Consider the following 136296-nt stretch of genomic DNA (forward strand, 5'->3'; position numbering starts at 1 on the left):
TTGGAGTACTACTCGATGATTTTGGAGTTGTTGGATGTGTCGACGTTTAGGAGAGGAGGGGAGTGGGTGAGGAGAATCGGGATAATGCATCTGCAACCGAAGGTTGGGTAGAAGATGGAAGGGAGAGACGAGGAAAAGAGAGCGAGAAAAGCTGAGAAACATTGAGTAGAAAAGGAAATCGTGACCGTTGATCACGTAAGCTGATTTTTAATGATATTAGTTTTGGAAGACTAAAATCAAAATTTTTTCAAGGAGAAAAACTAAAATCAAAACTGTTTAATAATATAAAAATTAAAAACATATTTAATTCTAATACAAATCACCAAAATATTAAGGATGATTATTAGATGTCACATCATCAAAGATTTAAATAAAACGACTTTTTTTAATAAATATTAGAACTATATCGAGTCTAATTAACAAAATTGAAAAAAAACATTGAATCATTACTAGTAGAGATGTTGAAAAGAGTGATTAAATCAATATTATGTTTATATTTAGGAGTAGTAAAATGTGTCAGTGGTTTGTAAATCGAATTGGTATTTTCAATAAGAAGTTCTGCTTTGATCTATCTTGTCCAAGCTGATTAGCAAGTCAAAAGTATAACTATTAGTTCATTATTTTCAATTAAAAATTAAAATGAAATAATTTAAAAGATTTGTCTTTCATATTATATTATTTGAGAATGTAAATATATAATAATATTTTAATTTAAATTACTAATACTTATAACTGAAATTTTAATTATTAATTATGATGGAGTAATTACATTAATTAATTAAGTAAAATTTAAAAAATAATTATATAATTAAATGTTATATATTGTTTCTTTTTTGTTTTTTCAATTTAACCTATTAATTACTGTTTTTAAAATTTAAATAATTATTCATAATAAAAAATTATCTTTTAGTTTTATTATTTTAGTAACTATTTTTCTGAATTTAAATAATTACTTATATAAAGTAATTATTTATTATTTTATCATTTTAATAATTATTTTTTAAAATTTAATAATTACTCATAATTGGGTATTAGATATGGTAAAACGTTTTAAATAATGACACTCAATTATTTTAAGTTAAAAAAAATCAAAAGTATAAATATAATTTTCTATCAAGGAGTTGCATTATATAAAACACATTATCTTTCTAAAACTCTTTTTCTTTAAAAGTTCTATGTATTCTCTCAAAAATTTATAATCTCTACTCATTTTCTTTCTAATTTTTTAAATCTTCCTTTCTAGTCGATCAAGTTCTGCAAAAGAGTGAGTTGATTTCTATTCCTTTTCTAGATTTGAGCATTTTTGCATGTGTGTGTTTTCCCCCGCCAATTTGAGGTTGAGTCTTCTATAAAACTTTTAGTTTATCAGTGTTACTAAGAGTATGTCCTCATCAAGTTGACGTAGTTTGTAGGAGCAAATAAAGTTCTTGGAGATGTGGGAAAGGTTCTAAAGCCTTTAGAATTATCTAATTGTCAAACAAGTAAAGGAAACTAGTTTTATGGATTTTAACTAATAGGCAAGTCTAAATTGATGTTTGTATGATGGTATGACAATTAATTTGAGTAACAAAATTGTTTGATGAAATTTGGTTTGTTGAGTTGATATTGATTAATTCTTGTTTGTAAACAAGTCATTACTTAAGATTGAAACTGTAAAATAATTCTAGAGCGCTTAATTGATCCCTCTCACAGTCTTCTATTTATAAGAATAAATTGATACACAAGTACATGATAAATAGAGTAACCCTAGACACAATATAATCATGATAAATAAGATAATCCTAGACACAATATAATCATGATAAATAGGGTAACCCTTGACACACTATAATGATAATAAAATAGGATAAATATCCTAACAGTAAACAAGCCATTGAATTATATTTGAGTTTTGATGAACTGTGGATATTAGAATTGCTATGTTAATTGACTAGTTTTGTTGTTGGATCTTGGTTTAATAATAGGTTAGTAGGATGGTTGAGGTTGGTCTATAATTTGGGGTTTGACAGGTGAAACATTAGAGGAATGGTTATTGGGGTAACTTTAATGTTTGAGGTCTAGTTTCCGGTCATTTAGGACTTGATTTGATAGGCCTTTTATTTTGCAGAAATCTAGTTGGCATAGGGGGAAATATGATGTTAGTGTTTTGGGTAGTTAGCTTGATATGATGAATTGAATTCATGTCAAAATGAGCAAGTTTGTATTCAATTTGAGGTATAAACATGCTTTATAATCAATTACAGTGCTAAAAATACTAATTTGGTCATTTGGATAAATCTTGAGTGCATTAAGATCAAGAATTAGAGTGTTTGCCATTTGGTATAGTACTGAGTAGCCCTGTAGGGCGCTGAGTGGCCATTATGGGCGTTGAGTGCTGTAAAGTCAATGAGCTCATTATTTTTCTGGATGTTGAGTGGTGATTTAGGATGTTGAGGGACACTTTCCACTACAAGTTTGGGTTCTTTTTCTCCTTTAATTCATTGGGCGAGACATTGTCTCGCTGGGCGTGATACATGCGTTGGACGCCTGCAATTTCAACTCTCTTTTCATACTTTTTATGTTTTTTTGAGTTATGTTTTGTTTGAATTGAATTATAGTATACTTAAGTTAAATATTATTGATGCCTATTGAATTATGTATGGTTGTGAGTATGGTTGTGAGTATGCATGATATGAGAATGTGAGAAGAACCTTAATGAGAGATTTGAAATTAAAGAAAGTGTTAGTGTATGCTTGATAGACAAATTTCAGAAAGAATGTATCTTGATATTCTACCAACCATTCAACTCATTTAGAGATGGATGAGGTGAGGGAGAGAATGACATTAGGTCTTTTCCCTAGACTTTTGAGTCTTCAGAATGAAAGATTAATCTCGTGAGTAGTAAGTTGAAATACTCATGTTTATGTCTATGTAGAGTATAAATGTCACTATAAGTGCACACCTTCAATGAATGTTAAAGCATGTATTGTGATAATTGAGTCTAGAGTTAATTGCTTATATGTTTATATGATTGATAAAATCTTATAAAGGTTGAACTAATACGTAATATGTTAAATTGTCTGTGATAATTCTTTTGGAATACTAGTTTATCCTATCTTCTTTTCTATGTTTAGTAGTTTAAAATATTAAACAAGATGTTATGATTAGTATTAGTAGTATTGATATTATAATTATTGTTATTATTATTATATATTATTATTTGAATTAATACTATTTACAAATTTTATTATTAGAATTTTTAATATTAACTTTAAATAATAATATATTTTATTATTATTGTTATTATGGTTTGTTTTTATTATTAGTATTACTCTTCTTACAAATTTTAATATCAATTTCGTTATTTTATATGAAATTATATTTCAAATATACTTATATTTTTATTATTTTCATTTATTACGTGATCATATTTTAATTACTTTCATTTTTTTTGGTTTTATTTATCTTTATATCTTATTTTGATGTACATACATTAGGAGGCCTATTGCGCTGAAATGGGTTTACAAAGTGAAAGTTAATCCAAAAGTTGAAGTAGTAAGGCACAAAGCCAAATTTGTAGGGCTTTTACAGAAAGCAGGGGTATATTATGGAGAAGTGTATGCTTCAGTAGCCAGAATTGAGACAGTTCGTGTTGTAGTCTTAATTGCAACTCGTGAAAATTGGTCTACGCGCCAACTAGATGTTAAATCTGCATTTATGAGTGGTTCTCATGGAGAAGGAAGTATATGTGCCGCAGCTACAAGGTTTTGGTCAAATTGGTTTTATAAAATGTGTCTGAACAAACGGAAAAATTAATATGTTGATGATCTACTCGTGACTGGAATTAGTGAAAGTCTAATCATACAGTTTAAATCTCAAATCATGAGTGAATTTGGGATGACTGACCTTGGATATTTTAACTATTTCCTGGGTATTGAGTTTGTAAACTCAATATGGGACTGTTATGCATTAGTCTACTAGGTATACACTTGAATTGCTGAGCAGATTTAACATGAGGCAGAGTAATCCTGCAGGTACGCCTACTGAAGTTGGTTTCACATTGGAAAGAGAATCTGTACAAGACTGTCTACAGAAAAATGGTTGGAATCTTACTGTGCCTGTGTCATACAAGACCAGATTTGAACTTAAGTGTAGGCTTGATTAGCAAACACATGCAAAATCAACAAATTGAATTGGCTAACCATCCAGCTTCTCATTGAAGAAGTAAACACATTGAAACTCGTTTTCACTTCTTGCGTGAACAAGTGAATGATGGAAAGCTTGAAGTTCAGTACTGCAAATCAGAAGTTCAGCTTGCAGACATGTTTGCCTAGAGCTTTGAAGAGTGAAAGGTTTAAATTTTTGAAATTATATTGACTTAAGGAGAAGTGTTAGAAATTAAACCAAAGTAGTTTTGACTTATGCTCTGATTTTCAGCTGTTGTAAAGCTTCTGCTGTATATTCATATAACATTGCCTAATAAAATAAGTTCAGGTATTCTTTCTGAATTTTTGTATGCTCTTCTATTGTTGTTGTCTACGTAACACAGTTTATACCTCTCCTTCTAAAAGTAGCCATTAGAAACAAATGGAAGAAAATATGGATTAGTCTAAGATATTAATTGTCTTCTTTTTAAGTTAGGTGATGAGAACTTTTGTTTAAGCCCCCGTTAGATTTTTTTAGAACTTAATCTGACGGTTGGATTTTGGTATTCTTTTTTGCTCTTTTTTTACCTTTCCAATTTTTTTGTGTTAAAAAATCCAGCACCTTTTTGCCACGACATTTCTCTGTCGGGTCCTAAAAAATCTCATAGGGGTAAATTTCACATCGAATTCACCAATGTGAAGGAGATGCATAAAAAAAAGAAGAGAATTTTGCCCTAATAATGCTGAGATCTGGAGGGTTGAACCTTAACTTTTCAGTTATTGAAGACAGAAGAATCTTAACTCCATAACTTGGTCATAAATATTTGGAGACATTTTCCCTTCCCTGGATACGTACAGCTTATTTAAATATAAATAAATAATAAAAACAAATTGGCGAGCATTTGCATGTGATGAGTATTCCTGAGGCTGCGCCATCCCCATTTGTCAACAAATGCTTACCTTCTCTTTTTTGTCACTGTCTTCTTTCCTTCTCAAAACGAATGCCAAGTGTTGTTTTTCTTAATGCTTTAAACCAACACAACCTTCTCTGAACAAAAGTTGCCACATGATATTTTTCATTGTGTGATCCTTGATGCATAATAACAAAGACGAAATGTTTTTTTATTAAATATTTGTGAATTATAAGCATAAACATAATAATAAAAATAATTCAACTTTATTAACCTTAGTAAAAAGTAAAATACGTTGTAGTAAATGAATATTTTGTTTAATACCTTGGTACTTTCCAAAATCAATACAGAAAAGAGCCTGTCACCGTGACATTAAGGGACACATGCTTTAAATGCGGGTTGGTTGAAGGCAGTTTCATTCCATTTCCTCTCATGTCTTACACACTAAGTATTTATGGAGTGGAAGAGAAAAAGCTCGTTATCTTCATCTTCTTCTATACATTACTATTTATTACTATATATACTCTCCCTTAAACCCAAATCTGTAACACAGCAAACATCACTCGAATTTCTGAGATACCCACATGGAGTCTGAGCCAAATCAATGCCCTTTGACGGGTTCCTTAGGGAATTTCGCTGAGAAGGTCAAAAGGGTTGGTACCCTCTTCGTCTCTGCCATCGTTGGAAACATCTTATCTGCGATCTTGACCTTCTGCTTTGCATTAGGTACAGCACCGTTCCCATTTCACCTAATTCTCGATCTGCTAAAAAGATATTGTCTTTGCCATTGTAATTGGCAGTGTTGTGTTATGGATGAGTGTTGTCTTCGGGTTTGTTGGCAATTATAGTTATTGCAGACGTATACATTTTTGTTTTATTCAATTTTGCTCTGTTCTGCGGGGAGCGAAAAATGAGAACTTGAATGTGGGTTTATGTTGGACTGTTCTTCAATTTCCATATTTTTTTATTTTACATTGCTTGGGTTCATTTTCTAGGTCACCTGAAGTTTGAGGTTTGTGTCCGTTTTACATGTCCCGCTCTTGTGTGTATTTTAAAATCATCGGCAATCAATCATTCTTTCACAATTTATTTTGAAATTCCAAACTCTGAACATATTTTGGTGTTAATAAGGTTTATTGGGTTGCTTGTTTTGTTGGCAGTGGGCACTTTGTTGGGGGCTATGACTGGAGCCTTGATAGGTCAAGAGACAGAGAGTGGCTTCATTCGAGGGGCTGCTGTTGGTGCCATATCAGGAGCTGTTTTCTCCATTGAAGTGTTTGAATCTTCCATTGTTCTTTGGAAATCTGACGATTCTGGAATTGGGTGTGCCTTATACTTGGTGAGTGAGTGACGTGGTTTTCATTTTCAAGGCATCGTTAGTTGATGATTACTTTGCTTGGTCCCATGAGATTTTATTGTTCTTTTCATCAGAAAGTTGAGCAATCTAATAATCTTTAGTTATGTAATACAGATTGATGTTTTTGCAAGCCTGTTGAGTGGAAGACTAGTGCGTGAAAGAATAGGTCCAGCCATGTTGAGTGCTGTCCAAAGCCAGGTAATTTTCTTAGTACAATGTACTTGGAAATGTAATGACATAAATTTGGTTATGCAATTTGCATAATCTTGCTTATGCTTCTCTTCCTTTCTCAGATGGGTGCTGTTGAAATAAGCTTTGATGAGGTTCAAAACCTCTTTGATATTGGTGTGGCCAAAGGCTTACCGAGAGATTCAGTTGAAAAGATCCCAACAATCACAATTACAAGTGACAACAGTGTTGATGCTTCTGGGGATAGAGTTTCATGTTCTGTTTGCCTCCAGGTGTGTGTATGATGATGATTCGCTTCTTTTGGGCTAAACCACTATTTTAGTCTCTCAGATGGAATATTTCTGCCACATTAGTCTTCAAAAGTAACAAAACTAAAAAGGCCACTCATTATTTCTTTAATGACTTTAGTTCAAAATTTAAAAAAGTTGTGTTAAATGACACAATCAGTATATATTTAAGGATTAAGACTTATCAGACATCTTAAAAGGTTTATTTTGGATATTTATTGATTTAAAATGCTGTTTTACACGTTTTTCTTCTTAATACATGTGTATACTTTGAAGTGGTGTAAGCTTTTTCTTTTACTAAAAAGAGTTTCTTATCTTCTGCATTTTGAAATTGATATTTCTGAAACTGTGAATTTGCAGGACTTTCAGATTGGAGAGACTGGTAGAAGTTTGCCTCATTGTCATCACATGTTTCACCTACCTTGCATTGACAAGTGGCTGATCAAGCATGCTTCTTGTCCATTATGCAGAAGGGATCTGTAATTTTGTATATGCAAAGATCAAACCTTAAAAATAGCTAGGCTCTTTCATTTTTTAGATATAAGGGAATTTACTGTTAGAAATGTATAATATATATATATATATATATATATATACATATATATATATATATATATATATATATATATATATATATATATATATATATATATGTAGTAGGAACTAGGAACCAACGTCCCATGCGTAATTGTCATAATTTACTAGAAAGAAAATTTTGACATAAACCAACTTCCTCTTTCTTGTATATGGTGTTAGAATAAAATATTATTAGTAATTATTATTATATGGTTTTGGTTTCGATGAGTGAGAATAGTGTTTTGTTACGACAATTATTTAATATATATTCAAACATTTTTTAACTTTTTATTGATTAAAATGGAGTTTACTTTAAAGTTGTGAAGAATGACATTTGATTAAGCAAGACATATCTGTACATATTTATTGCTTGAAGAGTTAAAAGATGAACAATCCGTAAATATCTTGTATTCAAGACTCATTAAAATTCTTATAAACCAAGATGTCGGAAGATATTTTACATAACGTTTTCAAACCAAATAGATATGGAGAATTTTCAAACTAGATAGACATAAAATTTTTAGAGCTACTTTCACTGATTGAAAATCATTCTCTAATAAGAATAATTTAATTTCACTTTTTGTTAAGATTGGATGTAACTAAACTCAAACATATATAAACACTGTATTTTAAATTTAGTAAATGTTTATTTAAATTACATTTTTCCTTTTACCTTTTGTCAGAACTAGTAAATACGCACTCAAACCCCTCCTGTCAGCCCATTAAAACGCACTTAAAAACCCCTATGAACGGACGCCAGGTGTCATGCAACGAGGATTCGAAAATCAGATAGTGAAAGGCCGGTGTCAGCGAGCGAGCGGACGTTCGTTTTGACGAGAGAAGCAAAACTGAAATTTTTGAAAACTGCTGTCTCACTCTCTGCATGCACCCTTCTTCTCAAATTCTGGAAACCTCTTTTCTCCTCCTTCTCACTATATCTTCTTCATCTTCTCTCTAAGGAAACTCACCCTTTCTCTTCTTCGATCATCATTCAGATACCGTAGAAGCGTTCCCGGCGTTCCAAGCTTCATCTTGAACCGACCAAGTTTCAAGTTTGAACAGGTAAGTGTATATGTCCTTAGTCGTTCGTCTTCTGTTACATGCAAACCAAGTCCTGGTTGCATGCGGGCGTGTAGTCTAAGTTATTTTTGGTTTCATGATTGTTTGGTTTAGTTTTAAGAATTATTGATCGTTGAGGATAGAAAGATTGTAGTCGGACGAACCAAAACCTACCCTTAGGACGTTCAATCACGTATCCAGGTAAGGGAAGCTTATTTAATTTAATCTCTATGTTTACTGTGTTGTATGAACGTTCGTTGATTTGATGACTGGAAATGAAATATGACTGTGCTATGTTCTGATGCATGATGTATATGAAATCTCTATGTTTGGATATTATGAAATATGAAAGTGATTATGATATGAATATGGAAAGTTATGAAGTTATATGTTAAGAAATGAGTTTGAATATATATGAATTTTGAATATGAAATCCCCTAAGAAAAAGTACGTACGTTACTGAACGGTCCTTAACCGTTCGGTTTTCTAGTGAATTTGGATTTGTAGTGGATTCTCTCATTTGGGAAGAATCCTAGTTGAGGACGAGCGTCTTCATTTCATAATATTGTGTATGAGCGTTCGGCCAAGCACAGTTGGGTATTAACGTTCGGTTATAAATCTAAGTATATATGTAATTGTATATTTTATTGTTCGTAAACACTACTTCAATAGTATCTGACTATATTTATCAAGTCTTTTATTATAAGTTTATTGGTGCTCGGTCTTACACCAAACGCTCGTACTAAGTAGTGCTCGGTCTTACACCAGGCACTCGTTCCATTTCCTTAAGCTAAATTCTAATACGAGCGTTCGTTTAAGCCCTCTAGGGTTCGCTCTCTATAGTGTTCAGTTTTTGACTGACATTTTGATTTCTTGATACTAAACTCAATTAAACACAAGTGTTCGGTTCTCTTCTGGTGAATCACTATAAGTACCAGTTTTTGAATGCCTTGAAATATCTTTATTCATTGGTTTCAACCTAGAGTCCACATTTTTGGTTTAGTCTTTTAAGGTTCTGAGTGAGTCCTCAAGAGTCAGTTCATCTAATTGACTCAACGTTGAAATTGATGTTCGTCCCATTCGTTCTTGGAATATATTATTGTACTCGTTATCTCTCAATTCGGTATCAACCCTTGATATTAATCTAGTTCAAAATTTGAGATATCTCGTGTTCGATCTTGTTCTCAGTTCAAATTGAACGTTCGTTATTTTAAAGTTTATTGGAATCTTTGTACGAGATAATTAACTGAGATAATTATTAATGAAAGATGAATAAAATGAGATTTGGAACTGTTGTGGAATATGAACGAGCGTTCCGGGGAGGAACGACTCATGTATGAATACTGGATTTGGTAAAGTATGACTATGGGCATGCTAAGATGGTCGTTCATCCTGATGTTCCGTGAGTACTCGTCTTCACGTAGAGGAGGGTAGGTCATGTGTGGGAACGGCAGGAGGTCCTAGTCCTTAGGGGTACTTTGGACAGGTAGGGCTAACCTCAGGTGGCATCTGTTGAGTGTATCCCAGTTACTACATCACCCGGGTGCATGAACGCCTGTAGCTACACAGATTTCATACAATCCGAACGGTCAGTCTAGTGATAGGCTTCGTAATGATACATGTGTTGAAATGCTCTTGTGTGTTGGATTGTTTAACTTATATGTTGATGCATGAATTAAATTACATAAGTTTACCCTGTGTTTTCCTTGTGTTGTCTCGTCTTGTGCGTCCGTCTTGTCGTTGCAATGATCATCCGTGTGGATGTGAGCAGAAGGAGACGCGCTGCTAGAAGAGGCGCTGGAAGAAGAAAACTTGGTGGAAGTTGAAGTCAAAACCGAACAGTAGAACGTTCGGTTAGTAGATAGTAGTCTTATTGTGAGGTGATCGTTCGGTCACCTCCTCTCTTTTGTTGTAATCTGACCGTTCGGTAACTTCTTTTGTACACCGTTCGATCATGTTTTCTCTTATATTGTACATTTTAGTTGGAAAGTTTATGTAAGGTCGTTCGGCCGTAAGCGTACGTTGATTAATGTAAGACTGAACTGATTTATTATTAAATGTAATCAATTCTATTATATGGTTTATTACTGTATTTTTAGAATGTTACACCTTTAATGTTTCCACTATTTGAATCACTTTTACTAAATTAACTAAAATTATAATTACACTGGAAATCTTTCAAACCTATATTATTGTAAATAATACTTAATTAGAATTAATATTAGAAATAGATTGATTTTAATTATACATCTTTTGAAAAATTTATCTATAATGTTGATTGATTAAATGTGCAAGAGATTCCTATTATATGAAATCAATTCAAATTCATTTACTTAAAAAATTAATATCTGAATCAGTTATTAAATTGATGATATAGTTAGTAATCAATATAGTAAAATTTATATAAAAGATTATTTTTTTATGTTAAATATACGCAAGATACTGTATTTATAATAAATAACAAACCAATTAAAAATAAAAAATAAATATAAATATGTAATAATATAATATATTTAATAATTAGTATTTATATATATCTTTTGAAATCCAACCGCAATATCTTCATAGTTTAGTTCGTTACGTTCTTGTATTCTTCTTGTTACTTATTTAACATCAATAATTTTGTTTCTTATCTTTTATATTATTTTCATTTTTATCTTTTTATTTCATCCTTTTTTTTATCTTTATCTTTTCCCGGATTATTTTACTTTAATCTTACTGTTATATCTTTATTTTATCTTCTTCCCTTTTACTTTATCTTTAAGTATTTATTTTAATTAAAAAATATTTAATTTTTGCTAAGTTAACAAACAAATTTTTATAATCTTGTCAATTCAATACTTAAACTTAAAAATATATTATATTACTAATAATCTTGATCCACATGCTAAACTAATTAACAATCAGGTCGATGGTAAGTTCGATTAATGAGATATTATAATACATTTGAAAATACTATATTATTTTTCAACTTAAAGTAAATGATCATACTATTATACTAAAATATAAATATAATATCATTATTATAGAGAGACTTTTGGACTTACCAAACTGTTGTTGAAATGTAATTCAAACGAACTCATGGATCTCTTTGCAACATTTATATCTTAATCACACTATAGTATCAACCAACCTTAAAAGTATCAAATCTTGACCTATCAAAGAACACTAGTCAACTATTTTTAATAATCTAAGTCTTTACAACAACAATTCATCCTAACTAACTGTATTAACATTTTACCTCAAAAGCACCTTTCACATGCCTTTCAAATATATCATTATTATTTCAATTTTTTATCTTTATTTTTATAAATATTTCTGGATGGGGATAAGTGTAACGATTCTCAGATGGTAAATTGACAAAAAAAAAATTCATATGTCAAAATAGTTCAACATATTAAATTTTTTTGAGGATAATTCAAATAATTTGAAAAAATTAGAAGGAAACAATGATATATTTTTTTTCCTTTTTAAAGAAATAAGCTTAAAATCATTTTACTAAAAAGCTCATACTTGTTTCATGAAAAAAACCTACAGATCAAATAAGTTTGCTAATTGTATGATTAAAAATAATAATGACTAAGAAAAGGTTAATGAAATTGTTAGAGTGTAAATGAAAAAAAGTAGGAATAATAATGATTAAGCCAATGGACATGTTCTTAAAGACAGCATAATGAGTGTCCTTCATGGGTAACAAAAGGAAAGTGAGAAAAGAGCACTGGATTAATGTGAAGTAGATGATGGCGAAAGACAGTGTTGTCATTAAAAGATAAAGGAAAAAGAAAAGAAAATGATAATAAATGTTCAGCATTTAATAGTCTTATCTAACCTACAGATGTTGTCAAGTTTGGATTGGACGGTTGAAAAAAAACACAGGTCACTCATTTTTTTTATCCTTTATTATTTTGTAATTTATTTTCAACTGCTAAAATGTATTTATTGATATTTCTAGTTGATAAAAGGGAGTATTAAATTTGTTATTATCGAAAATAAGTCATGAAATAGTTTAATTTTCTAAATGGATGTGAGATCTAATTTGATATAAAGGGAGAAAGTCTATCCACGTTAAAGTTAAGAAAAAATATTTCGTGAGGATGAGAGTAAATAATAAATTTTAGATTAGTACACTCTCTATTATTATATATATTTATAGATTTTTTGGGTTTGTTAGTGTGTATAATAATAAATAAGCTTAAGATATAATAAATATTATCATAAATACTATTTTTTTAATTTACTTTTAGAAGTGTTGATATTTTATACAGATTTCATATTTAAATATCACACTGATTGAATTATTTTGAACCTCACAACAATAATAATTTTGGTTTAGATAATTATAAAATCCAGCTAGCTAGACCGTTGGGATATGAACATAAGTGTTAAAATATATTTAATATCTAGAAGTATCTGTTTTGGATTTAATAAGTTAATTGTTCCAATGAATTAGGGAGGTTAAAATACCTGTACATTTTTTAGCTGAACATTAAAAAGTCAGAGTAGCACTTAATTAAATGAATAGTACTTTATTAAAGCATCGGTCAAGTACATGAAAATTTTGAAAAAATAGGATGGTAAACTGTGTATAAATTGAGTGGTAAAATATATAAATTAATAATTTAAATAATAAAAATTCTAATTAAATCTTTAAAATTCATGTTGACAGGTATTTTGCACTAATATAATTCTCTCCATATATAATTTAGAATAATATTTTTGGAATTTTTTAATATCATATATTTTGGTATATAGTTTTTTTTAATACTTGGACCTGATAAAAAATTAGATGAGATAAAATGAAATTAATCTTTAAAGAAATCCTCATGTAAAATATAATCAAATAAAGTGATAAAAATTAAATAAGATAGAATGAATTAATCTTTAAAGAGATTCTTGTATAAAATATAATCAAACAAAATAATAAAAGATTAGATAAGATAAAATGAAACTAATCTTTAAAGAGATCTTTACGTAAAATACACAATCAAACAAATCTAGATACAAATACAAATGAGAGCCTATAAAAGTAGTAGAGAAGGAAGAGAAGTTCATTTGTGAGAATTGAGATTCTTTGAGAAAATGAGTCAGTCGGAAGAGGATTGGTGTGAAGAACTCACTAGAGCTCTTGAGGCTAACTCCACTTTGCTTGATCAATGGTGTCCTGAAGAACTCTACAACTTACAAGGCCAATCATTGCCTCAACAAAACTTGCCCGATTCTCCTCCAATACAACACAATGCAAACGTGACTAACGTTGAGTCGGCTTTGATTCCACTACTCAACAATCCGCTGAAGACGCAGAGCCAGAATGGTGATCCTCCGGTGCAACGTCGACAACGCAAGCCAAGGATAACATGGACTGTTAAAGAACACGAGTATGTATTCAAATTCAGCTTTTCATTATGAGTTAAATGTGTTTTTAATATCTCCATTTTCATGTAAAATTAAAATTCATTTTTTTTGCAGATTATTTCTTTGGGGCGTAAAAAAGTATGGCATGAGTTGGAAAATTATTTCAAAAGAGATTGTTCGAACAAAGACACCAAGTCAATTGGCCAGTCATGCCCAAAAATATTTTGAACGTCAAAAAATACCGCCATCAGAAAGGAAAAGAAAAAGCATTCACGATATAACTCTTCCTCTCGGTGTTAATCCACGTCCTGCTCCTGTTCAAGTGACTGTTCCTTTTAATGTTCATCCACCTCGTGCTCAAGTAAATGGTTCTCTTAATGTTCAATCACCTCTTACTCCAGATTTCTCCATGCAAAATATTCATCCACTCGTCTACGCTCCTGCTCAAAATTCCTACATGCAAAATATTCTTCCTGCTCAGAATTCCTACATGCAAAATATTCTTCCTGCTCAAAATTCCTACATGCAAGATATTCTAACGGCTAATGTTGATCCACTTCCCTACACTCCGCTTCAAGATATCTACAAGCAAAATATTCAAGGACAACAGCAAATGCCACCTTTCGGTTCACCATATTACAACATTTATAAATGAATTTATACATTGTGATTGCAAAACTTGTCAAAAATATTCTTGTTTTTATATTCTTGTTATTCGTTATTAGAAAAACAAATACAATTTATCTTTCAATTCAAATTACTCATCATGTAAACTTAGCAAAATTTAAACACGTATCTCAATATACCTTTTAACTATGTAAATATTTGTTTTTGTGTATCACACATATTCAAATTATATTCTTATTTTATGTATGTGTAAGTGTATTAAGTTTATATCCTTTTTGTGTATCACAAATATTCAAATATACATTATCCGCTCAAGACTCACATATTATATATACTTTACAATAATAATTTAGGATTTTTTTTAATATTTTACTTTTTATTATATACTATTTTGTAATATATATTTTAAATTTAAATGTTATTATTTTTTGATAAAAAACTAACATGGCGTTGTAATAAAAATTATTAACCCTAAATCCAAAACACGATCATTTTTAAAAATATTTACTTATTTCGAATTTTGATTATAATTTAAATTTTGAGTTAATTATTTTATTTAGTATAGAATTTAGTTATGTAAAATAAATACTTATTCAATCTTAGAAATTGCTCAAAAAACTATATAATATGACAAACTTGATTAATTTTAGAACGTAACATAGATTAGCAATGAGAACATACATGCAAATGTGATTTTAATTAAAGAAAAATGCCTTAGTCACTATAAAAATATAGAATTTTATTAGGTTATTTTTTCGCAAGTGGTTTTAACTCTTAGAAAATATATTTTCCACGATTATGAAAATTGTCGAGAAAAGCAGCATTGATAAGTAATTAGTCGTGGTTTTTTTATTTAACCGATGCAATTTTCAAGGATTTTAGGAAATTGTCGCTGTTTGCAGAGGTTTTCAAAAACCATCAAAACTAACTGGGATTTAGAAATCCCTACTACTTACACAGGTTTATAAACTGCGACAACTTAAAGAAGTTTAAAAAATCATCATTACTTACATGGGTTTGTAAAACTGTCTGTACTAACTACAGTTCCAAAACCGTCGAGAATGCATCAGATTAATTTCTTTTTGTATTATTTAATTTATTTGATTATGAAAAAAAAACTTTAATAAATGAAACACACAATAAAAAATAATTTGAAACTGGAATTGAATTATATAATATAAACATTAAACATGTTTTGATACAACTAATTATTCATGATAAAATAATAACATTATTCAATATATTATAGTAAACAATAAATAGAAATTATATAAAATATTCATATATATTATATAGTTAATTATTAATATATTTAAAAAAATATATTTCATAAATTTAACAATTATTATCCGTGGTTGGAAAATATGGTAAACTGTGAAGATAATTGACCTAATAATTTTGCAAGTGAAAACCTATAGAAGTAGCATAGAAGGAAGAGAAGTTCATTTGTGACAATGAGATTCTTTGAAAAAAATGAATGAGTTTGAAGAGAATTGGTGTGAAGAATTCTCTAAAGCGATTGAGGCCAACTCCACCGTGCTTGATCAGTGATCAGTAGATGTCAAGTGCCAAGAAAAACCCTACAACTTACAAGGCCAATCATTGCCTCAACAAAACTTGTTTGATTATCCTCCAACGCAACATAATGCAAACATGACTAACGTTGAGTCGACTTTGATTTCACTGCCCAACAATTTGCTGGACACGTAGAGCCAAAATGGTGATTATTCGGCGAAACGTCGATGATGCAAGCCAAGGAGTATATGGAACTTTGAAGAACACATGTATGTATGTATTCAAATTCAATTTTTATTTTGACTTAAATATGTTTTTAATATCTCAATTAAAAGTAAAATTGAAATTCATTTATGTTCGAAACTTTGATACATTTTGTTCTTCAAATTTTAAAATTAAATTGATATAATTTTTTAATCCAATTGTGTTAAATTTTTTTGATTTGTTAAACACCTTTCATACTAACATTTAAGTTGTTTACTTCATTTGACATGTTTCCATTTCAATATCAGTTGAGAACGCGTTTGGTATGTAAAATAAATTGACGTAATTTTTTAAAATTTCTATTATTTTTAAAATTTGAAAATTAAAATATATATCAAATAAGTTTAGAAACTAAAAATATATTTAAGTATTTTTTTTATCTTAGATACAAAACTTTATTCAGCCAGTGAAATTTGTATCATTATTTGTTGTAGGTTATTTCTTATGGGCATTCAAATGTATGACATGAGTTGGAAAATGATTTTAAAAAATATTGTTCAAACGAAAACAACGATCGAATGCCCAAAAATATTTCAAGCGTCATAAAATGCTAGCATCAAAGAAAAAAAATAAACATTCGCAATATAACTCTTCCTCTTAATGTTAATCTACCTCGTGATCCACTTGCTTACACTCGGGTTCAAGATTTCTGCAGACAAGATAGTCAAGGGCAACAACAAATGTCACCTTTCAATCCACCATATTACAACATTTATAACGAATGAATTTATTATGATGCCAAAATTTGTCCAAAAAATTCTTATTTTTATGTTATTTTTATTCATTATTAGAAAAAAAATACAATTTATCTTTCAATTCAAATAAGTCAGGATGTAAAGTTAGCAAGATTTAAACACGTATATATATACACGTATCTCAGTATACCTTTTAACTATATAAATATTTGTTTTTGTGTATCACAAGTTCAAATTTTATTGTTATTTTATGTACAGGTGTGTATAGTTTATCTCATTTTTTGTATCACAAATGTTCAAATATATATTATCTGCTCAGGACTCACATTATATATACTTTACAATAATATTTTAAGATATTTTTAATATTTTATGTTTTACTAGATACTATTTTTTAAAGGTAAATGTTATTAATTTTCGATAAAAAGAAGTTACATGGCATCATAATAAGAATTATTAACCATAAATCAAAAACACAATTATTTGTTAAAAATTATTTACTTATTTAAAATTTTGATTATAATTTAAATTTTTAGTTAATTATGTTGTTTTAGTATAGATTTTAATTATATAAAATAAATACTTATTCAATCTTAAGAATTGCTTAAAAAGCTATAAAGTATGACAAACTTGATTAACTTTCGTAAAAGAGATTACAAATTATGAGAACATACACGAAAAATGTGATTTTAAAGAAAAATGCCTTATTCATACGTGAAAGTTAGATATTCTCTAGAGATAAAAACAGAAAGATGTGAGTTTGGAGGTGACGAGTGAGAGAGTGCATTAAATTATGAATGATATCGGTTATCTTTGGAAATATTTTTGAGGGAAACTCCACCACACTTAAGAAGAATCCTACAAATTATAGGACCAACCATTGCACAACACATATTCTTTGATTATCTCTAATACACCTGATGGAAACATATTTATTTATGGTTTCCCATAAGATAAGACTCGTGTAATAATATTAGATAATTGTACAATTTATAATTCCATTAAAAATAGTACATAAATCTACGCTATGTGTAAGAAGATAAATTTACAAAGTATAAAGACTGAAAATGCATTTTTAGACATTAATTGACCCATTTAACATTGGAAATGTTCATTTTCAAACGTTAATAAATGACGTTAATTTTTGTAGATACTAAACTCTTATATATATATATATATATATATATATATATATATATATATATGGGTTAAATATGTTTTTAGTCCCTAAACTATTGGTCGTTTCTGGTTTTCGTCCCTCTTCCAAAGTAAGGTACAATTTGGTCCTCATTCTTTAGAAAAACGTTCGTTTTAGTCCTCAAAATTTTGTTTTTAGTTCTCGTTTTAGTCCTCAAAACGTTCGTTTTTTCGACTAAAACGAACGTTTTTTAAAGATTGAGGACTAAATTGTACCTTACTTTGGAAGAGGGACGAAAACCAGAAACGGCCAATAGTTTAGGGACTAAAAACATATTTAACCCTATATATATATATATATATATATATATATATATATATATATATATATATATATATATATATATATTAAATTTTAGTTGTATCTTTTAATTGGTTCAATGAAAAACTTCTTATTTTTAATTATGTATTGTTTTTATTATTTGACTCTTACTCTTCCTTTAATTTCTTTATGATCATCTACCTGATATTTTTTTTACTATATTGTTTATCTATTTGTTAGAATCCTTTTTTTTGGTTTGCGTATGGAAGTGTGACTGTGCTGCGTAGTGAGTCAAATTTTATTGATAATTCTTAATAATGTTACATCATTTAATTAGATTGATTACATTAGGTTAGCTAAGTACAGTAGATTGATCTAACAATGTCACAAAACACTCCCTAGTATTTTGTGAGCTAAGTACATTATCCGAACACTAAATATTAAAAAATGAGTTTAATTATGGAGAAACCAATACTATGTTCACATTATTGTTTTTTTTTTTGTGCGTTTATAATAATATTTTTATTCATGGGGTTTTCCCCAAATTCATTAGGCCAAATCTTATTTATACATTTATACTTAATCATAGTATTAGATTAGGTTTGTTGTAACATCCCAAAAATACAGTATAAAACCATATACGAGACTAATCACATATTAATAATACTACGGATCACTTCTACACACAACGAGATACTATCATGGCCGAACGACCTTACATAATAGTAGGGAAATCAAAACCGCACACTAGCTATAACTAGACCGAACGATTTACAAAATGAACTTGTATCGAACGATCTTACAAAAGGTGAAGCCAACAATTGACTGAGCGTTCCTAAGGTTCGGCCTTCACTTCCGCCTCTTCCAATGCTTCTTCCAGTAACTCTTCTTCTGCTTTCATCCACACGAATGATCATTGCAACAGGACAACAACCGAACACACAACACAGACAACAATGATAAACGGGGTAAGCTTATGTAATTTAATTAATTCAATAACAACATACAACGTTCATGATTAAATCAACAAATATCAAATCATAATTTATACAGCATGGCATGCAAAGAACGACCACTTGACTCTGACTGTCCGAACTATATGAATCCTGTGTAGCTGCGACGTTTGTGCACCCGGGTGATGTAGTAACTGGGATACCCTCAATAGCTACCACCCGAGGTTAATCTGTTCCGTCCAAGTTAACCTTATGGACTAGGACCTCCTGCCATTCCCACACATGACTTACTCCTCTCTATTTGAGAATGAGTGATCATGGAATATTAGGATAAACGCCCGCAAAGCTTTGCCCACATTCATACTTTATCAATCAATAACCACTTTCTGAGATATTCCTCCCTGGAATACTCGTTCATAATCAAACTATTTCATTCACATCACATTTCAAATTCTCTTATACTTCATCATCAATACATTCAACTGAAATAAGATCACACTTTCTCATCATAGCATAAGTCCGACTGGAATAACACTTCTTAGAAACTAACATGACCGAGCGCTATTTACGAATTTATCCACTTCAATAAACAAACCCCTAAGAGTTCAAACCGGACGCCCCGAAGTCTAGGCCGAGTACTAAGACTCTAGACCAAACACTTTTTAAAGACCAACACTGTTTGACACCCAATACTAATACTGATGAGAAACTATGAATTAACAAACACTGTCGAGTTTGACTGAAGACTCTTATTCTAGAAACGGTAATAATAGATTACTGAAACGAGACCCAACGCTTGGTTTAAGACCGAACCCTGTAGAAAACCGTACATTATTGAACGAGCGTTGGTCCAAGACCAAGTACTTATCAGGAACGAGCGCTACGGAGATCGAACGCTTGGTACAAGACTGAGCACTAATAAACTTACACCAAAACGAATGAATATATATGTGTGTGTGTGTGTGTATATATATATATATATATATATACACACACACACACACAATTGTGCCACACTTGTTTTTAATGAAAAACAACGATAATGTCTACGACTTTAAGTAGTATATACTACATTAACTAAACTGTTTAGGAAGCCTAAAGGAGAACTACATTTAGGCTGAACGCTCACTTACGTATATATAATATTATAAAACGATCTTCATGAACGACATTCTCTCCAGAAGAAGAATTTAGTATCGACGGACGCTCAAAGGAAAACTGAACGGCTAATACTGTCTCTCGGTCACAGTTTACCTAATTCTGCAGAGTATTACAGAATGACTCTTAGACAATATCCCTGAAGCATGAGAAATCAGTTAAGACCATGCACTTCCATGAAGAATCGAACGATCACTAATGACGCTCGACCATACTACAACATTTACTCAGTTCACACCTTTTATCAATCATCCATCCACACATCCAAACAAGCAGTATCATGCATATTTCATACTCATCAAATAATCAAACAACGTATCATGCAAACATACAAACTTTCAAAACAATAATCTTAATCAAATTATATAAGCTTCCCTTACCTCTATACGTAACTGAACGCTCACAGATATAGAATAGAGTTCACTACTACCAAAGTCTTAACGTTCGACAGTCACACTTTAAGAAACTGAACCAAACAGAAGACCAGAAATACTCAGAATAATATGATTCGCTCAAGCAACCAGAAATATGAATTTGCATGCGAGAAGAAACGAACGTGCTAAAGAGAAAGAAACTCACCGGCTTAGAACCGCAAACCGATCGGTTTAAACGAAAGCTCTTGACGCCGGAAGAGTTCAAACGGTGTCTGAGGGGTGATCGGAATAAGAGAGGATGAGATTTTCTTAAAGAGAAGATGGAGATGGTAGAGAGAAGGAGGAGATTTCAGAAGGTTGAAGATGGATGGTGCATGCAAAGAAGTGGCACGAAAATTTGAAAGTTTCAGTTTTACTCTTACCGTCAAAACCGTTCGTCCAATCTGTATCACACACTTGTCTTCTACTTTCTGAATTTCAGACGCTCCATTCGCTTACACCTGTACTCCACTAAGTTGGAGTTTTTATGGGTCTGACATTTGTAGTCAGTAAAAGAATTTAAACAAGGTCAGTTAGTGCAAAAAACACAAAAAAAAAAATAAAGTATCATAATAACATTGATTACGTCATTGAAATAATAAAAAAGATAACAAATAAGCTAAATATGCGGACCAAACCAAACACTAAAGGACGTTAGGAAATTGCTAATCAAAAAAACTTTACCTGGTCAGTCCTTTAAACATGGGACACTTACGTTGAACTCTGTCCGGCAAGTCTATTCAACTTTGAAAGTATGCATAAGACCACGAGAGGGACGAATATTAATTCTTGAATACTACTACACTATTTATGTACAAGACCACGTTGCTTCCTATTAAAAAAATAACAAGCTGCTAAAGTCATTTTTGTAGCAAATAATAACTTATTTGTTCTGTTCTCTGTTCGGAAATGCTGAAAATGGATATGTTTTATGATATGTTCTTCTCCATTGTACAATGGATATATGTCTTGGCTTATATGCCGTCCCAAGGTATGACCAAGTAAGCCAAATTGAGAGTGCCCTTTAATAAACAAAAACATGTAACAATATCCTATGTAACATGTTACGTGATGGGTCCCACTAGAAGCTAGAAAAAGACATTTATGTCTCAAAAATTGTAGTTTTGGTGAGAACATAAATACTAAGGTTGCAAGTTTTGGTGGAGATTTCACCACCTGAAATAGCACAACAGCCTTTGAGAAACAGGAGTGGATCTGGTCGTAAGATGTCGCTGGAGTTTATTGCAGGCATTTTCTCAGCACTGGTAGTGGCCTTACTCTACTGGCTCTTCAGGAAAAAGGTCATTCCATTTCTTAAGCAACGTAAGACTTTGAAAGGTGAGTGAACTGATGGGTTTATTTCATAGAGATGGATTGTTAGAGAAATATTATATATATATATATATATATATATATATATATATATATAGAAAACATGACATTGAGTTTTATTTCACATAAGATTTTGCACCGCTTTTTATTCAAAATCTTAGACAACAAATTTATGGATCTTTCGTTTTGTATAATGTTTAACCTGTTTTCTTTATCTAACGTGAGATTTTGACTGTTTGGATTGTTCTAACATGAATGAACGAATGCAAGTAATTTAGGTAGTGAAGAAATCCAGGTATTTCTTTCACCTAAGGTGGCACTGAATCTTTGGAGGCTTTTTTATTGTTACAGCAGGAAAGGAACATAAAAGCTTTGAACATGACACTATATCATTAAGGTGTTTTGATTTTAAGGAACTAGAGAAAGCAACAGCAAATTTTAGCGAAGATTGCTTGCTGGGTTCTGGTGCATTTGGAAATGTCTACAAAGGAACTTTTGAGTTAGAAGGAACTCTGGCCATTAAGAGAGCTCATTTTGAATCATTCACAAGCGTGGATGAATTCAGAAATGGTTAGCCTCAATGAAGATAATTCTGCCTGTTTAACTCATGTCAATTCTCATCTCAACTCGCTCTCATCATGGTTTTAAAGTTGCAATCGTGGTCGCAAATACCTTTTGGTCTCCAATCATAATGCAGTATCATGTATCTGCAATTTTGATAATTGCAACCACAACTGCAATTCAAAACCATGACACCCCCAGAAAAGAAAATTCAATTTATTATTCTTGACGAGTATTTATTTGTTCATGGCAGAAGTTAGGCTTCTTTCAGCTGTTAGGCACAGGAATGTTATTGGTCTGGTTGGATATTGTGAAGAACCAGGTGACTATGACTGACAAAAATTCCCTCTTGATTGTGCAGTAAAAGTTGATGTTCTTAACATCGTGATATTAATTGTAAAAGCACATTGCTTTGGTAGTTTATATTCGTTACCAGTTATCAGTGTTCTGAGGAAGTTATTCCCAAACAAATTTATACTAACTTGGCCTAATTATTGTTAGAATAATGGTTAGAAAAACAAGGACTTGAGATTTAGTATTAGAAGATGGAGGGGTGAAAGTTAAGGAGCACTATTCTTATACTGTCATTTAGTCTGTAAATTGAAAAGTCATTAAGGACTTTGGGTTACGTTACTGTTTATGCTGCATTCAATCATGTAACTTAAGTGTCAAATACAATAAAATGTCTTGTATTTTCTCTATTCCCCTCTATCTTTCTAACAATCATGTCTTGATCAGAACAAGATGGAGCCAAAATACTGGTCTATGAATATGTTCCAAATGGTTCACTGCTTGAGTACATCATGGGTAAGTTTTCTGTTTATCCTTCTTAAACAACACAATAGTCAAAGCTATTATGTGTACGCTCAAGGATTTTCTTTCACTTCTAACGTGTTTCTTAACTTGAACATCGTATCAGAAACATGAATAAAGAAGACAGAATTAAAAGATAGACGAAATTTGATTAAAAGGATTTAAGCCGTGAACAGAAAACTCATTATTGGCTTCTACTGTTTATTCTGCAAGCACAAATGCATGGCTAAGAATATTAGCTTTTTGTAGGAAGCAGAATGAGTTTAACTTGGAGGCGAAGAGTGAAAATAGCAATAGGAGCAGCAAGAGGTTTGTCCTTTAAATAATAGTCCCCAGTTGATTTAACAAGAAATCCTTGAATTAAGACAGAATTGCTATGTTGGTACATTTTACAGGCATAGCTTATTTGCATGAAGGTGTGAAGCCAAGCATAATCCACCGTGACATCAAACCAAGCAACATCCTACTAGGGGAAGGTTTTGAGGCTAAGGTTTCGGATTTTGGGTTAGTGAAATCAGGTCCAACTGGTGATCAGTCACATGTGAGCAGCCAGATAAAAGGGACACCAGGGTACCTTGACCCAGCCTATTGTTCAAGCTTTCATTTGACCAAATTCAGTGACGTTTATAGCTTTGGTGTCATACTTTTGCAACTTGTTTCAGCTAGACCTGTGGTGGATTCCACTGATAAACAAAGTAATCAACATATCATTGACTGGGTAAGCAAGCAATGCATAATGCCCTTAATCTTCCAATGCAAAGATTTGCTTGTTTTGTTATTGTTCTAAACCAAGAAGATCATCATAGTTCATTACTCATTACAACAGATTGGTACATGATGCAGGCAAGGCCAAGCATAGAGAAGGGCAGTGTTGAAGAAATCATAGATGCAAATCTACTATGTCAAAGTGAGCCCTGCAATATGGAAGTTATGCTGAAGATGGGGAAACTTGCTTTAAGATGTGTGGTTGAAGAACCAAAACATCGCCCAACAATGACTCAGGTGTGTCAAGAACTAGAGCGAGCCCTCAGCTCATCTGATAGCTTCAACAGCAACAAACAGTCTTCAAAGGGATTCTTTACACCAATTGGTTTATCCCAGCAATCACCCAAGTCTGAGACTCGGGGATCAGTTGAATCATATGATTGTTCACAGAGCTTTGTTAGTATTGATGGTGTTGGATTGCAGAAATTCCATGTTGATATGGATAGTTTCTCCTTTAAGAGCACAAACTTAAGGTGCCTAGAAAATAATAGTATTAGTATTGACATGAATAGAATGTAATGGTAACAGTTTTTGTATTGATAACAACAATTTGGAAACAGAGACTTCTCCAACAGAATGAGAAAAACTCATCACTCTTTTCCTGTATTGGAATTCAGGATTTGAGAGTAACGACATAGTTTCAGTATGTCTCATCATTGTCTTCATTCAAATCTCGTTGTCAACGTACATCTATATGTATGCATGGATCCAGTTCAGAGGTGTGGAAGTAATTTTCAGTCCTTTTTTTCCCCCTTTGTTACCTTACCAGAAAATTTGAAAAGATAAAAAAAATGTTAAAAACTACAAGAAATTAAGAGACGGTAAAGTTCTACTTTTGCAACCTTAGAGGTTTGCAGAAGTTCAGATATTTTAACTTTTTTATAAAAATAGTTTCGTATCAAATTATTTTTTCTCATTTTAAATATTTTTATTTATTATTTAATTTTTTAATATCAACTTTCAATCTCAATTAATATTGGAATTTCATTTTTAAGACATAAAGTGTATGTATTTTGATACTTAATAGTGGAATATATTATATTTTCTTAACTGGGACTTTTAAAAAATAATTTAATTAATATTTAAAACATATATTAGTTAAACATATACTTATCCCAGATCGCACTGCATTATGATGCCTAAACGTTTATGTACGATAAAAACTTAAATTGTTAATATTTATCCACATACTAAGCTCTTTAATTACGATTGCGACAATAGCACAATTTATTTTTCTATCCAGATATTCTTTTACTTTTCTTACGTCGCATCTTACAACGTATTCTTCACCTTAAATTCAAGTCAAGATTAATGCAATTATCAAATCCAATAATAGAATATCACAGTAAGAAAACATTGTAAATTGTGAAAAATAAAGATACGCAAACATAAAGTTATAGAAACATTTGATACTTCAATATTAAATTGCAAAAGGATAGCACAGCCATCACTTGCGTACCCAGAACAAGATCCAAAATTCATATTCACCATCCTTTTTGTACCAGACATTAACCAAAAAGAAATAAGGATAAAAAGCAATATGAACTTCGGATACTTATTTAGTTTTCCTATTGAGTGCGATAAACTAACTATGCATTCAAAGGAGTGCACGAACAACTTACAGAAATCGCTCCCCATTGGATGAGAAAAATATGAGATGCAACATGATTGCCTCTTAATGATCAAATATTGAAGGTTACCTTTGGCTTTGGTACTCTACTTCCATGATGCTTTACTCACGCAAGGTAGATACCCCAAGTCACTTGTTACATTGTACTAAATGAGCGAAAGTGTTTTCAATCTCTGTTAAATTGGATATACAATCTGGTGGTTACCAGAGCTCAATGTCTGCTAAGGATACAACACTACATACAAGCATAACAGATCATACAGCCAGCTTCATCAACCTGAACTATGTTTCCATCGGTGCAGCACAGGGAGCCAAAGTTCTAGAAGGAAGGGGAACACCACCTCCTCTCACTGATAAAGGAGGACCTCTTACTGAGTTGGCTCTGCTGACAAGATTGGAGTCAAGAAATACAACTACAACTGTGATGTCATCGTGGAAATGCCTGCGGACACCACGATCAATTTTCTTCAAATCAGAGTACCTCATCTCTCTCTTTTTAGCTGCTTCCTGCAAAGCAGCTTTGATGAGCCTTCGAGCAATTCCCTGCAAAACATAAAAGCATGTAATGCCCGCATCTCACTTTCACTCTTTGGTGCTACTATTAAGTGTTTGATCTCTTAAGATATATTCAAAATTGTGCATTGTAAGCAATTTAAGTCACAGCTTTTGAGCATATACAAAATACATCCAATCGATTTTAAAACCAATGGCTGCAAGCAGTAGCATTTACATGAGAGCAAGTTGGCATGATGGTAATCTAAATGAAAACGGTGATGACATAAAAGTGCATGGAAACCATGGTAAGAAATCAAGCACTAAATGCTCCAACAGAGTACATGAATCAACTATTTGAAACTTAATGAAACAACTAGGGGTATGTAAGTTATGACCGGACAAAACCACAGTAACTAAGGAATGAAAAAACATAAAACAAAATAGAAACGACCATATTGTACATTTATCTTACATTCTGTGGGCTGTTTTGAACTATATCAACAGCATCTTGATTGCTAAGGTGTTCCCAAAGACCATCAGAAGCAAATATGAGAAATTGATCGTGCGATTGAAGTTCATGAACAGAAATTGATGGGTCGGAGCTCAAAATTGGCCTCCTAAAGCCATCCCGTACACGAAACTTGGCATACAGTGGCTCCTTGTTGAATTCAGCCTTTTTTAGGTATACATCGCCAATGGATCTAGAAATCTGCAACATAAAAATTTCATAACTATATGGTCATGTTTGGTCTAGTTCTTCTCCTTATAAGAATAAAGGCAAACACATTTTCTAGAAATCTCTTAAAAAGATCAAGTAGCTTAATTTTATAAAGGAAAAGGAAAACAAGTAGCATTTTAATTGCATGGTCAGGTAGGCAGCTTTGGTGTAAGATGTTTGTACACTGCACGGAATTCCTTAAAATAGGTAGTCTTTTCCTCTGCTTATTTATTGTAAAGGTTTCGAAGGTTGATAGTTTTTTTGTAAAATACAAAAATTAAAAAAAAATTGAAACGTTCACTTCTTGCTATATTTTTTTGTTTATTTCACTGCAGTATGATTCTAGAATTTTATCAATTACTACATTCTCCACAACTTTATGCAATGAGATCATTCTGTTCACAGATATTTCCAATGTGTTCCTAGGTCAGAGTTGAGTAGATTCAAGACTTGTGGACAAGTATTTGATGGATCACCAACCAATGAGGATAAATTCCTGGACTTAGTTTAGTTTTTTATTTGTTGTAGTACGAGTTGGTTTGATGATGATCAATCTTGTTTAGTCATAAATTGCCCATGATAGAACTATTAATTGGAAGAGTGATCATAGCTTCTTAACATCTAAACAGAACCAAAGCACATTTTCTCTCTTGATGTGTTAATTTGTTCTTTATCATTTCAAAAAGCTAAGAAGATTCATTTAAATAATCAAATTTTTAAGAGATTAAATCAAGTATCTGTTTCAACTTGTTCTCAATTAATTCAATCACAAGCAATATCTTATTTGTTTCAATCGATTAAACTTAATACCAATTCATTAAATTGTCTTTGTTGAAAACCTAGAATAGGAGACACATAATTTAATGATCAACCTTTGAAAAAAATCGAATAGAACAGAAAAATAATTGATTAAATCAGAAAAGTAATTGATTAATATTTGAAATAATCTTATTTACCTTTTAAAGACATGACTTCATTTTAAGACATTTTTTTTCAAGGACACTCAGGACAAAACTTGATAGATAAAATTTTTTGTTTTCAGAATCAACAAGTTAGAAATCATTGTGGAGTCTTTTTATCTCAAGATAAATAAGTGATCATCACCAACTCATGTAGCCAAGTCTTGTCAGTTACAAATTCAAGAAATCAGCAGATATTGTCCTTAAATTTTTGTTTTTATCTTTGAAGGTTTTGTAATTCTCAAGATAGGGTGTCTCAAGGTTGTTGTAGCAAGCTTCTACAAAGAGGGTTATCAACTCATCTCGTAGATCTCAAGAGATTTGGATGTTATTGTTTCTTTTTGTAAACATTGAAAATTAGTGTGATCTCAATCTTGTTGGAGTGGGAAACTGGTAGTAGCTCTCAGTGGTAAAGAGTGAAATAGTGTATATTCTTACTTTTATCCCCTCTCATCTTAAAATTACTGCAACAAATTGAATTGCAAATTCATTCATTGCGTAATTACATATTAGATAGGAGAGCTGATGAAGGCTACCAGATCTTAATAGACAACGTTTCTTTTTGTAAGAAAACGTTTACAAGAATTTGCAAAAAGGGTTAAAATCTTGTTTCAAATCTAGCTACACAGCAGAACAGTGATGATATTAGGTCAAGGAGGATGGTATAACTCTAACACCAAGTTGAAATTACAGAATGTTCGTTTGATATGAAGAAGACACAAAAAAGAACATATCTAATTGATATTCGTATGATATGATAGGTTAGTGGTCCCTCCTGCATTATCTTATCCAACAACCAGAAAATTGAATTTTTTTTAAAATAAGGCAGAATTCTATCAAAATTTTCATGATTTTTTAAAGTTTTGTAGCATTAATTTATTAGGGGGGGAAATCAACAATTCGTAATTATTTTACTAGCCTAAGTCAAGTGTTCGTGTAGCACAAGCCCTGCCAAGAATATACTAATATAACAAAACTCAGCAACACAATAATAATCCTAATATTGTACATACTATATATATATATACACACACACACACACACACAAGAGTACAGGCAATATTTCTACCAAAAGAAGATCATAGGTGATGCTTTTATATCTTAACTACGGTAATAGTATGACAATTCTTCATACCAGTGAATGGGCTGCACATGGCTACAATATAAACTATGATTAAAACAGAGCATATTACTTCAATCTCTCATTTAATTGGTTAAAATTACAAGAACATTTTTTAGTCCTTGCAAAAAAGTAAGAATAAAACATTACTCGCACCTTTAATTTATAAATAATTTAATATCCTAATTATCTGGTAAAAATAGATTCATTCGCAAAGAGGGTAAATATAATACCTCAATAAAAATTATTTAACTAATTAAAGGAGATGCTTTTACCAAAAGATTAAAATATATTTTTCCAGTTATGACAAGATTTAGGGTTTTGCCTTTAAGCAAATCACCTTTCCAACCTCATCAGTAAATTAAAAAAGCATGTTAACAACAAAGAAAAATGACTTAAAATGAAACGTAAATAAATAAATAATAAAATGAGACCATAACTCATGTACAGGACAGCAAAGCCTATACAATAGGACCAACTGTGAAGAGTCAGTCTACATATTGCATAATCCAAAAACTTACAAAGAGTCATCATAATCACAGATGACATAATTTAGATATGCATATATCTAAAACGGTACAGGAAAAACGCAATGAATTAATGAATCACATCAGGTTTTTAATAGACTGCAGAATTAAATTAAATTTCCACTTCAAAAAAACAGATGGAAGAATTTGGGAAAGATGCGGATTACCTTGTCTTTAAAAATAAAAAAATAAACTAATCACCAAGATTCACATGTAAAACTTACCTGTATGAGACCCTTCACCCGCCATACGTTGTGTTTTAGAACCACAATTTTTGAGTCATCAGGATGCAAAGAATGCATCTCCTGTCGCACAGATTCTATGCCCACATTATGCTCAGACGAAAGCTGGATGGCCAAAACTTCCCCAGTCGCTCTGACAACCCGCCCAAGCACAGCACGGGAATCGCCAAGGTTAGCAATGTAGAGGATACCACCACAAATCACACCAACCAAACAACAAGATCCCACAGCAGCAATTTGGGGGTTCATAGGCCACTGTTTAGTAACCACTGACAAAAAACCTTCTTCTGTGGCTTGGTATGCCTTCCGAATAACCTCCACTGACATGGACTTCTGCTCGGACGCAAATCCTTAAAAAAACATGAACAGGTCAATACAAATGTTCACAAGTAACATTGAGTAATGAATTGAACTGAAAGGACAACTTATATGCACTTTTACTGTTCTCCTATCAAAATTAGATTTTCACCTCTGTAATTTGCATAATCCTTTTAGTGCAAACCTTTATTACGCCGATTACCAAGGTGAACCTCTAATTCTATTTGGAGAACAACAAGAACACCAACAACAGAACTTAATCTAAGTTTTGCCCAAACTGAAATTCATAGATGCTCCCTAGAGCAAGACAATATTTTTACTCCACGCTATTGAAAATGTACCACATCAATTTATGGGGCCATCAACATCACCACATTAACTACATTCTAACAGCTATAGCCAACAACCTGATGCGATACACATTCAACGGCGTTGAGCACCTGTGAATCTCACTAAAAAATGGAGAGAGACCATAAAAAATAAAAGGCCATTACGTTTAAGATGCTGGAAGAGATGATCACAAACGTAGCGTGACGTCTCAGGTCCACCGTGGCCATCATACACACCAACAAAGGTACCGTAAGGACCAGTCTCAAGCAAGCTAAGAGGACCAGACTCAATCTGGCTCTGATCCTCAAGCAAGTTGTTGGCCTGAACAACAGCCATCGAGTATTCACCAAACAAGTGCTGCCCGGCATCCTTGTACCACAGCAGCCCGTCCTTCCGCCCCGTAACCTCGGAACCCTTGCCGTCGGAGGATCTTCGCCGCCAGCAGGCAGTCAGAAAGTCCATCAACCTTGATAGCATCCCTCATTTCACCCCAAAACAACCTCCAATTCCTTCACATCCACAAACGGATGCTCCAACCCCACCCCCACAAAACCTGCCTCACCTATGTTACATAAATAATATTAAAAATAATAATAAGAAGAAGAAGAAGAATATATCTATGATATGGTTACCACTGAATTTGAAAGTCAAACATGAAAATCCGAGAAATTGAAGCGGTGAATTTCACAGGAAGCCCCTGGAAACAGAAATAGAAGAAAACATAACTAAGCATAAAGAAGAAAGAAGAGAATAAAGAAAAAAAAATAAAAGAAGAAAAGAAGAAAAGAAGAAAAGAGAGTTGTTGAAAAGAGCAATACTAGGTTAGAGAGGGAACAGAGGAAAGGTTACGTGATGCAAGAACGTTAGATCTACAGATCGAAGAAAGGGAAGTGTGTGGTGATAGGGTTTTGTAGTGAGTTGACGCGTTTTTCAGTTTGGGGGTGGTGATGATGTAGAATAGAGGATAGGGAAAAGGAGAAAGGAGAAAGGGAGAAAAGGGCTTAATGATGAGTGATCGGTGGTAGTGGTGGTGGTGGTGGTGGGAGTGAGTGAAGGATGATGACTGACCTCAAACTCAAAAACACTTTCCTTTTCTTTCTTTCTTCTATTATCTACTCTGCTCTTTCTCGACACACACCGAAGAAAAAGGGTAATCCACACCAACTAACTCTCCCTGAATTTTGTGAATATTACACACCCGTCAATTTCTCCCCATTTTTTCATTTACTTCTCCTTTTTCTTTAAGCCAGTTTATTTATGCACCATAAACTAATTAATCACACCATTAAGTTTATGCTGACTTTTACCTTCCAATTTATACTTCTTCACCAATTATTACTTACTTTATTTTTCAAAAATCAATCACTAAATTAATCAATTTTCTAAGACAAAATAAATCAAATACAACCTAACGTTTTAAAAAATATATTTTAAATGACGTCTCAATAAATGCTATAGACTACCAAAAAAAAGTTTGTTAATTCTTAATTACATTAAATAATGGTAGAAAATGTTATAAACTAGCTGAAAACTATCGGTACTGTGAGAAGGTTTTCTTGTTGCTGGAATAAAGATATGTGTCTCATAAAATATTGATAAGTGTGATCTAGGAAAAACTATACCGCAAAATAACTTTTGTATTCATTTTCTTAGACAACTTATATATATATATATATATATATATATATATATATATATATATATATATATATATATATATATATATAATTTCTGTATTTGTTTTATTTATGTTATTATATTTTTTTAATTCGCATGTTATTATAACTTGTTATATAGTTATCAAATATATATTAATATTAAAAAATATATATGTTGGTGCCTATAATTTAATACACAACATATAAATAGTTATGAATATTAATACAGAATATATATTAATATCTTTTATGTAATATATATATATAATATTTATAATAGAGATTAATAATTTTATATACAAATTTTTTTCTTCAATGACAGTTAAAAAGATTTTTTAATTTGAATTTAAAATAAATTGGAATTAGAGAATATTTTCATATTCATTTAGGGGCTATTATATTATCAAGTGATCTCTTAACTTTTTACCACACCTATTATGTTTTCATATTCAGTAGATGTGATTCCTGGGAATCAGGAATTAGGTTTTAAAGCGTAGTGACGTAATTAACTTTTTTGTTAAGTAAAGTATCTTTAAATGTGTATACGAATTCTTATTGTCTTTCATAAACATGGATTTTTTATAAAAATACATAGACATATTTATAAAGAAACCATATGATTATATATTTTAATAATTATTTAAGTTAATCTTATGTAAAAAAAATGTAGAGATAAAGGAGTAGTGAAATTTTATCTAATTTCATAAAAGTAACACAGATCAGTTTTAAAAGATAAAAGAAAAGACGAAGATTTAACCAATAATAAAATATTGCCTATCCTCTTCTAAGATGGATCTAACAATAAAAACAAGAAGGAACAGAAGATCATAAAGTAAAAATAGTGAAGAAAACGGAAAGTTACATGCGTAGCCATCTTCTTCCGTTTCCTTCTCTTATTTCCCATCAATTTTCCTCCGAACCCTAACCCTAACGCAAAGCCTTAAGCACTCTCCATCCGATCCCTTCCTTGAGCGCAACACTAAGATAATCCATTCCAAATTGGACTCAATTCGCGGCAAAACCCTACCACATTTAGATTCCGCGAACCCTGATTTCCGATGGGAGGAGACCCCCTCCCTCTGCCGCCGTCATCCTCTGGAGATGACGGCGACCCTTTCGGCACCTGGTACGGTAACATCGACTACCTGCTGAACATCTCGGCGATCGGCTCCGCCTGCTGCCTCCTGATCTTTCTCTTCGTCAAACTCCGCAGCGACCACCGTCGCATGCCGGGGCCCACCGCCCTCGCCTCCAAGCTCCTCGCCGTCTGGCACGCCACCGGCCGCGAAATCGCCCGCCACTGCGGCGCTGACGCCGCACAGTTCCTCCTCATTGAGGGCGGCAGCTGCGCCCTCCTCCTCTCTCTCTCTGTGCTCGCCGTCACCGTCCTCCTGCCGCTCAACCTCTCCGCCGGCACCGCCGTAATCGACGACGGCTTCTCCAGAACCACGATCACGAACATCGAGAAGGGCTCCTCTCTTCTCTGGATTCACTTCCTCTTCGTCGTTGTCGTGGTGGTTTTGGTCCACTTCGGGATTTCCGCCACCCAGGAGCGTTTGAGGATTACGAGGTTCAGGGACGGGTACGGTAATTTGAGTGATCCTACCTCGAATTCCACTGCAATATTCACTATTATGGTCCAGGGTTTGCCGAAAATTATAGCCGCTGACAGGGTAGTGTTGCACGAGTATTTTCAGTATAGGTATCCGGGGAAGGTTTATAAGGTTATTGCCCCAATGGATTTGTGTGCTTTAGATGATTTAGCCAATGAATTGTTGCGTGTGAGGGATGAGATTTCGTGGCTCGTGGCCAGGATAGACTCTCGGCTTTTGCCGGACGATGAGCGTGGCGGCGGTATCTCCCAAACCGGATTGTGGGGTTCGATGGTTTGTTTTTGGAAATGGTTGAAGGGTTTTTGTGTTGATTTTATGGGGAGGTTTGGTTATAGTGATGAGGAGAGGTTGAGAAAGTTGCAGGAGCAGAGGGCTGAGTTGGAGAGTGAGTTGGCTGATTATAAAGAAGGGCGTGCGCCTGGTGCTGGTGTTGCGTTCGTTATGTTCAGGGATGTGTATACTGCTAATAAGGCTGTTCAGGATTTTCAGAATGAGAAGAGGAGGAGAATTGGAAAGTTTTTTTCTGTGATGGAGTTGCGGTTGCGGCGGAACCAGTGGAAGGTTGAGAGGGCTCCCTTGGCCAGTGACATTTACTGGAAGAACATGGGGACGCCGAGGATGTCGCTCAAGTTGCGGCGGGTGTTTGTGAACACTTGTTTGTTGTTAATGCTTTTGTTCTTCAGCTCACCCCTAGCGGTGATCACTGCTGCTAAGAGTGCTGGGAGGATTATTAATGCTGAAGCTATGGATAATGCGCAGCTGTGGTTGGCTTGGGTGCAAAGCTCTAGCTGGCTAGGAAGTATTATATTTCAATTTTTACCCAACGTGATCATATTTGTTAGCATGTACATAGTGATCCCTTCTGCTCTTTCGTATCTCTCGAAGTTTGAACGGCATTTGACAGTGTCTGGGGAGCAGAGGGCTGCACTGTTGAAGATGGTTTGCTTCTTCCTTGTGAATCTCATTCTCTTAAGGGGTTTGGTGGAATCGTCGTTAGAGAGTACCATCTTGAAGATGGGTCGTTGCTATTTGGATGGAGAAGACTGCAAGAGGATTGAGCAGTATATGAGTGCATCGTTTTTGTCCAAGTCATGCCTTTCATCACTTGCATTTCTGATCACAAGCACTTTCTTGGGGATTTCTTATGATCTGTTGGCACCCATTCCTTGGATTAAAAGAAACCTTCAGAAGTTTCGAAAGAATGACATGCTTCAATTGGTGCCAGAACAAAGTGAAGAATACCCGTTAGAACATCAGGACATAGATAGTAGTCTTCAGAGACCACTAATGCACGACAATGCTTATGACATTGCCAATGGGGATAATGTTGAGGGACAAGATCTTTTTGTTTATCCAATTACTGGAAGCTCACCTGCTCCCAAACAGACATTTGATTTTGCACAGTATTATGCCTTTAATTTGACAATTTTTGCCCTGACTCTGGTATATTGCTCATTTAATCCTCTTGTGGTCCCTGTTGGTGCTGTATATTTTGGGTATAGATATGTGGTTGACAAGTACAATTTTCTGTTTGTCTATCGAGTTCGTGGCTTCCCTGCCGGCAATGATGGTAGATTAATGGATACTGTAATATGCATCATGCGTTTCTGTGTTGATCTGTTCCTCCTTGCCATGCTCCTATTCTTTTCAGCTCGAGGGGACTCCACAAAGTTGCAAGCTGTATTCACTCTTGGGTTACTAGTCATGTATAAATTACTGCCTTCAAGTAATGATAGTATACAACCAACACTTTTGGAGGGCATTCAAACAGTCGACCACGTTGTTGATACTAGGCCCATCGATTATGAGGCATATTCACAGCCCAGGTTTGATTGGGATACCTCCCAAAGGTAACTCAGACTTCGATATGCATTACTTGATGTCATATAAAGATGTATCTCTTCCCAAACCAGTACGTAACTTGGAAAAAAAAATAGTGGTGAGGGATGGGGACAGAGGGCACGCAGGGATAGGAAGAAATAGGAAGAGGTTTCTGGCAACTACTGTTCATAATTTGTTGTAACACTCATTGATCACACTTCATTCTTCTCTACCACTTCTTCCCTAATTCAAAAGCTTGGCCAGGATGTTAATATGTAGAATGTACCGTATGATTTTTTTTTGTGAAGTACGTAGCTTTCTAGTTTCTGCAAATTTGAGTTTGTGATATGATACCATTTTTAGAAAGTAGGTCTCGAAATAATAGGAAAAATTGGTTGGAATGTCGGACTTATTTTCGTTAGAAAAGGAGCATGTTGCTTAGGGAAAGCGGTTCTGGTCCCATTACCACCGCCTACTTGCTAAGAAAATGAAAGCGAAAGGCAAATAATGCCTCGTTTTTAAAAAGTATTTTTTAATAGCTTAGTATTATTTAGATGACAGACTCATGCATATTGTTTACTGGAACGTTCCTTTTTAAATAGAATTTACGGGTTTTTTGTGTATCATTTTTTCCTAATTCGTCCGATATTTTCTTTGAACAGAGTAGAGAACTATCCAAGTTTTCAGAACCGATTGGTCATTGAAATGTTCGTATAACAACTAATCAAAGTTTAGTAGTTTAAATGTGTTTAAATTAGTATTGAAAAAATTACTATTATATTTTTCAGAGATTAACAATATGTGGAAATTAAAATCAAAGTTTAGTAGTATCGATTTAGGGTAGAAATTTTTTTTCAAATTTTCAATACTGTGACAGCCTGTATAGTTGGATGTTCCTTCTAGATTTCCTGTATAGTTGGATGTTCCTTCTAGATTTCAAAATGTGTGTTTTTTATTTTTCGTTAGTTTATGTTTTTTTGTAAAAATATTTCAAATACTTATATTTTGAATTTTTATAACTTTTTGTGGGAGCTTTTGATGATGTAGTTAATCAATGAAAGAAATCAATGAGCATTTGTGTAAAATAAAAGAAAAATTACCTATGTTAGATTGCTGAAAACTTGATCTTATAAGAAGAGTTTGAGCAAAGAAGAAGCAAAGCGAAAGTGAAGAAAAGTGCTTGGTTATTCTATTAACAGGAGAAAAAGGACTATATGATTTCAGTTCTACTAAGAACGGTTGTCTTTCGAAAAAGTAAAAAAAAAATATTTTTAGTGAAAATTTTGAAATTTGTTTCAATTTTTTTATTCTTCAATTAGAAATATAACCAACGCATAAAGATTTGATGGCACCGGTTTTCAAAATAACCGAGGACAGAGTTATCAATTGAAAAAATATCACTGTCTTTTTTATGCTTCGGTTTCGTAACAATATAACTTCAATTTTATTTTTAACCGTAATCTATATATTTTCGAAAATTACAAAAATGTTACCTCACTTTCACTTTCTTATGCTTTCATTTGTGAGAATCGAAACGTAATAGACACGGTTTTTTTTTAACTAGTGAACAAAAGCAAATTCCAACCTGATTTATACAATCTTCTCGTAAACAAAAACTTCAACAAACTACATTCACAACAAAGATTTCATCTCACAAAAGCAGATTCCATATAACTGAAATAAATGATGAAGAAACGAAATTATATTAAAAAAACAAAAGGAAAAACAAATGAAATGTGTCCCGATTATTAATAGCCACACAATAAAATTCAAATGAACATAAAAACACCATACAATGAGAATGAAATCTGAGCGACCAAAGTCAACAGAAAAACACTAAATTTCAAAATAGTATGAAAATGATAACTTTACCCTCAATTCTCCATCTTCCTGAATCCTCCTCTAACTAAAAAATGTAGAGAACGCTTTACATGTCAAATGAATTTGACATGTAAGAAAATATAACTGTGTCAACGTATTGATACTAAAGTAAATGTGCATGCTCTCTTTAACATTTAACATACAATTTTAACAAAAAACATTTGGATTGAAGTGAGAGTAGAAAAAGAAAGAGAAAAGGAATGAAAAGTGAAGCTTTTTAAAACAACAATTTAACTTATATAATTTGGATATCAAATTAGTAATTTACTCTCCAGCACACTACTAAAGACACTCAACATATCAAAACATACATATTATCAAGATAAAATAAGTATCCTAAATATTATTACAAACTGTTAATATAAAATGAACTCATAAATTATTGGTTGTAAACGAGTTCTACGTTTCGTAAATTTGAATTATATATTGTATTATAAATTTGAATTTCATTTTTAAATGGGAACATTTTAATGAGTTACTTTCCCAGATATTAAGCAACATATCCAATTTTCCAATACTTTTAAATATCATTAAAATGTTCCCATTTTAAACGAGTTCAATATTACATTTTAATTAATTTCCATATTACTTTTAATTTAGTTTAAATGGTAATTAATTGTATTAAGTTAAAGATATTTTTATTGTTTAGTTAAAATAAATTTAAGGACTATTATAGGCCTAAAATTATAATGACTTGCTCCACACTTTCAAATACCCAACCATTATCTAAAAAAATGTTTCTAATATCTCTTTATCTCTATTTATATATACATAACTGTTTTTCTCTATCAAGCTCTCTGTCCAATATTTATCACTAAACTAATAATTTTTAAGAAATTATCATTAAGTTAAAATAAATTTGTAGAATAATATAAACTATTTAACATAAATTAAAAATATAATTCATAGACTAAAAAATATTTATTTATCATAAACGTAAGTTATATGAAAGTAAAACATATTTTGTACAACACACGCCAAATACTAATTAAAACGCGTTTAATAATTCAATTTGGGATTGAAAAAGGAAGGTTGCATTTAAATGTATTGATTATTAACTTTTGTTCAAGCCACTAGTTATTTCAAATAGAAAGTAGATATTTATTAATGAAATAAATAAAAAGTAGTTATAATGAATAATATAAGTAGTTAGATTAAATGCATAAAGATGGTAAGTGATAGCTGTCTAGGGTAGATGAGATGACTGTAAAATGTTGAATTGTACTAAAATAAAGAGAAAAAATGATGCAGTTTAGTAATTTAAGAGAGAAAATGAATGGTTTGAAGTGTGACGTTGGAAAGGATGTCATAGTCAAAGAACGATGCTATATTCACTAAGAACCAAACAAGTGCAAATATTTCTTCATAGTTGAGCATGTTTTGAATCTGAATCCATCGTATTGTGACATGGAACTTTCTCTCTGAAATGTGTGGCTATACTTTCAATGTAACTGATACTCTCACTATAACCAATTCAACAAGAGGATAAATAGGTTGAATGGCGCGAGTCACAGGTCATGATTTGCTCTTTTCTTTCACTTCTAAATAACTTCCATTGTTCTTCATCACTTAGGTCAGAACATGCAGCATCATCATCATCAACCAGTGAAAAGCAACCTTGCTGATTTAGGCACAGAAAGAAAAAGGGTTGAATCACAACCCCTCTGTCCAAAGCCCAGAAAGCTCTCACCTTCCATACCTGAATTCCTCAGGCCAATTAAGTGTAACAAACACAGGTTTTATTCACTTTCCATCATAAAATCAATGCCAACAACACCTCATTTAATGCTGACTTTTCCTTCCTTTTGTTTTTCTTTTCATCTGTTATTCTTCTCGCCAGTCATTCAAATGTCGATAATGGAAGCCAAGTTCTCGATATGATCTCCGAAAAGGTTTGGATTTTCTTAAATTAATGGAAATAAAAAAGTGATTGGTCTGAGCAATTAGATCAGATATACAGCGTTGTGATGGTGGTTAGTGAATGTTGTTAATCCAGAATGCAGATGCGAGGGAATTCCTATGCAATGGATGCTTGCCTTGTTGTTATTATGGCTCTCCTCCACGCAGAACGGAAAATCCATTGGTTCATGACGTGCAGTTTCTTCACCAAGTTGAAGTTGTTTCACCATTAGCACGAGCCAAACTCTCGGATAAATTTGGTTTCATCTCTGCTTCCCCTATGTGAATCACAAAAGATGGGAAGAAAAGTAGCCATGCAAGATAAGGGTTTACACAAATTTTCATAGTGTAGAAGTAACATTTAAGGGAATGACGTAGGTAATTGAGGATAATTAGTCTCTAAATATACATGTTCTTAAGGTTGAATATGTAAATAGTTATTGTTCCAAAGAGGTATGTTGTGAACTAGATCTTTTGAGATAAACATTTTAAAGATATGTAATTCTGAACTGCAACACACATAATATCGCAAATGTGATATTGATCTTAATGTTTATCTCACCCGAGTTAAGGTTCAAACAATTACTATATAGTCTAAATTTGTTGGGTAATATGGTGATTTTGTTATATACACCATACACATAAATTAGGTAGGTTTTATTAGGATTGTTGTTTTGTAAGTTGTTATTGTTTTATTAAACTTTTAATATATCTTTTATGTTTACATAAATTAAGAGTTTGCATGTTTTAATGTTTTGTTTGGATCCCAGGATGAATTTGAGGTAGGAAAAAAACAATAAATTTGAAGAGAAAAAGAAATGCAAGATATTACTTGAATTAAGGGAAAATAGTAAAAAAATGTGAGAAAATGAAAAAAAAATTATGAAAAATTGTGAATAAATTAATTGATGTGGATGATAAAAAAGAATTATTTTGAATGTAAGATCATCCAATTATCTTTATAATATAAATTTTTATTGTTTTTATTATCTATTTTATTATTATTATTATTATTATTTATATTATATAATTATAAAACCAATTATATATATATATATATATATATATATATATATAAAAGAATCAGATAATCAATTTTTATATATATGAGTAGGATTTCAAAATTGATTTTTCATTTTGAGAATTGGTTCTCTCAAACAATTATTACCAAGAATGAATTATTATCATTTTAAAAAATTGATTCTCTTGTGATCAGAACTTCTATATAAGTACGCATTACATGAGTTTTCTTTTTTGTTTCATCTCCTTATCCATCGTAGACCCTTCATCCATTCCCTCTCCTTAAATCCAATTGCATCAAAGAACAAACACAAAAGAAATAGATAAAGAAAAAATTTATTTGATACCAAAAACATTTGACAATCCACTGAAAAGTAAAATGATCATAAAAAAAAAGTAAAGTTGGGTATTTATAAAAAAAAATTAAAAAATAGTAAATAATAATATAAAGTGGATGTAAAAAAAATTGAATGTGAAAATATATATTTTTATGAATAAATATACATAAACTCTATTTTAAAGGAAATTCCATGATGGGATTTTTGAAACTGAAAAAGTTATTTACCTAAAAAAAGTTCTCTTCCATTTTTGGAAAAACCATATTCATAAAACTCATAATAAAATGACATTTTTAATGGGAATGCTAATTACAGTGTATTGTTATAGAATTGTTTGAGCAAGTTGAAGCTTGCGATGGCGTATATTTATAGAAACAAAAACGGAACAGAGGAGCCGCCATTGGAGAGCTGGGCAGCGTTAAAAAGTGAAAGCGCGGTGGTGGGACCCACTCACATGGCTCTGGCATTTTCATATAATAAAGCACTCACTCACTCACCCACTCATACATAGACATCATCACACAGTGACCAAAAACGACCCTGTTTCGATCCAAGATCTCAGTCACGTCACACCAAGATCTTCTCTTGTTCCGCCACGCCAAACCCTAGGCTCCACCGAGCAATGCGGGGTTTATCGGGAGAGGGTTAGCGTAGAGGACCCAAACGAAGAAAATGCTCGCTTTCGTTTTCGTCGTTGTTGTCACCTTCATCTCCCTCTGGGAGTTTTGCCAGTGCCACGACCACGTTTACACGTTCACCATGCACCACCGCCACTCCGAACCCGTCAGAAAGTGGTCCCATGCCGCCGCCGGAATCCCCCCTCCTCCCGAAAAGGGCACCGTCGAGTACTACGCTGAGTTGGCCGACCGCGACCGCTTCCTCCGCGGCCGCAAACTCTCTCAGATCGACGCCGGTCTCGCTTTCTCCGATGGCAACTCCACCTTCCGCATCAGCTCCCTCGGATTGTACTTTTCTTCTCTTTGATTCTTCTATTGTCATTATTTAAAGGTTTATTTTTCAAGATTTTAATTTAAATACAATCTCTTCCTACTCTTTTCTAACCATAAAATGATAGGAAGATTTAATAATTGTGTTAAAACGGTTTTTAATTCGTTGATAATGTGAGAATTAGTGTATGAATAGTTGAAAATTAGATTCTTCTTTTAATTTAAATTGATTAATAATTTCTTTATAATAATTTAGTTATCAGTTTAATGAAGAGACAATGGCTTAAGGTTTGAATTTTGAAGGAGAGAAATTACTATTTAGATGTGAATAATGTTTGAGTTTGACCATTCTTTGTTAATGATTTCGGTGATGTTACGAATTTTTGTCAGTAATGTTTTTTCTTGGAGATTGGTTCCTGGTTTTCTTTAACTTTTTCTTTTTCTTCTGGAGATTCATACAGTTTGCATTATACGACAGTTGAAATAGGGACACCGGGAGTGAAGTTCATGGTGGCGCTTGATACCGGAAGTGACCTGTTCTGGGTACCTTGTGATTGCACAAGATGTGCTGCTACTGATAGCCCAGCCTTTGCTTCGGCCTTTGCTTCGGTATGTTTTATTTTCCTTTTTTTTTTTGTGACTGAAATGAAGTTTTTCCTATAGTATATTGTTGTTGATTATAGGGGTTTTCTCTAATTGGCTATAGTTATTTTAAGGGCATGTTGCAAGAAGGGCACTTCTTTTAACATTGCATTGAATAAATGATTTTATTATTAGATGAAATGTATCTAGGTCCCATTCAATTACCTGGGCCACACTGTATTTAGTGAGGTTCTCATGTGATCCACCCCAGTAAATGACATTTCTGGCTTTCTTTTTCCCCCTTTTATTCCTCGAGTGAAAAACATTTTTAACATTAAGTGCTAGCTTTCTAATATGTGGAAGATGGTTCTTACGTTCTAGATATGCAAGTCTTGTGTCTTGTCGCCTGCTTTGTTTCTCAATTAAAAACGTTGTTTTTGCAGGATTTTGACCTTCAAATATACAATCCTAATGGATCTTCAACTAGCAAGAAGGTTACTTGTAACAACAGTCTGTGCATGCACCGCAGTCAATGCCCCGGGACATTCAGCAACTGCCCCTACATGGTCTCTTATGTCTCTGCTGAAACGTCTACATCAGGAATACTAGTGGAAGACGTTCTGCACTTGACAAAAGATGATAATCACCATGACCTTGTTGAGGCAAATGTCATATTTGGGTCAGTTTCCTTCGTTGTTAAATTACCAAAACTAATCAATGCTACACTTATCTGAGTAATTTTAATTTATGTGTTGCAGATGCGGACAAATTCAGAGTGGATCGTTCTTAGATGTTGCTGCTCCCAACGGTTTGTTTGGGCTAGGTATGGAGAAAATATCAGTTCCTAGCATGTTATCTAGAGAAGGATTTACAGCAGATTCATTCTCCATGTGTTTTGGGAGTGATGGCATTGGAAGGATAAGTTTTGGGGACAAGGGAAGTTTTGATCAAGACGAGACTCCGTTTAATCTGAATCCATCACAGTAAGTGGTAATTCCCTGTTACTTGCCTCCGATTGTATGAAATTAAAGTAACATTAATTGAATGCAAAGATTGCTTACTTCTCCTATGCTTGGATACATCTTTGCAGCCCTACCTATAACGTCACAGTCACTCAAGTCCGTGTAGGAACAACTCTAATTGATGTGGAATTCACGGCTCTTTTTGATTCTGGGACCTCTTTCACATATTTGGTTGATCCAACTTATACGAGACTTACTGAGAGTGTAAGCACTTGAAGTACTAAAATGGGATAAAATATCCTTACATTCAGCTAGATTTTTCATCGTGGCCAAAACTTACCAAAGTTTTTATATTGCAGTTTCATTCCCAAGTACATGACAGGCGGCGGCCATCAGATTCAAGAATCCCTTTTGAATATTGCTATGACATGAGGTCATAAAACTATTGGAATATTATTTAATATTATTAATTGTTTTTCTTTCAAGTTCTAAGTATTCTTTCTTATGATGGACAGTCCTGATGCAAACACTAGCCTGATTCCTAGTGTAAGTTTAACTATGGGAGGTGGAAGCCATTTTGCTGTTTATGATCCAATAATTATTATCTCTACTCAGGTGTTACTTCCTGCTGGATTATTCTTCAAAATAAGTATCCAACAATTGTGTTAACTTTGAGGATATACGTATAACTAACATGATGTTCCTTCCCTTGCCATTTTACAGAGCGAACTTGTATATTGTCTAGCAGTTGTCAAAAGTTCCGAACTAAATATAATTGGACGTAAGTCTCTTCTACTTTTTGAATATTTCAGGGCTGTATGTTCTTTATGAACCAGAAGTCAATTAAATACCCCTGGGGACAAGTATTACTTTAAATTAAATCAAACTAAATAAGAATGCGTCTTGTTAACAACTTGGTGTCTTGTGTCAGTGCACCATTTCTTCCTTTTTATCTTTCAAAATTCCAATGATGCATGCATTCTTTATATGTTTATTTTCCAGTCCATAATTCTAAATGATCATAATGATTGTTTACACCTCAGCTTCTGATGTTTATTGCAGAAAACTTCATGACTGGCTACCGTGTGGTATTTGACCGAGAAAAACTCGTATTGGGATGGAAGAAATTTGATTGTCAGTGTTTATTTTCTTCTTGTGCTTACGATTCCTCTATGCTAAATTTTGTAGCCATACTTTAATGCCTAAGAAACAAATGCTCACACTTTGAGCCCTAAACAGGTTATGACATTGAGGATCGCAATGCCATCCCTATAAGACCACACTCACACGCAGATGTACCTCCTGCTGTCGCTGCTGGGCTTGGTCACTACCCTGCCACGGATTCATCCACAAAGTCCAAATACAACTCTCAGAGGTCAACTGCATCATCACCATCTTCACATTATAGCCATACTTCACTTCCAACTTTACTGGGATTTCTTGTGTTCTGTTTTGTTTATATTCCATAATCATTCATTTGTATGGGGCCAGTGGTAGTTTTTGATCCTACGTTGATATAAGAGTATGTTGATATAGTCCAGTCACGGAGAATTTATGTATGAATTTTACTCACGCTATAAAACCACATTGTAAATCAGTAAATGGCATTTGCATTGTATTTTCCCTTCCCAATTGTTATTCTGTTACTTGTCGAAGGAGGAGAACATATATATACTTTCATAGTTTAGCTAGGAAGGAACATTTGAGTCCATCCAGCAAGGAACAATTGTGATGGCGTGTAAAGTAGATGGTTTTATTTCAACATCAATCCACGAGGGCATGTTTCTGATCCGCAAGCTGGGACAGAACACCTAATCCTCATTACTTTTATTCTACCGAACCTGTGATCCGTCTCTATCAATGTTTTCAGATTCCACTATATTTTTCCATGCATGTTTATTTTGAAGGGGCTGAAAAGATAAAAGATTGGGATCAAAAAAGAAAGGGAGGGGTTTTTTTAATTGATTCTGTTGACGAGATGGATCCCTATAAAGTTGTACTAATTATAAAAATTTTAGAAGTAAATCTTTCTTTATTCTCAAATAATGAAAAGTACAATGACAAAAATCGACCATCATTGAATGGATTTCTTTGTGCACGGGTATAGAACCATAATAAATTAGTTATCTCAATTTCTTCTATGTATTCAAAATATTTAATTGTGGAAACCGGTTTTCAATGCTCCTTTTGCGATATTTTCTGAAAAAGAAATACAAAAAAATAGATAAAAATTGAAGTATCCAATGGTAGATTGTGAGTGATTTAACTAATATGATAGATTAAAAAAATTAATAAATAAATAAAATAAGATTATTAAATTGTCATTAATGTTAAAAATAATATAAAATGTTATTTAAATTAGTTAGATTTATTTTATAAAATATTTTAATGAATGAAATTTTAAAAAAAATTATATAATAAATAAAAAATATAATATATTTGGCAACACATTGCAAATTAAATGTTTAGATATTAAATATTTTTGTGGTAAATATAAAATGATTTATGAAATATACATCTAAAAATTATTTTTTGTTAATCCTCTTCAATTGTTTAGAAGTAATTTTTGACTTGTAAAACTTTTTTTTTTCAGATTACTCAATTCGAAAAGAAAAAAAAATGAAAATTTATTTATATGCAGGTGAGGGAGAAATTTATGGAGGTGCTGGAAGAAGCTTCCTTCAGCCCACTAAAATGCAGATTTGTGGGTAGTACAGCAAGCCCACTTTGTATTTCATGCTAATTCCTATTAAATAAATTATATATTTAAGAATCATTTAATTAAAATTAATTTGAATTTTAAATATTAACACATCTTTAAAATATTCAGTTTCATGATTTTGAAGAAAATAATTATTTTTGGCAACATGATCAATATAACTCTCTAAGGCTTTGTTCTTTTGAGTAGATTTGAGGGAGTGAATTTGAGGGGATTTGAGAGAATTTGGAAATAAATTTTTTTGTCCGTTTATTTGAGTGAATTTGGAGGTAAATGAGAGTGAATTTGGAAATAAATTTTTTTAATTTGTCACGTCAATACAATTCTATATTAATTCTCACAAATTTTATTTTCAAATTCACTCTCATTTACCTCCAAATTCATTCAAATAAACGACAAAAAAATTTATCTTCAAATCCCCTCAAATTCACTCCCTCAAATCCACTCAAAAGAACAAGGCCTAAGCGAGATGTATCTTTTCAGTTGTCACGTGACAAGTCTCTATAACATCACTAATATCAATGATGACAACACATACAACAATAGAAAATATGTAGTTATAAACCATAGATATTATATTGCATATTCAACAAAATATTTTTATATATAAAAGTGTCTTCTTCTAGGTTGTGCAATCTAGAATAGAGGTTTAGACTCATAATTGTATTTTATATTTCACAATTTGGAATGTACTTTTATGTAGGAAAAATAATTGTGCAATCCAAAATGCACTTTCAGATATGAAAATATATTCTAGATTACAAAATCTAATATTTTATGCATAAAAGTATATTCTGAATTTCATTCATAATGCCTTTTTGGATATAGAAGTTTGTTTTGAATTGTGTAATCCATAATAGACTTCATTTCACATTACATACTTTAGAGAGTATTATTATCTCAAAATGCTTTTAGATTGCAAGATTTGTACCTATTTTCCAAGTTCTACATTCTAAAAAAAGTGCATGCTAAGGAGTTTGGAATGGAAAAGAAAAACGATATAAATCAAAAGTTTATTTATCATCACCTTCACTCTTCACAATATCATTGGTCAGTTAGAATTGTCAAATTGATTCATGACCCATGGATCAACCTTAGTCTACTTTGAAAAAACTTCATCTTAAACAAGTTAGAGTCAGGGTTAAGATAAGTTTGATTTCACTATAAGGCTTTAATTAATTTTTAAAAACAATATATTTAATCTGGGTAATATATTGAGTCGGGTCATCTCAGACTGAAGGTTAAGATGGACTAGCCTAGGCTAAAGGTCGTGATAGACTATTTCGAACAAAAATTTGAGACAAACTCTTTCAAACCAAAGGTCGAGAGTCATGAACTCGAGCCGAAAGTCCGGACAAACTTACCACTATCGAAAATTGAGATCAATTGACTCATATAGAAAGATAAAATAAGTCAACTTGTACTAAAATTAAATTAAGTCGAATCAAACTGAAGTACAATGAAATAGAAAGTGCTCTTAAACCTAAAACTATAAAGTAAAAGTAGAAAAAAGATAAATTAGATACAAAACCCCTGATACATTCTTAATAAATTTTGCAAGTGGATATCTGAATTTATTCTCATTAAATGAATATTTACGCAATCCGTTATCGGTATTTTATTTTGAGTATCATATAGTTTAAGTAGAATTGTCATTCTTCCTACTTAAGCTAGTGAATATAAGAGAAGAGAAAAGTCTCTGATATAACATATAAGACAAAGTTTAATCCTTTTTTATAATTCCATTTTCTTTACATATTATTTTCTTTTCTGAAGTTCTCTCTCGGGTTGTATAAAAAATAAAGGGGAAATTGCAAAATGGATTAGATCAAGAGAGAGAAAATAAAATGAAATTGACAAATTTACTAATTTTTATAATAACCATCTTCAAAATACATCCATAATGATTCATCATTGAATAACAAGGAAAAATTGTTTTTTTTTTTACACTATCTTACATGACTCGACTCTTAAATTTATTGAAAGAAAAATTTCAACTGATTAAATTTTTGAAAGTAAATTATATATAAATTGTCCAAATACATTTAATATGATGAAAATATATGCAATAGAATGTTAACCTATTGAATATGATGGGTGTACGCGTAGTCATCTGATTCCTGTGGCAAGTCTTTCAAACTTTTCCACAAATGAAGAACACGCATTCGTTTTCTACACGCTGTACACATTCAAACTATATTCACTCAGTCAACTGATATAGTCTTTTGTCGAATAGATGATAGGCCATCTCCACTTACTTCTTTGCTCATTCTTTTTAAACTTCTTCACTTCACTGGCTGATAAAATGCTCAGATTATTCATTAGTTTAATTCATTTACAATAAATTATAATATTTTACACTCAAATCTCATGTAAGATAATTGTTACATCTAAAAAGAGGTATAAAGATATGTATTTTCCCCCTTTATTTTCGTTAACTACACACTATTATTATACTTTAATAATGTAACAATAACGAGATATTAAGGGAAAATTGTATTTTTTTACTAACTCTTTCAACCAATTTATAGATATTTTATGTAAGTATTTCTCTTAGCTTAATATTTATTTCAATAAAATTTTTAAGTAATAAACAACTTAATGATAAAAAATAATTAACACTATAATAATTAGGATTAAATATGTTTTTAGTGAAGGGAATTTATTTTTAGTCCATCTTTCAAAAGTAAGCTACATTTTAGTCCTTCTCCTTAAAGAAACTATAATTTTTCGTTCTCCAAAACCAACGACGTTAAAAAGGAGCTGAGTTGGCTAACCGTGGAGTGCCACATCAATTTACTTTTATGACACAGTCAATCTTCCCAACTTTTCTCCCTCCCTAGCGAGGCTCCTGCCGTCGGCGAGAGCATGTTCAGGTGGACCAAGATGCTGCTTAACGATATCTCCGGCGAGGCGCGCGACGGCGAGATCATGGCGATCCTCGTCGCTAGCGGTTCTGGAAAGTCAACACTGATCGACGCATTGGCGAACCGAATCACCTAAGGGAAATCTAAAAGGCACGGTGGCATGCTGGAATCGCGTCTTCTGAAGGTGATCTCTCCGTATGTGATGCAAGACGACCAGTTCTTCCCTGTGCTCACCGTGGAAGAGACTTTGATGTTCGCAGCGGAATTCAGACTTTCGCGCACGCTCTCCAAGTCGAAGAAAAACGCCCATGTCCAAGCTCTCATCGAGCAGCCAGGACTTCGGAACGCTGCGAAAACAGTCATTGGCGACGAAGGTCCGCGGAGAATCAGGCGGAGAGCGTCAGAGAGTTTCCATCGGCATCGACATTATCCACGACCCGATCCTATTGTTCCTGGACGAGCCAACCTTGGAACTTGACTCCACTAGCGCGTTCTTGGTGGTGAAGGTTTTGCAGAGAATCGCACAAAGCGGAAGCGTCGTGATCATGTCCATTCACCGTCACAGTTACTGGTTTTTCCCCCAATCTGCAAATTAGGTTTTTTTTCCCAAATGTCTGTTTTTTATTTTTTTTTATTTTTTTTTTCTCTGAAATTGAATTTGTGGGGTTTCTTTCAATCAGACTCGTGATACAATTCCACAATTTGTCCCTTCAGCTTTGGTTAATTTTCATTGGGTTTCTTTTTCTGCTTTGGAAAGTTGGTTCTTTTATTCCCAGATATAGAAGTTGTGCCATTGGAGGCAATAAATCTTGTGTTTTCAGCTTCTAAATCAGATCTTTAAATGAATGATGGGACCCCACTTGCATCGTCATCACCATATCTTTCCAGCCTATAAAAGACAACCTTATCTGTATCAATAGAAGTGTTTCAGGAAGCAACAATGGAAGCAATGGCCAAAATGGGGGCAACACAACAGTTAATGCCGGAGGAACAAACATGGAAAGCGACAATGGACTCTCTGGAAATAGTGGCAGTAGCAATGCTATTGGAGGTAGAACTGTCGACGTTGGCGTGGTGGAGGAGGTTCGTGTTGGTGAAGATAGCAAGGTGAAAAAAGAGTTGACGAGGGCGGTGGACGGGATGAAGATGCAAGGAGGGAGAAAAAAAATGACGTGGCAACTCCACCATTAGTTAACTCAGTTTTTTTTAACACCGTTAGTCTTTGAAGACGAAAAATTATGATTTCCTTAAGGAGAAGGACTAAAATGTAGCTTACTTTGAAATAAAGACTAAAAACAAATTCGCTTAATAGTTTAGAGACTAAAAACATATTTAACCCTAATAATTAATTTATAAACTAAAAATTATTAATAATTAAAATAATAATTAATCTCTAAATTAATAATTAAAATAATTTTTATTATAAATTGGTCACTGATATTATTTATCAAAATTTTGGCTATAAAAGAATTGATCTTTAAACGTATTATTTTCACTATTGATTATTATTTAAAAAAATTCTTATAGTGTTTATATTTAAGTAAATCATTTATTTACTTTTAAATATTCTTTTAATATGCAAAGAAAAGTTAATTAATATATTTTTATTAGACCATTGAAAATCAAATTGATTAAAAAATATAATCAGAATTTTAGAAAATAAAATTGATAAACAATTTTGACTAAGTTTTCCAAGCTTGTCTTTTCGAAACTTTAGAATATATGGCAGTAAAGGACAAGACGTAAAACACACACTCTAAGAAAAGTTCAATTTTTCTATGAATTGATTTTTGTCGAAACATTACTCGTGAATAGAGTTGGATATGCTGACAAGTTTGTCCCTTTATGCTTGTACAGGCGTTGTACTATAAAAGAATTTATTCATATAATTCATATTTTAAATAGAATTTAATTTTTGTAAATTGTATCAGTCTCACAAAACTTATGGGTGAAATAATTGTAGTCCCCAAAATTGAAAAGGAAACAATTTTAGCCCTTGAATTACAAAATTTGAGGAACTAAAACTAGTTTTTAATAGTTAAGATTCGAGTTTAAAATCAGTTTTAATCCCTTAAATCTAGTGTTTATAAATTAAACTACATTTTTTCCTATTTTGACAAACTTAAAGAACCCTTCTTCGTTTTTAATTTGGGAAATCAAAATTAGAATTACTCCAAATTTCAAGCACTAAAAGTATAATTAACTTAAATATTATAACATATTTTTTTCTACATATTATGGGATAAATTTCAAAATTTTAAGTAAAAATTTTCATTATAATTTGATTTAAAAGATTAAAAAAAGTCTATCTTTATAGAAGAAAATTTTAAAACCAGAAAATTAAAATTAAATAAAAAAGTCGACCTAAATTAGTTTCATTTATATTTTATTTTATGTTTAAGTGGAATCATATGGTATAATTTTATGATTAATTGGGACGGAATTTGAATTAAAAATGGAATGACATGGACTTATACTTTTCATCAACCTATTAAATTGTAAAAAGTGAGACTCTCAACTTTGTCTCATTTCTCTAAACTATTTGGAAATGATGGAAGCTCTTTTGGTGCAAATTCCATTAATGAGCTATTTGTCCTTTTCATCATTCATTCATGCATCACAAAGAAAAGACATAAACATGAGAGAAAAAAAAAACAAATCCTAAAAGAAAAAATTAGCACCACAAGCAAAAGACTGGGTAAAACAACTTCACCCATCGCAATCAGCAACACTAACTCGAAAGTATTTCCACTTGGCTAAAGTGAAATGGCAATTTCACAATTAAAATACACATTTATATAGTAAGTAAATAGTTTAGTTGCTTTAACTTATTGTATCAATTCAATTCTTAATTATGCGACTGTAGTCAGGTTTTAATTATATGAATTTGGTATTTTAAATATAAAAAATGTCACTTTCGTCTCTAAATTTTAATTGTAATAGTTATATGTTTCTCATAATTTAATTTTTTTTTTTAATTTGAATTTACTAATGTGGTTTTATGGATAACGAGTTTGAGATTAAAGTTTACTCCTTTGAAAATTAGAATATTATTAATAAGGACGTGAATAAGAGATAAAAGATTATTAGTTATTTATAATAAAAATGAGTCATTGGCAAAGTCAATGGTAGTCCACGTCAATAAAACGGTATAAAAACTTATATATTTAATTAAAGGATTTAATTAACAATTAAAATCTAGCAAACTAAAATTGTATATTCAGACAATTTGAGCAATTAATTGACACAATTAGAATATATAAGAGTAAATTGTAACACTTGGATTAGTAGAACATTTTACTAAGTATCTTATCTTTTGATTCTAAGAATAAGACTACATGCATAAGGTTACATAAATATATTACAATATTTCTTAAAAGTAAAAGTATTTCCATATGTGGGAATTATAAAAAATAAGAGAAATATCATGTAATACAAAACGAGTTATACAATATAGTCGTCTACATCTACTTTATTTCCGAGCCGGATCATTGCTAGGTTCCTCACTTATAATATATTTTGCTCCCTATAACTTACTGTTATAGTAGAAAGAAAAGAATACAATCACAAAATAAGGATAAGTTAGTATATTTATAAAGAAGAATGATTTATAGTTTAAATTAAATAGTTAAATCAAGAGCAATCACCAACAAATATTTCCATTCCAATCATACGTTATCATTTAGAACATTATAACCACTGAAAGATTTTCGTGTATTGTGTCAGACATCATAGATTATGCATCATAAGGATCACAATAACATTTTAATTTATAATTCAAGGAGTTGTCATATTATTTAAGAAAACGAGTTATTAATCCAAGACTAAAGAAAATTTGATTCAAAAACTTTTTAAAACTAGTTTCGTTTAATAGCTGAAATACAACGTGTGATATTGTCGTCTAATACATATTATTTCACCTATAGAAAAGTAAAAGCTTTTAACAAAAAGAAAGATAGTTAAATATCCTTAAAAAAAAAGTGAATGTTTATGCTGGAATAGAACAAGGATAATTCCTGATACTTTTGACTTGGACGAACGTGTATTTCTTTTTTGTTCTAAGTGATCGTTCGGTTTGAGAGGTTGACTCAGACGTGATACTTTTGATTTGGACGAACGTGTACTTCCTCTCTGTTCTAAGTAATTGTTCGATTTGAGGGGTTGACTCAGACGCTTAAGTCAGAATTTTTTTATGGAGGGTTGAAGTAATTCAATTATTAAAAAGTAAGTTTTACCTCAAAATTAAACTCATATTTATAAAGTTTACAATAATCTAACCAATTAATTTACCTCTTAATGATCATTAATGTTAGTCTTAATCAGACAATTTTGTTTAACTATTGTTGTGACCGGCTATGAAGTCCATTTCCATGTCTCGGCCGTTTAGTCCATTCTACTCAGCACAACATCATACCTGATCAGTCGGGTCTAACCCTACAGTAACAGTGAACATTTAAATTTGTTTACAGAAAAATGTTTAACATCTAAAACAAGTAGATTTTTATTCGTTCCATCTTCATGGATAACTTTTCTTTTATCATTTTAAAAATTGAATCTATTATTTTATTCTTTGTCATTTTTATCACTTTTTAAGTTATTAATTGGATTGTGTCTAGCAAAGACATTATTATGCATAAAATCATTATTAATTAATAAAATCACAGATTAAATATATTTTTGTCTTTTAATTTTAGGTAAAAATTAAAATTAATTTTTCTTTTAAACTTTAAACTAATTTAATCCTTTATTTTTAGAACTATGTGAATTTAAATTCTTTTAACCAAATTTTGTTAAGTTTATTTTAGGTTTCTTAACTATCATTAAAGAAAGAAAAAATGTCAAACAATAAACAACTTCAATACTATCATAAATAATCTTAACAAAATTTAGTTAAAATAATTAAATTCATACATTTTTTAAGTTAAGAGACTAAATTAAATCAAAATTTTGAAAAGAGAATAATTCCAAATTTTATTAAAAATTAAGGTATGAGAAACATATTTAACTTTTAAAATTACTAGACGAAACCAGTATTATATTTAAAATATATATATCAAATCATAAATGTAAAAGCTCATCTAACATTTGATTGATATATTAATTAAAATATATTTAAACTGTTAGCCTCGATAAAATTAAGATAGTATATTTTCTAGTTTATGAAATATGTATTTCTTGTATATTTTCTATAGAACGATACGTGCTTTTAAAGTTATATTTACATTTTTTTCATTTTATTTAAAAATAATATACTGGAAAAAATTTAAATAAAAGCTATGAAAATTAAAAATTATAAAATGTATGATTCAATTTATCAGTTTTTATGTGAGGCTTAAAATAAAAACTATAATGATCTTCCCTTCTGCATCATCTTAAATAAGAAAATCATATACAATAAATAAGAATAATAATAAAATATATATCTACAAAACCCATTTATATAATAAAATTTGTTTTTACTTTTATATTATAAATTTGTACCTATATATGTAATAAGATTTTCAATCAAACTGAGATTTTTTTAATATTTTTCTTATAATGAGATATTTATAAATGAATTAAATAAATAATAAATTTTATTATGATAAATTTTTAAATACCGTAATCTTAGATTTTATTTTAAAAGTGTAATTCATTCTTATATGTAATATAGAATTTATTTTTACCTATATATAGTATAAATTTATCTTTCTATACACCAAAGAAAAATAATTTACTTAAAAAAAATTGAGTTGAGTTATGGATACGTACCGTGTTGACTTGTAAAAGATTTTTTTGCAAGATTGACTTGCATTTGATTGTACTCGTTACCATTAATTAAATAATAAATTTGATTTGATACAACTTCTGTTGACTTGATCTACTCCTTCTACCAAACCACAGAAGTCACCGAAATTCATTCTATTATGTTGAAATACACATTAATTACATTATAAGAATTATAAAAAAATCCAATACTTAATATAGTTCTTTTACTTTTTTAATATACTTCTTTTATTATATAAAACTGTCTTTTTCTGTATTTCTCCCATTAAATATACCTAATTAAAAATATATATTTTGATAATTCTCAGTCAAAATTCATAAAATATATCCAGAAATTTGATGTATTTAATTTAGTTAACTTATATCGTCACTTAATAAAAATTATTAGTATTTAATTTATAAGTCCGGAAAATGCAATAAATTGAAATTGAGAAAAATATACGCCTATTAAAGATTTGCCAAACTAATAAAAGAGAAGAGTTTTTATATTCAATGATCTTATTTATTAAAAATAGTTAGCGTATAAGTTATCACTATTAGAAATTTTCTTATTTTTTTGAATTTTTTCATAAATATTTAGTGGAATTTTATAAAATTCACAAAAATTGGTAAATAAATTTTTCATAGGAAATTTTCTAAAATCTATATAAAAAATTTGTACGAAAAGATATTTATAAAATTTTGGACCCTATGATACATCTTGATCATGCAATCACTACAAGTTTTGGAATGGTATAATACTTACGAATCTAAGATGATAAATTATGGCTTTTAACTAAAGATCAAGTTGATCTTTAACTATCATTAGTCAATAATGTTAAACAAAGAAGATTTGACATTCAAGCACTCAACAATGTTAATAACGAAGGAAGTATGACGATTTTTATTTATAATAAAGTCAAGAATTTAAAATTGTAACTTTAAATAAGATTTCACTTAATCAAAGGAGCAATACGTGAAATATTTTATTCTGGTCGATATTTTTTCATAATATTTTTTAACACACACACACATATATGTATGTATAATTTGTATTGAGTTAATAATGTATTTATCTTCATTTATACAAGAGTATTTAGTAATTTTATTTTTACTAACTATATATATTATGAGTGTCTCTAAAACAACTCAAAGGAAAGTTGCATTAACTCAACTATATAATACAAAAAAATTATGTATGCAGTTTCTACTCTCTATAATCATATACACCAGGGACACATTAATATAATTTGTTTAGTTAAAAAATTTACAATAATTATTATAATGATCCAATTTTAACTAGATAGCAACACTAATAAATAAGAAATGGTAAACAAGTTGTGATTTACTTTTATTAAATAAATAAAAACCTAACTTACTGATTAAATTAAATTGAATTAATGAAGATAATAAGGGACCCATATTTTACGTGTTGAGGCATCCCCAAAGGGACACAAAAAACAGTTGAAACTTTTGCCTACCTCTGTTTGTGTCAAACACCATAAACCATACATAAACCATATCTTCTTTGCCACTCAACATTTTTCATCAAACATAAAGATTGAGGAACACAACAAAATTTAAGGAAAACTAAGCTACATAATTTTCCACCACACACAGTAAAGTGTTAGCTTGAACAAGTCATGGGTTGCTGTGGGTGTGTGAGTTTGGCATGGGTGATGTTAGTGGTGCTGTTGGGTTTGGCTTCAGAGAGTTGTTATGGTTTGGACACATTTGGGTTTGACATACACCACAGGCTCTCGGATCCGGTTAAGGGGATTCTGGGCATTGTTGATGATCTTCCTCAGAAGGGAACTCCTCAATACTATGCTGCTATGACCCACAGAGATCGCATATTCCGGGGCCGGAGACTCGCCGCCGATCCTCTTACGCCGCTCACTTTCGCCGCCGGCAATGACACTTACCGGATTCCCGCCTTTGGATTGTATGACAATTCTTCACCCCCACTAGTCAATTTTTTAACTTGTATTGCTTTCAAAAAGTTAAGTTTTCTGGGTCAGTTTGTCAGAATTCTGCCTCAAATTATGACCCTGGAAGAATAATTGTGCTGGAAAGTGTAGATGTAATTTTTTTTGCTTGAAAAGTTCTGGCACTTTATGTATTTTAGATTGAACTCTGATGCCAAAGGGTTTGTCAGTTAAAGAAAAAGGTTTGGTTTAGTTGTTATTTTGATACTTGTTCACATTTTACCTTTTTAAGAATCGCTCAATCTATATGTAATAATAGTAAGTTTTAATATCTGAACGAGCAAGTTTTATTGCGTTTTGGTTTCTTAACTGTTGAATTTAATGCTCTTTTTCTGGAAACAGTTGATAACAGAGATTAAAACTGAGTAAATTTGTTCATCCAAACACTAAAATTTCACATTTTACGTAATTTCTATGTTGCTGTCTGTGTACTGATAATATTTCCTCGTTATTTGCATTTCAGTTTGCATTTTGCAAATGTTTCGGTTGGGACACCACCTTTATGGTTTCTGGTGGCGTTGGATACCGGCAGTGACTTGTTTTGGTTACCTTGTAATTGTACCAGGTGTGTGCCCGATTTGATATCAAGAGGAAAGGTATTTAAATCTGTCTACCCTAAGCGTTTCTGTTTGATTTTTCATGATCATTCTTGATTAAATGGATTCACTTTTCCTTTCTCTGCGGTTTCTTTATGAGTCTTGAACAAAACTCATGTATTTTTCATACTCAACCATCGTCATCATCACCATTCTTTTTCCTTCTTTAAATTGGCAGATAATTAAACTTAATACCTATAATCTTGATAAGTCATCGACAAGCAACATAGTTCCATGCACCAATAGCAGCTATTGTACACAGAAACAACAGTGTCCTTCACCTGGCAGCAGCTGTCGATATAGAGTTGACTATCTTTCAAACGATACTTCATCTAGGGGAATCTTGGTAGAGGACGTGTTGCACTTAATCACAGATGATGATATAGCAGATGCTGCTGACACAAGAATTATTTTTGGGTAAAATACTGAACATCTAACTGAAAATACTTACTCAGTGTGTTTACATTTGAAGGTTCAATAAACTCTAGGCCAAACCCTTCACTGTGATTCTTGAACTAACATTTAAATATGGTTGCTTCTTTGAAACTGTTTTGATTCTTGGTATTAATTAATCTGTTGCAGTTGTGGCCAAGTTCAAACTGGTGCGTTTCAAAACGGGGGAACTCCAAATGGCCTATTTGGACTTGGAATGGATAATAGATCCGTTCCTAGCATCCTAGCCAAAGAAGGGCTCATCTCAAATTCCTTTTCAATGTGTTTTGGATCTGATGGTGTTGGAAGAATCACGTTTGGTGATACTGGCAAGGCAGACCAAAGAAAAACACCATTCAACCTTGACAAATTGCAGTAAGTGGACGTTTGGACTCTTTACAACAGAAGCAACAAAAATTCTTGTGTCTAACTGTGTACTGGTGCTTAATTAATCCCTGCAGTCCAACTTATAACATCAGCATAACCCAAATTTTTGTGGAAGATCTTGTTGCTGATGTTGAATTTCATGCAATATTTGACTCTGGTACCTCGTTTACATACATAAGTGATCCAGCTTATACACGACTTGGTGAGATGGTAAGTAATCTACTATGCAACAGTTTTTTAAGGATTAATGAGTTTCAAGCCATAAGCTGTGAAAAATTTATTTGCAGTTCAATTCACGGATCAAAGCAAATCGGCATTCATTTCAATCAACTGAATCTGTTGTCCCTTTTGAGTACTGTTATAACATAAGGTGATATTGGGTTGAGAGCAAACATTAACATAATTTTGTTTTTGAATAATCTATCAGAAACTGATTTCCACTTTACCTGCAGTCTAAATCAGACAGTCTCAGTTCCTTCTGTGAATCTAACGATGAAAGGTGGAGATGATTATTATGTCACGGATCCCATAGTAATAATTCTTAGTGAGGTGGGAGCACAAAATATTTTTCCAATTTCATGCTTTCTAATCATTCTCAACCTTCTTAATCTCATTTCCTTTCTCTGACATGCAGAAGGAAGGAAACTTTCTTTGTTTGGGAATCCAAAAGAGCAACAGCATCAATATCATTGGACGTAAGTATTTAACTCAATCATTTTTTTCTTCAAAGAATTTTCATCTTCAAATTTTCCATTCGGAATAATCAATTATCGTCCCTTTATTGATATAACACCTACAATTAAGACCATTCATTTAACAGATTGGAACAGTTTATTTTGGTTCATACACAACTTCGTTTTCCTGTCCCTCAAACATTTTACATATGGTCCTCCATAAATATTTTTTTGGGGTTCTGGTCCTCAATAAATATTTATTTTTGTTTTGATTCATTTGCATCTATCTATGAAGTAACAAGGCTGACTAGGATTGGCATAAAATTTGTATTGTTATTTGGTGTCCTGTAGTGTTTTTATTTCTAATTTTCTCCTATAGGTCATTGGTGAGTTATCCATTAACTGATCAACACTTACATACTTTTTTCTTTTTCTTTTAGTGTTTTCTATTCGACAATGATATAAAAGAAATGAAGAATTCCAAAACAAAACAAAACAAAAAAATCCTATATTTATTGATATTTATACACTTTCAGTTTCATCGTTGAATAATGGAGATTAAAAGAAATAAGAAATGCAACCCCTAATCAAAGAGAAGAGAACAGAGTGTTTTCACTACATTAATACATTTTTTTCTTTTAAAAATTATATGTATCATCTTGATAATTCACATGGTCATTTAAAAGATAACTCAATACTTAAAAGATGTTATTAAACTTAGAAACCAAAATAAAAATATATATTTCATGGGGTCAAAAATGAAAAAAAAAAATCGAGAACCAAAACAAAATGTAAAATTTTATTGGACACCAAATCAAAAATAAGAAATTTATTTAGGATTAAAACCAAAAAAAGATTATTGAGAAGTGTGATGAAAAAAAAAGTTATTAAAATTTATGTATAACTATGTCACAAAATTAAAAAGTAAAGTGTCACAGTAAGTGTATTTTATTAGATATTTTTCAAAATAGGTAATATTAATGTAAGTGTATTATATATCATGTGAAATCATATTCTTTAAGTCAAAAGAATATGATTAGCAATTAATAATTGAAAATTGAAAATTTTGAAAATAAAACAAAACACCAAGTTGGTTTCAGATCACACGAATCCCTAATCCATCCTCAAAAACGAATTCTAACTTGTAAAACTCCATGCATGGGTTAGTGAAACGGGACATGTCATGAGTATCGCAAGTTACAACTACAGCATAATTCTATTTAGTTTCTGCAAATCATAAATCAAGGTTTAGACCAAACATCAACGTTTTTGCTGAACCATGCATACAAACTTGCAACACTGATTGTATTTTTATATTACTGCAGAGAACTTCATGACTGGTTACAACATAGTTTTCGATCGTGAGAACATGAATCTTGGATGGAAAGAAACTAATTGTGAGTATATTTCATCTCTTCAACGTTTCAATTTATTGGTCTTCCACATTGCACTGTTGTTAAACAATGCTATCTGGTATTGTCAGGTTATGATGATGTGCTCTCAAATACACCACCAATTAACCCATCGTCTTCTCCTGCTGTTTCCCCTGCGGTCCCTCCTGCAACCGCTGTCAATCCCGTGGCTACATCCAGTCCCTCTATTAAACCACCTAATCCATCATTCATCATTAAACCTACTTTTACATTTATTTTCCTCCTATTTCCACTTTTAGCCATTTTTTGACCAATCAAGTGTTCTTCAAAATAGTAGCTTTTTTCCATTTTAGTTTACCACACCAGAACCATTTTTGCTTTCCTTTTTTCCAATTATAATGGTCTTTGATGGGCTTGTATATAAGAACCCAGTATAGATGTAAACTTGGGAAAATTCAGTCATACGTTACTACATATACTTGATCTAGTGGATAAAATTGCTCCAGAAATACGACTTAGACTCGATATGTGCAGACTTTACGAGATAATTAATTATTGTAGAAAAGACCAGAGGTGAAAACTCTTACGGGTTAATTTGCATGGGAATGCAATCAAATCTAGATTGACAACATACAGCTATAAATGCTAATAAATGCTAACACCACCAAATGGATGCGTTTTCCAAAACTAATCATCAAACTCATTATAATTTATACCGTTCTACATGTAGTTTGGACCAAAATATTAATGAAGCATTCTAATTATGTGGATTCAAAATTTCAAATGGGTGATTTGGACAGGAAAACTTTCACGTCTTGGAAGAATAAACAACCTGCTGGGCTCGGTAGAACTACTGCCTCTTTTTCTTCATACCTTTAATATGTGATTTTTCTTCTTTCCTTGTCTTGCTACCAGAGGGTAACTGAACTTGTTTTGCTTTCATCTTAATCGATTTAACCAAAGATGATATTTCATATTTATCTTTCTTTGACATCGAAACTTCTAATGGTTTTTCCTCACCCTCCTTCACCATGCCAGAATCATCCGAAGACAATTGCATTCCTTTTGGTTTTGTAGGCTCCCTTTCCGCAGGTGGATCCGCACTATCCTTTTGCTGCTTCTGGGCTAGCTGCCTGGCATATGTCGCACTCCTGCAAACACCAAGATTATATTAGTAGAAGTTAAACATATTCGATTTAGATTGTTGTTTACTTTTGAATATTAAGAACCTATGAAATGATTTTGTTTGTGTGATACTATATTTTCTTTGAATGTTACGAACTTTGAAACAATGTCTTGATCAGCTATTAGTTTTATTTTATAAAAACATTGAGTAGAACGTAAATGTCACCACATAGAACAGAAAATACCTTTTAAATTGTGGGTCGGTGGGATCAATTGCATAGTTTGAGGAGAAAAGAGCTGAAAAACGTGGATCATCAAATGCATTACTTGGTATTTTTTCCTCATCAAAAGCATTCTCCCTCCTTTTTCCCTTGCCCTTTTTAAATTTTAGATTATATCCCTTGAGACCACTATCTGTTCCCTTATCATCAGCAAGCAACAGTTCAAGCTCCTCTTTGCTCACTTTGTCTTGGGGCTTATGTTCTTCGTCTGTACTTTGTGCCTTTTTCCTCTTCTTGACTGCAGGCTCCTCGATGAAGAAGTCATCTGCTTCTTCAGTTGCCTCTTGATCGGTATCATCGCTATCGTCATCTGATGAATACTTTGCTTTATTTTTCCTGGCCTTCTTTTTCTCCCGTTTTTTCCTCAAATATGCATCCCAAACTGTTTCTGATTGTTTATCCTTCTTTTCTAATATATGTTTGCTTAAATCTTCCAAATCTGTATTGAAGGTGACCTCCATATCATGGCCGTTATCATGTTCACCACCTCCATCTGAATCATCACCAGATTGGAGCAAAGCACGGTATTTAGCTCGTTTTTTTTCAATTTTATCAGGCTGATCATCTGTCTCACTATTATTATCCTTACTATCATCACTATCACTATCATCAGAATTTAAGAGTTCCTTCAATTCCATCTGAGCTAACTATTCAAGAGGAAGTAAGAGGAAGGGAAGATAAGAAAAAGACCATTCAATTTGAAGCAAAGTGCAAAAAAGATAATACAGAAAACACATATAAAGTAATATGGAAGAACATCCATGCTTCACAATTTCAGATATGATATAGATAAAAAACAAATAGACATATGTAAAAGATACACGAGTACGGTAAAATGTTAAGGATAAAATGTCAGCATATATGTATATGTGTGTGTGTGTGTGTGTATATATATATATATATATATATATGCATGACAGGGATATTTATAGATGCATCCATTAATAGATTGTGCATGTTTCCTTCATAATACGTATGACGGGTCTTTAACTAATTTTATAAATAAGAACTACGTAGAGAAATCACCATATAAAAGATGCAAATACTCAAGACCTCATAATAACACTATGCAAGCCCAGAATTTTTAGAATGGATAAACCTTATGCACAAAAGATACAGAAGATGACACCCAAAGTTTGGGGGCCATCCCCAAAACGCTATAGCAAGATGTTTTGAAATTTTTTATAATTTATATAATGTATTATATATATATAAATTCTCAAAACTCAAACATTTACTCAAAAATAATATTTATAATTAAGAATAAAAAATCACAGATGTAATAAACAAAGCCTACAAGTAAATACCAACAAAAGTCTAAAACAAGTTTCCTAGATTGGTTGGAATGACTAGTCATCATCTTCTAAATCCAAGTATTTATCATTGTCACTATTATTACATCTATAGATTTCGGTTTTGGAAATAAAAATCCAAAAATAGTCTACCAACACGCCTAATATCTTTTTTTCAAAGGTATTTTTTGAAACTAACACATAGAACTGCTATAGCATCAGCAACAGCTCGCTACTTAGTCTGCTATAGCAGTTGCACTAAACCACTCCACCATAGCAGCCCCTGTAGCGAGGGACCGCTCTACATTGCTAACTGCTATAGTGATTCTATAGTGCACTATTTAAAACTTTGATTACTAGAAAGCAAGCTGACCTGCTCATCATTGAGATTCCGATTCAATATCTTTGAGCGAAGAGGTTCTTCATCCTCCCAAGTAAGGGTAACCTCACTGTGCTGAAGAGCCCGAGAATAGAAATCCTTACACTCGTAATTTGCAGGCACCTAAGCACAGAACGGAGTCAAAATTTTGCAATTTATTAGTATACTGCATATATACATCATAACTAAATATGTGAGCGAGCGCACACGTACATAGACCAGATGAATTGAAAGTCCACATCAATCAATTTATAATTGCATTTTTTAATCTGACATACTATTGGAGGTCAACTGCAATCGCATCTTAAATACCTCAGTAGCAACATCCCGAGGTGGGTGTTTGAATTCCATGTCGTCTGGGATAAACCTTAAATCAAGTGCATTAGACGTCTGCATGAACTCAACCCCGTCACATTCCTTGTAAATATAATCTGCTGTGGCAATTGAGTTGCATTCCACAACAGCAAAATAGTACCTGGGGAGAAGAGAAATAATAAAAATTAATGTGAAAAGAAGAAAAAATATATAAAAGAAACTTGAACCACATGGTAAACAAGTATATCTTGAAACAGTGGACGATGTGCTGAAAAGATCCCTTAAGTTTCCTTAGTTGTACGTTGTGGACCCATGTATCAATCAGCAGAACAGTTTACTTAACCCATGTTACATATGAAAAGGTACAACAATAAAAAGTCATACGAGACATCAGACATGAGTGAATAAAATGTGTTTCTAAGGCCTCCGGCTCTAGACACCCACCCAACTAGATCATCACAATAAAATGCAAGAACTCCAAAATGATAGTCACAAGAAGGAGGTGTCTAAGACCAAACACTATTGATCACACTGATATCAGCCTAGATTACAAGAAAAATGGAAAACGAAGGCAGGAGGTAAAAATATATAAAGAATGGTCTTGTCATCATGATCATCATCTTTAACCACTATTCTTCAGTTTTAACAATATCAGCATGTAAAATATTCCTGCCTTTTGAACATTATTACATCAGAAGGCATACCTATTAATGAAATGAGTTCCTGAAGGAAAAAGTAATGAAAACTTTACATTAAATAATAGAACCAATTTAAACTCCTAAAATTACTGAGTTATACTTAATACAACACAAGGTAATACATTTGACAGTTATAGTTATTTAGATCACATTACAAGTATTTTTATAGTTATTTACCGCATTCTACTCTTCTCATATGCACGAAGTTTCTCATTGTCAATGTCATCATTGCTGTTATCTTCATCATTTTCATCATCAAATAGACCAATAGGTCCATGAATTTCCTCCTCTTTCATACGTTGAAGGCCAAACTCGGATGGATAGATAGTTACTGATTTGATCAGTCCATTAGGTGGGAGAAATGAGCTTAACAATGCATACAAATCAACAGCCTAGCAAAAAACAAACAAAAGCAAAATTTTAGCCAACATTTTAAATAATTCTCGTATCAAAAATTTATTGCAGCAAATGCACATTATACTTGAAATATGTAGTACCTTAACAAACCTCCAGTCCATGTTAACAACAGCAAGCCTATGTGTTTCTTTTTCAATTTCTGCTATGTCTTCCTGTCACAAAATAAAAATAATTCAAAAGGGCCAACCAGTGTTATATACAATGTCACACAAAACAAAGATGAGAAATTTCAAATTTAAATGCAATGCAGTACCTGTACATCAGATGCTTCTTCCTCATAAACTACCTCGTCCTCACCTTCATCTGTATCTGTATCTGTAGCAGACTCTGACTCACTGGCCTCTTCTGATTCAGCTGACGACTCAGATTCACTGGTCTCTTCGAACTCAGAACCTTTATCATTCTCTGGTTTCAACTGATTGGCTTTCACCAATTCTTCTTCCTCATCACTACTCTGCTCTGTTTCCTTTTCATCAATTTTGTAGTAATGGCGCATAGAACCAAGTTGAGAGGTTGGTTTGTTCTTGGGCTTGCCTCTCTTGTCAACAGGAGCAGAAGAGGGCAAAAAACTCTTGTGAGTGAACATGCGGTTGAAGCGAGAGTCAATGGCCACCTTTGTTTCACGCTTTGGAGCCTCCCTAAACCGAGGATCTGTGTGAGCCTTTGCATAACGAGGATCACTGATAACCTTGCCATCACTCGGTGCAGAATGTTTTGAACTCAAATTATCCTTAACCTTCCTCCTTTTGTCCTTTAGGTCCTTCTTGTTTGCATTTTTTGATCCCATTATGCTCTAGTTGGACACTGTCAGAGGAAAAACAAAGTAAGGCAAGGATTACGAGACAATAAAACTTAGATTCTCCCTCCCAAATGAAATAAAAACTACAAAATGTTGCATTGTCAATATTTTGTTGGTCATGGTCCATTGTAGTGAACCCAAAGCTCATACGGAAAAGAAATATACAACATAAATAAAGTGCATGTTTCAAAGAAAATGCATGTCTCTGTTATCACAACAAATCAACAATGTTTAAAGATGCATAGCTCACCAAGAAAAAATAGGCAACCAAAAAGGAAGTTAAATATAACACATAAATTATAAAATTTAGAGCAATAAATAAATAAGAAATAGTCACATAAACCATTCATTGTATAAACAACCAAATAAACCCTATAAAGTGAAAACCTATAACTAGTCACCTCATCCAAAACTAAAAAAAAAAGCACCAAAGCGGAGTGGAAAATATATGCAGTCTATATGTATAGCATCAGCTCCAAGCATACATAAAACCTGAAGACAATTCATTCAAACAAATAGTATGGTCTACTACTTCCAGCCACTCTTAAGTATCTTTCTTACTGCCACTGTTAAGTATCTTAAACAACAACGAAAATTCCTAATTTGTTTTCCCATTAAAGACAACAAAAGATAAATCAAAAACACTTGAATTCTCCAACAGCTGCAAAAAAAAAGCTCTTCGGTGATCATTTAAAGGCAACCACAATAGTCTCTTTCATAGCAATTCTACCAGGAAATAAATCTAACAATCGGTAATAGGATCTGCAAAACCTAAAGCAGGATCCTCCAAGAAGTACTTGGCAAAAAAACCCAACCCACACGGACACTCACAATTCAGACACCACATTATTAACAAATAATGCAATCTATAATAGGCGACACCGGCTAATACTTTCTAATGACTTACTTCTTACGTGATTCAAGCTAATAGTAGACTAGTTGTACGTGTAAGAAAAATAAGCTTGAAGTGTTACCAATGAACTAATTGGACTTCGTTCATATTAACTATGTTCCAATCACAAGGTAAATGCACTTCTTACTTGAACAAGCTATGCATACCAAATGGGCAAGCCTATTTAGTCATTCCGTCAAATCCTACTAAATCCTCACATAAGTTTCAAGCAAGACCAACAGTGAACCAAACCAAGCAAGATCGACAAATTTGCAGATTAAAAAAACAATAAAATACTACAACAAAGGAGTGACCAATAACCAACACAAATAAAATGCAGCAACATATGGTCGAAGAGCACAACTAGAAACTCAACACAACCACTAAGCCTTTGGTAAAAATGCAACCAACCTTTTGTCCAAATGAAAGCACAAACAGGCGAAATAAGGAGCCAAACTCAAAATCATACATAAAAAAATAACTTATAATTGAGAGTTGAGAAACATGAGTTTTACCCCAAAAACGAAGGGGCGGCGGGGGGCGCGGGTGTTGTTGAGAGGAGAAGTGATGTATGGCAAATGGTTCCCACCGACAGAAGGAGGAGAATTGGTTGACAGCACCACAGAAACGGGCTTTCCGGAATAAAGGATTTGAAAGAGAGGGTGAAACCAATGACCTTGCCGTTGTTGATTTTTTGTCAGTATAGTGGATCCTTTGAAAGAACCACCATTGATCACCTTTAATCCCTGTTTTTTCAATTTTAACTACTATTGAATCGCAAAAATTATGGCGGAGTGACGTCCAGGTGCGGCGGAGTGACGTCCAGGTGCGGTGAGATGAGGTCCAGGTGCGGTATGCGGATGTTGTGTTAGGGTTTAAAAGGCAGAGGAAGATGGAAGAAAAAAAAAGAACGAAAGGGAAAATAGAAAAAAAAATTATTAAAATTATTAGATTTTAATTATTTGTATTAAAAAACTATTTAAAAAATAAATAATTACATTCATACATTTAGTAACTATTTCTGGAGCCCTGCTCACTCGTAGTTTTTCTTTTATGTTTGTATTAAGAAAATTATATGTTTATTTTTTTTAATAAATAATGTATTTAAATATTTATATATTCGTATTATAATTATGTATAGTTAAAAATAATATTTAAAATAGAGTTTAATAATGTGGAAAAAATAAATAACTAAGTATTTTTTCGTTTAATTAAAATAAATATTATTATTATTTTGTTATGTTAAAATAATGAATACAATTAATAATACAAATATAATAAATTATACTAATAATAATACAAATATTAAAACTAATAACAAAAACAATAATACGAATAACAATAATAACATCAAGTGTTTCTCGCTGTACTGTAAATCAACACACAAAACTGAAATAACTGCAAGTAATTGAATTATGATCCACATACAAAAGAAAAGTAAGATGTATCTAAAAAAATTTAAGCACACTCTAAAATATGATTCGTGGGCAAAAGATTTGTAATTAAAAATACATGTAGATGTATACCACTTAGAATAAAGATATATTGACATATGAAATTAGATAAAAGTTAAATTAAACATAAAATATTCTAAACAGTGTACTTATGAAGATAATAATCAATTCACACATAATGTAAACAGTAAAATAAAGTTAAAACAAAAAAATATTCAATTCAAAATAAAATATTAATTAACAAACATGATAAAAAGAAGAAAATGCAAATAAGATAAACATATAATCTATAATGCAGAAACTAATATATTTATTTATTTACTAGGTCGAAATGATATAACTTCTGAATAACATAATTTAGAATCAAATTGTTACAATATTATAAAACTTATTAAAGATGAATAGGTTATCAACAAAAATAAAATAAAAAGATTTATTTTATGTTTTTCTTAATTAAATGAATAAAAGTTTAAGATTTATTATATTTTTAGTATGTTTACATAGTTTTTTATATATTTTTTTTATTATGTAATTATTATACCTGTATTATATTTGTGGTGAGAAAATAGTATAAAATGTGTTTGATGTAATATAATAATTTTATTTAATAAATTATTATAGATTATTTTAGTTTACATGTTTTTTTATTTTTGTTTACATTAAGTTTGATTCACAAAATAATATAAATTATATTAATTACTTTAATTTTTATAAGTGAAATATATTAAATTATTAAAAATAAAAGCTACTATTAAATACACTGATAAAATATTATATGTACTGATAAATGTAATAATAAATCATTTAACATACTAAATTATAAAAATAGTTCACTATTTTCTTTGGTTATTAATTGTAATGGAGCTTTATTAAAAAAATTAAAATAATGATTATTCTTAAAAGTCAATTAACAACTGTTGTATATATTATAGGTCGTAAAAATAAGAATATCAACAGTGTACAGATAAAATTCTCTTTACATATATAGTTATAGTTATATAATTATAGATATACTGATAAATTATTCAATATACTAAATTATAAAAATAGTTTATCATGTAATTATAATTGAGTTTTATTAAAAAAAATCAAAATAGTAGTTCGTCTTCAAAAAAAGTTAACAACAATTATATTACAAACAGTTATAAATAATAATAATAATAATAATAATACAAATAATATTAATAATGAGAATATTACTACTAATAATAATAATAAAAGTACTAATACTAATATTACTATTAATAATAACAATAATACTAGAAGTAATAATATAAATAATACTACAAATATAATACCAATATAAATTCAAATAATAATATTCAATAATATTAATACTAATTTTAATATTAATACTAATATTAGGAAGTCTAATAATACTATTACAAATGTACTAATAATACAAATTATAATAATAATACTAATAATCTTACTACTAAAAATAATAATAACACTACTAATAAAAATAATGATACAATAATAACAGAAGTAATATTATTAATCTATTTACGCTTATAATAAATATAATAATATCAATACTACTACTAATACTAATATAAATTCAACTAACAATACTAACAATAATTCTAATTACAATATTAGTACTAATATTATAAAATCTGTAATACTAATAATACAAATAAATAATAATAGTAATAATAATAATAATAATAATAATAATAATTTTATTATTATTACTACTAATAATAAAAATATTAATAAAATAATAATACTATTAATCTATATATAGATATGATTCATTTTATCCATATTTGTTTTTCACTTTTACTTTTTAAATATATTTTTAATTAAAATAATTATTTTATTAATATTGTCTTTTACTTAACTGTTTATTTAAATTTAACAGTTTTTCTTTAATCATTTTTATAAACTTTTAATTAATAAATTACGTACAAAATAAATAAAAACTACTTTACAATAAAATTATAAAACATATTTATATTAAATTATAATAAAAGCAATAATAATTTTATTATTTTTATTGTTATTAAAAACAAATAAGACAAGTATGTATAGTACATGTATTTTCATTAGCAATAATAAAAAAAATAAAACTATTATTAATATTAACACTACTAATACTAATATTAGTTCAAATAATAATAATACTAATAATAATAATTTTACTATTATTTCTGCTAATTTTAATACTAATAATATATAAGAATACTAATAATATTAATAATAAGAATAACGCTAATACTAATACTAACAATAATATTACTAATATTTTTATTATTAGTAATACAAATAATAATGAGAGTTAAATATCTTTTTGTCTATTAATCTTTTAAATTATGGTCTAATTTAGTATTTGAACTTTAAAAATGTATATATCTAATTTTTTTAACCAAATTTTGTTAAATTTATTTGATTTTTAAACATATTTTGTAACAATAGTTGAATGTTTTATATTGTTTAATGTATTCTTTTTTTCATGTTAAATGAGAAATGTATTTCAAACTTTAACTAAATTTAAGAAAAAATAAAAAAATCTAATATTCATGCAATTCTATTAATAAGAGATTAAATTAGTATAAAGTTAAAAAAGAATTAATTATAATTTTCAGTAAAAATAAAAAAAAACATATTTAATTGTAATAATGATAATAATAATCATACTTCAACCGCTACTACTAATATTAATGATAATATTAATTCAAATAATAATACTAATTCTAATATTAATAAATTTAAAGTACTAGTAATATTAATATTATTAACAATACAAATAGTATAATAATATTAATAATATAAAAAAATAATAATACTAATAATAATAAATATAATAAGGTTTAATAGTCAATTTTGTCCCCCAGTCGTTGACAAATCTCAATTTAGTCCCTCGTTTTAAAAGTGTTTGAAATATATCTCATTTCTAAAATTTTGAGTCAAATTAGTCTCTTCCGTTAAATATAAACAAACCGCGTTAATGGTTTGATGATTTGGCAGAGAACAATACTAACATGTTATTTTATAAATATATTTGTGCTGATGTATTAGTAAATTAGAAGTTGACTGTGAAAGAGTAAAGACCCCTCATCATCGTCTTAATATTGTCTTTTTTGTTCCGTTTCATTTATCCAGTTGTTTTTTATGTTGCTAACGGCAATGGTTTCCATCTCCATATTTTCGAATTCGCAAACATTTTTTTAATCGAGTGTTTCCAGTGGTGTCATTCACGGTATTGATTAATAAAAACCCTAAATTCAAAATTTCATTTCAGTTCCATTGGACAGATGAAAAATTGGTTTGATTTAATTGCAGAGGAACGTAGAGGGAGCTGAAGAGTTGTTCGCATTTCGGAGGGGAAGTTAGTGGTGAAGGAGCGAACGATTATGACAGGAATACAGGAGAACGTGGTGGAGACATCCACGGTAGAAGGAATGTTTCTAGGAGTGGATATGGAGAAGGAAGATATCAGTGGGTTCGTTGGGAACCTTGAGGTGCAGAAAATGGGGGACAAAGGGGCGAAATCCCTTACCTTTATGCCTTTCACTTCGACGGTGATGCTATCGAAGGCTGAAGTGAAGCAGATGAATTAGGGCTCAGGACAAGTTGCGATTTGTGTTTGCGATTTGAAGAGGAGAAACACGCGATTTGCTCCGCAGGACGGCGACGTTGTCGCTGACGAAGTTTACTAAGAATCGGAACCTAATGGTAGCGGCAACGACGTCATCAATTGCGCACGGAGGGAGGAACGATGTAGTGGCTGACGGTGTCTCTAGCAACGATCGGCGCCGCCGGCGACGATTTTGGTCGTCCAGAAAAAAAAAAAAACTAGAGGGCTTGGGCCTCGCCTAGAAAATATCAAGTACACCTCTAAATTTCATCTCTGCACCCATCCACTAACACGTCAACATAAAAATATCTATAAAATAACATGTCTTCTGCGAAATCATCAAACCCTTAACGTTGTTTGTTTCTATTTAACGAAAGGGACTAATTTGACTCAAAATTTTAAAAGTGAGGATCCATTTCAAACACTTTTAAATTTCAAACACTTTTAAAACGAGGGACTAAATTGAGATTTGTCAATGAAACTAGGAATAGAATTGGCTATTAAACCATATAATAATAATCAAATTACACCCAATCATTTATTATTGGTTTAAACCCTCCCTTGGTCCTCATTTTTGTATGAAAATCTCAGTTCGGTCCTCATTTTTCATCGGTCTCAATTGGGTCATATTTTTTGTAAAAATAAACACATTTTATCCTAACCGTTAACTGGTTTCAGACGGCGTTAAATTAAGACCACGTGGTGCAGAGAGAATGTGCTGATGTGTGTTTGTGCAAAGAGTGTTTTGATTGTGCATTTGTGCAAAAAGTGTTTTGATTGTAATCATTATATATATAATTTTATTACTTTGAAAAGTTAAAAATATAATATATGTGTTGAATTTATTTAAATTTAAAAATAATATATATTTTTTAATGAAATTCATACAAAAATAATATAGATAAATAATTAACTATTGTACATCAACTGATTAAGCAAACTTTTTAAGTATATATTTTTTTTTAATTTTCTGAGCTTTCCTTTAAAAATAAATTTATATAAATAAAAAATATAAAAGATATCGTAATTGACTATAATAATATTATTTTATCATAAAACAAAACATCACATCTTATGTATTAAAGATTTATTTTAGTATTTTTAATATAATATTATTAAATTATTTCATTTTATAGAACTTAATCCTAAATCGTTGGAATAAAAAAACTTAATAGAAGTAAAAGTAATTTTATTAAAAAGTTTATATGATTAAATATTTATATAGTCTTAAAATCCTATCTAGTTAATTTATGATTTTTTTTATATGTTGATTATTTTATTTTAATAATATTAAAAAAATATATTAAAATAATATATTGATTTAATTAATAATCCAATTTAATCATATTCACTAGTGAACTAAATTATTTTAAATTTAGTTTTTTAATTTTAAAATTTTTATAAAATTATGTGTATTTTAATTGAATATTAATATACAAAATTGTTTATATTATATTAAATTATTATATAAAAATAATAACGTATTTAATATTTTTTAGATGACTATTTAGAGAAAACATTTCTTTTTAAACTAAAATATGTTTATTATAAATTTTTTTTAATTTTTTGTCAAAATAAATTCATAAAAACATTTAAACACAAAGAAAATTAAAAAATATGTATTTTTGCAATTCTATCCAAACATAAATAATTTTTAGACTTATAAAAGATAACTTATTTTAATATTTTTTTTAAAATTATTTTATTTTAAATTTAAATAAATTCAACATACGTATTATATTTTTAACTTTTCAAAGTAATAAAATTATATATCTAATGATTACAATCAAAACACTCTCTGCACAAATGGACAATCAAAACACTCTCTGCACAAACACACGTCAGCACATTACATTCTTTCTGCACCACGTGACCTTAATTTAATGCCGTCTGAAACCAGTTAACGGTTAGGGTAAAATGTGTTCATTTTTACAAAAAATATGATCCAATTTATTTTCATACAAAAATAAGGACCAAGGGAGAATTTAAATGGCTCCACATAGATGGGTGATGATGTAATGGACAAAAACCAACCATTGCGTAGAGTTCAATGTTTAAATGGTGATTTGGTAAATTGGTGAAGGTATTTTTTTTTGCTCGGTGAAAGTTAATATGCAATGATAAAAATTCACAAAAATGGACACGTGTCATAACAGGAGATAGGAGTATTTTGGTCATTATAGTAGTTTGAATATGAAATAACAAAATAATCAAAGAAATGGACAGGTGTCACAAATATAAATAGGGATGATTGAAGTAAGTTTGAAGTGTTTTTATGATATTTTAAAATAAATCTTTGAACTTTAATTACCATGTTATGCAATCTAAGCTAAAGGGGTTGTTTTTCCTCAAAATGTAACATTTTAACACATGATAAATGTTTACATTAATATATAATTAAATGTATATTAAACATATCAATGATTTCATCTTCAGTAGACAAATTTATGTATTTTTGGATATAGTCTTTGGCTCATTTAGTGAGTTGCTTAATCACTTAACGAATACATCCCAAAGGTAACTCATTAAGCGAGTAAGTCTGTTAATTGCCTTATATGATGTGTTGTTTGAAATGTGAAAAATCGTATGAGGATATATCATACTATAAAATGATTATGGTATTGGAGGGACGTTTATGTAATGGATGTTCAATAAAAGGAACAAATGGAATAGTTAAGTTGTAATAGGATGAGATTTGTGTATTGTATGAATATTGTGTTCATAAAGAGGAATGATATATATATATATATATATATATATATATATATATATATATATATATATATATATATATATTGGTTAATATAATGTTGTGCATTGAATAAGGTTTCTTATTGTGAAATTATTTTAACTCTCTTAAATTTGCAAACTTGTATATAGAATGATGTTTAGGTTATGAGAGTTGAATAAGGTTTCTATAGTGGGATTTAGGATAAGAGATATTTCTTTTTGCAAGTGAACTAACCATGTTACGAGGAATTGAGACTTGGTAAATTTGGGTTAATCATTATTCATTGATTACATGTCATGTGCAATTTGAAATGTGTGGACATGTGGTTTTTGTTTAATCGTTGCGGTATTATAACATGTGATGGTATAAACTATCATTAGCTTATCCTATTTTTCGTGTTTTGTTGTGGTTTATCCATTAGTTATTATCGTATGTTATATGTGTGCATATGATAGTTCAAATATGATGGTTTTGAAATAGTAAGATGGTTGATGGACGAATAAAATATAATTAATGCATAAGTATATAATTTTGTATTATATAGATCCTCCACTTGTGTAAGAACTTTATATTTTGAAAAATGTATCATTGAGATTTGTGAAAGTATGTAGATACATTATCTATGTTTATATGATTGTTTATTACTTCAATACCTAACTTGTATTAGTTTTAGTTAGTAGTGTAAACCTACTAAATTAAAATAGGATAAATATGTTTTTAGTTTCTTAACTTTCAATTAAAATTTGAATTAATCTCTTCTCCAAATTTTAGACAAATTTAGTCCTTCATCTTTAGAATTGCATCAATTTATTTCTTGTAATCAAATTTTGTAAAGTTTATTTGAGGTTTCAAATACGTTTTTCAAGTAATATTGAATAAAAAATGTGTCAAATAATGTAAACAACTCAAATGTTATCATAAAATATATTTGAAACATTAAGTAAACTTAAAAAAAATTGATTAAAAATACTAAATCCACACATTTATGAAATTGAAGAACTAAATTGAATCAAAATTAAAAACAAAACAAATAATTTTAATTTTCACTAAAAATTAAAAAAAAACATAAAAAAATAGTCATCTAATCCAATTTTATATCACAAAGTTTGAAAAAATTAATACATGAATTCACTTGAAAAATATATTATTAAATAGTCAACCATAATTTATTATTAAACTTTAATCTAATAATAATAATAATAATAAATATATTATTTTTAAATTATTTATGGTCCTTTAAAATTTAAGCAAATTTTTAAATATTTATTAATAAGAATGATAGATGGGAATGTTTTGTATAAAATAGGTGTAACACGTAGATGATTTCACTATAACTTTGTATATATTTCTAATATAAATTTCAATAAAAATATTTTTCATTCGAAAAACAGTGGGCTGGTGGTGACCATGGTAACAGGTGGCTAGAGAATAGGGCGCCGCTACACTTTCCTGCATGTACCTCACATCCACGCTATCAATCTCAGCCCATGTAGCTATCTCTTTTTATTTAATTTCATTAATTTTAATTAATAATTTACTTTTACGATGTTGTTGGGGTCTCTTTCTTCTGGAACTAACCCCAATCTGCACTGAACCGTGAACTTAGCACCACCACCACCGCCACCACCGCCACCTTCTTCTCATTCTTCTTCTTCCATTCGATGGCGTTCGCTCACTGCCTGCTCGCAGTTCCCGTTGAACCCTGCGAATATCCCAAACTTCCCATATCCAACCAACCGTTGTCGATTTCCTCACACTGTTTAAACCTCTCTTCAACTCTCCGCCCCAAAACTCACAACCTCTCACTATTCGCCAGGCTCCGCAGAATCGCTCACAAAGGTAGAATTTTTCATCTTTTTTTTCTCAATGTTGTTTTTTTATTTTTCAAAAATCGCTAATTTCCGCATTTGCTTCCGGTTCAGCCAACGCTAAGCCGCAGGAACCCGAAGTCAGCGTGGCCAGTGATGCCTTCACGGAATTCAAGCATCTGCTTTTGCCCATTACGGATAGGAATCCCTACCTCTCTGAGGGTACAAGACAAGTGGGTCGCTGTGATGCACTTAGTTTTTTTTTTTTTTTGGCCTTGGCTTAATTTGTGCATTTGTTCATCAAACGCTGACTTGGGGTTGTCGTGTTTTTATTAGGCTATTGCAACCACCTCTGCTTTAGCTAAAAAGTACGGAGCTGACATTACAGTTGTAGGTATGTTATTGTAACTTGGCATGTGCTTGTGTGCATACCTACGGGTGGTTTTCAAGAGAAAGAAAAATGAGGATAACTTTTCGCTTTTGAATTAGAAGATTTATACAATTTTGTCTCAGGTCTTATCCAAGTTGAATTGGGTTACTTCTTGTGAAGGATAAGTACCAAAAAATTGAAGAATATTTGTTAGAAGGGAAAACTTTACCCTTGCTTCCCTTTTCCTCCAAATTTCCACTCCCAAGCATAAGGGTTGTTGTGTTAAATTTATGAAGGGGAAAATGACTTCCGTTACTTTTATGCATGATTTGTAGGGGTGTATTTGAATGATAACTTATTTGGGAAAGTAGTTTATTCTTTAGGCACTTTCAGATACTGTTTCTTTAGAATTTAGCTGAAATTAAACATAAAACGCAACTGGGTTTATGTGCTTTTTATGCTTTACAGTTATTGATGAACAGCAGAAAGAGTCACTGCCTGAGCATGAGGCTCAACTATCCAGCATCCGTTGGCATCTATCTGAAGGTCTGTAGTAGCTATTTTCTCTGTTTAATTTATTACATTTTGGCTGTTGAAACCCTTCAAAGCACAATACTACGTTTTCTTACTCTGTGAACATTACTTTATAGCGTGATCATTTTGTTCGAGTGTTTTGTATGGAAAGTTTGTTATGACTATTTTATATGAATTGCTCTGAATGGCCTTTCAGAAAACTTTCCCCTTAACAGTATGATTATTTTCTTTGAATGTTTGTTGTATAGCAAGCTTGTCATGTATTGGTGATTCGTGTTTTTGTGCAATGAATGACTATTATATAAGAATTGCTGAAAATGGTCTTTCTTGAAATATGGATTTTGACTCCACCATTTTTGAACATTTGATCGATCATCCAAGATTATGTTGAATATACAGGATAGCCAGTAGAAGAGTTTCATGTAGATTGAAATCCTTATAATATAAGGGTGTTAGAGTCTTATTCTCATCAATTTTGATAACATATTCGTGCCATAAAGTTGAACTACAGTTAAGGATTTGCCAATTGTTGTTCAATTTACTTGTTGTTGTGTTTGATGATAAAAATGCAGGTGGGTTGAAGGACTATAATTTGCTAGAGAGGCTTGGTGAAGGGAGCAAGCCAACGGCTATCATTGGTGATGTTGCTGATGACCTTAACTTGGATTTGGTAGTTATTAGCATGGAAGCAATTCATACAAAGCACATAGATGCAAATTTGCTTGCCGAGTTCATTCCTTGTCCTGTCATGCTTTTGCCATTGTAATTTGCATTGTTTTAAGATAGGGAGCGGTTTTTGTTTCATCCCGTCTGTCTTCTCTCATGCAATTTGATATTCCATCGTGTTGTTTAGCATTTGCTACTCCTGTGTCAGGGATGTACATATGTGTGCTGAAGCACATCTAAGTTTTATGTCTGCGAAGGAACCGTGTTAGAGTTTTCTTCTGGGGACCAAATTTTCAAGAAATGATAATTAGGAGAGGAATTTGGATCCTCTATCTGAGCTATTAGAATGTTGTTCTGCTATTCTAAGTTTTGGATGTATCTCTGCTTGAAGATACCATTTGAAAATCTCACATCGTCAAGGGTTAGTGTTCTCCCATGTTCTCTGTTGAACATGGTTCATAGATATTGCAATTCCACTCCATATGCTTCTGATTTCTGGTTCTGGAAAACATATTATTATCAATGGTGAACAGTATCCATGTTTAAAACTTCAATTTAATACATTTCACTCTTTACTCTCATCTGTAATTGGACTTAAAATCTGAAGTTTGAATCTCATGAACCCCGTCTCATAATGAACTGTGCTAGTTTATGGAAAACATTTGGTGAGAACATTCAGCAACATTGACTTACATCTATTGCCAAAATGATGTTTACATTTTAATTAAGCAGTTTTATTTTAAACACTTAGGCCGAAATAAAAAGTGGTAGGGAAATTGCTTTTTTCCAGATTGAATTAAGTTGTTTACCAGGAAAAAAATTGGAAATTCATGAAATATAATTATCTTATAATACTAACTGATTGATCTTGTTCAAAATGGAAATTTCATAATGTTTGCCTTTCAGGATTTTGTTTGATTTTTATTTTTCATATACATGTAAAAGAAAAAGATATTATTTCATTCAAATGCATTAAATATACGTTTAATACAATTTAATGTATGTGTTTTTAACAACAAACACTGTAGCAATTGACATAAATGTTATATACAGGTCGAATTAAAGACCTATCTTTATTGAAACCTTCTGCCATAAAAAAAAAAACGAAAAACTAATTTATGATCATAAAGAAAGGAGAAACAGAAATCCAAATAACCCTAAATTATTTTCTTGACCGAGTTGGATGAAAAATGGCTGCACCAAACACGTTGTGAAACGATGAAATTAGTTGGGGCTATTTAATTGATCAATAATTAGTCGATTTGACGTTTGTAAGAGCAAGTTGTGTAACCATGGGATTGAGAAATCTACTTAAATTGTATTTTGTTTTGCACTCATAAGCAGTGAAAAAAATAGCTTAAATCTTTAAAACTAGTTATAACATGAGAAATTAACTGGTAGTTGAAAGTTTGTGATTGTTAGTTGAAAGCAAAGCACTTAAAAAGTTTACTTATTATATCATAAATATTGAGTGAAATTACAAATATAAAATAATCAAATTAAATATGTCTATATGGTGTTCTTATATAAATTTTGGATTATTTCATTGATAAAATATATTTCAGGGTATTTCAATTTTAATTAACTTTAGAGTCTTGTAATTTTATATTAATAAATAAATTATTTTAATTATATTTATTTTACTTTCAATACTTTATATATATATATATATATATATATATATATATATATATATATATATATCACAAAATTAAGTGATATATCTTTATACAAATAGTTTATTTTTTTTTCCAAAATTCTTTTATCTAACGTGTGATTGAATTTCTAACTATATTCGAATGTGAAGTAAACAAGAAAAGATACTCTAAAAAAATAAAACACAAAGTCAATTTTTTAAGAGTTTATTATTTAATTATAAACATATAAAGTCACTTTGAAGAATAAAAAGAAAATAAACATAAAAAGTGTAACATCTCCTATTAGTAAAACTTTCTACTAATTTAGATATTTCATCATTTGTTATCAAGCATAAACTACACAAGTTTGGTCACACACATGTATTATATTATTCCTCAAATACTACTAATATAAAATGTATTTCAAAATATAAAGTATTTCAAAATAAAAAGTATTTCAAAATAAAAAGAGACAAATAACATGTAATATAAAATAAGTAATATAACATTAATCATTCATGTTTAGTCTATTCTTGACCTAAATTACTTTTAGGTTCATCGCTTGCAGTATTCTTTGTTTTTTAGTAACCTATGATCTTAGAAAAAGAAAAGAAACAATCATAAAACAAGGGTAAACAAGTATATTAAAAAAATGTAGAATTAAATTCAAAGATTTAAAATCAAGCAAATCATGTAGAACTAATTCATACAACTAAATACATCATATCAATAAATCATTACAATTACTTTTAGAAGATTTTGTGTATAAAGTCAGATCCAAAAATTTTGCACATGTCATAAGGATCCCGATAACATTTTAGTGGTTCCACCAAGCTTTCTTATATGACAAGGTTAACTCACATATCTCAACCAAAAAGGGTCCATTCATAACCAATTCCCGTCATAGAAACCTCAATCAACTCTCATTATCTAAATATCTTACTCTTTGTGAGTTGAAATACCTACTAGAGTCTAAATAATCGTCTTCTGAACCCTTACTCAATACACTTAACACAAAATTGGAATATTTTCTCCCTTGCAAAACAGTTCCCAACACAAGTCATGTGGTACCCTATGTCAGCCCTTTGCACCTAGCCTACCAAGAAAGCGTTCAACAAGAGCACCTCTACAACTCCCAATAATTTAATTCGAGACTAACACCCGACAACCCTTGGATGGCACCCAACATCGAATGTATGGTAGTCCCACTTAAAGCAAGCTAAGTTAGAGGCCAATGTTAAGTGGTGCCTAACAATATTGTAGGGGCACCTAGTGGTATTCCAAAAACTTGAAATTCTTCTGAGTTTTTAATGGAGTAAATTGACTATTTCTAAGCTATTTTTCACTTAATAAGCTTTATAAAATTATAATATAATTATATCTTAGCTAAAAAAAGTATCAATTAAATGTCTCGTAGAGAAGTCTTCATTAATAAACCAAAAACCAAGGTTTAACAAGAGCAAAACACATTAAATCAATCTCACCTATCTTTAAAGCAATCTTACAAGACTAAATAGATTATCAATCACCACGAAAAAAAATCCAAATGTCATATCACTTCCAGTGTAACAAACCAATTCATAATTAAGTTTCCCAAACAATCATAATTATATACCCAAACACATGAAAGTTTTTAAAAACTAACTTCCCTTACCTGTTTAAGAGCACAACATGGTTCTTTTAACTCCAAGCACCTCTAATCACAAAGATAGACAATATATACACAAAGAAAACTTAGGTTAAAGATTTGACCATATCTAAATTATCCTATTTGAACAAAGATTCATCAAGAGCTCATAGACCATACATGCAAACCTAATCCCTAAACATGCACCCAACACAAATATCAAATGACTCTAGAATAACTTACTTTGTTAAAAAAGGAAGAAGTATAGGTCTCTTTGAAAGAGTTTTATAACAAGTTTCGATCTTCAAAAGAATGAATACATAGATAAAAGATTTTAAAGAAATGATAAAGGAAAAAAAGGAAGTTAAAAACTAACACCTTTTAAGAAAATGATAGAAGTGAATAAAAAAAGTGTTAACTAAATATTACTAGTAAAATTAAACAAATTTGAAACTAACAAAATAAACTACAAACAATAATTAGTTTTGATGTGTCAGAACAAGTTAGGTGGATTGAGATGAATAAAATTACAAAACTATATAGTAAGCATAATGACAAACTTATATGTCCACATGTCCATGTGAAAAATGAAAAAATAACTCTAATAAAGTTATTAATAATATTTTTCTTCCAAATTCGAGTCTCAACCAAACAAAAGTATTTATTAGAAATAAAAATAGTGTTAGAGTAATATATATATATATATATATATATATATATATATATATATTAATAACCTCTTTTGTGTAAGTAAATAGAAAAGCTTTGAAAAAAATATTAAAGTAGAATAAAAAGTAATAATGATATACATATAAGGTGAATGCAAATCATTCATAATTGATTAAACTTATATTAATAAAAAATAGTTTTTTTTTTCTCTTTTTACTAACACACCTTACAATGAATTTAAAGAAAAATAATGAAAAAAAATTGATTAGTGAACTTTTGTAAAATTGACATTTATTTTTTTATTAACATACAATAACATGTATATGTTGAGTTTTATTTTAGATTTTCCTAAAAGTCTCACATATATTTGTTTAAATTAAGACTTTGAATTTTTTTTTCTTTATGATTTATCTTTCTTTCCTTTTTACTTTTTTTTCCTATGGAGAGCCGATGATGATAATGGTGTTGCTACTTTGATGTTTGTGGACATTTCAAATGTCATTTTTGTAGTATGAATCAATGGTTATGGGTGTGTTGACAATTTCTTTCGATTGCATTGAAGTTTTGTGGTTGTAAGAGCATTATTGAAGTAGATATTCCTATTGTACTATTGAAATTGAACCGTGAGTGTTTTTTAGGTTTCTGATCATAATAATACATTAAATGTTTATATTAATTGTGTTTCTGATTTGTTGTGGTTTACTGTTTTGTGTATGATATCTTATGATTCCCTAATAAGTTCATGTTAGGTATGAATGAACTTTGGTATCTTAACTATGTTGACACCTCAAAATCCAACAACAGTCATCACATAAAATTTTTATTAAAAAGATAAAAAATAAATGAGAAGAAAACATGGGTTGAGGAGCTCATTGCTCATAATATGATTCATGATTCATTTGTTATAAGTTATGATGAAAAGACACTAACATGGAAGAATCGTCTACCATGTCTTATACTCCAACTTGAAAGAAGCTATCGAGGTCTCTGGGAATCTTCAGAGAGAATGACTCGAACAATCATATGGATCACCATTCCTCGAGTGATAAGATTCTCACCCAAAAAACAAATCCTTCATGAAAAAAGGTAATTATTTTGTCTAGATTTCCACTTAAGTAAGAATATCTCTCTTTTAAAGTCATCGTAAAATAAAAGTTTGGTCTTGTTATTAGTTTCACTTATAGTGAAATTGTTTTGTTTGAGCAAAAGTATGCATATTTATAAATCAAATATCTAGAATCAAACAACTTTTTCCCCACCATTTTCAACGACTATAAAAGAACAACAATCATTGTATACCTATTTTGTAATCCGTAACATTCAAATGTGTTTTTGGCTCAAAAGGAATACCCTAGACTCTAATTCGATTTAAATGTAACTATTATGAGTTTCAACATAATCAAAGATCAAATTAGTGTAAACTTGGTTCATAAGTTTCTTAAATTATCACATACAAAGAGTCCAAACTTGCAAAGATCAATTTACAATGATTTGTCATTAAAACTACATCCACTTTTACACTATTTTCTAAGTCCTTAAAAAAATATAAACCATAATTAACATCCATTACCTTAACACATATTAGAAATTTAGATTAACATATATTAATCTAAATGATTCATATTTTATAAGGACTTAAAAATAGTGTAAGAGTAGTGGTAGTTTTAATGATGACACTCAATTATTTTATTTATAAAAAGTTCAACTATAAATAATTTTGACATTAATCAAGTTTTATTCTATAAAAAATCACTATCTCTTTAGAAACCCTTTTTAGAACTTTCTTTGTCTTCTTTTTTTCTTGAGTCTGTCTTTCATTTGTTTGACGATCAGAGACCACTAGTGGACTCAAGATGAAAAGGTTTTCAATTCTACCTAATTAGTTTATTAAATATAGTAAGTTCATCTTTTGCCTTCTTCTTGGTCTTTTAAGATGTTAAAATGTTTGGATGTAACGTTAAAATGCTCAAAATGAATCCCTGTGTTCAATTAGAATTGTTAGGGTTTATTATGAACATTGATTAATGTTCTCTATGTGTAGGTAGAATAACACCTGTGTGAGGTAGAGTCTATGGAGTTTATGAGAATTGAGTCTGTGTAGAACACTTTTTGGAGTTTAAGAGCATCTATCTAGGTAGGGAAAGCTAGTTTAATTATAATGATCAAGCTTTGAATTAATGAAATTGAACTGTTGTGATATTTGCTTTTGAACTGCTGAATTGGAAATGTTGTTTATAAAACTAATTTGATTTTGTTAGGATTATCCATTTTGATCTACCTAAGGTTATTTTGAACTGAAACAAGGTATTTTAAAATAAGTAAGAGTTAAAATTGCATAAACAAATAAGTTAGATAACCTATCTCAGTCAAATCAAGGCTGGAATTTTGATATAGCGTCATGTGGTACCACAAATCCGTTGGGTGCCATGCGAAGGGCTTAAGTTAGTGAGATCCAAAGGTCAAAGGCAGTGTGCACTACCTTAGGACTGTTAGCCGCTTATATGAATGGGTTTCGGTGGTCTAAGCCACTATATTGGGACCGCCGAGTGTTAACTTGATAATGAGTTTTAGTGGGTGCTACCTGGTATCCTTGAATGCTCACTTGATAGTGAGCTTTAGGGGGTTTAACATTGGGTGTCAAGACCTTGCGTTGAGTGTCATATTCCCCTTGTTAGATGCCATATGGAATTCATTCCAAGAGTTCCTAAAGTGTAGTGTTGGGCGTTAGGGATCCTCAAATACTATGTTTTGTAATATATTGATTTATGTTCAAAATTGTTTTATTTAATCATGTATGTTGACAATAATGAATGAGTTTGATATGTAATGTGTGATGTTTGTTGTTTGGATAACAATATTGGATATTGTAGTGATTTCCAAGGAAGAAGTGCTACATTGATATTGAGTTAGGGTGTATTGAATGTTGATTTCGTAAAGAGATTATATTGACTTTGCTAGTATTTTACTCACATAAAGAAATATATATCTAGTTATGAAAGTCGGGAGAGGTTCATATTTGGACCTTCGGTAGGAGAACAAACTCATAAATACATAACTTACCTTGTCATGCTCTTTGGGAGGGATGATGTCTAACATATATATGTCCTAAGAGACAAGAGTGAGGGATAATAGACGCACAATCTCTCAATCTACTCAATACAATTTTATTTCAAAAGTAAAGTCAAATGTTTAAGCCTTGAGAGATAGTGGGTTATGAGGGCAAATTTTATGCATACATTTGATTTTGTTATACGTGATTGGCTGGTTATGATGATTAGAAAATTTATAATATTCATGGTCTCTTATATTTACACTGTCTTACATTGTTGTTTGTTGTGTTATGATTTGTCTGTATAATGATTTTATATTATATATGAAAAAATGATCGTATGTGAAAAAATTGTAAAACAATATGGTTGTTGATGGTCTTTTTAGAAATAATAACTATTACTAGATATATAATTTTTGTATTCTATAGTTGATTTTCATAAGTATTAATTATCTTTTAAAAGTTTAGTTTTTATTTTCTCATTAATAATTTTGTAAATAGGTTTTATATATTTATATGTTTGTTTATGTTTTTCATTAATTATATAATATCTTTAATTAGTAAGGTGATCTTATAATAAGTTGGACGGTTAAATATTTCATGTGCAAACATTAAAAATCAAAGTTAAAAGTCTAAAAGAAAAATAAAACTTACTTTAAAACAAGAATCAATTGATTTAAATTACCCTAAATTGAATAATTTAAAATTTTCCAAAGGAAATTAGAAAGACCAATGAAAAGTATTTCTTTTTTAAATAATAGTTTGTAAAATAAATTATTACATAGTTAAATTTTAATTACAACCTTATATTATATTAAAATGTTTTTCACTAGTTCGTTAAAAAAAAAATCATCAACGATACATACTATTAAAGATGATTTTATTTTATCTTTTAGAAATGATTGTTCAGTAAGAAAACCTAATACTTGTCCACGATGCCTGTTGTTATTTTACTCTATCTTTTATTATAATTAAAATAATAACTATTCAGTGTTTATAATGAATTTCTAAATTTGACTTTTTCTAAAAATATATACTAAAATAGTTAGTATATATACATGACCGTGTAAAATTATTTACTTTCTTAAATTCTCCTGTTTAATTTTATTTTAATATTTTTTATTATCAACGAATATCTTAACATTTAACTAACTGTGACTAAATATTATAATTGAATTTCAAATATGAACTTTATCTTAAAAGTCGTAATACAATATGTATATGACATGATTTTACACTTTTAATTTAATGGATTTGTTTAAAAATTTACAAACAGCTGTCTCTCACAAATGTACCAAACAAATTTAATTTAACTTTTGATATAATTCGACTTATTTTTTTAATTATTTTATTTTCAATTTGAATTTTGATTTTTTTAAGAAATCAATAACACTAAATATACAATACATATTAAAAAATTTGTAGTAAATATAAAGCATAACTTATATGTTCAAAAATATTTTCTATTATTGATTTTATTTATACCAAATAAATATGTATTAACTATAACGAACAAATTAAAATACTACATTATATTGTGAAATATAAACTGTTGAGAAGACAAAGTATCGAGATAAAGATTATAATTTATTCGAAAGATATTCAATAATTTAAAAATAATTATGATTAAAGGATATAAACTGTTGAGAAGACAAAGTATCGAGATAAAGATAGAAATAGAGTAGTTTAAGATGGTTATAACAGAAAATTTTTGAACTAATTATTGAAACTAAAATTATACTTTTAAAATAAATTATATATTTAATTTATGGGATCTGAATAAAATATTTGGGTCAGATCTCTTCAAAATCATAATAAAGTACAATGTTGTTGAAGAATAATTTCAAGATATAAGAAATTAAAAATAGAGAAAAGTTAAGTATCTTATATTTTTAATAGTAAAAATAATTATTAAAATATACTTTTAATCATATTTTTGATATGCCGATATTAAAATTAGAAAAAAAAGTTTATTCTCTTGATTGATATACCGATATTAAAATTTTATTGTAAAAAAAGATTTAGTCTAACTGATTTAGTTATCATTGTTTGGAGTTGCAGTATACAGTTGCAGGGTGGGTAAAGAAGAATTAGTTGCCTTGCCACTCTCATCAGGATCAGGTGTATGTAATCTAATCTCTGAAGAAAAGATTAACAGAAAGATGAGATAAATTTGTAAAAGATAAAATATTATAATTATGATAAGTTGAAAATAAGAATGAAAATGAATGAAATAGAGGGATTATCATATAATGTATATCTCTATCTTGAATAAAAACTAAATTTTTTTAGAATATATTTTATTCGCAGATAGGGGTATTTACGTAAAGTTGGAGGTCACAGAAAACCTGGTATAAGAAGGAAGCTCATCCCTGATTCTGAGAGTCACAGTGAGAAGAGCAAAAAAGCACAAGAAACAACGTGACCCCACCCCCTTCTCCTTCTTATAAATGCACACTCTCTAACAAACCAAATACCTCTACCACTTGCGATCCGAGAGATCAAACCCTAATATACACATACACACACTTTCTCTCTCTGAATCCCAATTTTTTTTTTATCACCATCTCCTCGATCACCTCTCACACACACTCAGATTGTGATTGAGATTAACCCTAACGCATACTCACACACACTCTTCCGGTTGGGATTCCGATTCGGATTCAAATGGCTACGAGCGGTGCCTCTCCCAATCATTCTCCTAAGCCTGGAGTCTCCTCGCCCTGGAGTCAGATTGTGGCTGCAGCTGCGCCTCCTTCCTCTCCGCCGCTGCCTCTCGACTCTGCCTTCATCAATTCTGCCCCGGCAGATGATGTTGATAACGGCGGTGGAAACAATGTCAATAGCGGCAAGAGGCCTGCGTGGAATAAGCCCTCCAACGGTGCTTCTTCTTCCGTCATGGGTGCGGATTCCTGGCCCGCACTGTCGGAATCCGCTCGCGCTTTGGCAAAATCGCCTTCACCTTCGGAATCTGCGAAGGGTTCCATGGATGTGATGTCTGCGCCATCATTGCAGGTTTTTTTTTCCTTCCATCTTTTGTTTTTGTTAATTTGGGATTATTGATTTAAAAAAATACAAAATACTTGGGGCCGTTATTTTTTATTAACTTTATGTAGTAATATCCAGTTCTGTCTAGTGTTTGTTGTTTTGTCTTTCTATTCTACCAACTGAAAAATAATGCAGTGTAGGTTTTTTTAATATTAGAATTTAGATCAAGGCTGTTGCAGGTGATTGTAAATTGAATCTCTCTTTTAGTTTGTCCGGTGTATGGATTTTTGAAAGTGCAACATGTGCATTGCTGTTGTAGGGTTCTGGAAGTGTGGTTCCTTCACCACATAGGCAAGATAGGGATAATGTAAGTGCGAACAACACTGTGCAGACTCATCAGAAGTCTTTTAATAAGCGAGGCAATTTCAACCCATCTTCTAATGGTGGTCACATTCCTCCACAAACGTTGGGGCCTCAAGGTCCTATGGCTCCTGCTGGGTCCCACAACTATAATTCTTCTCTTAAAGAGCATCAACCGAGAGCTGGATTTGTGCCTAATGATCATCCGCCACAACGGAATTCTTTTAGACACCGGAATGGTGGTGGTCCTCATCAGCGTGGGGATGGTCACCATCATAACTATGGGGGTAGACGTGATCATGATCGTGGGAATCAGGACTGGAGTAATCACCGCAATTTTAATGGTAGAGACAACTATATGTCTCCAAGATTTGTTCCTAGGTTTATTAGGCCTCCACCACCTCCTAATCTTGCTCAACTATATCCACCCCCACCTGCAATGCGACCTCCTTATGGTTCTATTGGCTATCCTGGTACGTGTAATAATGTTCAGATGATGTTTTTATTGTTTATGTTCGTGGTCTGATAATTGTTTGTATTTGCAGAACTACCTCCTCAGATGTTATATGTTTCACCTCCACCCCTGGAATCAATGAGAGGTGTCCCCTTTGTCTCTCCAATACCACCTAATGCAATGTTTTTTCAACCTGCCGATAATCATTTGCACACTAAGATTGTGAACCAGATTGATTACTATTTCAGGTGTTGCTTATGCTTTTGATTAGTCACTATTTTCACATTGTTTTATGATTTTTAACTGCTTTAAGAAGTTGTCTGCATATTTACCACACATTGTCTTTTTCAGCAATGATAATTTAGTTAAGGATATATACTTGAGGCGGAACATGGATGACCAAGGATGGGTTCCTATAAGTTTAATATCAAACTTCAAGAAAGTAAGTTGGTTTGGTGGTATTTGGTTGCCTGATTTTTTTATATATGGGAAGTTGGTTGGTTGATCGGGTTTGTAGCTGATTAATAATACCATACTGCACTTTCTGTTGTATTGTTTGATGCTCTCTATATTGGATAGTGATTGATGACATATGTAGTAACATTCTCGTTATCCAATGTATCCTATATTTTATTGTCCTTTCCATGACATTCATGGGATGACAAACAGTTGTAGTATAGGTTTTTGTTTTTTTTAGGTTATATTAGAAAATCTTTGAGAGAAGTATGAATTTACTCTTAAAATCAATGTATTACGGCTAGGTGCATGGTAAGTGCTACATTCAGTATGGATCAAAATGTAATGAATGCTGGGTTCCAACAATGTACTTTGGTTGATACATGAATTATTCACCACCCTTGTAGACTAGAAAGGCTTGGATACAAACCTCAGTGTGACTTTCCTTTTTGATTTTCTGTTATTTATCTCTTGGGCTGACAGATATGAATGTGATCCCTGCAATAACTTATTGTTGAATTAGATGGATATAGGTGGGTCGTAAGAGTAATATTGCAGGGTATACACAAACGTACCAGGTTGGGAAAACGGTACACCATTTGCTTTTATGATTTGTGAGGTGACTTGAATGAACCAAGTTTTGCTATTCTCAAATTTACCATCTTTTTAAGGAATTCCATATTCATATGTCTCTTGATGGTGTTATGGTGTTGTACAAGCCCTGATTTGAGTGACTCGTTTATTTGAGTGACTAATAATGTGTATGGAAGTTGATCTTGCTGAATTTTCTCGAATTTGATTTACTGACATAGGTAAAATGGAAATGGAAGATTTTGTTATTGTATTTTTATTTTTTAGAATCACTTCTAAAGCTGAACATTATATGTGGGGTAGTCTGTTAGAGTTTTCCTTATATTATGTTTTGGTTTTTCTTGTGATTTCGGTTAGTATTCTGGCCAAGTTTTGTTCGTTTGCCAATTTTTCTATTGTGGATACGTAGATGAAGCATTGTTCATCATTAGATGACTATTTTTTTTATGTCGTAGGTCAAGTATTTGACTGAAAATATCCAGACTGTGATAGATGCTGTTCGAGCGTCATCTGTTGTTGAAATTCAGGTATTTTTGTTAAACTTGCATTATATCTCCCTGTTTTAAAATTTAAGTAAACAGGACAATCAGATTATATTTGTTTGTTAAATCTATTTTATGTTAAACTTATTCCTCTTGGATTATAGGGTGACAAAGTTAGGAAAAGAAATGATTGGAGGAGATGGATCATGCCTCCTGCTCAGCTTCCTAATTCTAGAGGTTCTCAAACCGTTGGACAACTGGCAGAACAAGTCCAAAACATTACTCTGGAAACAACTATCAATGATGATACTGGGGTATTAGATGTTTCACAGAATAGACCCTTCGGGGAATTGAATGGTCAATATCTGCTTTCCACTGGCGAGAGTACTGGACAAGTCGGCATTCAAGTTTCAGATCATTCTATTTCTGCCAGAAATTAGAGCTGCATCTGTTCTTTAAAACATTTTTTGAAGAATATTCTTCAGAGGGAGGCAGGAAGCAGGGATCATGGTCTCAATTTTTACATATCGCACAGTGGGACATGATTTCTCATGAGGTATCTAGGAAAACATGATTGAGAAATGGGAAGAAAATACCTTTTTATAAAACAGAAAAAAACACCAAATGGTAAAAATGGCCCGGAAAAGGCGCATTTATATTTTGTGTTTTGGAGCTAGTAGCATTACTCTTGTGATTACTTGTTTATATGGGGTGTAATGTTCCTACTCCAATGGTGGGATGGTAGTCTACTTTAATGTGGGGATTATTTTTTGTTTTTATTCCCCTGAATTCCCCCTTGGCTGCTTTTTAAATTGTTTGGGGTTCATGTTCCCACCTGGTTTAGGAGCATTATATGTGAGATCGATCAATGGGTGTTGAATGAGTTTGATAGCTACTAGTTGACTGAGTGAAGGGGAACATACATGGCTTTCTGCTGACGGAGCTTCTTCGCAACTGCTTCACTCAATCATTGTATGATGTCCCTTACTATTTCCCCTTCACATCATATTTGGAAATAACTACACCTTTTTTTTTCCTTAGTTTTATTTCATTCAAACTCTTACTAGCCATAAATTTGTCCCTGTGGGGTTATTTAAAACTTCAATTTTTTGCACTCCATGGAACTTGTCTTCGTTATTCCTGTTCTAATATCGTTTATTCATGTAATTCGTTTACTTTTTATTTTAGGCTTACGGGCTGGATTAACGTTTTCAAATAATCATTACCAACTTTATTTGTTATGCATTCACAGGTTAAAACAGTCTTATAATCACAGTAAAATCGATAGATTTATTATACGTCAGAGATCGTGTTTCAAAGTCTTATTTGACGATTTTCTGTACTTTTCTACATCTATTGTTTTATTGTTGCGAATATATTTAGAAAAGACGGAAATAATTGTATTTAAAAATATAAGAAAGATAAATCTCATTCCGTAAAATAATAGAAGAAAGTGAATATTTTTTAAAAAGTGGAAGAAAATTGAGTGTGAACAAGCAAAGCTGTAAATTTTAAAATTAAAAACAAAGAGGGAATCTCAAAAGAGATAGGTATAATTTCTGCCGTTGATTGTGGTAATATTTAGAGAGTAAAAGTGAGACCATACCGCTGTAAAACATAAGGTTATGTGGTAAGAATAGATAAGTTGGTATTGTGACTTGTATGATGTAGCATTAAATAAAAAACTCGTTAAAGAAAAATGATATCATATACTTCACTTATAATCTATTTACATAACTAAAACTTTTCGTGATGAGAAGATGAAAAATATTCCTCTATAACAAGCTCTAACATAAAAAAATAAATTTGGATTACTTTTTACCTTTTGTATTTTCGATTGATAAAATATGTCTTTATTAAAACATACTTAATATAAATATTTCAAATGTGACAAATTACATTCTTATGCTAAAATGCAATTGAAAATTCATATATCATGTGTTTTGGTTATACTTCATTTTGTATGTATGATGTTAAAACTATGATTATAAATTTGAGAACTTGTTTTAAGTTTTATGTAATATATTATATACAGTGGACGTTATATTTGAGGTATATATGTGTTGTATTTGTCCGCAACCACCTTTCTTTACCACTCCAAAGACTATTAGTAAACTGTCAAATTGATTTTACTTTGTGTGAATGAAAATAGGTATGGACCAAAGAAGATAAACTCTGACAAAAGACGTTAAAAAAATGAAGTCACATTGTCCTCATCTAATAACCTCAATTATTAGCTTCAGTTTTTAATTCATTCCTTTTCTTTTTCAATCTTCTGTGTCTTTCTTTCTTTGTTCCTTCCATATTCAAACAAAGTGTCGGAAAAAAATGAAATCTTAACAAACTCACCATTCATGTTTTAATCCTTCTCTTCAACTTTAGCTTTCATGGTTGTCAAATGTTTTTTTTTTCTTTTATAACATTATGTATAAAAAAGAAAAACATAAATAAATATTTGAGATACATGAACAATATAAAAAAAAGTAAAAATTATTCTTACATTTTTCTTTTGTATATAAATTATATAATAATTCTCCTAAAAATAACTCTTACAACGAATGATATTTTCCAATAAATATTTGCTTTTTTATTTAACTATCTAATTCCAAAAATGTCCAACTTCACCCGAATAATATACTTGATTATAAAATTTAGTCAGATAATATACATAATATACCGTGTCAAATATTTATGTAGATAATACATTTTTTTAAAATAAAAAATTCGGTTTCCGATAAGCAACTTTCAAATTGTTATTTACAGTATTTTCAATTGAAATAATAAAATTTACTTGTCACTTTACCTTAATAATAATATTTTTTACATTAATTTCGAAATTCCATAATTTTTGACGCTTAGACACACGTAGGTAAGATAAGAAAACAAGATACCCATTAACATAAAATTTAAATAATAAATACCACATTGAAAAAACTAGGTATTTTATTATTTGGTCTTTAAGGTCACTACAAAAAAACATATAAATTTTATAAATCTATACTCTCTATCTATTTATTATGAATGAACTACAATTTGTAACAATGTCTCTGCTATGCTATTATTTTATAATGACCTGTTATAATTTTGACTTGCATGCTTTATCAATTTAAATTTCGAATAAAAAAGCTTTCATTGTGGTGAAAACACGATAATTATATATAAAGACATATCGAGTTGCATATAAATTAAATATTGGAGTGTTCATGTAATTTTCTCATTTTTTTTTCACATTCGTATACTTTATAGTGTCCTTTTATAATGTATGATGTATTTTTAATATTTAGAATTCTTAATTGCAGAAAATATTTCAAATTTTAGGAGTCCCCAAACAAATATCGTTGCATATATTAGATTTAGATTATCAGCTTAATGTCAAAAAGGTCTTATTAAATAAATTATAGTTATTTATTACATTTACTAAGTAATATATACTATAAATAAAACCAATTAACACACTAACCCATTAAAGCATGAATACATGTTGCCATTATTCTGTTAGAATTTTAATTGATTTCTATTATAAACAGTAGATTAAGTAATAAAATTTAATAAATCGTTAGAATTTATTAAATATGGTCTTCTCTTTTTAAACATAAACAATATAGATTTTTTTTCTATGGACACGATCCATGAACTAAAGTATAATTAATGATAATTCTTGTTAATACCAGAACTCATGTTTAAAAAATTTGATCTTTAGGTTTAACACATTAACTACTTTTGTCCTACAGAATTTGTTTACATATAAAAGAAAATAATTATTGAATTGAATAACACCTTATATATTAATTCGAGCTCAAAAATTGGAACCTATCGACCTCTTAACCCAGAAGTAAAGAAATAGAAAATAGTTTTTACGAAAAATTCTCATTCTCTTTAGATCGTATTTGTTCTAATTTGCTTAATTATTTCATATAATTTGAAAACTAATACTAAAAATAATTTAAATACATATTTTTCTTAATATTTTGAAATATATTTTAAAAATAAAATCATGATAAAACTTTAAGGCTATATTTGTTTGGAGTAATGTATTTTAGCAGAGGAAAAATAAAGTGTTAGAAATTGTTTAAATGAGCTGATTTGGAGGTATTTCCATGGACAAATTTAAGGGGCTGAACTTTTTTTTATCCTTTCACGAGTGAAGAGATTTTTATTCAAAAATATTATTTTAGAATTTTTTATATAAAATTATCTAGAAAATTGTCATAATTAATTTCGTTTAATTTTTACATTGTTTTTCGATTTCAACTCGTATTCATTATTTATTTCTTTAAAGAATTAAATTCTATTATCCACTAAAAGATCAAACTCTAACTTAGTTAATAGTCATGAATTCAATTCAAGTAAAAATTTCGATCCATCATCAAATTTTTTTGTAGAAAAACACTCTAAACTCACAAATTGCAAAGTATTAAAAAACAAAATCGGACAAAAGAACACACTATAATTATAATAAAAATTCAACAAATAGAATAAAAACAAAGCACACACAAAAAAACATTCTAACCAAAAATAGAGATAAAAGGATTAATACACACAAGTAACATAAAATTCAAGGAATAAAATACGTAGATTAGAAACTATATAGAGATAAAAGAGGAAAATAAAAATTAATTTTGATTATAAGAAGATAAAGATAACTAATAATTATCGTTTTTCTAAAAAAAATTATAATTTATTGACAAAAAGGCTTTAACTCATTAAATATAATTTTTAATACTAATAAAAATTAACAAACACTAATAATAATTTAATTAAATTTTATTAGTTATAATTAATTTAATTAAAGTATATTAGTATTAAAAATATCCTTTTAAGGCTTTTTTTTATTAAGCATAATTTTATAATTAATTTAATAGAAGAATATTAATACTGAAAAAAAAAATGAAGTCTTTTTTTTTTTTACCTAAAGCTAGTGCTTTATCACCTTCACCTTTGAGTCGACATTGATTAGAGGAAAAAATCACGTCATCCTATACTTAATTACAAGAATAATCCTTTGCCTTTTTGTTTCTTTGATGCTATGCATTTGCAACTCCATGCTTAATATAATTTTGTCAATTTTAAATAATAACTCATTTTTAGTACTAATAATTTTATTTAAACTAATCACCCACCCACAAATTATTTGAACTTAATTTCTACTAATCTTATTTTATTTGAATAAAATTTTATTATTTTGAATTTCTTTTATATTAAAAATCGCATTTCATTTTAACATAATTTATATTTATTATATTTTATTTTAACTTAATTTTATGAACAAAGGTAATTCATTAATCTTGTAATTTTAGTAATTAAAACTTTTCTTAATTTATTAAATTTATCACATTATTAAAAAAACTTTCATAAATTTTTCTCTTAAATCTTTTTATTTTTATTATATTTTCTTTAATTCAAATAACTTTACTTTCCTCTCAAATCCATTTCTGAAAACAAACACATCCTGAAATAAATGATATATCTATGATAATTAAGTTAAATATTATCTTTAACAAGCTTGTGCATGGCTTGAGACTAACTAATATATAATTTATAGCTGCAGCGTCCAGACAAGGTGTTAAAAATATCTATTATTGGCCAATCCTCATGTTTGTTGGGAAGGTCTAAAGTCCACAGCCAGAGAGTACAACTACATGTGCAGATAATTGAACTTTTGAAATAAAGATATAAAGTATGTCACCCACACCATCAACAATAATGGTCAAATTTTTAGGCACATTTATGGAAGATGGAGCTTAATATCTACAACTACCAAGCTAGGGCCACATAATGCTGTGAAAGTTACATCATCATATATTCATACTTTAAAGGGTACATTTCTGTCTCAGTGGAACGTGCGCCTCTGGGTAAAAGGAACACTCTAATAGTAACATGCTTCTTAAAATGGTGCTGTATATGTTCGATATAGATTGCCCTTCTTCCACTTATTCGTTGCTATTTCTCCCAACTGCTGCCAAAACAATACAAACATTTTATCATCTCAATAGCTACTATCTATCACCCAAAAATTCCCTTTTTTAGAGTATGTGATAGGATGAAAGAAAAAAATATTTGAAATCTGAATTAAAAATAGATAAAAGATTAAATTTTTTTTTACATAAAAAAAAATACACCTTTATGCATATTTATTTCCCTTCCCCTGAAAAGGCCAAGAAAATGGGAAAAGATGTGTACGGAAAAACCAATAATCAAAGAGATAAGGGAAATAAGGAAACCAGTTGCTGCTCTCTTCTGAGTCTTGCATTCTCTTCTCGCAACTGCTTGATTTTTTGCTTCAACTCAAACAAGTAAGCCTACACAGAAAAAGCAAAACGGACAAAGATCATTGTTAAGCAAAAAACCCGAAACAGTGGATTTTGGTGACACTCTAAAGCTAAGAGTTGAAGAAGAAGCAATATTTTCCTGCTTTCTGGCTCTGGATCGAGCAGCAGATTCACGATTCTTCATGAGTCGTGCGTCACGCATGTCCCTTGAAGATGGTGTGGCTCTTTTATTCGAAAATGGGTGGGCAAAAGGTTCGGTCTTTGAAGCAGTATGCACCGATTGCAGGTCCTTTTGCGGAGGAGGGTACTCAGAGCGCGTGCTCAAGGTGAGAGCAGTCACCGGAGATGTGTCCACGGTGAAGCTGTTAAAGGGTCGAGCTAGAAAGTCTTGAAAATTTGCACCTTTGGAGGTGGGGGTAGTGTTGGTGTTGTGGCCGCTTAAGGAAGTGAGGTTGATGCCGTCCCACACATCTTCCATGGCTTTGTTGTTGGTAGTGTTGTTGGTTGTCGGGGTTTGGTGTGAGAAGTGTGAAGGTAGTGAGGAAGAGAGGGGTTTGTGGTTCAGGTTGTTCCTGTTGCAGGTGGTGGTGGTTGTGTTTATTGATGAAGATGACAGCATTTGGTGGAAGATGAAGTGGGGCTGGATTTGGAATGGAAAGGTGACAAATTTGGAACACTGGTGTGAAAATAAAAATGAAGAAACAGTCTTTAAGTTGGCCTGATGTTGGTTACACTGTTTCGTACGTTGTCTGTGATGAACAGTCATGTCCCGACTGTCCTGGTTTGCAACTTCTGACATGTCCAAAAAGCACCTCTTTCATAACTTTTATTACTTTAGGTTAAGTATAGTTAGTGTTTCTGATTGTTTTAGTGTTAGTGTCTCTGGAAAAAATAGGATGTGAAAATAATCGATGCATGCAGAATCTTGAAAGCAAAATTATGAAATAAACAAACAACACACAAAAAGTTGGATGAGTTCGTGTTAGGATACCCATCCAATTTTGGATTTTTCGAAAATAATGGTGAATTCAGTTGTCATTTTCCATTTTCGTAGGTAGCTAATGTTAATGACAAATTTAAAATTTAATTGGTGACTAACTATAACTTTTTTATTGATGTAGTGCTATTTTAGAGATTAATAATTTTTAATTTATAAATTAATGTCTAAATTAGTTAATATATAGTGATCAATTACTTTTTGTCTCTAAAATTAATTGTCATTTAAATATTTTCGTATAGAAATATATATATACCTTAAAAGTATCCCTCTAAAAAGAAAGAAAAATATTACATGTAAATATAGAGTAATCACAGCTAATACAAGTCATAGTAATTTAAGCTAAAACTACTTCTTTTAAATAACCACAATTTTATACGAAATACCTTTTTATTAAAAAAATTTATTCTTAATTATCTAATTTTCAACTTACCAACAAAATATAAATGTCCTCATGCAAATGAGATATATCGATTTTGATATAAGAGTAATTTTTGTTTGTCATATCTTATTTAAACTCTTTATGATCTTGGTGTTGAGTATTCAACTTCTCTTAAAGAATTTAATAATTGATTCACAAAGTAGGAAAACTATAAAATCTATGAAAAAATAGCTAAATTATATAAATGTGTTTTGGACGTCTTTTCAGCATATTATAAAATAAGAAGTTATATGTTTAGTAAAAGAAAAGTGTGACATATATATGGCCAAAGCTTTTTGTTATAGGCTGGTTGTTGTGTGTTTGATTCATGTGTATGTCTAACTTGTTTTATTTATTTTATTATATGTGATTAACGTGATGTGTTGAATGAATTTATGAGAACTGTGTGCATTGTTCTATGTATGCTAGTTGGTTTGGTTGATGTGGTTGTTTGATTGCATAAGGTAAAGGGTCTGAACCTTGGCTGGATTAAATGTGCATTATGCTTTATTTTTTCTTTTATGTTTGACTTGTGTGAATAATGGTTGGTCAAGTTCATTGTACATAGACAAAGGTTGTAAGCGGAGACAAAGGTTGTGAGCAGTGCAGCGAAATGATTAGCGTGTTTGGACAAAAATTAAGATGATGGAGTGAATTGATTTCTTGTGCTTTAAAATATTTTTTCTTCTCTCTTTATAATATTCACTTAACAAATAATATCAACAACAATAAAGAGCAGGGAAATAGAGATTTGCGCAAGTAGTTTTATATTAGTTCAGATCCCAAAAATCCTACATCCAGTTACTAATTCCAAATAGAGATTATCACAAAACCAATAAACTATTACAATCACACATAAAGACAAGTTTAAGGGCTTAAAAACACCTCTCTTGTTACCCCCAAGAGATGATACTCACTTCCCCTGAAAACCACAAGAGATGAATATATCATTTGAATGTTTCACAAAGGATGATGAACACTTCCTTTGAATCTTCACAAAGGATGACAAACTTCACTTCGCAACAATAATAATAATCGATCACACTCCCAGTGAAAGTTCTTGCTCTATGCCAACACCAAGTTCTCAAAGTCAGCGCAGAAGGGTTACACAAACCCTAGATCACACTTCAATCAATTTAACAAGTATAGTTGTGTGTTAGAATAAGAGTCTAAAACATCTTTATAAAGACCTCACTCAAGGACAACTCCAACAAATCTACTGTCAGCTAGATTATCTAAATGAGGTAATTAATTATGCATTTAATGCATGCACAACGGTAAAAAACATGTTTGAAAACTCTCATAATTACTCATGATAATCATAAGTTATAATTTATTATAGATAATGGATTATCATAAGTGGGTAATTGATTATTTTAAGACAGAATGAGTTTTTAGAAAACTTTTAAACACACAATACATATAATCAACATAAATAACACCCTATACATAAAATTATTGAATTATAAAAGCTTTAAAATAATACAAGTTTTTATGAAGATCTTCTTACAACTTGAACACTTAATACTTAATTTTAGACATCATCAAAACTTCTAAACTTCATCTTTATCTTTATGTTTAATAGGTTGTAGGTTAGATAAAACAGGTAATGTAGAAAGTGTTTTTCATAGTGCAACCAAGTGTATACTACCACTTGAGTATCGGTTAACTAAGGTAACCAATATGCTGAGATATTAGACGTGCAAACCCAGAAGATTAAGGCCACATTTTTATTTTATGAATGGAGAACCATAAAAGATAGGAAATAATCTGATGCACTCAGTAATAATCACATATCCTTTTTGGGAACCTGAAAGGAGAATGGCCAACTATGTTTTTATGAAAGATAGTTTGAGGAGTGCCACTTTTACGAAGGCGTGGGTAGAAAAATAAGGTAGAGGAAGAAGCACCGTACTTTAATCTATCCCATATTTTACTCAGCTATACATTTTTTTGTTTTAGGATTTTGAACATATATTTTTTAAGTAATTTAAAAATATTAAAAATATATAATATTTTAAAAATAAAAATAAACAAGTTATTAAAATATTTTCAAAAAATTACATAATCCTGATTTTGAAAATAAGTTGGAAAAAAAGAAAATATATTTATTTCTTTATGTTTTTTTATATTTTTGAACAAAAAATCACATCAATTTCGTACATTTAACTAAAATATTTAAGACGGAATTTCAAATTTCATAAATTTTGTTTTACTCTTAGATTTTTTATAATAATAATAACTCAAAATATATTATTTTTAAACTGACACTATTATTCAATATACAATTTTAAATAAATATCAAAGGCCTTTAATATGAAATATGAAACATAAAATATTAAAGTTAAACATTATTAAAAGAATATTTTAGTTTAACAATATTTTCAAAATAACAAATTTTCATCCAAAAACTTCTCTTGAATTACTCAAATAATAATATCTTAAAAACAAATTTTAATGTTATTATGCATAAAAAAATGTAAAAGGAATATCCAACTCATGAAAAATATGTGAATTTTAGTAACTTGTAAAAAAGTTACTATCGTGTGAATTAAAAACTATTAAAAATACATTACCTTGAAGTTATTATTATTACGTAGATTAAACACCAATGGATATATATATATATATATATATATATATATATATATATATATATATATATATATATATATATATACTTTTTTATTATAATAATAAAAAATAAAACATAACTTCATGATTATTAAAATAAAAAAAGCATTATTAAATTTTAAAAGCAAAATATACTTTATAATTTATACTTATACATAATTTTTTTTATATTTATTTTTTAATTTTACTTTTTTAAATAAAAATTGTTTAAATTAAAATAATTATTTTACCAATAATACTATTTAATGACAATTTTTAAAGAGTTCTTCCACTGCACCTCCTAATTCTCCTCTTACACCTCATAGTTATCTTAACGAAAGTTAATGATGACATTAATGATTGCTTTATTTTTTATCAACTAATTCAATCAATTCAGCTATGTATACCTGCACCCCATATTTATGAAACACAACGTACTCGTTTTGTTACATTTTTTTATTTGTTTTTTGTGTTTGCTTGTGTTCATTCCACTTGTGGTCCATGTGGTCGTTGGTAGTTCCGGTGGTGGTGTTGTGTCCCATGTATGGTGTATTGCTGCAGCTTAGAAGACTTCATTTGAGGTAAGTTTTAAGTTAAAAACCCTTAACCGAACTTCGGTTAAAACATTGTTGTTGTTTGAATGTCAATTGAGGCCTTGACGCAATTCGAATAGTGACGGGAGCTTAATACGACAAGGCCTTCACTAACGTTCGAATGTTGTGAAGGCCTTGTCGTGTTTCAAATTTTGTTGAGCTCTTAACCGGCGTTTGAACTTCGGTAAAGTCTTAACTATACTTCGAACCTCCAAGCTTACATGCATGCCCATCAAACCAGAAATTCACACAGATCCCAACATCCAAACAGATGATATGCATATGCTTTACATACAATTCAATCCAATTTCTACTTCAATCCATTTATATATGCAACAAAATTCAATGCAAACGACAATACATGCAATATCATATTCAACGAAAACGACAATGGAAACGACCAGAGAAAGAAAGACCAATCTTTACTGTAGAAATCAAAGGCGCGGAAAAGAGATCCAAACACCACCACACCATCGGCACGAAGGCGATTGACGAAGGACGAAAAAGAACAACACTGCGACAAATGAAAAAGAGCCTGTGAAAGGTGAGCGCGACATACAGATGGTGAAGGGCGACTTTGGGCGACTTTGAAATGCAGTGAGAGAGCTAATTCACAATGGAGACGCGAGATTGAGAGAATATGCAAGAGAGAGTTGCCCGAGATGAGATGCACCCAGAGAGAGAGCGTTTTGGGACAAAAGCGCGAGAGAAAGTTTCATTTTCAAGGAGACGCGAGAGGAGTAACTCTTTAAGGATGTGTTCACTTTGGGAAGAGGAATTGGGGGAGAGTGAGTTGGTGGATTTGAGGGTGAATTAATTGTTGTTTGTTTGAGTAGATTTGGACGTAAATCAAAGTGAATTCGAAAGTAAAGTTTATAAGAATTAGTGTAGGATTTGATTCATGTGAGAGATAAAATAAATTTGTTTAATTGATAGAAATTGAAGATTACCAAAATGCCCTTAGTTATTAATGTAATATAAAATGATAATTGTTAATATTATATTTAATTGTAAAAAAGTTTATAAAAAATGAAATATTAACATTAATTATTAAAATAACATTTAATATTGTAAAAAAAATTATTTTAGTAAAATGAATTTATTTTTAATTGTAATATTTTTATAATATTATTTATTACAAAGGTGAAATTGAATATTTTTAAAAACAAAAAAAATTAATCACACAACCACCATAGCCTTTCTAACTTCTCTCTTTATCCAAATCCAAAACATTTCTTTCTCCCTCTCTCTGCCTTCTCACTCTTCTTTCTTCACCTCCACCAAACCACATTGCCCCGCTTTCAAACTCTCGTCTTCCCATTATTCCTCCTCCCCTCCCACCACCGGCTTCCTCACCGACGACGTCCTACGCCGCCTCAATTCCCTCGAATCCTTCCTCTATCGCCGCGACCTCCCCTCTAGCTCCCTCTTCGTCCGCCTCATGCGCCCCCACGAGACCTGTTCGACCGTTCTCCTCCTCGCCCACTCCTTCGTCGAGTCCTTGCTCATTCCCGCCGCTTACGTCAACCTCCTCGCTTTCCTCATCAACCAGTACCTCCTCCAACGCCTGACGCTCCTGCCCAATATCGCCACGCTCGTCGCCTTCTACACTCAAACACCATCGCCATCTACTGCTACTGCTGCTAAAGAAGATGGGAAGAACCATTACAAGAAGACGACGGAGCGCCCTTGGCTGAAACTGTCGAGATCTGTGTCAACAGAAGAGGCACCCCGGAACCGAATCCAAGAAACGAACGCCTGAAACTCAATACAATAAACCATAATCGAATAAATCAAAAGCTTTCGTCTCCCACTGCAGTGTAACCGAATACGTACACTCAGAACCGAATACAACAATGACTTTCTTTTTTTTATATGGTATTATGATATCTAGGAAGGGCAAAGACGAGATTTGCCTTGAATTCACTGCAAATCATCTCATATCTGCGAGTGATTGTATCTCACAAATCCGCTCCGTTCCATCTTTGCAAATTGTTGCAAATAGTCCAAAGCGAACATCACCTATCTCGCAAATCAATCGTCGCTATTATTCATAAACAATACCTTACCTTCAAGCGAACACAGCGTAAAGGTCTAGAGTTTCGATTTTAAATTTTGAAACAAAATATTGATCAAAGATTCCTTTTGAAAGTATGTAGCTTTTGAGATTTTGATAAAGTTATTATGAATATTTTGGAATTGTAGGATAATATGGAGATGCACGTGGAAGAACTCTTCTTTAAATTTTAACTACTTTTTAATTTTAATATTTTTATTAAAAAATTACACAAAAAAACTATTTACAATAAAATTATAAAAATTATTTATATTCAATTTTATAATTATAATAACAACACTAACAATAATTCTAACAATAATTTTTCTTATTTTATTAGATTATTTTATACGTAGTTAATTGATTTTTGTAAAATAATTATAAAATTTCAAAAGTAAAATAATAAAATAACATATATTAATAAAAAATGAATAATAAATTATCATGACTAAATTTACTATTAATGATTACCTCAGAAAAAAATCCTCTTTAATCAGTATAAATTACTCCTTCCAATGTATATGTTTATGTATATTTTGAAGTAATTATCATTTGTATATCCGAATGTTTTAATAGAACTATGGAAGAGCTGAAGAATTGAAACACTTATAAGGCGGGAAATAAAGAGTGAATACAAATTGTCTCGTGTTCAACAAATTCTCTGTTCGGAAGGTTGCTCGCGAGGACGAGAGGCACAATTTCAGGGTACGTTCTTTATCTTAATACTATGATTGTCCTTTCAGCAATTGTCTTTATCACTGTAATTAGGTCACAGCACCAATTACTTACATCACCGATTGTGGCAACAGGTTTCCTAAACTCAGAATTGGCTTAGGGTTATGAATAGTAATTTTCCATAGCAATTCATTGATGTTATTATGTAGTAAAACTGTTGCTGCTGCGTAATTCTGTTCTATCCCAATCTTAAAATGAATATAAGAGAAAATCAATAAACGAACCTAACAGCAGAGCACGGATTTTTTCTATTATTGTTTTTTTCTGTTGGTTCTGGCCTTTCAACTTGCTTTGAATACTGTTCTGTAATGAGGGCTCCAAAAATCTGCTAATATCGCAGCTCACAATGCTAACAAATGAATGTCATACACTTGTAATTTTGAGCCAGTTTCCATGTACTAAATCTCTTTTCTAGCTCGTATGTAATTTAGCTTTCCAATATTTTCCAATTAACGTGCTATAACTCTCAGGTTCTTTTCAGAGGGACTCATTTCAGGTAATTGTTGCTCACATCTTTGCTTCACATTTCATTCACTTCAACAGCTAATGATTTGTATGCACGAGCTTCACATTAATTTTTTTTTTTGGCTTTTATTTCTGTTTTGCTCTGTGTCCAATGATTCTTCATAGCCACTGATTTTAAGGCAATGGATAAAAGACCTGAACATGGTGCCAATGCCTCGCCTAATGGAATAGGATCCAGGTTCTCCAATTTGAACAAGTCTTTCAAATATTCTATCAGATCTTTGCTCACTTCATGCTCAAAGGAGGTACGCTTTGTTTCTTCTTTCTTCTCTCTCTTCTTACGGATGCTTTCAATTGTGTTGTATAATGAAAGTGTTAACAATAGGTATGTAAAAAAAATTTCACTTATTTTTGGTTTTTGACCAGTTCACCGTTTTCATATTGCTTTAAAACTTGAGACCAGTTTTATGGTTCAAATAGACCGGATACCAGACCGGTTCACTGGTTATAACAATTGTGTGATATCACTCGTAATTTATAGATGCATAAAACATTAACCAGATCTGTTGCACTAGTTCAGATCAGATGCTTTTGCACTAAACAGATAGTCATATGTTTACACAGTGTTACTGGCTTAATAGGTAGTAATGGTTGAGCTATGTTATGTCTAACCCATTTTGTGATAGCATACCTTTTTATCCTATGGTTTGAGTATGAGTAATCAAGTATAAATCTGAAATTATGTTAATATTTTGCACTCTAAAACGGCTATATTGATACATGTTTCTGTTGACGCTTAAAGGAATTTTATAAAGCATTTTCAAGTTTCTCTAACACTGAAAGGGAATTTCTCCATCGCCTATTTCTTCAGGTATGCACTCTTGATATTAGTTTGTCGATATTAGAAGTATATTTCTGAATGTTACATTGAGTTTTAGCCCATAAGAAAACCACGCCAATGGGTTGACCCAGGTCACTATTTTTCCTATCTAGTTTTCCTTATAAATTGTGTTCTAAAATTAGGACAGTTGTTGAATTTCAATATTTCCTTTATATTTATGTCGATGTTAATCTTGGAACTTTTTTTGTGCAACCTTGTAGATAGAGTTATATAATAATTCTAATCCTCGGCCACTTAATACTAAGTAGTTTTATAGAAGGTATTAACTATGAAAGGGAGGTCAAATTAAAAAGACATCTTTACAAATAAATACGTAAAATGAAGAAGGCCTTAAATGTGATAACATAGCAACATCTAGTTAGATATGAAGTTAAACAAGGATTTGTTGTTACTATCAAGCTTGTGCCTATCAAGAAACATGTTTTATAAACCTTCTGCCCCAAATCGTTCAGTGATGACAGATGAATGACTTCATATCCAACATGCCCCATTACACTGGAGCCTTACGAGACTGGAAGCCTTTAAAAGCTCAGAAAATGCACTGACATTCTCTACCTTGTATTGAAATATAACTTTACTTTTAAAGCATAGAGCTTCTAATACCAACCTACCTAAGAACAAGTTCTGAAAAAGAGTGACCTGTGCATCACCACTCTTTATAAAATGCAAGACTACTCCAAGAAATCTGTGAATTATTGTGATTGATAGTTTGACACTCCTTTTTACAGGAAGTGTCTTCTTTTCTAATTGTAATAGGAACCAACCAATATTATTTACTAATTAAGCTATATATATCATTCCTCTTCTTAGCTGGACGCAATTCACACAAATTCCTTTTGTTCTGTTTTTCAAAGGCCAAGTGTCAAGAATACTTGGAGGTCCATTTATTTGTATTCTAATTGCCCTTTTTGTATCATGTCTTTCAGGTCATTACTTCATTGCATGAAAACATAGAGGTAAGTTCGTGATAGGTGCTGTTGTGAGTAATGTTGATGTAGAATCCATTCCCTCCCAAATATAAACAGCTGATGAGATGCGTTATGCAACAGTTGAGGATGTTATCTCAATATCACTTCTGATTATTTCCTTCTAGTCATAGCTATTTTTCAAGCATAAGCCTGATGCTGATGTTTCACTATTTTAGATGCTTAGTAATGATCTGTCATCTAAGGTTTGAGTCAGTAAAGAAAATTATCTTGAAATTTGTATTAGTTAGCTTATGTTAAGTTTGTGTCTGTCAGCGTATGCAATGGTTTAGTATTTTTCTTTTATTTTTTTAGAATTATTGGATCATGATTTGTTGTTACTGTGCAATTTTGTTTTGTTTCTTTTTCTTTCCCTCTCTCACATGTTGATAGATTTGTCAGGAAACATCTATTCAATAACTTGTCTCCTCCTCTAACTATTTTATTTTCACATGTGAAGCTTTTTAGCATAAATAATCTGCTATTATTTTGATAAAAATGTTAATTTTAAATGCTCAGTTAATTATTTTTACAGGAAGGGTTTGAGACAATCTGTATTCAAACACAGGTATAGTTGAATTATTGTCTCTGTTCTTTTATTCTAAAATTTAAACAAAAGTGTAGAACAATTTTGTATCTGATTGCCCAACATTCATATACTGTAATTTAGTTAGGACTGCATCCATACATTATAAGACTTGCACATTAGTAGGCATGGCAGACGGAAGGGGCAAGGTAAGTTTTGCTTGCCCACCACAGCTACCACCTAGGTCAGGAGCAGGTTCACAAGTAGAATTGAAATTAATGGAAATCAAGGGCGGCAAACTTTCATTTGGATTAGGCTCCTCTAAATGTAGTCTGTTTTTAAAGTGAGCAAGGGTTTATTTACTCCATTTAGTCCGAGGTGCTTTTTGATCTAAAATATAGAAGTACATACACTTTCTTTCTCACAGTAAACACATACTCATTTTAGAGGATCTTTGTTAGGATACAAGGTATATGAGAGAAAAAGGTATAGGAGAGAAGGAGAAGGCCGAACGGTTGGAAGCGGAGAGAGGTTAGGTCGGTGGAAGGCAGAGAGAGGTCAGGCCGAATGGTGGAAGGCGGAGATAGGTCAAGCCGAATGGTGAAAAGCGGGGAGAGGTCAGGCCGAACGGTGGAATGCAGAGAGAGGTCAAGCCGAATGGTGGAAGGCGAGGAGAGGTCAGGCCGAATGGCTGAAGGCGGTGAGAGCTCAACCCGAACGGTGGGAAGCAGCGAAGAACTTGAGCCGACCGATTGAAGAAGTTACTATCCTTCGCAGTTAGGATATGCGAAAAATATTTAGTATATTTAGAGCGATATTCAGAGAAATATATTCTAGGGAAAGATTTTATTCTAGGGAAATATTTTATTTTAGGGAAATATTTTATTTAGAAAAATATTCATATTTTATTCTAGGAAATATTTTATTCTAGGGAAATATTTTATTTAGAACAATATTCATATTTTATTCTAGGGAAAGATTTAGCACAAGATGGGCAGGAAATAATTAGTATAAATAAAGCTAGAGGCTATTGTTAGGGTCATGTTTTTGATTATTGAGTTTTGTTGACACGTGGCTATGCGTCCTGTGAGGGAGGCTTTGCGTCCTGTGAGGGAGGCTATGCGTCCTGCGAGGGAGGTTATGCTCCAAATTATTGTTTACTTTTGTTTATTCAGATATTACCATCAATAAAAGAGATTCATTCGTCCATTATCATTTGTTCATTGTCTTTTCTACCTACCGTGATCGTGTCTTAATTATGTCTCCCACTCGGATACGCAACAATCTTTCTCTTTAATTCATACTTGAAGGTGCTATCAAAAGTGTGTGGAAAACAATAAAAGAAAATAATATGGACATGTTATTGAGGATAGTAATTGCATATATTTTTAGGCAAATCCTCACAATGTAATCAAATTAATAAATTTGTATAAAACTTTTTATTCTTGTGCCCTTTTTTCATGGATACTTGTTTTTATTGTTGCAAATGGTCCAATACCTCCCACTCAATGGTTAAAATAAGAGCTTTTCTTATTTTAATCAAATCATTTTAACTCAAATTTCAGTTATGGGAATCTTTAGAACTAGCCGATACAGTTAAGAAGTTGAACCTTTCTAGTTCTTTTTAAGTTTCAACATCTAGTTCTCTACCAGTTAAGATTTGGCTTTGAAGATATTCTTTTTAAAAGGCATGTTTGGATAAGCTTCCCAAGAAAGATTTGGAAGAGAAAAATATGGAAACAAAATGAAATTAATTTCTCCACGAGTTAAAATTAGCTTATGAGTTAACTTGTAGAAACTCTCTCATATAACTTCAAATTTTTATTTTTAACTATTGCATAAGTTAATTCTAACTTATGAAAAAATCAATTTATTTTTTGTTCTTATTTTGTTTCATAGAAGTCTTTATGGAGAAGTTCTTTCTTATAGACTCAAAATCTTCTACAGTACCTACAGAATCATATCACAATTCAGTTACTCCCTTTAAGTAAAGTGAAAGTTTTGAATGCTTTTAGATACCTTAACACATGTCAGATATGGTGGCTTTGATACTCTTACTGCGATACCCTCTGTGTAGGACATACAGGCATGCACTTGCACTATCCTAAAATATACAAGCTAGTCTGTAATTTTGCATTCATCTGTGCTGCAGGCAGGAGCCACTCTTGATGCTGTGGAGGAAATTGTGGAAGAACAAGATCTGGATGTCCTGTTTTCAGATAGGTATTATAGGATTTTGGAACAGCATTATAAGTAGTTTGTCGTAGGATGTTATTACTATTATTATATATCTGAAGTGGTCATATTGAAAATTCCATTCATATTAGCAATCATATTAAATTAGTGAAGCTTAATCTTCAACACAAGGGTCTCTTTTGTTAACCCCATTTTTAATTTTGTTGATAGAGATTTCAGATTACTTGGGGACGAGTGCTGATTATTTTTAACACATTGAATTTGTATACTTTTCCCATATATATTGGTTATTACGTTTACAGCATGTTTGATTATTTGTACTCAATATGGAAACATTGATAAAAATGCAGGAGTAATATAACGGATGTTTCTGAGAATCTGTCTATGGCAAAGAAGAAAGAACTTCAACACTTAATGCATATGGTTCAATTGGTAGGTACACCGTACATTACCTGAATGCATCCTTGTCATTATGTCATATTATACTGAAGGTGAACTAGAAAATAAGTACTTTATTTTTTATTGAGGGATTGCACATCTTGAGTATATTTGACGCCACTATTCACTTCGCCTAAAAGGACAAAATACTCCACTTTCTGTGCGTCTGTCACTATTTTCATATTATTCCATGCCTTCTTTCTAATTCGCGGTTTATATTTTTCATTCTCAAATTTTAATAGACAAAAAGTTTATTATCCTTGGTCGAGTGGACTCCAGGAACAGCCTTCTACTTTGTCATGAACCTAAAAAGTGTTCCTTGGAGCGTAACAGCGATAACCTTTGTCTACAACTCGACATACAATTTAAGGGTACAAATGATATTAATTATCAATTGAAAATAATTGATATTTTCCTTACACAGTGTTATAGAAGAAAATGAAGGTAGAGGTACTTTTATATCTTATTTGGTTGAAAACTTTGAGAGGAGAAGGAAAGAGAAGGAACTATCTTGAGGTTTTGTTTTCTCTCCGCTCCTGTTCATTAGTATTGCTATAGGTAAAAAAAATTCTCCCTTTAAACCCAAACAAGTATCCTTCCGTTCTCTACCCAAACCAAATAAGAGATTTTTCCGTCCTCTCCGACTTCTGAATCGTTTGTTTTTCTTCTACTCTTGTACTCTGTATGATCACCTTGTTGTTTCTTAGGGAGAGGAACATAATCAAGTATTGCGCAACCGACTGCAAATCCTTAGGGAAGACAACAAAGTATTATCTGGCGCTTCCCAAGCTGTTGAGAAGGTGAATGTCTCTGAACTCCTCTATGGTCTTTCCATTAGTCGAAAGGTTATAATTCTGATGTTTTTTTACTTGGGGTTTTCCTTTTTGGCTGATGCGTGTCTCCCATCCGTTGCTTGTTTATGCGCATAACCAACAGTTCAAGAACATGAACTTAAATTATGGAGCCAACACCGGTGATGGGACCGATGATGTATAACATATCTTGCAGGTGCTCCAGCAAATTTGATGAAGGTTCATCCTCTGGTTATAGTTCCTTTCTAAAAAATAGTAATTCATTTTAGTTTTTTACAGTTTTATTTTTAATTATCGTTTTACTCTCTAGTAAGAAAGAACTAGTTACTTAAGGGAATGGTAGCATTGCGTGCCACTCTAAGAAAGTGAATGTTACCTCTGTATATGACCATTTGTTATCATCAATTCTTGCATTGATACCGCCCAATGCCTTCTGCTCTTATGTTCTGGTCGGTCTTCTAAATGAGCTTTCGATTGTGAATTTGTAAAACACTTCAAACTTTTTAGAACCCGGAACTGTTTATGTACCTCTGGTACAATTATTTAGAATGTCATTGATTTCGTTTCTTTTTGCTTAAAAAAAATCCAATCAAAGAGATGCCTTTTAAAATGTTTACAGACCACTTCCAAAAAGTCGAGTCAATTTTTTTTTACCTATTTCCATATGGTTATCTCTGAGCTCAAATCTATTACGAACCAACGGAAAATGAAATCGAGAGACCTAATAAGCCATGCTAATTTTATTCTTTAATATATTTAAAACTCTTTTATAATTTTGTAAAGAGTTAGGGTAAGTTAAATTTTCTTTTACAATAAGCATAATCATTTTCTATATACAACTCTAGCTTCTATATTTTAAATAACTTAAAATTAAAACAAATCCAAAAATGTGAAGGTCATAAAAACAACATTTTATAGTAGACACCTAGAGGGAATCAATTTTCAGTTCAACATTCTAACGTTTCGGGAATAAAAAAAAATAATAGCATATCGATCATACGAACAAGACATGAGAAGGAACCCTATTATTTAGTAAACATAGATTAAAACAATTAAGAGGCACACAAAGTTTGACAATGGATCAAACTTCATATACTAGAGACTCAAAAGCATTACCAAATTCAACTATTACTTACAAATTTCAAGATTGCCCACAAGGTTTAACAAAGAAAAAGTCTTTTACGCCAACATATAAAACATAAACAAAACAGTAACAGAATAACTAGTAACTATCCCTTAATCCCATCCACTGTCTTCATTGGCGCTTCAAAATTATTCATTCAAACGCCCATTGGTTTTCCCTACGAACTTCTTCTTCTTCCTCAGGGGTGAAGTCATTCTTAATGTTAAAAGTCTTGCGAATTTCCTCAGGAGTCTTCCCCTTTATCATGTCAGCTACAGTCTGGCATGTAAGGTCCAAAAGGTTCTTGATATTCAGGTAATTCGCAGCCTGTAACAAAAAACCAATAAATAACAGAGTACCATAACCAACCAACAAAGTAAATCAAAGATAAAAATATGCAGATACATACAGAAAGACAAAGATCTACAAAGATGAAGAATAAGGAAAAGAAAAACCAGAATTATAGATGTCACAACTTAAATACATAACATAATCATGTGATGATAACGGATCAAATACATCTAATGCACAGTTTTATAAGAGAGTTAACAGAGTTATAATCCTTATTAATACTTATGCCATTATTGTTATTTCCAACAAATTACTTACAATAATTTTTCATTCTATGCAAACATGTGCACATTACTTGTAAGGTTGTGATGTTATGTTAAAAAGACAATAACAATTAAATCATTCATAAACTATTACATCCTTATAAAATGAAAAACAATTTTTAATCCTACAAATAAGGGCTTACTTAAAAATACAAGGTCTATCCAAGACTATTCTTTATCTTAAAAGACTTTGGTTATGACTCCTTCGTTGGAGATGCCTTAGTATATGAAATGAACAAAAGATCCGAAGTCTTCCGACATCACAACTTACAAAATTACAGGGTTTTGAGCTTTACAGGGTAAGATTGCAGCAAACAACAGAACCAAAGTATTCTAAGAAACTGCAAATCCAGTTTAAAACTTGTTTGTATTTATAAGGTTGCACAACATCATCGACATCATCATCTAAATAAAAAAACAACAACAAAAAAAACCCAAATTTGAAATAAACAATTATACAATATGCCAATCCACAATAAATCAATTGAAAAATCCAGAAATCCAAACAAAAATAGAAACTCTCAATAGCAAAAGGCCCTAACCTCCGCACAAAAACAACCATAATAAAATCATAAATGAACGAACCAGAATGAGATCGAAGAGCGTGGCCTGATCAACCTTGACGAAATCAGCATCCCATGCCTTGAGCTCATCCTCAGTAGGCTTTTCATCAGCGCTATTGGCCTCAACGTGTTTCTTGCAGTACTCGATTACCTTTGCAAGGATCTTGCTTGTGACATTGGGAAGAGGAATTCCGCTGTCGGCACAATCATCCTCTATCATATGCTTTATCGTCTGCGACTCCAGAGCCACAATCTCATCCACTTCGAACGCTTCACCGTCCGAACTCTTCAGCGTGATCTTCTTTGTTGATGCCATATACAAATCCCTAACCCTAATCCCTTTTTCTCTCTTTTCCGTGCGATTCTATTTCTAAGGCAAAATGCTATTGGTAAAAACAAACGTGTGGTGTATCGTATATTTATGGCGTTGTTATGTGGGCCCAACCCAAAACGAGCACTTCGTGACAATCATGGCTATATGAAATATTTCATTTTAATAAATTTTATTTTCTTAAATATTTAAAACAATATACGCACCCTTTTACTTCTTTAAATTTTAAATTTAAATAAACTAACTAAATAAAATATACTTTATTTTTTATATATCAGAGTGTGTAATTCCTCCCATTGGATCCATTTATACATCAAAGAAATATTAATTAAATTTAGATTCTAATATTAATTAAATTAATATAATTAAATTAATATAATAAAATTAATGTGGTTTACTATTTCAATTAAAGATAAAATAGTTTATTATTTATATTTAAATGATAATTTATCTTTTAGTAATAATTATATATATAATTGTATAAATAACATAACACCATTGTTTTATGATTTTATGATATATTAAAGTAATTGTTTTATTTAAGAACGTTAAATTGTGGTTTTAATATAGTTTGAGTTAATTATAATAATATTATATATAGTCTATAATATAAATTCACACACATAGTGATAATATATAGTGATAATATATAAATAAATAATTGTACTCGGATTTGTCGTGATATTTAAATATTATTGTAAATAATAATAATAAAATATATTTTTTAAAATAAATATGTTAGTTGTGAGTTATATATATATATATATATATATATATATATATATATATATATAATTGTAGTTTTTATTATTTTATTATAGAATTATTATAATTTATAAAAGTTAGTATGTATGGATGGAAATTTAATTATAAGATTTTGGATAATTTAATTAGAAAAAGGATATTATTAGATATTATTTGTTAGATATTCTAAAAATATTATTTGATATTGTTATATGCTAGATATATTTATAAACTAAAAGATATCTTAATATATTATTATATGTAATTAGATATTATTGTTAGATAATAATAATAATAATAATAATAATAATAATAATAATAATAATAAGATATTATTGGTTGACTTATCAAAATAAATTATAATAAAAATATTAAGATAAAATATATTATTTTTGAACTTATCAAATCAATTAAAACAAAGATAGTTTTATTTGATTATATTTTGAAAATGATAGTTTTTTTATAAAGATTTAGAAAATAAACGAAATAGAGATATGTATGTTAGCATTAAAAACCTTAGTCATCAGAAAAAAGTGACATAAAATCTTATAATAGTCGAGAGAGAAGTTTGAGAGAAAAATATTATTTTTCTACCAAAAGAAAAGCCTAAGAGTTTTAGGAAGACTTAGAAGATCTAAAAGTTTTTGTTGAATTAGAGTTAAGAGGGTTGACTTTGCTTGTTTTGGGTTTGTATATTCATTATTTTAGTTTCTTTTTGGAATGATGAGCTTGTAAAAGAAGCTAACCTTGTTGATTGTTTGGTATAATTATGTATGTTTTATTCAATCTGTGATGTCGAATGGTCCAATTGTTGGATGTATAGTGTGTGGTAACCACCTTGGTTTCTTCTATGAATGTAACATGAAGTAGAATAATTCAACTAATATGTTTTTCATATTTTTATATAATATTATTGCTATAATCGCGTTTCAGTATAGATTGGATGGGTTGATTATTTCTTAGAATTACTAGGCTTTACCATGCTTGTAAATTGAATGGGTTGGTTATTTCTTAGATTGAAATCCTTTAAACAAAATTGAAAAAAAAATTCACAAACTTATATACATTTGTTCACCTAGCTACCATTAACAATTTAAACACCGTTAAAAAAAAATACCAAATTAAATAAAATTAATAAAATTAAAATTTGATTGAAGATGTGAAAAAAAAACACATTGGAAAAACTTGATAAAAATAGAAATCAAATTAATATTTAATATATGATTTAAAACATCAAAGTCAATATTCATCTGACTATTTTGGAAACAGTACATAAAAAACACAGAAAAAAACACGCAAAGTCGATTTCAAATTCGGTTCCTTCCTTATAAATGAATTGAATCAGTAAAATACGAAAAAGTTATCAAATATAATAATAAAATATACCGAACAATAATAAGTTCACGAAATAATAATAGTAGTAATAATTAAGTGATAAAATGAGCAATTAAGTCTATTTTAAACTCTATTCAACCGTTAAAAAAATTTATCATTTACCATCAGCTAAACTTAAGGATATTTTATTTCTTTCTTTTGGGTACATAAAACAGAAAACTTCTTTACATAGACCCTGACTTCTTGAGACAATCCTAATAACAAAAAAATTTCTATGTTATTCTCATGTTGTTGCTTAAGATTCCATGTATTGTGAGGGTGGAGGCCTTGTGTCAGTCTTCTCAGGACCTGCAAAATGGTTTACCAACAACATTTTACAAACAGTTTCAGCACGAAACTAGTGCTACACATTGTCACAGTTAAATAGAAATTATAATACTAACTTGGATCCAATCAGGATCGGCTCAAGACCTAAACAGATAAAAGTTCTTGTTTTAGATCTAAAAAAAAAGTTTCAATTTTTTTTTAGTATTAATTGCTTTTAAGTCTCAAATTTTTTTCAATACTAATTGCTTGAGACTTTGAAAAAAAAAAAATCAAAAAATGTCTGAATTTTAAGTTTGTTTGAGGTTTTTAGATTAAAGGAAAGACAATTTCAATTCCTTCAGTGTTGAAAGAGCTGCATGGAGTCATACCAGAAGCCCCGCGGATCTCAACTTCTCTCCATTCTTGCACAAGTGCACAGCAGCAACACATTAAATGAGAAAGAAAATCATCAACATAGCCCCCCTGGCATACAATGTCATTGGTTAATAAACATGAAATATACCACAAATAATTCAGCACCTCGTATTATCCAAAAGGAAGGAAAATTTACTCTAATGTTCAACATCTTCCGAAGTTTACTCCTTATGCAGCAAGTATAGCAGCAGCAAGATAAAATTAAAGAATATGCCATCAATTCGTTACATACTTCTGCAGAGGCTGAAAACCCACCAAATTGAAATTGTAAGAGCAACACCGTGTGACAAATCAACCAAATTGATGATAACAAGAAATAATATAAAAACAAATAATATTTGAACTTAAAGAAACATTTGTATCAAATAACCACACCCCAAACAGGAGCAGAAAGTATAGTTTTGTCTCGTTTAAATGTCATGACCTTTTAGCAGTTTGATCTAGTTCTGTTATAGTTTTGTCAGCAAAAAAACACACAGGAAAACAGAATTCGGATATAGCTCATCATTATGATGTTAACAATACATTATAGCTCACTTACATACTGGCCTGTTAGTTGCAACACTAGCAATATCTGATAATGTTCCACAAGGGCAGAAGCATGTCTTTATACCTGCAAATCAAATTATCCACTTATCGCTTAAGAGGAGAAGTAAAACAGGATTGGATACCTATGTTGAGATTTCTTTAAGTCTCAGTTTCAGATACTAGTAGCAGTAGCTATTGTAGTTAGTTTGGATAGAGAGAGTTTCAGATGTTTGGAAAGATATTTAGTAATAATTTCCTCCCATATTTGCTCTAATTGAGTTAACTCATATTAGGTAAGCAAGTTAAACAATATATCTATTATTTTAAAGATTTTGATTGAATATGATATCTAATGAACAAATACTAGACTAGAGAGAGAATCAAATTAACAGAATGAGAGTACATACAAAGACAAGGTTCAGAACAGCAAGCAAGTAAATCAGTATGCCAGTCTTCCCTATTATATGAACCTCTTGTTGATAGCAGATCCTTTCCTGAAACTGATGATCTGAGTGAACCAACACAAATGAAGGGTCAGATCAATTGAATTATAAGTTAGTAATGATAAAAGGTAAGAATAATATTTTTTTCTAAGAAAGTCATTATTGGCAGCATGACAACACAAAGGAAGATTGGAGGAAGCAGGAATAAGTGTTGTGTTAACTACTATACTGTTTGGGTAAAGTAGTTACCACTGACCAGGAGTTTACCCATAACAGATGAAATCCGGACAAGTGTGATAACATTACCTCGATGAGGAAAGAGTATCATTCTTTTTGTGGATGTTTTCATCAAAAGAATGAGCTTTGCCACCATTGTCATCAGAATAACTGCTTCCGCTGTACTCTACTGTCTTGTTATTTTTTTCTGAATGATAAAGAGCTGCAACTTCTGTCACGTCTAATAAATGTTGAATGAATTCATACTGATATATATCCATATTTGCTTGTGAATGTTGTAGCTCTACTTGAAGCTTTTCGTTTTCCTTTTTAAGAGCTTCGTTGAAAGAAAAGTTTGGATAAGAATAGGAAAGAGTTTTCTTCAGCACCACAGCATCACCTTTGTCAGGCTCAGGTTTCAAAATGACAGTCTGTATCTTTTGCTCCTCATCATCTAATGTATACTCACATTGATCCTTTTCAATAACTTCAAGTCTCTCCTGAAAATTCCAAATAAGCAAGAGATCGTATCAGTTATCAGACCAAATTTATGAACTTAAATTTCTTCATGAAATTTACTATAAAAGGTATATCAGCCTTTTGGAAGATTAAGAAATTTGCAAATTCTAATCCAGAAGCAAAATGCTGCAACTTGTGTGCAACACCATCATACATACTCACAAATATGAGAATAAGGAGATGTAATTTCACTAATTGTTATAGAACTTTGAGTTAGAACTTCAGATGCTGATTTTTGTATATAGATGCTTTTAGATAAGGTAACTAGTGCAAGAGAATGGACTGAAGGAAAGGCATGAGAAGGGCCTATTTTAAACATCTTAAAATAACCCTGATCTTGACTAGTGAGAGTTGGAGTTCTCCATTATATGAAATGCAACCTTATCATTACAGAGTGTAGTGAAACACAGAGCATCACAGGATATAGTTGTGAATATACACGGAGGGAACAGACATAATCCTCCATCTCTTCATATGAATCTCAAGAAATTGCGATTCCAAAGGAGTGGTTTCTCAAATACTGTTGAGGCAAGTTCTCCGAATGGATCACCATATTTCATATATAATATATTCAAGCACAGTGCCCATTTTTTCTGGGTTGTACAAACGTTATCTAAACAATATAAATTTGAAGTAGACATAACCTTAGCAAGATTGAAAATATCAACTAAGATGTTCAAAGAATAATTGCAATGTAGTATTGAGTGGTAAGACAGTTAGGCACAAAGATGCAACAAGGAAACAAGGCGAATAGCAGATACCCTGACTCGATTATTGTCCACTAGCGAAATGAGAGGAACAAGGTGCAAGTATCTGTCAATTTCACTTTGAGCCTTCCTGAATTGATAGACAATGTTCCAGCCCATAGCCAGCAGATAAAGATAGCTACGATCTTGACAACTATTAACCAAAATGTAAGACCTTCTAAGGGCATCTTCTAGCTGCTCCAGAGGCTCTCGGGTTTCGGGGTACTTCTTTAGCTCAGAGATCTTGAGCTGATCCAGCAAGTTTCCAATCAACTTCAGATGCTGAGCAAATTGCCTGCAGTTCTTCTTGTGCATCCGTGCTGTACTTGCAGCTTTCACAATCATCCCAATCAACTTCAAAGCATCTATGCCCGTTAGCTGAGCCACATTTGCAAGCTCTCCAAAATATTCCCATGAAGATGCCATCCTCTCTCCAAACACAACCTAAAATGTCCATCTACATCAGCTCACATCACAGTTCCCAACACAAAACAGACAACAAGAAAAAACACTCGTAAAACTTGATTTAGTCTGCAGATTGGAAAAAGAAAATGTAGATGGTTTTTCACAAAAAGGGAAAACCAATGTAGATGGACTAGTTATGACCAAGACCTAGAATAAGTGGCACCAAGGTTATCCAAGAAAAACCACTATAGTCTGTAGATGCCAGAGTTCATTTCTTTACCTTTGATATTCAAATTACATGAACATCTCAAGAATTTCCAATCTTCTTCTGCATTGTGTTCTCACTTCTCGAAAACAGCATTGTCCTTCAAGATCTTGACACTGCAACGCATGGAAAATGCAATTCAGGCACCTGAAAAGATAAAGCAGTATGAAAATGAACAAATCTTGAGAGTGTCAACAAGACAAATACTCTAATCTCTGATTCACCCCCAAACCCAGTTCAAAGTATTGAACTAAACTGATATTTTCACCCATTTAATCAAAATTAATCTCACTTTTTTTTGCTTAAAAAAATGAAAAAGAGTATCTCGGTTGTCAGTTAAGAAACCAGTTAGAATATTCAAGGTTTCATGCTTACAATGCGTAACGTAACATAACGGAACACTTTTGCTTTAAACAAACAGAGCAAAACATTAACTAAAAGAAAGAAGAAAACAAGAAGACTCACACGCTACACAACAACGCCAAAAAACCAGATGAAAATAAGGAACATGGAGTTCAAGCAATGGAAGAAATTGGTTTGCGTGAAGAACCTTTTGTTGGCTTCTGTGCTAAGGAAAAAAAAACAGAAACATCCTCTGATAAACCTTTATGTCTCTCTGTTTTCTTTGTGTTATCGGTTACGGTTACGGTTGGGTGTGGTGCCATGAAAGGCAGTTACGTAAGTGCCCCTCATTCGGCCATTGTCGACAGCAACAGTGGAAATGTAAATGTCTAATGTTTGATATTGTTTGATATTGTTTATGGCAGAAAACTTGGAAGGTAATCCAAACACGGTGTTGGGAATGGTGTTGGCGGTGGTTGTTGACACCGACGTAGAACCAAAGTACGTGAGTGAGAGTAGCTAGCATGGCAGCTTTCTCTCTTATGTGACAAAGCTTAAGAAGTTATTGTGCCAACCGCACCAACTACGAGTAACATGCTTTTACATTAATTTGAGACTAAGATGTCATAAAAGATTAAAATATCAATAAATTTTTTATTATTTTAAGAAATTAAAACAAAAAATTAACCTGCATAAATTTTTTATATTTATTTGATATTATTTTTATTTACCTTTTTACTTTTTTCTTCACTTATAAAATATAAAATTCATTTTTTATACTTATTTTAATTTAGTATTATATATAAATAAATGTAAAATTATGTTATTATGTCGTTAGTTAAAAAATAAAAAGTAAAAAAATAATATTAAATAAATGTAAAGATTTATCTGTGATCAAAGTATATTTTTCTTGTGTTATTTTTATCTTCCAATGGTGAACGTAAACAAATGCTTCATTCACAAACACACTAATAAAAAACCAAAAGAATATGAACACTGTTTCGTACGATAATATTTTTTTTTTAAATTATAATATTAGATGGACGAGTTTAGTGCTTCATTTTATTTGTATTTTAATCATTTAAATTAAACAGTCGTGTTTTAGAAGGTATTGAATTTATCAACACTATTTATTTTTAGGTGGTACGAATGTAATTTGAACATCACTTTTTAATTGATGTAGTCTCTTAACCTTCTGCTTGATAAAGAGAGACAAAAGAAAAAAAATAAAGAAAAAACGAAATGAAAATAAAAGAAATGGCTGAAAATAAATAAGAAAATATATTTTATTAAAATATTATTCTATTGTTATTTTATTATTTATATTACTATTAGAGAAAAGTATGTGTTTTGGTATCTCTGCCTTTTCAATTTGTTTTTTATTTTTATATTTCAAATATGCAATTTTAATTTTTATACTCAAATTTAATATTTATTAATAATTTTCCAATTTTTTCTTCGGCCTCTATCAAATTGCCTTGCACGTCAAGGCCCATTATTAAGCAAAAGGTAGTTTGTGAAGACGAACTTTTGAAGACGAAGGATATTCGTCATACTGGACATGGTGAGCAAATGAGATTCTCCGTCATAAAATTAATTTACATAATATGAAATATTAGTTCTTTATATTTAGATTTAACATTTGATGATATTTTATTGATACAACAATGCCAAATTAATTTGAACTAAACATACAACAATAAAAATATACTTAACTTTTATTATTACTTTACAAATATTTAGCTATAATTAATTATGGTCACTTTTGGAACTAGAAATCACTGAAATACATAGCGGATTATGTTGAAAAAAGAATGATTATATTGTTGTATAATATGTGACATGAAATGATAAAGATATCCATGTACGGGGTTTAAAGATAAAATTTGTTAAGTAAATACTTGAAACTGCTATTTTCCTAGTAAATTAATACTCACTTAATAAATAAATACTTCAAAAGTCTTAAATAATGAATGTTAGATTATTTAATATCTTATAAACAAGTTAATTTAATTTATATTTTATTTTATATTAAATTTAATTAAAATTAAATTTTAGTTTATAATTTATCAGTTTAAATTTAATTGAAAATGAAACTTAAGTTATATTTAATATAATTTACATTACAATTTATATTTGTTTAGCTTTATTTAAATTTTATTTTAAAAATATATAAATCAATTTATTTAAAAAATTCACAGATATATATAATAAGAATATTAGTGTATCTTTTTAATCTACATTTATTTTTTAATGAATTTCCAATAAATAACGATTGTTAGGATCGGATAACGGATAAATAACTACCATACACGACCCGATGTCATTGTCTCATCCCACCGTGTAAGTTTTCTTCTTTTCTTCTTTTACATCAAATCAGACTTTCTCTTCCTCGTTTCTTTTTTACTCTATCCAGATTCTCTTGTGTACAATCCAAGCATTCCAAGTTTGATAACACTAACACTACACTCAAAATTCGATTTACAGTTTACTATTAATACAACTATTATTATAAAGTTAGAAAAACACACACACTCGTTACAATTCAAGCATTCCACGACATATTTTCTTTTATAACATTTTTTATTTTCTTCTTTTATCATATTTTTATTATTATAAATGTAATATTTTTTTATATTTTAACATTTCACTCATTAAAAACTCACTAAAAATTCAAATTATTAGGTAGTTCATACACTTACTTTGAAATAATTTAATCCATAAACATTTTTTTCAATTACACATTATTTATTGTTTTAATTTATTTAATTAAATCATGATAAAACATGGGATATTCCTTCTTATTCTTGATGAACATTATAATATTATAATCTTAATTCTGTGTGTGATGTATACCACGACACAGTGTGTATGTTAAAAGCTGAAATAATAAGTTGAAGACTAACAAGCTGATTCTTTGTTTGTACGTGGACGACCTCTTATTAACAGGTAGTAGTGAAGAGTTGCTTACTCAATTCAAATCTCAAATGCTCAATGAGTTTGAAATGATTGATATAGGGGAGCTTAGTTACTTCCTGAGGATTGAATTTACTAAAGTGAAGTATGGTATGATCATGCATCAAACCAAGTACACTATGGACTTGCTAAAAAGGTTTAAGATGCAACAAAGTAATCATGTAATTAATTACACCTGCAGAGACTAGACACAAATTGCTAAAAGAACCTGATGAGGAACCTGATGAGGAACCTGTTGATCCTACAACGTACCGAAAGATAGTTGGAAGCTTGAAGTACCTTTACAACACTAGACCAAACTTGAATTATAGTGTTGGTTTGATAAGTAGGTATATGCAAGATCTAAGACAGTCACACATGTATGCTGGTAAGAGAGTATTCAGGACCTACAAGGCACTATTAGTCTTGGAATCTTATTTCCACGAGTTGTACCTATTGGTGAGTTGAACTTAGATGGGTGCCTAGATTCTGATTGGTGTTGTGACAAAGGTGATAGAAAAAGCACTGTAGGTTATGTGTTCTTCTTAGCTTGAAGTACCTTATCGAACTCTATAAAAGAGCTTGTGGTGGCTTTGTCTTCATGTGAAATTGAATACATTACATCTTCAAAAGCCTCGTGTCAAGCAGCGTGGTTGGGTTCTCTGTTGAATGAATTAAAGGTGAATCTCACACACACTACTAAGTTGTTGGTGGACAATAAGTCAGCAATTGACTTAGCAAGACATCTAGCTTCTCATGGGAGAAACAAGCACATAAAAACACGCTTTCATTTTCCGCGAGAGAAAGTGAGCAATGGAAAACTTGCCATTGAACATTGCATGTCTGAGGTGCAGTTAGCAGACTTATTTACTAAAGCTATAAAGTCTGAAAGGTTTAAATGTTTAAGAGATGCTATTGGAGTTTTCAATGTAAGCACAACTTTGACTTAATGAGGTGTTAGATATTTGTGTAAGTCAAATTTGTTCTGTTTTGACAGTTATATGTTAAACTGTCATGTGTACTGTTACATTACTTTCTCTTGTTTATATTTCTATTATATATAAACCTGATATGTATGTTCGAATAAAAGTGTCACATAGTATCAGTTTTCTGTATTCTTTCGTGAGTATATACCCCTGGTTTTAGTAAAAGTTTCTAGTCATATCTAAGTTTGAGTAACCCATCATTTATCACCTCCAAAACAAAGCCTAAATTGCTAATATCATGGATATTCCTCAAATTCTATTTCACAACATTCAAATGCTCTTTATTTGGATTTGACAGAAACCAACATGATTGTTTCAACAACACGTGCAATTCTTGAATCTTGTACCTCAAACTACACATATGCATAAAAAACTTTGCTTATATATGTTTTCTCAATTTCATTTGAGAAACTCTGTTGAAGACTTACTTTAAATGAGTAGCAGAGGAGGGGTCACAACTTTAGTATTTTCCATCTACAATCTCAGCATCTGTAGCACTTTTATAGTCAAATCTTTTTTTTCTCATATCCATGAGATACTTATGCTAATAAATTTTAACAACTTAATGGGTCTTTCATTAAAAATGAATCGTACAATTGCTTCTTTAACCTATCAATCAATGCAGGAAATATTCTCAAACTATAATTATGTTATCAACGTATAATGACATTATACCTCAAAAAACGTTATGATAAAGACACAATTATTAGAAGCAATCATTTTAATATGTTAATCACATATTAAATACTCAAACTTCTGTACTATTATCCCCGAATCATCTTTAAATCATATAGACTCTTTTTACTCTTTCTCAATCTACACAAAGAAACTTTCTTACCAACAAAAAAACCACCATGTTGTTTCATATAAATCGTTTTCTCCAAATTACCATGAACTAAAGTTGTCTCCAATCCACCTACTCAACCTCCAAATCAAGAGTAAAATCTAAACTTAACACATATATGATAAATGACATTTTCATTGTAGATATGAAAATCTCATTAAAATAAACATCATTTATCTATCTAAAGTCTTTCACCACTAATAACCTCTTGCTTCATCTAAAAATTTCACATGCTCTCTAAATCGCTTTTGTCCTTACACAATTTTATCAAGTCATATAAATATGATTATTTTTCTTCACTTTACAAAAACTTTTTCAAACACTTGGGTTCTCCACTATCCATCAAAGTCACATACTCATTAAAAGGAATCTCCAATAAGTTACAAAATCCTTGATTCCAATTAAACAAAACAAATATTTTTTATATAAAATCATTTTTCCTATAGATACAGTTCAAATTTATATTTATTTGAACTCAATTATATTTAAAGTATTTCACTTGTTAAACAATATAACATTCAAATACCATATTTAGATATCTCATATGCCAACACAATATTAAATAGCTCAGGTTAAACTAATACATTTCATTTACATGATCGTAGTGAAATCATATACACATGTATCTAATTCATATAATTATACAATACAATGATATACGTTTCATTTCAGTACCAAAATTCAATTATTCAAATCTTACCTTTAACAACGATACTATTAAATATAAGCATGTCTATCACACCCTTTAAGCTCTTAAAAGTTTTTTCTCCCTCCAAAAGCTGATTTAAAAAAAAATAATCATAACTTAAACCTTAGAAACTTAACTCTCAAATTAAATATATTATTATAAATATATCCTAACAAAAAATTGTTTATTCAATCAATATTCAAATGTGATAACAAAATACTCACATGCAGATAAATTTAAAATAAAAAAACTTCGCATACTAAGAGAAAAAAACTAATCTAATTATATGGTCTCATACTATACTATCTTGTATAATGTATTTATGTTATGATAAATAGAAGGGGGGAATCTCATAAATCTCAAAAAATTATATTTAGAAAATGAAGTATGCAAGACAATTAAATATTAAATTCGTTTTATATTATATAAATTTATAACCTTTTAAATAGTAAAATATATTTTCTTCGTTTAACTTGAACTTTGTCTCATAAATTTAGAAAACTGGTCCGAACAGTTAAATTTTGGTGTGGTGAGAATTTAAAAGGAAACATTTATTAGGAGTAAAGAAAGAAGTTAATTTAGGTGGGTTGTATTAGAAGTTACGTGTTGTGTCAAGAGGGATTTGTAAAAGTAACGTTTGACCAACCAAAGTTTCATTACTCCTTTACGTGAAATAATGAAACTTAAATATGTTTTTTTTAACTTTAACTGAAAATTATAATTAGCCTTTTTTAAAAATTTTGGTGTAATTAATTTTTAAAATTTTAAAAATACATAAATTTAGTTTTGTAATTAAATTTTAGTAAATTTATTTAATGTTTGAAAAGTGATTCTAAATTTGTAAAGTCCATTAAAATTATCCATTTTAATAAATAGTAGTATCTTTTAGTAGTAATAAATTTCTTTATGAATAGAAAATATAAGGTTAAACCCATTCGGAGGTCCCTATTTTCGTGGGATTGTCCCAGTTGTATCCTTGTCTTTTAAGTTTTGCCAATTAAGTCCTTAATATTGAAAAATTGAATCAATTGGGTCTCTGCCGTTAAATCAACTTAACGAGGTTAAGTTTTTGCTTACCTGTGAGGGTGACATGGATAATTTTGGAGACGTGGCGTGCACAGACCCTTATACGTGGCTTTTTATTAATGAAACCCTTGTATGTGGCATTTTCTAAATGAAACATTTAAAAAATTGGGGATTTTCTAAAAGATTTTAAAATTAGGGTTAATTGAAGTTTTAATTGAGAAGAGAAAATCTGAAGCTTCAAATTGGCAAGACGTCAACCATGGAAGCATCTCCGTTCTGCGTTCATCATCAAGCCCAGATTCACATGCAAACAGAAACCAACCCAGAATTGCGCCTCCGCATCAACAACCAAAAATCACCATCTTCATCATGAACTAAAAGACGCGAAGCTCCTCCCATGGTCGTCATCTCCTTCGCACAGACCACTTCAAATTTTCTCTGCCATGGGCTTCAGTCTTTGTCTGTTGGTAACTACGCGAACCTTGATAATATGGGGTTGATTAAAATTGCCAGAGAGTGTTCTAGGCTAGTTAGCGCTGTCGCGAGAATCGTGAACTCCTTGCATCGTCGCAAGACCACGCCTTGAGAGCTCCAACGTCTTCGTTTCTCCTCCTCGAGCAACTGTGAGAATCATAAAATGTTTCAGAAAAACCCCAATTTTTAAAATGTTCTTTTAAGAAAATGCCACATGATTATTAAAAACCACCTATAACGCTCTCTGCAAGCCACGTCTGAAATTACATCCACGTCACCCTCACAGGTCATCAAAAACTTAACGAGGTTAAGTTGATTTAACGGCATGGACTCAATTGAGTCAATTATTCAATAAAAATGATCAAATTGGCAGAAATGAAAAGACGAGGATGTAACTGGACAATCCCACGAAAATAGGGACCTCCAAATGGGTTTAACCAAAATATAACTAATAAGCTTATATACAAAATAAAATGTGATAAGTTAAACAAAAATTTATAGTAACTCAAATCGTAAACACCTTGCAACACTTGAGACATGGATTCAAACCTAGTAAAATACATTTATCCAAAAATATATTTTTATAAAATAAAGTAATTAATTAAAAAAAATAAATAAAGGGAATTGGAAATAAGAAGTGGACAAGAGACTTTCAGTGGTGATTGAATGAGGAAGAAGACAAAATAACTTTAGGTGAATAAAATTCTTTAAAAAAAAATCCAAATAGGACCATAATTTTGGCCTATAAATACCAAGTTTGGGGGAGGGGGATTTTGCACTAAGAAGTAGAGAGAAATCATAAGAAAGAAAGAGTATGAAGGATTTTGGTGTGGAGATTCTAGAAGTTTTCCGGGAACAACCTCATCAAGAAACCAAGTCTGGAATAGAGGTAGGGAAGCTAACCTTTCTAAGCTTTTATATTATGATTTAGTATTGCTGTATTACTATTCATGTCTTGAAACTATGTGTGAATACTGTTAATGAAAAACATATGTGCTTGTTGTATATTTGTCTATATTGAATTTTTGTGTTAATATTATATGTTGTTGTTTTGAATCTGTAAATAAGAAATTTTTTAAGAACTAGTTGAGGAACACTTTGGCTAGGAAAACCATGGTATCCATTGTGACACACCTCTCTTTCCTGGAAGTCTACTCGACGAGTTTTGTTTTCAACTTAATTCTTATTGAACATATTATATACTGTTAAGTTATCTCGTAATATATTTAATTAGTATTAAATCTATGATGAATGTATTTTATTATGTTGAATTTGAATTTATGCATTTGAACATGATATGAGTATTATGGAGAGATTTTATAGTAGCATGGTATGAGTTAAGGAATATGAACATGATATGAGTCTCGTGGAGAGATTTTGTAATGACATGGTATTAGTGTATATGTTGATGTTGAGGGTCCTGTTGTTGGAGGTTATCCTGACACTCTAATAATCATCCGACCTCAAGTAGAGAAGGATGAGTTATGTGGTGAGAGGGGCAGAAGGTCCTGGTCTATGTGCCAGTTTTGGACATAGTGTTAAGGACTAACTTTGTGGATGATATAGAGTATCTTGGAAGTGTATTTGTAAGGAGAAGTAGAGTCATAAACTTATCATCCGGATGAGTGTCTATTGGGGATTGTGGTATGATGGGATGAGTGTTTATTGGAGATCGTGGTATGATGGAATGAGTGTTTATGGTGTGATTATTGTATGATGGGATGAGGATGTCTGACATGATTATTATATGATGTTTGTTAAGTGTATCAATGTAATTATGCATGTTTTATAAATGATTTGTTGCATGTTATTATAAATGATTTGTGGTCTGTTTGATGATCGGAAGAAGAAAAGAGTGAGAAAAATAGAGTTTCAGAAGATTGAAGAAAATGGTTGCATGCAGAGAGTGGCGTGAATTTTGAAAAACTAAGTTTTACTTCTACCCTCCAAAATCGAACGGCCACTCGACTGCTCACACCTGTCTTCCACTTTCTGATTTTCAGCTCTCCTTGCTCGACATTTGTCTTCCACTCAAATGAAGTTTTTAGTGTGTTTTTAATGGTTCTGACAATTACAAAATAAGATAAATCGTGTTAATTTAATACAATTTTATTGTGAAAAAGCTCGTGATAATGAAATAACTTTAATACAAAATATTTTAAAGTTGAAATTGTGTTAATACGATATAACTTTAATATATAACTTTAATTCAATGCATTTTAAAAATGCTAATTAATATATGACATAACTTTAATTTAATTTTGATATAAATAGTATCAAACTGTTACAATTTTACTTAAAAATATTTTGAACTAAAATTATGTAACTTTAACACGATTTTACAATAAAATCGTATGACCTCGACATAATTTATCTATCTGTGATTTTTTTTTTAAACTGTTGGTTTAAATAAACTTTTGTAAAACATTGTACCCGAATAGTGCTTTGTTTATATTTTTATATATTTTTAACAACAGTTTTCCATTAATTCCTGATTCAGTGCTTTTAAGGGCACTCGTTAGTAACACCTACATAAATATAACAAACTTGGCTTTTATCCTGTTTATCATTTGCCAACAATAAACCATTTGTTTACCAATAATTATTGTTTTTATTGGTTATTTGCATGTTTCATGGGTGTTAAATAAATTAATGAGTATAAATTTAGATGTTTTTGACCGAAAAAAACATGGGAAGAATAAAAGATTTAAAATTAATACAAGTAGAATAGAGAAACATTAGACATGAATGTGGAGTGACGTGTAAGAATGGTTGATTTCTTTTTCTTGTTATTTTTGAACAACATTTACGAACGTGTATATGATTAGTAAAAATGGTGAATTTCTTTATAAAACATCATGATGAATAATGATAGTTGTAAAGTGAGGACCTACACAGTCAACATTCAACCAAATAATTGAGTTCATTGCCAAACCAAAACCTGGGATCCTATGCTCTGTTACTTTCTCGTCATCCAAGTACTTGTCAGAGACATCCACCTACACCACTACCAAAACAATATTTTCAAAAATCCTTATTTTTGCTTCTCCACAAATTTTAGCTAATTTTATAAAACTTCATCTCATAAAAACTATGAATTACTGTCAACAGAAGCCAAAACAGAAACCTACAAATATTTTTTAGTCAATTTACAAAGTAACCATTATAAAGACAAATATATAAATATATTAAATTTATAAAAAATGTTTTAAATTATATCATATTGAGAGATCAGGACCCCTCTATCACCGCAATGATCCAACAAAGACAACCTATACTAACTATTTAAAACTAAAAATTCTGTAAATCATTTAAGGACCGAAAGTCAAGATATTTAAAACTAAAAATATATTTAAATCATAAAATTACATTAAAATACAACATTATTCTTTATTTAATTATATACACTTTTATCCTAACGCAATATTAATTATTTATTTTTCTTAATATATTTAAATCATAAAATTACATTAAAATACAACATTATTCTTTATTTAATTATATACACTTTTATCCTAACGCAATATTAATTATTTATTTTTCTTAATTTGTCTTCACATATGTTTCAACCACTTTTTTTAATCTCAAATCCGTCAAATATATCAAAAATAAAAGATTGTTTGTTTTATAGGATTGTTTTAAATGGTTTTATCTTTTTAAAAGATGTATTGAATGGTGAAATGATTATTTAAAATATCTTACATCACGATTTATAAATGATGTAAGACTAATAGATTTGATAGGAATATAAATCTTCAATCGAAGTTTAAGAAGAATAACTAATTATCTCTAATAAAGAGTTTAAGAGATTAATAATTTCTTCATCGGTCCTACGATAGACGTTAATGTTTATGATCTCAAATCTGTCAAGTAACATAGTTAGGATCAATCACTGTATATTTGAGACGTTGTCTATCTCAATTTTCTCTTTTAAAAACACGGTAAAAAAATATTTAAACTATTTTAAGTCTGATTCCTAAATAATGTAATACTATTTTAAACCTTATAAAAACAATTACATTTATATAAATCTTTTATTTTATGTATTTATTGAAAATGCGAAACTATTTTAATAATAAAATTGTACCAAAGATACATATTCATTCCAATCTATGTTTATAAATCTTAAACTACATGTGATTTGAGAGGCACCGGTAGAAAATACAATAGAAGTATATAAATGATGTTATTTATTAAAAACATTTTTCCATTAAAATTCGTATTTATCCATTTTATTATTTCTCAATTTATCAATTTGGCAGGTCTGTTTTAAGTTTTTGAAACAAATAAATCGCACTTGATATGTTATTTGTGAGTTCTACATCTTTATTGCTATATATATAAAATTCCTTAATATGTAAATTAAAAATAATATTTGTGAGTAGATCTACATCATTTACTTTCACAGAATAAAGTTATTGTTACTTTTTAAAATAAGCCAAAATAATCAACCATATAATAACGGATAATGTCTTGTTTGTTGAGGAGAGATTGACAGTAGTATTTTCTAACCAGTAATGAGCTTTATTTATTATAATAACATTTTATTTGGAAAATCATGAAGTAACAAATTTGAAAGTACATTTGTTATCTAACAACTGTAGATGCCGTCTTTGTCTGTTCTCTTGGGTAGTTTTACAAAGCGCGGAACTCACGTGCGAGTGCTGAATTAATAAAGGGGTGAATCCGTATTTTTGCGCATTAAATCCCTATCATCACTTATGACACGAGGGTTGCCACCTTTTCAGGGTACAGCAACAAAGTCAGGGTAAACCAGTCATTCTACCATCTATTATTTATTTCTTCCTTTTCTCCTCCCAAATATCATATTTACTCTCAATAACAGAACATACTTTAAAATTACCTTAAAAATATACCCAATCTTTCTTTCTATTATAAAAAAATTATTATTATTATTTTATATAAGAATATCTGAAAGACCTCCGAATTCTTTTTTAGATTTAGAAGAATCCTAACAAGAGAATAGAGATGAAGGAAAAAAAAAAGAAAAGAAATTTACGTGCGAATTTCAACCTAAGAAATTGATCGAAATCCACGGCAGGCATGAGGCCCGGGAATGAGTGGATGAAAGATTGTGGTGGGACCCAGGTGGCCTAGGATACCAAAAAGGACGAAGGAGAAGATGCCACGTGAGGAAAAGTAGATCGAGTGCAGGAGGCCCAGGGTGTGATTCTGTGGAACAAAAACAGTTCATTGAAATTTGGCGGGCACCTTAATGAGTGACCAAATTCAAACAAAGTAGAATAAAAACCCTAGCGGCCCCATTTCTTTCTTTCCCTCTCTGTTCCGCCTTCTATTTTCACCTTCCACCTCACCACCATGTACCAACCTTTCTCTTTCTCTCTTCTTCTTCTTCTTCTTCTTCTTCTTGATCTTTGTTTTTCAATTTTATTTTATTTTTTTTTCAGGCTGGGTTGAGTGTGGGGAACGAGAGAATGGGTAAGGTGTCGCCGAAGGAGAAGACTCGGAGGGTTAAGGGAAGGAGGCAGTCACGGAGCTCCGGGAACAAGTACTTGAGGCCGGGGACTCTCGCTCAGCTTCGCTGCTCCAAGCCTTCGGGTTCGGCTTCTGCTGCGGGAAAGTGTTGCTGCACCGATCTAGGCAAGAAGAGGGTGGCGGTGTTGCATGCCAGGAAGAGAGCAAAGGGGCATGAAGAGAATGCCAGGGTTTTCGACAAGAGTCCTGTCATGTTGTCTCCTGTGAATTTGGCTAGCCACGGTGCTGGTTTCGTCGGAACCCCCAAAACCCCTCGCCTCGACGATTCGCTTTCTGAATCCAAGCTCGAGTCTCTCCCCATGGAATTGCTGGTATCTTTCACTGGATTCAATTTTCTGGAGTTGTTAATTTAATCAGTTTTCTAAAACTGGAGTGTTTGTTTGACTTGTGTTTGTTGGTGTACTTGAGGGTTTGATTTGAGGGAAATTGATGCGAGCTGGTTTTCCGGGAAGAAAATAACGTTTTTATTTGTTTTTTTTAGGATTTAATTAGAATAGTGATTATGTTATTTGAAGGCTGAGGTTCTCCGTTGGTTAAACACCAGTGTTGATGGGTCATGAGCATGGATACTACTCTGTTTTCTTGATTGGTGTTGTGTTGCTTGTTGATGGTTGGGTTTCCTTGAATTTGAAGGATGTGTTAGGATATGCTTGTGTTCCTATTTGTTTAACCTGTAGTTGTGTCTCAACTTTCCGATTCTGCCTTGGGATTTTAATGTTTTGCATGCGTTTCTTGTACTTTTGTTTTGGGTTATTTTTGTTGTTTTCTTTATTAGTCATGTCTTGCCACTGTTTTTATGGATTTGTATCTAGAGTTGCTAATTTATTAAATTTTCTCTAATTTGGGAATTTTTGTTTCTTCTGTCATGCCGAATTAATGTGTGTGCTTGTAAGATCAATCAGAGAAATGGTGCGTGGGATAGAAAAGAGAGATCATTATCTTTTTTATCAAGTTAATTGGAATAATGTTGTTGAAAACCGAGGTTATTGGGCCATGATTGCAGACTCTCTACTTTGGTTTGTTAATGATTGCATTCGGTTGTTGAGTCATATTTTTGTTGCTTTTGATGTTGAATTTTAGGTCTCGTCAGTATTTTATGTATTTGTATCTGTGGGTTTCGGTGATTTGTTCTGACTTGTTTGAATGTTGAAGCTTGTATGAGGAAGAATTAATTGGTAGACTGCATACTATTTTTCTTTTTCTGTTATGTTGACCCCTTATCTTTGACAAATTCGAGGTTAAAATACTGTGTCTCCTGCACCATGACCAACTGAGAGCTGTGTTCCATGTTTCTCAGAGAATTAGGAAAGCTGTAAGTCGTGTCTCTGTATTTATTCCTTTAAATGCTTGTTTATGATTTAGCTGAAGTACATTGGCTTCTTCTGTAATTGCTAACTTTTTCTAATGCTGTTAGGTTATGATTGCAAGGCAATTTTACTTCAATTATACTACTCCAGATCGCTCTCGGCAAGAAATGTTAAGCACAATGACTCCTCGTCCTACTGAGCATTGGCCTTTTTTGTCGTAGGTGTTTCTGACAAAATAATTTTCTGCAGTTTTATATTCATGTCTTTATCATACAGTTTCATAAGCAAGTTTTCATCTCACTCTAATTGATTTTTTGCAGCAAGGGTGATGGGAAGGGAGTGAGAGTTCCAAGTCCACACACGCCTAAAGCACCGAGACATGGGCCTCGACCTCCTTCTCGCCTAAAAGTTTCTGAGATGCGGCAGGTTGCAGCTGTTCTTTTCCCAGAGTCAGCTTTTCCTTCGCGTTGCATGATGCCATCAGTTATACCAAGGCCCCTATACAAATCTTTGGCTTCTAATAGAGTTCTCTTCTATGAAGATGAACTTTGCCAGGCAGTTGCTCAGAATAAACTTCGCTGATGCCAACTGTGTCTTGGATTTCTTTTTGCTCACCGCCTCATACTCATGTTCTCTGCTGTGTATATTCTCTTTCGGTCTCTACTCTCAAGTGAATTTTAGAATAGTTAAAATGCAATTTTGTAGTCTGTCTTGTGGCAGTCTAGGTGGTGTGGATATTTCATATATGTCTAAATAGATGCGGGGGGTTAGCGATGGTTGTGGTAAGTAATAATATTATTATAATCATTACTTGTATATGGTTTGTATGCTGAAACAATTGAAGGATCTTTCATATTAGTAGTGTCAAAGGTAGTGCCCCATTACCTTCATCGTTGCTTGATTGCAATGAATTTGTTGGAATCTATTGACAAGTAGTTTTGTCAAAGTGCTTGTTGCTTCTTTTAGCTTCAATATTATGATAGAGTGGCAGGATGGTGCGCGTATGTTATCATGCTTTTCATGGAAATTTATTAAATTACTTTTTCTGTAGTTAAATGCCTAATCGGGTGGGTGGAACGTCTGGGAATGAAATGATACAGAAATGACTGATTTTGCTGACGTGAGGTTTTCATGGTTGCGTAAAAGTACTGGTTAAATTGTTCGACATAACTCAGACTCAATCGTTCAAACTAAATTATTTTAATTGGGATGTGCCACAGCAGTGCTTCGGCTGTCGTTCTTTAACTCCTGAGTTTTAAGATTCGTATAAGTATATCCAATGCATTGATTCTGTTATACTCAGCTAAATGATTAAATGTCTTTTTCATCATTTTTATTTTATATAATGTATGAAATTCCTTGCTTGGTTCAATCTTAATCTAGTTAATCAAATTTAAAATACACTAAGAGTATACCAACATTTAAATTGCATAAAAAACTAAGTGACTACACCGGTACCGTTTTACATATACCAAAACTAAGTTAATAAGATTTGAATGACAATTTAGTTTAACTGAATGAAAATTTTGATAATTATTTCAGGTAAAATTTTATGGGATGGCTTTTTAGATTAATTAATTTTGATAATTTTAGTGACAAAATAAACTCTTTTATAGAATTTGTTTAAATATTCACTTTTATCTTTTTTTAAAATACTCCTATTTTGAGCTACATTTCTTAAATTATAACTCTGATCCCTTCTTTTTATATATATTTTGATATTAAGAAGACTTTCTATCGTATATGTCTCATTCTTCTTTCATTTTTCATTTTATAAATTTGAGGTTCTTCATAAAAATGAGAGTCAAACTCATATGGTTAGGGACATGTGTAGTCAGTGAACTCTCATGTACTTTGTAAATGCTTTGATTATATACGTACTTCTTCCATTTATGCTAATTTTTTGTTTCTACTCTTATGTTTGTTTGAAACGAGGACGTGAATAACTTGATTTGTAGATTCGTTAGGTTTTTGGAAGAATATAATGAATCCTAAACTTGAAACAAGAAATCTAATAGAGATTATATCTAGAAATGAAACTTGAGTTATTAGTTGTCTTAAACCCTAGATCTTAATGCGGGTTAACTGGTTAAGTGTTTAAGGATTTGGTTCTTACTCAATAAACCTAGACTCTTCCACCTAAAAGATTATGGTTTAAGTGTTTTAGTGGGTTGACTTTAGGGTTTGATGGAGATGAGATGATTCTCTTTACACACAATAGTGAATGAAACCGATGAATTATATCCTTAACAATGCCCTTCCATTCCATTTCTAACATTTTTCCTCTTCCAAATGTCTCCAATTATCAAAATCACATTTTATTTATTTGTTAAGTTATCTTTTTGCACATATAAATATTCTTGTAGTCTAGATAATTTATTAATGATATAATTATTTAATATCACGCGAATTTATTGAAAAGCCATTCTTAAACTTACAATTTTATATTATTTGAAGAATTCAATACATTTATCATTTTATATTAACTAAAGGATTCAATACACGTGTCGAGAAGCAAACACTAATACATAAAAAATAATGTGACAATGAATTATTAAGATTAAATAAAAATTTGCTGTTATTTCAATCAATATCAAAATGAGTATTTATCCCAATTAAGTTTAATGGCAGTCCCTGAGGGAGAGAGTGGGTTGAAGGAAGATTAAAGAGGAAATTGTGGTGGTGGAACTGAATTTATTTTCATCAATTATCGTGTTTATTAAATATGCTTTTATCTGTAAAACCTAAAACCATCCTACAAAATCTATGCGTGGTGTGTTTGTAGTGCTCTGAGTCAAATCAAGAAATCGGTGCTGTGGTCGTTGCTGAAAAAGACAAAATCAACATACTAGAAAGATTTAGGTCCCAGCCACATACTTTATTTACCACTAACCATACTTTTTACTATTACTCTAAACCACAATTTTCTATATTTTGTTGGTAGTTTTCCATAGTTTAGAAAGAATGTTTCGGTTACTTCTCAAATGATATCCAAAACATTATTTACAACAAATTTTTTTTATAACTAATTGTTCTGAAATTTTGTTTCACATAATCCTCCATGTTAATTGAAATTCATGAGGTATATATTTCAGAAAAAAACAATTTTTTTAAATATAATAATAATTTTTTTAAGATGCACCGATTCATAAGCTTAAGAATTGATCCTATCTAAAACCCATAATTCAAACTAAAGACTAAATAAGTTGAAGAAAAAAATAATTCGATTTAATTTAAATTCCTTTTTCTTCCTTCTGTCCATTGTTATAAGTTCTTTATTTTAATATTTCAAAACACCTGATTTTTCCGCTTCTAATTCTTATATTTTGTATTTCACATCAATTTCCTAAATAGTACAAATATATCAATATCTATTTTAATAGAAATTCTTTGTTTCCGTAAGTATCTTTTCTTATTTCTGTCCTCATAATTTAGAAAACTTATTATTATATCTCTTCCTCTTAATTTGGTTTCATTTAAAAAACTCTTTTTTCATATTATTTTTCATTCTCTTAACTTTTATTGGTGTTATTTAATTTCACAAATTTCCATTATATTATTAAAATATATTATCTATCATCATAATTTTGATAACACATTTTTTTTATTGGATAAGAATCCGTTAAATGATGATATATATTTAGTATGAGACGAAGATGAATTTTTACCTAAAAAATGAAGGCAAGGCA

The 136296-nt window shown here is 30.9% G+C and overlaps 15 protein-coding genes and 1 pseudogene across 28 annotated transcripts; 11 read left to right on the forward strand and 5 right to left on the reverse strand.

Annotated features, from left to right (window-relative positions):
* The first annotated feature begins 5450 nt into the window (after positions 1–5450).
* On the forward strand, positions 5451–7613 carry LOC124837197 (NEP1-interacting protein 2-like). The gene is made up of 5 exons (XM_047312494.2): positions 5451–5761; positions 6196–6374; positions 6507–6590; positions 6686–6853; positions 7229–7613. Exons 1-5 carry the CDS (start codon positions 5620–5622, stop codon positions 7349–7351), a joined length of 696 nt encoding a protein of 231 aa, XP_047168450.1. The 5' UTR covers positions 5451–5619; the 3' UTR covers positions 7352–7613.
* A 14541-nt stretch (positions 7614–22154) lies between these two features.
* LOC124837186 (putative serine/threonine-protein kinase PBL7) lies at positions 22155–25152 on the forward strand. Its single transcript, XM_088114326.1, has 7 exons — positions 22155–22277; positions 22626–22841; positions 23086–23154; positions 23571–23639; positions 23895–23954; positions 24041–24363; positions 24489–25152. Exons 1-7 carry the CDS (start codon positions 22166–22168, stop codon positions 24927–24929), a joined length of 1290 nt encoding a protein of 429 aa, XP_087970452.1. The 5' UTR covers positions 22155–22165; the 3' UTR covers positions 24930–25152.
* Positions 25153–26028: 876 nt separating this feature from the next.
* On the reverse strand, positions 26029–31908 carry LOC124837203 (putative protein phosphatase 2C 46). 6 transcript variants are annotated; one of them, XM_047312507.2, is made up of 6 exons: positions 31818–31908; positions 31382–31446; positions 30914–31311; positions 30084–30451; positions 27008–27244; positions 26029–26583 (listed from the first exon to the last, which is right to left on the reverse strand). In XM_047312507.2, the coding sequence occupies exons 3-6, from the start codon at positions 31224–31226 to the stop codon at positions 26323–26325; spliced, it is 1179 nt and encodes a 392-aa protein (XP_047168463.1). In that variant the 5' UTR covers positions 31227–31311; positions 31382–31446; positions 31818–31908; the 3' UTR covers positions 26029–26322. The 6 variants fall into 6 exon arrangements, with proteins under 6 accessions (XP_047168463.1, XP_087960702.1, XP_087960701.1 ...); XM_088104576.1 differs by having other exon boundaries at positions 30914–31302; positions 31818–31893; XM_088104575.1 differs by having other exon boundaries at positions 30914–31302; positions 31599–31891.
* A 1320-nt stretch (positions 31909–33228) lies between these two features.
* Positions 33229–36174, forward strand: LOC124837182 (early-responsive to dehydration stress protein (ERD4)). Its single transcript, XM_047312475.2, has one exon. It carries the CDS (start codon positions 33466–33468, stop codon positions 35872–35874), a length of 2409 nt encoding a protein of 802 aa, XP_047168431.1. The 5' UTR covers positions 33229–33465; the 3' UTR covers positions 35875–36174.
* Positions 36175–39288: 3114 nt separating this feature from the next.
* On the forward strand, positions 39289–40000 carry LOC148206672 (uncharacterized). The gene is made up of 3 exons (XM_088115670.1): positions 39289–39458; positions 39563–39614; positions 39719–40000. Exons 1-3 carry the CDS (start codon positions 39304–39306, stop codon positions 39905–39907), a joined length of 396 nt encoding a protein of 131 aa, XP_087971796.1. The 5' UTR covers positions 39289–39303; the 3' UTR covers positions 39908–40000.
* Positions 40001–41377: 1377 nt separating this feature from the next.
* LOC124837194 (Eukaryotic aspartyl protease family protein) lies at positions 41378–45102 on the forward strand. 3 transcript variants are annotated; one of them, XM_047312490.2, is made up of 10 exons: positions 41378–41944; positions 42378–42535; positions 42952–43187; positions 43267–43491; positions 43599–43734; positions 43830–43903; positions 43986–44085; positions 44194–44251; positions 44533–44604; positions 44710–45102. In XM_047312490.2, exons 1-10 carry the CDS (start codon positions 41779–41781, stop codon positions 44937–44939), a joined length of 1455 nt encoding a protein of 484 aa, XP_047168446.1. In that variant the 5' UTR covers positions 41378–41778; the 3' UTR covers positions 44940–45102. The 3 variants fall into 3 exon arrangements, with proteins under 3 accessions (XP_047168446.1, XP_047168447.1, XP_047168445.2); XM_047312491.2 differs by having other exon boundaries at positions 41379–41944; positions 42405–42535; XM_047312489.2 differs by having other exon boundaries at positions 41380–41944; positions 42388–42535.
* Positions 45103–56303: 11201 nt separating this feature from the next.
* On the forward strand, positions 56304–60725 carry LOC124837178 (aspartyl protease family protein 1-like). Its single transcript, XM_047312472.2, has 10 exons — positions 56304–56746; positions 57253–57385; positions 57564–57802; positions 57968–58192; positions 58279–58414; positions 58492–58574; positions 58657–58753; positions 58839–58899; positions 60204–60275; positions 60362–60725. The coding sequence occupies exons 1-10, from the start codon at positions 56445–56447 to the stop codon at positions 60559–60561; spliced, it is 1548 nt and encodes a 515-aa protein (XP_047168428.2). The 5' UTR covers positions 56304–56444; the 3' UTR covers positions 60562–60725.
* Positions 60726–60924: 199 nt separating this feature from the next.
* Positions 60925–67315, reverse strand: LOC124837177 (pre-rRNA-processing ESF1-like protein). Its single transcript, XM_047312471.2, has 8 exons — positions 66965–67315; positions 65012–65562; positions 64839–64910; positions 64519–64733; positions 63641–63803; positions 63323–63451; positions 61622–62304; positions 60925–61402 (listed from the first exon to the last, which is right to left on the reverse strand). Exons 2-8 carry the CDS (start codon positions 65543–65545, stop codon positions 61102–61104), a joined length of 2097 nt encoding a protein of 698 aa, XP_047168427.1. The 5' UTR covers positions 65546–65562; positions 66965–67315; the 3' UTR covers positions 60925–61101.
* Positions 67316–75584: 8269 nt separating this feature from the next.
* Positions 75585–77936, forward strand: LOC124837204 (cell wall integrity/stress response component). 2 transcript variants are annotated; one of them, XM_088104577.1, is made up of 6 exons: positions 75585–75706; positions 75824–76056; positions 76140–76258; positions 76362–76419; positions 76864–76941; positions 77502–77936. In XM_088104577.1, exons 2-6 carry the CDS (start codon positions 75879–75881, stop codon positions 77693–77695), a joined length of 627 nt encoding a protein of 208 aa, XP_087960703.1. In that variant the 5' UTR covers positions 75585–75706; positions 75824–75878; the 3' UTR covers positions 77696–77936. The 2 variants fall into 2 exon arrangements, with proteins under 2 accessions (XP_087960703.1, XP_047168466.2); XM_047312510.2 differs by lacking the exon at positions 75585–75706 and having other exon boundaries at positions 75746–76056.
* A 9016-nt stretch (positions 77937–86952) lies between these two features.
* LOC124837187 (la-related protein 1C-like) lies at positions 86953–91027 on the forward strand. The gene is made up of 6 exons (XM_047312482.2): positions 86953–87592; positions 87885–88398; positions 88471–88627; positions 88731–88821; positions 89882–89953; positions 90073–91027. Exons 1-6 carry the CDS (start codon positions 87245–87247, stop codon positions 90346–90348), a joined length of 1458 nt encoding a protein of 485 aa, XP_047168438.1. The 5' UTR covers positions 86953–87244; the 3' UTR covers positions 90349–91027.
* A 4436-nt stretch (positions 91028–95463) lies between these two features.
* On the reverse strand, positions 95464–97085 carry LOC124837213 (bZIP transcription factor 27-like). Of its 2 annotated transcripts, XM_088114329.1 has the most exons (3): positions 96308–97085; positions 96130–96207; positions 95464–95861 (listed from the first exon to the last, which is right to left on the reverse strand). In XM_088114329.1, the coding sequence occupies exons 1-3, from the start codon at positions 96974–96976 to the stop codon at positions 95793–95795; spliced, it is 816 nt and encodes a 271-aa protein (XP_087970455.1). In that variant the 5' UTR covers positions 96977–97085; the 3' UTR covers positions 95464–95792. The 2 variants fall into 2 exon arrangements, 1 of the variants encoding a protein (XP_087970455.1); XR_015786274.1 differs by having other exon boundaries at positions 95464–95864; positions 96130–97082.
* Positions 97086–101441: 4356 nt separating this feature from the next.
* On the forward strand, positions 101442–102625 carry LOC148206673 (uncharacterized; annotated as a pseudogene).
* A 780-nt stretch (positions 102626–103405) lies between these two features.
* EMB3006 (embryo defective 3006) lies at positions 103406–110335 on the forward strand. 4 transcript variants are annotated; one of them, XM_047312478.2, is made up of 10 exons: positions 103406–103562; positions 104063–104088; positions 104237–104362; positions 104860–104928; positions 105885–105914; positions 106459–106491; positions 108602–108672; positions 108996–109077; positions 109791–109883; positions 110020–110335. In XM_047312478.2, the coding sequence occupies exons 3-10, from the start codon at positions 104240–104242 to the stop codon at positions 110077–110079; spliced, it is 561 nt and encodes a 186-aa protein (XP_047168434.1). In that variant the 5' UTR covers positions 103406–103562; positions 104063–104088; positions 104237–104239; the 3' UTR covers positions 110080–110335. The 4 variants fall into 4 exon arrangements, with proteins under 4 accessions (XP_047168434.1, XP_087960705.1, XP_047168433.1 ...); XM_047312477.2 differs by having other exon boundaries at positions 103407–103562; positions 104223–104362; XM_088104578.1 differs by having other exon boundaries at positions 103410–103562; positions 104074–104088; positions 104223–104362.
* Positions 110336–110905: 570 nt separating this feature from the next.
* LOC124837184 (SKP1-like protein 1A) lies at positions 110906–112592 on the reverse strand. The gene is made up of 2 exons (XM_047312479.2): positions 112218–112592; positions 110906–111345 (listed from the first exon to the last, which is right to left on the reverse strand). The coding sequence occupies exons 1-2, from the start codon at positions 112509–112511 to the stop codon at positions 111172–111174; spliced, it is 468 nt and encodes a 155-aa protein (XP_047168435.1). The 5' UTR covers positions 112512–112592; the 3' UTR covers positions 110906–111171.
* A 2154-nt stretch (positions 112593–114746) lies between these two features.
* LOC124837176 (cell number regulator 13) lies at positions 114747–119305 on the reverse strand. Of its 2 annotated transcripts, XM_088114337.1 has the most exons (9): positions 119019–119305; positions 118484–118615; positions 117814–118242; positions 116624–117033; positions 116282–116382; positions 115888–115959; positions 115483–115589; positions 115301–115394; positions 114747–114953 (listed from the first exon to the last, which is right to left on the reverse strand). In XM_088114337.1, the coding sequence occupies exons 3-9, from the start codon at positions 118222–118224 to the stop codon at positions 114901–114903; spliced, it is 1248 nt and encodes a 415-aa protein (XP_087970463.1). In that variant the 5' UTR covers positions 118225–118242; positions 118484–118615; positions 119019–119305; the 3' UTR covers positions 114747–114900. The 2 variants fall into 2 exon arrangements, with proteins under 2 accessions (XP_087970463.1, XP_087970467.1); XM_088114341.1 differs by lacking the exon at positions 119019–119305 and having other exon boundaries at positions 118484–118711.
* Positions 119306–130991: 11686 nt separating this feature from the next.
* On the forward strand, positions 130992–133616 carry FBS4 (F-box family protein). Its single transcript, XM_047312514.2, has 5 exons — positions 130992–131125; positions 131213–131611; positions 132538–132612; positions 132715–132824; positions 132928–133616. The coding sequence occupies exons 2-5, from the start codon at positions 131240–131242 to the stop codon at positions 133187–133189; spliced, it is 819 nt and encodes a 272-aa protein (XP_047168470.1). The 5' UTR covers positions 130992–131125; positions 131213–131239; the 3' UTR covers positions 133190–133616.
* The last annotated feature ends 2680 nt before the right edge of the window (positions 133617–136296 follow it).

The sequence above is a fragment of the Vigna umbellata genome, chromosome 1 (genome assembly GCF_029865625.1).
Source record: "Vigna umbellata cultivar VRB3 chromosome 1, Vumbellata_1.0, whole genome shotgun sequence".
NCBI classification, from domain to species: domain Eukaryota; kingdom Viridiplantae; phylum Streptophyta; class Magnoliopsida; order Fabales; family Fabaceae; genus Vigna; species Vigna umbellata.

Excerpts from the sequence above, each read along its gene's own strand:
- LOC124837182 (XM_047312475.2), top strand. The coding sequence starts at position 33,466 with ATGGGAGGAGACCCCCTCCCTCTGCCGCCGTCATCCTCTGGAGATGAC.
- LOC124837177 (XM_047312471.2), bottom strand. The coding sequence starts at position 65,545 with ATGGGATCAAAAAATGCAAACAAGAAGGACCTAAAGGACAAAAGGAGG. Across the intron at positions 63,452-63,640 it reads CTCGGGATGTTGCTACTGAG|GTGCCTGCAAATTACGAGTG; the intron begins GTATTTAAGATG and ends TTCTGTGCTTAG. Across the intron at positions 61,403-61,621 it reads ACCGACCCACAATTTAAAAG|GAGTGCGACATATGCCAGGC; the intron begins GTATTTTCTGTT and ends TGGTGTTTGCAG.
- LOC124837203 (XM_047312507.2), bottom strand. The coding sequence starts at position 31,226 with ATGCTATCAAGGTTGATGGACTTTCTGACTGCCTGCTGGCGGCGAAGA. Across the intron at positions 27,245-30,083 it reads GGGTGAAGGGTCTCATACAG|ATTTCTAGATCCATTGGCGA; the intron begins GTAAGTTTTACA and ends TTTATGTTGCAG. Across the intron at positions 26,584-27,007 it reads TTCAAAACAGCCCACAGAAT|GGAATTGCTCGAAGGCTCAT; the intron begins GTAAGATAAATG and ends TATGTTTTGCAG.
- LOC124837197 (XM_047312494.2), top strand. The coding sequence starts at position 5,620 with ATGGAGTCTGAGCCAAATCAATGCCCTTTGACGGGTTCCTTAGGGAAT. Across the intron at positions 6,375-6,506 it reads TTGGGTGTGCCTTATACTTG|ATTGATGTTTTTGCAAGCCT; the intron begins GTGAGTGAGTGA and ends TATGTAATACAG. Across the intron at positions 6,591-6,685 it reads TGAGTGCTGTCCAAAGCCAG|ATGGGTGCTGTTGAAATAAG; the intron begins GTAATTTTCTTA and ends TTCCTTTCTCAG.
- LOC124837213 (XM_088114329.1), bottom strand. The coding sequence starts at position 96,976 with ATGTCAGAAGTTGCAAACCAGGACAGTCGGGACATGACTGTTCATCAC. Across the intron at positions 96,208-96,307 it reads CCAGAAAGCAGGAAAATATT|GCTTACTTGTTTGAGTTGAA; the intron begins GCTTCTTCTTCA and ends TTTTCTGTGTAG. Across the intron at positions 95,862-96,129 it reads TCAGAAGAGAGCAGCAACTG|TTGGGAGAAATAGCAACGAA; the intron begins GTTTCCTTATTT and ends TTTTGGCAGCAG.
- LOC124837178 (XM_047312472.2), top strand. The coding sequence starts at position 56,445 with ATGGGTTGCTGTGGGTGTGTGAGTTTGGCATGGGTGATGTTAGTGGTG. Across the intron at positions 58,193-58,278 it reads TTCAACCTTGACAAATTGCA|TCCAACTTATAACATCAGCA; the intron begins GTAAGTGGACGT and ends TAATCCCTGCAG. Across the intron at positions 60,276-60,361 it reads TGGATGGAAAGAAACTAATT|GTTATGATGATGTGCTCTCA; the intron begins GTGAGTATATTT and ends TGGTATTGTCAG.
- LOC124837194 (XM_047312489.2), top strand. The coding sequence starts at position 41,652 with ATGCTCGCTTTCGTTTTCGTCGTTGTTGTCACCTTCATCTCCCTCTGG. Across the intron at positions 42,536-42,951 it reads TTGCTTCGGCCTTTGCTTCG|GATTTTGACCTTCAAATATA; the intron begins GTATGTTTTATT and ends TTGTTTTTGCAG. Across the intron at positions 43,735-43,829 it reads ATACGAGACTTACTGAGAGT|TTTCATTCCCAAGTACATGA; the intron begins GTAAGCACTTGA and ends TTTATATTGCAG.
- LOC124837176 (XM_088114337.1), bottom strand. The coding sequence starts at position 118,224 with ATGGCATCTTCATGGGAATATTTTGGAGAGCTTGCAAATGTGGCTCAG. Across the intron at positions 117,034-117,813 it reads TGGACAATAATCGAGTCAGG|GAGAGACTTGAAGTTATTGA; the intron begins GTATCTGCTATT and ends TGGAATTTTCAG. Across the intron at positions 115,590-115,887 it reads TGCAACTAACAGGCCAGTAT|CCTCTGCAGAAGTATGTAAC; the intron begins GTAAGTGAGCTA and ends GTGGGTTTTCAG.
- LOC148206672 (XM_088115670.1), top strand. The coding sequence starts at position 39,304 with ATGCAGCATCATCATCATCAACCAGTGAAAAGCAACCTTGCTGATTTA. Across the intron at positions 39,459-39,562 it reads ATTAAGTGTAACAAACACAG|TCATTCAAATGTCGATAATG; the intron begins GTTTTATTCACT and ends TCTTCTCGCCAG. Across the intron at positions 39,615-39,718 it reads TCGATATGATCTCCGAAAAG|AATGCAGATGCGAGGGAATT; the intron begins GTTTGGATTTTC and ends TTGTTAATCCAG.
- LOC124837187 (XM_047312482.2), top strand. The coding sequence starts at position 87,245 with ATGGCTACGAGCGGTGCCTCTCCCAATCATTCTCCTAAGCCTGGAGTC. Across the intron at positions 88,399-88,470 it reads TGGTTCTATTGGCTATCCTG|AACTACCTCCTCAGATGTTA; the intron begins GTACGTGTAATA and ends TTGTATTTGCAG. Across the intron at positions 88,628-88,730 it reads CAGATTGATTACTATTTCAG|CAATGATAATTTAGTTAAGG; the intron begins GTGTTGCTTATG and ends TGTCTTTTTCAG.
- LOC124837186 (XM_088114326.1), top strand. The coding sequence starts at position 22,166 with ATGTCGCTGGAGTTTATTGCAGGCATTTTCTCAGCACTGGTAGTGGCC. Across the intron at positions 23,155-23,570 it reads TGGATATTGTGAAGAACCAG|AACAAGATGGAGCCAAAATA; the intron begins GTGACTATGACT and ends TGTCTTGATCAG. Across the intron at positions 23,955-24,040 it reads AGCAATAGGAGCAGCAAGAG|GCATAGCTTATTTGCATGAA; the intron begins GTTTGTCCTTTA and ends TACATTTTACAG.
- EMB3006 (XM_047312478.2), top strand. The coding sequence starts at position 104,240 with ATGGATAAAAGACCTGAACATGGTGCCAATGCCTCGCCTAATGGAATA. Across the intron at positions 106,492-108,601 it reads CAATCTGTATTCAAACACAG|GCAGGAGCCACTCTTGATGC; the intron begins GTATAGTTGAAT and ends TCTGTGCTGCAG. Across the intron at positions 109,884-110,019 it reads CTTCCCAAGCTGTTGAGAAG|TTCAAGAACATGAACTTAAA; the intron begins GTGAATGTCTCT and ends CATAACCAACAG.
- LOC124837184 (XM_047312479.2), bottom strand. The coding sequence starts at position 112,511 with ATGGCATCAACAAAGAAGATCACGCTGAAGAGTTCGGACGGTGAAGCG. Across the intron at positions 111,346-112,217 it reads CGCTCTTCGATCTCATTCTG|GCTGCGAATTACCTGAATAT; the intron begins GTTCGTTCATTT and ends TTTTTGTTACAG.
- LOC124837204 (XM_088104577.1), top strand. The coding sequence starts at position 75,879 with ATGGCGTTCGCTCACTGCCTGCTCGCAGTTCCCGTTGAACCCTGCGAA. Across the intron at positions 76,420-76,863 it reads AGCTGACATTACAGTTGTAG|TTATTGATGAACAGCAGAAA; the intron begins GTATGTTATTGT and ends TATGCTTTACAG. Across the intron at positions 76,942-77,501 it reads CCGTTGGCATCTATCTGAAG|GTGGGTTGAAGGACTATAAT; the intron begins GTCTGTAGTAGC and ends ATAAAAATGCAG.
- FBS4 (XM_047312514.2), top strand. The coding sequence starts at position 131,240 with ATGGGTAAGGTGTCGCCGAAGGAGAAGACTCGGAGGGTTAAGGGAAGG. Across the intron at positions 131,612-132,537 it reads CTCTCCCCATGGAATTGCTG|GTTAAAATACTGTGTCTCCT; the intron begins GTATCTTTCACT and ends GACAAATTCGAG. Across the intron at positions 132,613-132,714 it reads CTCAGAGAATTAGGAAAGCT|GTTATGATTGCAAGGCAATT; the intron begins GTAAGTCGTGTC and ends TAATGCTGTTAG.